General features: G+C 43.7%; 2 protein-coding genes across 3 annotated transcripts; one reads left to right on the top strand and one right to left on the bottom strand.

Moving 5' to 3' along the window:
* The first annotated feature begins 968 nt into the window (after positions 1-968).
* Positions 969-70,789, top strand: SLC37A2 (solute carrier family 37 member 2). 2 transcript variants are annotated; one of them, XM_040326168.1, is made up of 19 exons: positions 969-1,203; positions 25,259-25,340; positions 31,478-31,568; positions 35,475-35,553; positions 38,252-38,387; positions 43,663-43,739; positions 46,420-46,586; positions 48,078-48,118; positions 48,967-49,131; positions 50,097-50,187; positions 51,158-51,220; positions 53,882-53,967; positions 55,385-55,433; positions 57,917-57,990; positions 60,096-60,174; positions 62,827-62,924; positions 65,185-65,249; positions 68,443-68,501; positions 70,378-70,789. In XM_040326168.1, exons 1-18 carry the CDS (start codon positions 1,145-1,147, stop codon positions 68,486-68,488), a joined length of 1,548 nt encoding a protein of 515 aa, XP_040182102.1. In that variant the 5' UTR covers positions 969-1,144; the 3' UTR covers positions 68,489-68,501; positions 70,378-70,789. The 2 variants fall into 2 exon arrangements, with proteins under 2 accessions (XP_040182102.1, XP_040182103.1); XM_040326169.1 differs by lacking the exon at positions 68,443-68,501 and having other exon boundaries at positions 970-1,203.
* Positions 70,790-72,119: 1,330 nt separating this feature from the next.
* Positions 72,120-91,429, bottom strand: LOC120915569. Its single transcript, XM_040326170.1, has 6 exons — positions 91,345-91,429; positions 82,098-82,235; positions 81,797-81,934; positions 81,607-81,723; positions 74,142-74,264; positions 72,120-72,309 (listed from the first exon to the last, which is right to left on the bottom strand). The coding sequence occupies exons 1-6, from the start codon at positions 91,384-91,386 to the stop codon at positions 72,217-72,219; spliced, it is 651 nt and encodes a 216-aa protein (XP_040182104.1). The 5' UTR covers positions 91,387-91,429; the 3' UTR covers positions 72,120-72,216.
* Between the last annotated feature and the right edge of the window lie 52,750 nt (positions 91,430-144,179).

The following is a 144,179-nucleotide window of genomic DNA, read 5'->3' on the forward strand; positions in this document are numbered from 1 at the left end:
AACAGAAGCGCACCGCCCCAGTATGAACACATTCATTGATTTTAAAGGGAAGCATTTTTCTTGAGCTTTTGAGGTGCTTTTTTAAATGCAAAGGTGCTTGAAAAGCTCCTCAGTGTGAAAGCAGCCTTAGCCCAGGTTCACACTGGGCTGCGGGATTGAAGCCGTGCAAGTTCAGCTGAACTCGCACGGCTTCACTACTGCTTGTCAGTCCTGATTTTGGCTGCGATTACAGAGACATCTGTGCAGGTTTCTGCAGATGCGGCGTCGCACCGATTAGGATGGGGCCATTGCCGGCACATGCCGACGATTTGACATGTCAAATCGCACCAGTGTGATCCAGGGCTTAGCCCAGGTTCGCACTGACAGCTGGATTGAACGCGCATGATTTCATTACCGCATGTCAGTCCCGACCTGGGGGGGCGATTTCAGAGGCATTTCTGCACAGATGTCTTTACAATTTGCACCCTGAAGTCGCCAAAAGTCGTACAGAAACTATTTTTGGGAATCGGTGCCTCACTGCAAAGTCACACCGACCCCAGCGATGCCATTGCCGGCAATAGCCGCCGATTTGGCATGCGATTTACCTTATCAAATCGCATGCAATGTGAACCTAGGCTTGGGGTCATAGAGATTTATTGTGGGGATGTGCCGGCGCATGCAGAGACTACATACAATTAAATCATGTTGACTCAGTATATAATTTCTATTGTTTTTGATTGCAATGTAAATAAAACATCTTAAAATAAAAACAAAAGAAATAATCTGCGCACATGGCCAGCAGGCACCCATGTTGTATATACCACTTGCAATCTGTTGACATAACACAAGCTTGTGCTGCACACTCATCACTTAGTGACTGAGCAATACCCTCCCCAAACTTTGCTCAGCACCCAGCCAGATGTTGCAAGGGTTAATGTGGGCGGTCCTTTTTTTTGTCCTGCCCATGGTGATCACATGTCCCCTGTGGTCACATGGTGTTTCTTTATTCTCATTCATTGCCTGTATAGCTGTTTGGTGCTGTACTGGGAGGGTGTGATGGCACAGTATATAATGCAGAACCCCTGCAGAGCCATGTGATCCTGCAACCAAGAGCCCCAGCACAGCAACCACCCCACCAGGACCTGCTCCATCCCAAATCCTCACCATGAAATCCTCCCTGGCTCCAGCCATCAGGCTGTTCCATGCTGTGTCCAGAGACAGCTGGTAAGAGGGGCAGCGGGGGAAGGGAGAGGGGGGATACAATCAGATAGGAACAATGCATTTACATACAGTATTTCTGTAGAGAATTCTTTAATATCTCATGTACCAGTTGTAGAAAACTGCAACAATCGCTGCTGAATTGCCAATTTCCTTTGTATTTATTCCATTATATTGGAGAAGTAACTATGCCCAAATTTGTAACGGACGCAGCCTGTGTAGCAGCCTTCCCTTGTTAGATTTTCACTATTTAGTGTAATTTAAATCTATTGTTCTCATTTATCAGCGCAGTGCAAAGTTCAGGGTCTGCAGTAATCATCCCGAGCAACCAGCATTCAGCCCTGTCCTGATGAAATACAATAAATAAAATCCGCTATTTTGGATGGCGACGCTTTGATCTGCTTTATGAAATAAAAGCATAAAGTGATAGCGAGCTGCATTAGTGCATTTGTAGTGATATTTATTTTGAAAATGTAATCTGTTGCTGCTTACCAATTCTTAGATGTGATGGCTGCATTTGTTTTTTTGGGCTTTTTTCCTTTTTATTTTCACCTAGTCATGAAGCCAGTAACACACTTCTTGTCTTAGACTCGGTTCACACTAGTGCGACTTAAATGCACTCAAGTTGCATCAAAGTAGTGCAGGAACATTTTTAAAGACGCTCTGACTTTAGGGGCATATATTGAAATGGGTGCCATTGAAATAAATGGGTTTTGACTTGTCATGTGACTTTTTGTGTCGTAAGTGTGATCCGAGCCTTAAGCTTGCCACACAGTAGTAAGACGTTCATATGAAATTTTTTAGGTCATTCAAGGACTTGATGAATGTCATTCCATAGTACATTTAATTGTAATTTGCTTGTAACTATTACATTTGGGATGAATATAATGTCCTCAATGAAAACCACATCAATTGAGAAAACTTCATCCTGCTCCTTAGTTTTCAAATGTAGTGATGAGAAAATACAAACGTAGATTTGACCCCACTAATGATTAGAACATGGAACAAATGTTTTTAAAAATAAAATATTGCAGACAAATTTTATATTGGTAAACAGCCAGCTTTAGGCTGCATTCACACCTGAACGCGGCGTATTGTACCGCGATTTGCCATGACAAATTGCAGCGTTTTGTCCCGCGATTTGCCGCGACAAAACGCGGCGTTTTTTAAGCCTAACATACGCCGGAGGGGTGATAACCATTGCCGGCTATGCCGAAAGCCGCCTGAAAAAAAGGGTCCGGGACTTGTTTTGAGCTTCAGGCGTACGGCGTGAAGATGTGAACCATCTCCATAGCCGACAATGTTAAATCATCCCTCCAGCGTATTGCAGGCTGCAATAGCGTCGGGCTTCAGGCGTTAAAACGCCTAGGTGTGAATGGAGCCTTAGGGTGTCTCAGCTCTCAGTCCTGGACGGAGGAACAACGGAGACACCTTTGGACAGCAGCTTTTTTAAGCAGTTTCAATAGTAGTTTTTCCACTTTTGGGACAAAGGTTCTACATAAAAGAATTTTAGCCGACCATTCTAAGCATCCCTGTCAGTATTAAATGATTTATCTCCACCCTATAACTGCCAGTTTTGCTGATACTGTCAGGATCATGGGGGGGAAAAAAAATAACAAAAAGAAAACAAACGCAGCCATCATGTCTAAGAATTGGTGAGATGCAATATATAAGATTTTTCTTTATATTTATCACTAGTAGAACTACATAGGAGCATTCCTACGAAAATTTCTATCAGAACATTCTTGGGCGGACTGACAACTAATGGGGCTCCCGGGCAATAGAAGATTATGGGGCCCCTGGGCTTACAGATGGCCACCACGCCAGGAGGCAGTGCAGAGGCGGGCAGCTAAAATCTCAGGATTTTCACATCAAAAGCATGTCGGTTTCAGACATATCAGGGACAGATCTAAAAAAACATAGATTTTTACATGCTGTCCTGATTTTACTGAGCCTGGCAACCCTGATGGGGCCCTCGGGCAGTGCCCGAGTGACTCAATGGTCAGTCCGCCCCTGTTGTTACCCAAAGTCCATTAGATTGAATGATGTCCCAGACATATTAAAATGGTTTTATTGCCATATTCCACGATTTTTCCCTGACCAAAAACATTCAGCCTAGGTTCACATTGGAGCGATTTGACATGTCAAATTGCATGCCATATAGGCAGTAATTGCCGGCAATGGCACCATCTGAATCTGTGCCGCATCGATTTCCAAAAGTAGTTTCTGTACTACTTTTGGCGACTTCGGGGTGCGATTTCCATTGACATCTGTACAGAAACGCGCACAGATGTCTCTCAGATCACCTTCAAAGTCGGGACTGACATTCGGGAATGAAATGGTGCGAGTTCACCTTTATAACTGCTGTAAACCTGGGCTCACAGTTAGAATTTTTCTATCCTGCTCCTTCAAATTTTCTTGTCACTATGGTCAAAGACGAATGTCGATTTGACTCCACTAACCATTAATAAACTGACTGAGCGTTTCTAAAACAAAGAATTTTGTTCAAACTTGCAGATGGCAAACCTATGCCTAGTCCCACATTTTTTAACCCCAAGGGAACCCTAGGGGAAAATGTTCAAGTCTCAGGGAACCCCTGCAACATCTTATGGTACATTAGCATGATCCATAGTAAACTTGCAATTTGTTTCGTTCTAAATTCGTCTTTTAATGAATTTTGCTTAATTCGGAAACATCTGAATTAGCGAAAACCCAGTTTAACATTTTTTTTTTCCGAATATTCAGAAATTCCAATATCTGAAATCGCCAACTATTAAATTATAGGCATTGGAATTTCCTTTCAAATTTGGCTGTTGGTGAAAGTAACGAATACGAATTTATCAGAAATTACGAATTATCTGAAATAATGAATGGCACATCTAAACAAATAGAACATAACAAATTAATAATAATAAAAACGATTTATTATTAAATCGATCCGTTCCATTTGTTTAGATGCAGCATTTGTTATTTCCGTAACTTCGTTATTCGTTATTTGTAACTTTGGATAAATTTGTATTAGTTACGTTTACTAATATCCAAACTTGAATGGAAATTCCAATGCCTATAATTTGATAGTTAATATTAGTTATTATTTAGAATTTTTGGATTTTTTCGAATTGCGATCTATTACGAATGACCCAAAAAAAAAAAACAAAAAAAAAAATGAATGAAATGAAAATGAACACTTTTTTTCGACAGTGCACATGTGTAAACAATAGGTTGTAGTAAGGTTATATAAAAGAATAAATAATGTGGTGCACCTTCTGCAGTTGACAGCCGGAACTGGTGGTTAGTGAAATCTTGCCCCCATGTATTGATGATTCCCCCTACATCAGGGGTGCCCAACCAGTGGCCCGGGGGCCACATGTGGCCCGCGGAGCCCTCCAGTGTGGCCCACGACCTCCTGCTCTGGGATGGAATAAAATAGAATACGGTTATTAAAGGTAAGTTTGTTACTAAAATTACAGGGCCAGATTCAGAAAGAGATACGACGGCGTATCTCCTGATACGCTGTCGTATCTCTGAGTTCCGTATCTCTATGCGCCTGATTCATAGAATCAGGTTACGCATAGATATCCCTAAGATCTGACAGGTGTAAGTGTCTTACACCGTCGCATCTTAGGCTGCAATTCCAGGCCGGCCGCTAGGTGGCGCTTCCGTATTATTACGCGAGGAATATGCAAATGAGGAGTTACGCCGATTCAGAAACGAACGACCGCCCGGCGTTTTTTTTTACGTCGTTTGCGTTCGGCTTTTTGCGGCGTATAGTTACCCCTGGGTCTATGAGGCGCAGCCAATGTTAAGTATGGCCGTCGTTCCCGCGACTAAATTTGAATTTTTAACGTCGTTTGCGTAAGTCGTTCGCGAATACGGCTGGATGTGATTTACGTTCACGACGAAAGCATGACTAGTTGCCGACGTCATTTGGAGCATGCGCACTGGGATTCAGTCGCGGCCGGGGCATGCGCAGTTCGTTCGGCGCGGGGACGCGCATCATTTAAATGATACACGCCCCCTACCCGCCGAATTTGAATTCCGCCGGGTAATTTACGCTACGCCGCCGCAACTTTACAGGCAAGTGCTTTGTGAATACAGCACTTGCCTGAAAAACTTGCGGCGGCGTAACGTAAATGAGCTACGCAACGCCAGCAGAAAGATCCGCTGATCTTTCTGAATCTGGCCCACAGTGTGTATATATGGGTATATGTGTTCTGCAGTGGTTACTGGGCTGCATTCAAACTGATCCACAGGTGCAGAGAAGTGCACCCGTGGGTTACCTGCACTGAGCCATAGACTTCTATTACCTGCGAGTAATAGAGCTATAGAGCCGAGTGGGCTGCCATCAACCCGCTCTGCTCATTGTGGCCCGCAACCGGTTACCAAGTCTCTTAAGTGGCCCTTGCTCTTCAAAAGGTTGGGCACCCCTGCCCTACATGGATCAATCTGTTCAGTGTTCCAGGAGCCCTGGTTGAGAAAGGATAGTCCTGCACCAGTAGATTGCAAACAAATGTTCGTAGAAGTATTTGTATGAAAATTCTCGATGATTTGATAAATATCATTCAAAAAGTACCTAAGCATTTTGTTTGCTTCTAACATGTTTTCACTGCACATTCTATGCTGGGCTGTACATTTTCAAGGCGTTGTTGGAATTGTATTTGCTTGTTTAGCAGCAGTAGAGACGGATTCTTGTCCCACGTGAGGAATGCAAAATCATGCTTTCTGGGGAAAAAATATTTAAACAAGACTCTGAGCTCCAAACATGGAGGATGATAATAAGTGAACCTGATTCACACATTAAAGTGGTAGTAAAGTCCACATTTTAATTCTAACATATAGTTGAGCGTATAATAAAGCTATTTGTTTTTTTAAATGCAGCACAGAAATGTGCAACCCCCCCAAAACAATTGTTGGCACCATCAAACTGAATGAAACAATGCAATTAATTTATTATGAATGACAGACAAAGAGCATCCCACCAATGAAAGGCACAGTATAGTAAACAAAAACGCCCCACGATCCGCCGCCGCAAGTTTGGAGGTAAGTGTGTTGTGAATTACCCACTTGCCTCTCAAACTTGCGGCAGCGGATCTTAAATCACATAGATCACGCTGATCTATGTGAATCTAGCCCCATGTGTGTACATCATGATGACTAAAGCACATCCAAGGTATATGTAAATAAGACGCAAAAGAACAAAATGTTAGACCCAAAAACCTACTAATGATAAAAATGAAAGACCTGTGGGTATAGGATGGGTAGTACTGGATCGGTCCATAGTAACAAGAGGTGAAGTCAGAAACTGGTACCCAAGCAGTCCCCACATATTGTGGCATAAACCACTTCGTCAGGGCAGCTACCGTGTTTCCCCCGAAAATAAGCCCGGGTTTTAAATAATTTAATTTTCTTCAACAAAAGACCCAGTAGGGCTTATTTTTGGGGTAGGGCTTGCCATGTGCTTTCTTCTCTCTCCATTTCCCTCCCTCCCTGCCAGAAATCCCCAGTGGGCAGTGGAACAGAGTTAAAAGTGCCTGTAAAATCATAAAATGCACTGCATTACAGCCCTATACAATGTAAAGTGTGCACCATACCTTCCTCTGCGCTTCCGTGACCCGCGTGATCGGTCTTCCCGATCCGAGCACTGCAGAAGGGGGGGGGGGGCCGAGATCCACCGCTGACAGCTGGCATAAGAGGAGGAGCGCAGGGGGGCGATCAGCTGAGCAGTGCCGCAACAATGGTATTCACCACAGAAACATACGGTCTAGACCACACACCACAATCCTTCCAAACTAGGGCTTATTTTTCAGGTAGGGCTTATATTGCAGCCCTCCCCTAAAATCACAGTAGGGCTTATTTTCGGGGAAACACGGTATTAAAAATTTAGATTGCAATTTTCTAGTCACACCTCTTCTATCTTTTAAGGCCTGGTTCACACCTAATATGTGTGTGTGTGTGTGTGTGTGTATATGTATATATATATGTATGTATGTATGTATGTATGTATGTATGTATGTATGTGTGTGTGTGTGTGTGTGTGTGTGTATATATATATATATATATATATATATATATATATATATATATATATATATATATTATTTTATATATTATTATTTTATATTTTTTTTTGTGCATTTTCAGTTTTGCAGAAATAGTTTCCTATGGGTCACGTTCACATCTACGCATTTTATGGAAATGGCCAGGGACGTTTTTCTGTTTTTTGGTTTCATAGACTTTAATGGATTATAAATATGTATTGAAAACACGCAAAATGCACCTGGAATGTGCAAACTGCATAGGTGTGAACCAGGCCTTATGCCACATGGACATTTATCAGTTTAGAAGTCTTCCAGCATAAAATCTCTTGCTTTTCCATACCCGGGGAGCCGCATGTGCTGCATACAACAGCCAATAGGAGGGAATGTCTGCTCTCGGCTGTACTCCTAAATGCTGACTGCTTCCGCATCAGCGTTTACCTGCACGTGCACATATGGCATATTCCCCAAACACAATAGTGATACAGAAGCATTTGGTATCATCAGAGTATGGCTGTGTGCCGCTAATCATTTGTATTGGTGGCTGTAAGGGGCACGTGGGGCTCCATGGACACCAGAAAGTCTCAGGGATTTTACACTTGAGAACTTGTAAGTCGATGACCGTCCGTGTGCATGATGCCTTAAAAAACATTCCTTGAAATGTTTACAGAGGATTCAATGACAGGAACATTAGAAGACCAAAAGGATATCCCTAGCCATTCTTTCCTGTATCTTGTGTGAATCAATGGGGAAGAGTAAGGAATGTTACCACCTCCAGCTTATCTTCGGGGGAGGGAGAGTAATGGTCAGCTGAAAATCATTCAAAATGGCCAGTTGACTTTATCTAAAGATCAGAGGGCAGGAGGCATGTCCATAGACATATTATAATACCCTAAATCAACGGTGACGTCTCCTTTTATCTTAAATGCCCCTGCAGGCATCTACAACTTGGATCTGTTAGCATGTGTTGTGGTGCAAATATCTTCTGTGAACCTAGCCTAAAGCCTCGTACACATGGTCGGATTTTCTATAGGAATTGTGTGATGACAGCCTGTTGGCGGAAAATCCGACCATTTGTGCGCTCCATCGGACAATTGTTGTTGGATTTTTCGTGGACAAATGTTGGATTGCAGGCTTTAAAAATTTCCGTGGACAACGGTCTGTTGTCGGATTTTCACTAGTCCGTCAGACAAAAGTGAAAAGTACAAACATGCATGCGCGGAAACAATGCTCACCAAACACAACATTAGCAAAAGGTGCCCAAAGGGTGGCGCTAAAGACCTGAAAAAACACGTAGTACGTCACTACGTTCATGTTTATTGGCCGACAATTGTGTGCCGATTGTGTGCAAGACAAGTTCCTGGCCAATGCCCTTCGGACAAGTCCGACGCTTTGTCTGCGGAAAATCCGATCGTGTGTACGAGGCTTTAGGGCATGGGTGCTCAACCTGTGGCTCTCCAGTTGTTGCGGAACTACAATTCCCATGAGGCATTGCAAGCCGCTGACAGGTACAAGCATGTCTCCCAAAGGCTGAGGCATTATGGGAATTGTAGTTTTGCAACAGCTGGAGAGCCACAGGTTGAGCACCCATGCTTTAGGCCAACCATACATGATTCGAATCTTGGCCGCTTGAGCAGGACCATTAATGAGCATGCTGAATGTACCCAGTTGATCGCTCAATTGGGTACAACCAGACAGTCGGATTCACTTCCGATTATGGCAAGCAGCTGCTTTAGCTGCTAGCGATAATCACTGTGTTCTTTGGCAGGGGAATCCTTCGGCTGGGAGAAGACTGTGATTATCTCTAGCGGTGCGATAATTGGAAGTGATTCAGGCAGGCTGGTTGTACCCAAGTTGATTGATCAATAAACTGGATACATTCAGCCTGCCCATTAATAGTTTGAATCTCAGCCGGCAGGAGGGATTCCCCTGTTGGTGCTGTTTGTGATGATGAGGGAATTGCAAATCTCTTTTCTGCAACCCCTGGCTGTGGGGGGGGGGAGGGGGGAGCCGTACTAGAAGATCCAATTTTTATCCATATTCAGCCAGACCAATCGGCTTCTGTACAACCACCCTATCTGGTTTTCTCCACTCGATTGGCTCCACAGGCTACAGTCGACAGTGCTTATCGGTGTACTCTGTCTGCAGGGAAGTCTGTTGCACCCCTGCAAAGAGATCCAGATGATCGTGGAGGGGGGGGGGAGAATCTGTTGAATCCTTGCTAAGAGATCCAGTTGTTCAGTAAGGCTTCTGATAGTCCGGCTCATACATATGTGGCCATGTACAGCCCTTCATGGGGCTTTCAGGTTAGGTTGAGGTGTGCGTGTGTTTTGTATAGCGACTCAAGCCAGGCCATTTAGGCTTTTTTTTTTTTTTTGCCAGCAGCCTGAGCATGCCCTGAGCTCTGAGAAGAAGGCAGCTGACTGCTCTGTAACATTTCACATGCCTTTTACAAGTTGGGCTGATAAGTGAACACAGTGTCCAATCTGATTTTATGCAGGAGAGATTTTTTCATTGTGTTATCCTCAGGAAGGAACCTATCCCTTTAAACTCTCCATCATATCACTGTTACAACATCTAGAAACTGCAAGATGCAAACATGTATTCCTTTTCCAAACTTCTATTTCTCCTTTTTCAAACAATCCACCGCTTAGGTCAGCAATGTGTGTTTGTTTGTTTTTTTTGGTGATGACGAGATTAATTTTTAACCAAATAAGCACAAACCTTTGGATTGTTAATATACATTGCCTGCTCCAATATTGCCTGCAGGTCTTTTTAGAGCCGGTTCACACTACGGCGGCACGACTTCGGAGGCGACTCTGCGAGTTGTCCTGAAGACGACTTCAGAGGCGATTAGCAAAATGACTTCTGTATAGAAGTCAATGCAAATCGCCCCGAGCCGCCCCTGAAGTCGTACAAGAACCTTTTTCTAAGTCGGAGCGACTTGCGTCGCTCCTATTAGAACGGTTCTATTGCATAGAATGGGACGCGACTCGTCGGGCACCTGACGAGTCGCCCCAGTGTGAACCGGCTCTTAAAGTAGATGTATACCCTAAGGCCGCATTCACACCTGAGCGTACCGTTTTCGGTCGTTTTTTCCTGCGTTTTGTCACGCATATTAACACATATTGGCGCGTTTGCATACAGCGTTGTCTGACGTTTTTGAACTTCAACGTTTTTTTATTTTAGCCAATAGAAAAAATGCTCATCTTATTCATCATTTGTTGCTATGTTTGTAGATTTTTTTTTTTTTTTTTTTTTATTTTTTTATCTTCATCCTGGGTGAATATTCTATTTCCCAGAACAGATTAAAGCGACAAAACGCCCGTAGAAACGCTTGTTGTCGCGCTAGGTGCTTGAATCGAGCGCTTCCATGGGAATACAAACGTTAAAAAATGCCCAAATCGGCCCGATTTGCGCGACAAAAAAGGGTCCAGAACTTGTTTGAGCTTCAGGCATTTTGGATTGGAGATGTGAACCATCTCCATTGAGATTCAGGCTTCAGGCTACAAAACGCTCAGGTGTGAATGCAGCCTAAGGCAGTGATGGCGAACCTTGGCACCCCAGATGTTTTGGAACTAGATTTCCCAGGATGCTCATGCACTTTGCCGTGTAGTGGAGCATCATGGGAAATGTAGTTCCAAAACATCTGGGGGTGTCAAGGTTCACCATCACTGCCCTAAGGTATTATTCATATGGGCACTGAGGCCCGTAGACCATAAATGGACCATGCAGCTTGAGCCACGAGGTGCTGTGTTCAGGCAGCCCATGTAAGTATAAGGGGATACATCGACTACACAAACTGTTGTCCTAATTTGTCACGTGTGCGGGTAAGCGGCCTCAGCACCTGTGTGAATAAGGCTTAACTAAACACGATTTAGCTTGCTCGGTGTATCATAAATAGTTTGTAATGTCATGCTTTGTAAATAAAAAGGGGGGGAACCTTTTCACCCCCCTTTTTTGTTATGGCTCAGTGCTGCTGATCTGACGGGGCTTTTTTTGCAGTCGCTTCCTGTTTAGATGCACTCAAATGATGGCTAAATGGCATTTTTTACGGCGGGTTTTCCAATGGTGAGAACAGTGGGAAATGCCTGTATAATGTGTCGGCCACTTATAGCCTACATCAGGGGGACAGGTTGACAATTGGCTGAAAAAATAGGATTGTCGCAGGAAGTGCCTGAATGAGGCCCCACATCTGACAGTAGAGCCCAATGCACAGCACACCGCAGTGCAACACAATGCTTTCATCTATGGGTTTTTTTTTCATCGGTTGTGTTGGCAGACCACAAATACTGGACGGACCCTCTGCACACTGATACACCCTTCCCAGCAAACTATGCAATGAAAAACCGGGATATTTAGGTCACATATATTGCAATACATGTTTAAACTGACCAACTCCGTCAAAGTAATCCCTCTTCTGGCCAGTCCTACACTGCCTTGCCACTGCAAATGCTATGATGAACACCATGCCAACCATACATGTACAAGCTATTGGGATTTGAGCACAGGTATGTTTTCTCTGTGTTGGCAGACCATTCACAATGTAACACACATTTTAATATACATTAAAGTGGAACTTCACTCTATCATAATTGACTATTTTTAATCCTTATGCTGCTAGCATTAGTAAATAGATAGGCGAGTATATCATATTTACTTGTGTTAAGATTAGGTGACCCGTCAGAATGTCTAACGGAAGTGATGTTCCGTCACCGCCATCTTGCTACACCCTGCACCCATCCACAGTAAGGATACACTGAGAAGGGGGCAAGCGGACATCTTGTTACACCCACCAGAGATTTGCATTCTACATGTATTTCTAACAGTAAAGTGAGTTTATATAGTGAAATACAGTACTTAGAGATCCGCCTGAATGTTTGCATGTTGAATTTTAAAAGCAGCCAACTTTATCAGATTAGCAAACCTGTGAGATGACCGGGCTCACCGCTGCTATTAAAATTCAACATCCAAACAGTCGGAGTTCTAAGTACAGTATATCACTATATAAGCTCAGTTTACTATTATAAATAAGTGTAAAATGCAAAACTCCGGTGGGTGTAACAAGATGTCCGCTTGCCCCCTTCTCACTGTATACTTACTGTGGATGGGTGCGGGGTGTAGCAAGATGGAAGCGTCGGAACGTCACTTCCGTTTATTGTATCTGACGGAACACCTGCATGCCCAAACTAAGGGCAGATGGATTCCAAGAAGTAAATGCTATACGAATCATCTGCTCTTACTCAAGATGGCCATGGCCAGAGAGGTGTTTTTGAAAGTCATTTCTCAGCAAAATAAACTGCATGGAAACATGAATGGATGGGGAGTTTTCTTTGAATATTAAAATACATTTTAAATAGTGTTTTTAGTTTGTGGTGTTCAGGCACAGTGTACTTCCGCTTTACCATCTGTAAATTAGTGCACCACAATGCAACACTTAAAGTGGAACCAAAGTGGTTCATACTTGCCTTTTCCAATGGTCCCACGCCGGAATCATCTCCTATGTGCTGGTCTTTGGCTGTCTTCATTGGCCGGCGCAGAATTAGGCTGTCATTCTGGCACACGGAGACTGGCCTGTTGCTGTAAGCTGAGCCAGAGCAGGAGAAACTAGCGGATGTCACATTAGGTGAGCAGTGTGGGAGCAATATAGCGGGAGATGAGGGGTCCAAAGAGAGAAGAGGTATAGCAAACCAGAGGATCAGCAGAGCTGGGGGTACTACTGAGTGGGGCGTTGGCAGAGCTGGGGGTACTACTGAGTGGGGCGTTGGCAGAGCTGGGGGTACTACTGAGTGGGGCGTTGGCAGAGCTGGGGGTACTACTGAGTGGGACGTTGGCAGAGCTGGGGGTACTACTGAGATAAGGGTTTTGCTAAACGAGGGTACTGGTGAACCAGGGTTCTACTGACCCCCTTTAACCACTTGACCGCCACGCACACATATATGTTAGCAGAATGGCACAGGCAGGCAATTGGGCGTACGTATTTTGTAGACACTATAACTTTTGCGCAGAGCAATCAATATACGCTTATTGCGATATTCTTTTTTGTGGGGGGGAAATGTAGTACAATTCATATCGGCCTAAATTGGAAGAAATTTTTTTTTTCATATTTTTTTGGGGGGGATATTTATTATGGTAAATATTGCTTTTTTTTTTTTTTTTTTTTTTTTTTTTCAAAATTGTCACTTTTTTATTTATAGCACACAAAATATAACACACAGAGATAGTCAAATAGCTCCCAAAAAAAGCTCTATTTGTGGGGGGGGGGAGGACGTAAATTTTGTTAAGGTACGTCACGCGCAATTGTCAGCTAAAGCGATGCAGTACCGTATCGCAAGAAATGCTCTGGTCAGGAAGGGGGTAAATTCTTCCGGGGCTTAAGGGGGTTAAAACAAATAGAAAATCAACACTTGCAGGACATTTGCCAGGCTTCATTAAAGCTTCAAAAAATCATCACCGAAGCATCAAAAACACATAAAAAAGCATGTTGAAGCGGTAGGTGCTTTAATGTGTGGTAAAGTCAAAGCATATGTAAATGAGCCCCAAGTGTGAATGGACCCTAAAGTGTTCAGCTGGGATACAAGTTTCCACTGACGCACAATAATGAAGTGTCAATTTTTTGACAACAGAATACAGTGATATTGAATTTCATTCTCAAGGCGAATGAAAAGGCTTTGTAATTACACGTTGCTGTTTTATCCTAATTCCTGGCAAAGAAATACTATCGCTAGACAATGGTGACATTTTTATTCATTATAATCAAGTTATGATCTGTAATGAATATTTCACCAGCTTCTGGAAATTGAAAAGATCACTTTAATTAACATTTCCTCTCCATAATATGGTTAAAGGTTAACCAATGAGAAAAGTGTTACCTAATTTCCTCTTAGCACCCCTCCAATCCTGGCCATTCAGCTTTGGTCACAAAGTCTTTTTTAAAGGATTTCCAAGCAGCAGTGCTGTCTGGCCATTTCTATAAGGAGAATCCATTTAAAGGCTACGTTATGTCAATATTTAGGGATAGTTAATGAGAAACCACACTTAAGTTCATGGAGTTTATCAGGAAATATTTTCTTCAGAGGTCCAATTTAGCCAGTTTCATCTTAGTAAATTCCCATTTGTAAACATTGGCTTAACATATGTGCAAAGGTCATCCTGCATAGGTACCATGGATGTAATAGAATGCATGACATTTAGTGTTGGCTTAGGGGGATGATTGCAAGCTGCCCCCAACTGGGCTCGTCCGAGTAAAAATCGACTGGCCAGATTTAATTTAATTGGCTAATTCCTATTGGTAGTTAGGGCATCAAGGACCGCCTTCTTTCCACAAATGTGGAGAAGGCCTTCAGTAGAGTTGTCTGGGGATTTTTATTTGTTATGTTTGATAAAAAAAAATTACTTTCTTCCTCGCATGACTATTTGGATTGCCAGCTTGTACTCGAACCCAAGTACTAAGCTCAAAATCAATGGCCTTCAGTCCTAACCCCTGCTTATTAGTAATGAGACACAACTGGGGTGTCCGCGTCCCTTGTTGTCAATCACGCTCTTTATCAGAGAAATTCATTCTTTGCCATGCTTTTCAGGTGTCGGAGCGGGTATAAAAGAACATTGTGGTTTCAGCATTTGTTGATGGTCTTCTAAATACCATTTCCCAACCACAGTCTACAGTTTAACAACTTCTCAAAGCTTGTTTGAACCCTTTAAAACGAATTGCATGCAAATTGCAAGACATCACTGTAAAAAGGAGAACCAGTAGAGGGAGAAGACATCACCCGAGATTATGTACCCCATACTCATTCACATAGGGTGGGGAACCCCTTGTTAAAGCGGGGGTTCACCCTTAGAGGGCACTTTTTCCCCTTAGATTCCTGCTCGTTTTCTCTAGGGGAATCGGCTATTTGTTTTAAAATATGTGCAGTACTTACCCGTTTACGAGATGCATCCTCTCCGTCGCTTCCGGGTATGGGCTTCGGGAATGGGCGTTCCTTCTTGATTGACAGGCTTCCGAGAGGCTTCCGACGGTCGCATCCATCGCGTCACGATTTTCCGAAAGAAGCCGAACGTCGGTGCGCAGGCGCAGTATAGAGCCGCACCGACGTTCGGCTTCTTTCGGCTACGAGTGACGCGATGGATGCGACCGTCGGAAGCCTCTCGGAAGACTGTCAATCAAGAAGGAACGCGTGTTTTGTATGTTTGTTTTTTGTTTGTACAGCGCAGCATACTACCGTATATACTATGCCGACCCGAATATAAGCTGAGGCATCTAATTTTACAATAGAAAACTGGGAAAACGTATTGGCTCGAGTATAAGCCTAGGACAGGGATATGCAATTAGCGGACCTCCAGCTGTTTCAAAACTACAAGTCCCATCATGCCTCTACCTCTGGATGTCATGCTTGTGGCTGTCAGAGTCTTGCTATGCCTCATGGGAATTGTAGTTCTGCAACAGCTGGAGGTCCGCTAATTGCATATCCCTGGCCTAGGGTGTCCATCTGCATGCCTCACTGTGTCCATGACTAGACTTACGTTTAACATGGGATATATATATTAGGGGTGCCCGGCTTTGGAAAATCGGTGCTCCCAGGTCCCCCAGACAGCAAACTTTGTAGAGGAGAACTGGGGCTACATGTGTGCCAAGTTCCGGGTCCAGGGGACCTACGACCGGCCGGTACCGGGTCCCCAAAGTCACCAGAGAAATTACCGTTTAACATGGGAGTCTATGGAAGGGGTGCCCGGTTTGAAAAATCTGTGCTCCCCGGGCCATAGGTCCCCCTGGACAACAAACTTTGCACACTTGTAGAGGAAGAGTGTGCCAAGTTTGAGGTCCAGGGGACCTACAGCCGGCCGATACCGGGTCCCCAAATCTGGGAGATCAGGCGCAAAAAGGTGACTCGAGTATAAGCCATGGGGGGCATTTTCAGCACATAAAAAAATGTGCTGAAAAACTCGGCTTGTACTCGAGTATATACGATACTTTGAATTATGATTATACTGAGCACAAACTTATGGGAGTGTAATTGGTGCCAGCAGCTGAAATTTCTGCAGTTATGCAAGGCCCCTTTAATTTAAATGGGTTGCGTTTGGTGGTGGTACCAATTGTCAAACGTGACAGGGGGCATTATTTTTGCCATGATGTGTACAATCCCATGCTACCCCTCTATTTTTTTTCCAACCGACCCTCCCCAACTGCAAGAGTAAACAAGCCCTTACCGTGTTGGCTATAGATTTTCATTTTTTTTCTTAATATTAGACGTTGAATTTATAATAATTTTTTATTATTATATATCGGTCATTGCGCTCTATCTATACACCCCATTACACAAGACCCAGAGAGCAGTGTGATGTGCAGAGACGACTTCACTATTCTTGTGGTCTGGACAGATTTGCTGCATCTGGTGCAGAGATTGAGTCACCCTGTCATGTGACTGGCCGGGAGTGACTTTTCGGAAACATTGTCTGACATTTGGAAAAATGTGGTTCTTTGTCACTCGCAGCCTCACTGACCCACTCATTCCATAGTGCTGTGCAAAGATGATCGTAATGCAACCCATAGAAACGACTTTCACATTTCCAGAGACCAAGAGAGCGTACAATGTAGTTGAGATGGATGGATTGAAGAGGCAAAGGAGATTTTTGCAGCAGAACTAGCACTGGCAGACAATTCACTTGTATGTATACCCCAACAATGACGTTTTTATTTGCTCCCTCCTGATAGTTTAAACCATCTTGTTTTATCTGCTCAAAGTGTGAAAAAACAGTTGATCCTGCCTGAAATCTTGTGAGCTGATAACTTCCTGTGCTCTCTGCCTGCGCTGGCTGTTATTGGTTCCATTATTCTCAGTTCTCTCTGTGGGTTACAGAATCCCTCCTCCTAAGTTATGCTGCTTCACCATAGATGCAGTGCAGTGAGTATTGTCATCCTTGGACAGGATGTGTGTTTTTTAGCAGGACCAGCAGGCACAATAAAGCAGAAAGAAAGGAAAGTTAACACAACCACCACATCTAAGAATTGGTAAGGTGCAATAATTACATTTTTGGCTTTAGACATATTTCATTAAAGTTTTCAGAGTTTTCATTTCAAAAATGTCTGTAAGGATTGTTAAATGGAGAGCACTAGGAATTTCTCCACCCCAAACTCACTCATCCAGGTCTTTTTATGGACCTTGCTTTGTGCACTGGTCCCAATCATTTGGTAAGGGGTTATGGTGTGGGGTTGTTTTTCAGGGGTTGTGCTTGGCCAGTGAAGGGAACTCTTAAGGCATCGGCATACCAAGACATTTTCGACAATTTTATGCCCCCATCTTTATGGGAACAGTCTTTGGGAATGGCCAGTGGCAGCTGCTCCATTAGGGGCGCAGGGGTCCCCCCCAATTTATGCACCCGACCCCTAATCTACATGTAAGGTGCCAGACCCATTACTTTCAATGGGGTTGTTTGTGTTTTTTATTTTTTTTATTTTTTTTGAAGCACGTGATTAGAGCCTAAGGCTCTGATTGGCTTAAAGGGTGGTTTTGTGGCACAGAGCACTGCGCCCTGAGCCCACCCAGTTGTGGGACAATAGCAAATTTAATATCCGCTATTGTCTTCCTGCTTCTTCTCCTGGCCAATCAGGAAGTGGGTCTTAAGACCTGATTGGCCGAGAGGAGTAGTGGCCATATTGGCCGCTGAGAAGACGCAGGGTGAAGCCGCTGAGGAGGAGATGCAGGAAGGAGCCAAAGCTGCTCGCGACCTAGACAGTGTCACGTGATGGGGCCACCCATGACCCCGCCCCCTCTGACGCAAGGGAGAGCCCAGGCTTTCCCAGTGACAGGTGCGTCAGAGGGGGACAGGGTCATGTGACGGGTGGCCCCCGCCCTCACCTACATAAGAGCTGTCACTGGCTGAAGCTGCGTCATTCACCCGGGCTGTCCCCTTAGTTAAAGGGGTCTTCCAGATTCCGATAAGCCCCCCGCCCGCAGACCCGCACAACCACCGGGCAAGGGTAGTGGGGATGAGGCCCTTGTCCCCATCAACATGGGGACATGGTGCTTTGAGGGGTCACAGACCCCCAAAGCATCCTTTCAATGTTGAGGGCATGTGGCCTGGTAAGGTTCAAGAGGGGGGGGAGCTCTCTCGTCCCCCCCTCTCTTTTCCTGCGGCCTGCCAGGTTGCATGCTCGGATAAGGGGTCTGGTGTGGATTTTTGGGGGGGAACTCCATGCCATTTTTTTTGGGGGGGTGGAGTTCCCCTTCAAATCCACACCAGACCTGAAGGGTCTGGAATGGATATTTGGGGGGAACCCCGCTTTTTTTTTTTTTTGCCGCGGGGTTCCCCTTAATATCCATACCAGACCTGAAGGGCCTGGTAATTGAATTTGGGGGGACCCCCACGCTTTTTTTTATAAATTACTTTTCTCCGAATGGCCGGGAGCCGACAATTCATTATAGCCGCGAGTGATTTTAAATTACACTTTTCTTTTTTTCCCTTCAGACACTTTGTGCAGGGACAGTTCTAAGCACGGGAAACAAGCGCTACCTCACAGGCATACTATACACCCCCCTAGGTACGAAATTTAAAGGAATATTTCACTTTTATTGTTTCACTTTAAGCATTATTAAAATCACTGCTCCCGAAAAAACTGCAGTTTTTTTAAAACTTTTTTCTTTGCATTGATACATGTCCCCTGGGGCAGGACCCGGGTCCCCAAACACTTTTTAGGACAATAACGTGCATATTGACCTTTAAAATTAGCACTTTAGATTTCAAACGTTCAAGTCCCGTAGACTTTAACAGGGTTGTAAAGTTCACACAAACTCTTGGTCGGTTCGCACCAGAACCTGCGAATAGAACGGGGGGGGGGGGTGTTCGGCTCATCCCTACAAATAAACTTTAAAAACATTTTATACATTTTTCTAGCGTGTCATTAAAGTGGTTGTAAACCTGCAAGACAAAGACCTTAGATCGACGCTGTTGCAGCGGTCCCCGCACACCGATATGACTGGCGACATGTCTCCCAGATTTATTTCCGGGTTCACGGGCTGTGGCGCTGAGATAACGTCACTCCCACACCTGCACGCGGGAGCCGCCAGTCAAAGCACAGGCCCTAAAGAAACGGCATGAGCGGGTCGTTTCTTCAGGGCACATGCACCAATTTAAGTTGGCAAGCGTACACAGTGAATTTCTCCTAGACCTAAACGGTGCCTTATTTTAGGCTTACCTGTAGGTAAAAGTGGTGTAACTAGGTTTACAACCACTTTAAGGATAATACCATTTCAATTTGCATGACATTTCCTATCTATAGATAAATGTCTCCTGTGATATCAAACAATAATTTTACAAAGGTCACTTCCTTCGGTACCTGTGTTAATTTATCCAGAACGCAACATCCGTACACCTGCGTCAACCGTGTATACAAATAATGAATAATCCACAATGGTAAATCCATGTTATCTTAAACAGATGATGCATGACTGTATTTTACTATTTAATCCCATTTAGAAAAACAATGATCCCATGGAGCTGCCAATATATTCACTTTGTATATAGACATGTGGTTTCTTCAATTTACATTGGCAGCTCTATGGGCTAATATTGCTTAGTTATGTGGGATTAAATGGTGAGATACAACCATGCATCATCTGCTGAGGATACAGATAGGATATTTTGTGCTCACTGTAAAATCCCTTTCTTGGAATATATAAAATGTAACTAACGGCACAACTTTTCCTTCTCCATTTATCCTGTTTATCATTATGAGTAAAAATTCACATTTTGGGTTATCCCCAGCAAAGTAATAGAGGATAAATCTTCCAATGGGGACATTACTTCTGGTGACCTGGGGGTCCCCAAGGAATTCCTTTTAATTTGCAGGGATTTCCTCTCCCTTCCTGTTTGACTATGGGACAGGAAGTCAGGGGAGATCTCTGTAAAGGGACCCAGATGGCGAACCCCCCTTCCTTCCTGTAATCTATCCAAAATAGGGGGGGGGGTGTTTTGCCTATAGTTATGCTTTAAGCACTGTAAAGTTATACTGGCAGCTACAGAAGAAATGGGCACTAGGCACATAAAAACTGACGCCCCCTAAGACATACTGCTCTAGTAGATGGAGGTTTAACACGAAAAGGTGGTAATTCATCACACAGCCGATGAGCCTGCAAAACATGTTGATTCTATTTAGAAATGGTGAAGCTGGAGAACCTTTTTGAAGACCTTCTAGAATAGCAAACAAGGCCTTCCATGTAGGATAATAAATCCTGCAGGAAGTAGACTTATGAGCTTCAAACTTGGTCGGGATAACAGAAGCACTGGGACACAAGAGTCAGATTCATACAATCCTAGTGATCAAGTTGCCAGGGAGACCAGTGTGCCAGTGAGACAGTACTGGCCATCTAGTGACCAGCCGTGCTGGTTGGCTTATGCAGAGACTTGGGAATGGCATTAAAGAAGTATTAAAGCCAAAAACAAAAATGTTATACATTGCATTTTACCTATTCTTTGTTTTTCTTTTTTAGAATTTTTGTTTCCTTTTTTTTCATGTGATGATACAGCCAGATAGTCTGTTATTTTTCAACTTCCTTTAACAGTCTAAAAGTGTCAGAGTGTTGAGACAAACCATTTACCACTGACGGGGGTGCTTAAAACGATCAGCTTTTATTTCTACGCCCCCCTGAAGACGCAATCTCACGAAACGTACGTCGGCGGCGTAGCCTGGTCACGCTGTTGTATGCCCAACCATCCGGTTCCCTGGAGAGAACAAGCGGCTGACGGTTGGACGCACGCGATCACGCCGACACGGAGGTGTGGGAATCCGTGCTTGACTGACAGGCCTGCAGTCCCAGTGCCGGGATGGGCACTTTTTAATAAGTGGCCATATTTGGCCCATGTTTTTTTTATTCCTATTTTTATTAAAAACCGGTTGCACTATGGAAGTTTTTTTTCTGTTCCATCTTATTTTTGAAAACTGGAGGACAAGGTGTGTATCTATCTATCTGTGACGTATGCTATGCATGCAGGCATTATCCTGCATAAGTGATTTCGACCATCTTTTTCATTAAAGAGGTCCAAAGGTTCTGGTAAGTGCATTACCACTATCTGAGCACTTTTGGGTGTCGATCGTTTACTATGGTGAAGGAGCACTTAAAGGCACTAATTGAATAAGATAATTTTTATCAATTAGCTCAGTGACTTTTATTCATTCATTTGATTTTGGTTCACTACTGGCAAGGAATCTACCATTTAATTTGGACTTTCCTTTTTTTAAGTTCTTTTATGTTTTGCTTAGTGTTTGGTCACTTGTGATATGTGCAACCCTCAATTGTGCCGACTATTTGGCACTCACTACAGAGTACAATAATATATTTTGGTTATTTACTCTTTTTTTTTCACTGCCAGCAAGTAATCTACCATCTATTTGGAGTACACGCCTGGGATCAATCAAGTTTATTTTACACCCAACACCTGTATTAGCCACCACTTTTCAAACAGCGCCCCCTACCACCCCAACATTCACTAAATAGGAGGTAATAGGTATACACTCCATTTCACAGGGGAGCAGCTCAGAATTAAATACACTATTTTTTGTATTTATTTATTACGTGTTTTTCACAACACGTAATTTAATTGTTGGCGCGAAAATTATACTTATATCTTTATTTCTAGAATACCCTTATCCCAAAAGAAGAAGAAAAAAGTTTGCTATACCGTATTTATCGGCGTATAACACGCACCCTAAATTTAAGAGGGAAGTTTCAGGAAAACTTTCCACAGCCCCCTGCGTATAACACGCAGGCACAGTTTACCCTCCTATTTTCAGGGTAAAAAGTGAGTGTTATACACAAATAAATACAGTAATTGCTTAAAGGGTTACTATAGGAAATAATTTTTTTTAAATAACAAACATGTCATACTTGCCTCCACTGTGCAGTTTGTTTTGCACAGAGTGGTCCCGATCCTCGTCTTCTGGGGTCCCTCGGCGACTCTCTGGTCCTTCCCGCAATTACTGACCAGAGTCATGCAAGAGAGCTTGCATGGTGATGAGTCCTTGCGGGCACGCTCCCCTGATACAGTGAGCGGCTATGGCCACTCGCTGTATCACTCGGCCCCGCCCCTCGGCGCGCCACGTCACTGGATGTGATTGACAGCAGCACCAGCCAATGGCTGCGCTGCTCTCAATCCATCCGCTCTAGCCAATCAGCGGCCAGGCTGAGCGGCGAAGAGGATCTCGGGACCGAGCGCGGCATCATCAGCAGTTTTTTCACCTTAATGCATAGATTGCATTAAGGTGAAAAACTTTTTTCTTTACAACTCCTTTAAAAAGTGTTAGCTGGAGTTCAGCTGTCATTTGTAAGGCAGTCCATAAAATCATGAGTGCTCAGCCTGCGGTCTTCTAGCTGTTGCGGAGCTACAAGTCTCATCATGCCTCTGCCTTTGGGAGTTCTGCTTGTAACTGTCAGCGGCTTACAGTGCTTTATGGAACTTGTAGGTCCGCAACGGCTGGAGGGCCACAGGTTGAGCACCCATGCCATAGATTATTCATTTTTCACTCAGTAGGTTGAATAAAAAAAAAACAATTCTATTCCCCCAGCCACACATTTGTTGTGGATGGGGGAATCCTCCTGCAGTGCCTTTGTATTCTGACCGTGGGGAGACTCCCCCACCATCAGAACACATTAATCAGCAATGCTGGCTATAGTTGGGGAGGGGGGGGGGTGCATACTGAGCGGCAAAATCCAACACCTTGCCCATACATGGATCAACGTTAAGATGCAATATATTATGTTTAAAAAATAAAATAAAGATTTTAGAGTTTAGATATGCTTTTAAAGATGAACTAAACTATCCTATCCCTTACAGCCAAGGAAACTATTTCATTTTTTGTTTGCGGGTTTAATACCGCTTTAAGCCTTCACGGGCAGACTATCTGATAGGCTCTGACAAGGCACATTGGGGGATATTTACCAAAGGCAAATCCACTTTGCACTACAAATGCACTTGCATGTAGATCTGAGGGTGACATGCAAGGAAAATTAAAAAAACAGCATTTTAGCTTGCACATGATTGGATAATAAAATCAGCAGAGCTTCCCCCTCGTTTCAGATCTTCCCCCTCAGATCTACAGTGACTTTGTTTCCAAGTGCACTTGTAGTGCAAATTGGATTTGCTTTTCATATAAAACAGATCTCCCTGTCTGTCATAGGCTGCCATTCTTCTAAGACATGTGTAATGTCCATTCTGAATTGTATCAAAATATATGTTACTGTTCAGCCAGACCGGCTCTACTGGGAGTGGAGATATTTCATATTCCATCAGTGGCGGTCCGTCCATAGAGGGCGTAGGCAGGGGCGGACTGACCATTGAGTCACTCGGGCACTGCCCGAGGGCCCCATGCCACTAGGGGGCCCCATCAGGGATGCCAGGCTCAGTAAAACCAGGGACAGTATGTAAAATTCTATGTTTTTTTTTTACATCTGTCACTGATATGTCCGAAACATGCTTTTGATGTGAAAATCCCGCGATTTTAGCTGCCCCGCCTCTGCAGTGCGTGGTGGCCATCTGTAAGCCCAGGGGCCCCATAATCTTCTATTGCCCGGGGGCCCCATGAGTTGTCAGTCCGCCCCTGGGCGTAAGAGCGCCGCCCCCTCTGGCTCCGCACCGCCACTGAAAATAACATGCATTCATGCAATGCATGAATGTATGTTATTGTTGCCGGCCGCTACAGCTGGTCTATTCAGGTGGCCAGACATTGAGCGCCGACCACCTGAATAACGGTAGGTGGTTGGCTGTACGGAAGTGCCTATCTGGTTATCGGTAACCTGATTGGCTGAAGCGTCACCAAGGTGGGAGAAGACATCGAGGCCGGCCGTGAAAGGATTAAGGTAAGTGCATTTTACAGGGCACATCGGCGACACTGGGCACAGTGGCATCACGGGCACAGTGGTGACAATGGGCACAGTGGCAACAATTAAAGGGCACAGTGACATGCACAGTGGCAACAATGGGCACAGTGGCGACAGTTAAATGACACAGTGGTGACAATTGGCACAGTGGCTGCATTTGATGGCATGGCACAGTGGTGACAATTGATGGCACAGTGGCTGCGTCTGATGGCATGGCACAGTGGCTGCGTCTGATGGCATGGCACAGTGGCTGCGTCTGATGGCATGGCACAGTGGCTGCGTCTGATGGCATGGCACAGTGGCTGCGTCTGATGGCATGGCACAGTGGCTGCGTCTGATGGCATGGCGCATTGGCTGCGTCTGATGGCATGGCACAGTGACGGCTTCTGATGGCATGGCACAGTGGTGATAATTGATGCCACAGTGGCTGCATTTGATGGGCACAGTGAGGCTGCAATTTTTATTTATTTTCGTTTGCGCCCCCCCCAAAAAATTTGGAGCACCAGCCGCCACTGTATTCCATATAACCAATTGTTTACTCTGCTCAATGTTTTCCTTAAGGGAAAATGGAAGGACATAAGGCTGGGTTTGGCATTTGCACAGTTCTGCGGCTCTTAATGGCAGCCCATGACTTATAATTGCATAGAGTTCAGTGTGTAATTAAACACACATTGGCAGGTTTGGGAAAATAAATTTATATTCAAATATCTAATCTTCTGTTTCTCTCAGCCTCCTCCAAATCGCAGAAGTTCCCCCTGGTTTTTTTTTTTTTTTTTCTTCGTCCCCCAGCATCCCCCTAGATTTGGGCCTTCTTTTAATTCTTATGCTGCTAGCATTAGTAAATAGATAGGAACGCATATTGTATTAACCTTTTTACATTTCTTCAGTTTCTTCCTGGTTTTTGCCCTAGGCCACAATGATGTCATACATTCCAGGAGTGTTTCATCTGGAGGAGGGGCTTTCCCAGCTAAGCGCACCCTCCTGCATGCAGGCCTGGGCTAAGGGCAGATGGATTCTAGGAAGTAAATGCCACACAAATCATCTGCCCTTACTCAAGATGTCTGCGTCTAGAAATGCTAAAAATAAACATCAAAAAATGTGATCGTCACAATTTGAAGGGGAGCTCTGAATGTTTTTATCTCTTCTTTCCTGTAGGTATCGGGGGTACATTATCGTTTTGACTTTTGTGTTTTACACCAGCTATCACTTGTCAAGGAAGCCCCTCAGTGTGGTAAAGGTGAGTAGTGATTTTCTATGTAGCATGTATTTGAAGAGTACCTGTATGTTAAATCTGACCTCCAACCTTCCCTTTAGCCTCGCACAGTTATACCGGCTCCTCTCCTGTACTGAAATGACTTACTCTGATTTCACTGCACACTGTGAGCTTCTCATAATGTGCATTGGAAGCTGCAGGAAGTCAGATGGAGCCTTCCTCATTTCCTGGCTGAAGGACGTCCAGCATCTTCTAGTGCGGGGATATGCAATTAGCGGACCTCCAGCTGTTGCAGAACTACAAGTCCCATGAGGCATAGCAAGACTCTGACAGCCACAAGAATGACACCCAAAGGCAGAGGCATGATGGGAGTTGTAGTTTTGCAACAGCTGGAGGTCCGCTAATTGCATATCCCTGTTCTAGTGCTTTCCTCCCCAGCCTGAGTATCCATGGCCCGCCCCTTTAAATCATTGGCTTTTTAGTTTGTGAATGGTCAACATCACATGTGGGCGTTGCCTAGGAGGTCTGCATGCAAATGAAGCTTGGCTAGAAAAACCCAATCCCCCAGACTAATATGAACACTATGGGCCAGATTCGCAAAGGACTTACGACGGCGTATCTCCATGTATGCCGTTGTGCGAAAGTGCGCCGTCGTATCTATGCGACTGATTCATTACGCTTGAATTCGGCCAAGATAAGACTGACGTAAGTCTCCTACGCTGTCGTATCTTGGGTGCATATTTCCGCTGGCCGCTAGGGGCGCTTCCGTATATTTCCGCGTTGAATATGCAAATGAGCTCGATACGCCGATTCACGAACGTATTAATATACGCTGTTTAAGTAAGGCGTACGACCGGCGTAACTTTACCCCTCATAAAGCAGGGGTAAGTCATGTTAAGGTATGGACGTCGGAACAGCGTCGTATTTTACGTCATTTGCGTAAGTCGTACGTGAATGGGGATGGGCGTAGGTTACGTTCACGTCGACGAAGTATTGAGCCGGCGTAATTTACGGAGAAAATTCGACGTGATACTGAGCATGCATGCGCCGTTCGTTAGGCGCGTCATTTACGTGGAGTCACGATTCATTTCCATACAACACACCCCCTACCAGCCTACTTTGAATTACGCGGGCTTACGCCTGCCCATTTACGCTACGCCGCCGCAACTTACGGAGCAAGTGCTTTGTGAATAATGCACTTGCCTGTCTAAGTTGCGGCGGCGTAGCGTAAATAGGATACGCTACGCCCAACTAAAGATACGCCATTGTATCTGTATCTGAATCTGGCCCATTATGCCCATGAAGGCATTTTGATATTTGCATAACTCCTTTCAATTACTGGCCCACTGTTTGCTTCGGACTGAAAGCTCTTGCAAGAAGTTCTGAGGCCGGGGGATGTGATGTTTTTAGGAATCCATGTATTGTATAGCATCCTGCTGGCCCCTCCCACCAGCCATGATCTGCCTACATTGCATTGAGAAGCAGAGGCCAAGAGATGACATTTCTGGGTCTAAAATAAGTAATGTAATGCAATCTGGTTTTATTTAAAAAAAAAAATTAGGGAAGGCAAAATATAAGCAGATTGAACATTTTAAATAGTTGTCTAAATGTATCATCTGTTTTTAACTATAGGTTCTGATGGGTGGTCTTAACTATAGGTTCTGATGGGTGGTCTTAACTATAGGTTCTGATGGGTGGTCTTAACTATAGGTTCTGATGGGTGGGCTTAACTATAGGTTCTGATGGGTGGGCTTAACTATAGGTTCTGATGGGTGGGCTTAAAGGGATAGTCCGCCTTTTCACCAGGGATGCAACAACTATTTCTCATTTATTAGAAGATTCCTGACCTGTCTGCTATTATACAAGCGGGGTTTAATGTAAAGCCAAGTTTTCTGATCTCCTGATCTTTCGCTGCTTCTCTCCTGAAGTTGCTGCAAGCTGCATTCCTCTAAAGCAATTCCAACATCGATTTTTGTTTCCTACTTTTTGTGTAATGGCTGACAAACTGGCTGTTCCACATTCTGATTTCAAATACAGATTGTAAATGTTTCCTCTATTTGTAGTTTCCGCTAAATATTCACGGAATGTGGTTAGCATCCCTGCTTAATGACTGGTGAGATATATTTATTTAGTCTTCTAGAGAGGAAACTGTTTTCCAGCTGGCCACACACCATACAATCCGATTGTACATTTAAAGTGGGATTTCAGGTTACATTTAACAAATCTTATAAATGCCCCCAACCCCCCCCCCCCCCCCCCCCCCGTGCAAAACGAACTGCACAGTGGAGGCAAGTATAATAATTTTCAGGCAAGCCCAGTCACATGACCCTGTTTCAGCTAGTGCCAGGAGAGAGTGCTATAAAACGATTGGCACTGCCTAGGCATGGTAATGTCACTCATAGGCTTCCTATGGCCCATCAGTTGTTGACATTTCCTCCTTTCCCCTGAAGCTGACACAGAGGAGCTAGATCATGTAATTGGGCTGAAAATAGGTAAACATACAAATCTTTGTTACCCAGGTTAGTCGGCATTAGTTGGGACTATCCCAGAATTCTACTTTAAAGTGGTTGTAAACCACAGACATGAAATGTGAAAAAAGTGTATTGCGTGTCACTTCTGTCTGCTGCTGCTATCGGCATTGGTTACTTCTGACAAGTTTTCCTGACAGCAAGGGAGCTCCAGCGGAGTGTAATTTCAGCTCTCCAGTCCCCCCCCCCCCCTTTTTTTTTTTTTTTAACGGCTCACAGACAAGCTTTATAAATTCTAAACTTTGAACGGCTTTAGAGAAGAGAAGGCTGCAGATAAACAGGAATAACTTGCTGTAAGTGGGAGGATTTGTTTTATTTCATCTGTGTATCACCTGAGGCCAGTCACTTTACTGGGTGTATGTAAGGGTTTACAACCACTTTTATCTTTTCAATGCTTCTTACAAAATTTAAGCCAAAACAAAATATTTTATGATCATATTCATTTATTACCAAGATCCTAACGACACTATATTGTCAAAAGTATTGGGACGCCTGCCTTTATACACACATAAGCTTAATTGACATCCCAGTCTTAGTCCATAGGGTTCAATATTGAGTTGGCCCACCCTTTGCAGCTATAACAGCTTCAAATCTTCTGGGAAGGCTGTCCACAAGACTTAGGAGTGTCTATAGGAATGTTTGACCATTCTTCCAGAAGTGCATTTGTGAGGTCCTGTTCCTACAAAGTTTGGAGCATGAAAATGTCTTGGTATGCTGACGCCTTAAGAGTGCCCTTCACTGGAACTAAGAGGCCAAGTCCATCCCCTGAAAAACAACCCCACACCATAATCCCCCCCGCCGTTTAAAAAAAATGTAATTTTAAATGATCGTGTGTGGGCTTCACATCATTTTTCAGGTTCTGAAAAACGAAATTTTTCGTGTTGTAAAAAATTATCGTGTGTGGGCTAAAACGACGTGAAAAACCTGCGCATGCTCAGAAGCAAGTTATGAGACGGGAGCGCTTGTTCTGGTAAAACTAGCGTTCGTAATGGAGTAAGCACATTCGTCACGCTATAACAGACAGAAAAACGTGAATCGTCTTTTACTAACACGGAATCAGCTAAAGCAGCCCAAAGGCGAATGGAACTTCCCCTTCAGAGTGCCGTCGTACGTGTTGTACGTCACAGCACTTTGCTAGAGCATTTTTTTAAAACGATGGTGTGTAGGCAACGTTGTTTTAATGATGAAGTTGGGAAAACTTTTTTTTTTTTTCATGCTGAAATATATAATACAATTTTTACAAAAATGTGAGGGGGTGTACTCGCATATATACATACTGTGTATGTCGTCTGTCTGTCTGTCTGTCTATCTATATCTATCTATCTATCTATCCTATCTATCTATCTATCTATCTATCTATCTATCTATCATCTCTTAAAAACTAGACGGGGGGAGTTTTCCCCTTATGAGTTCAGAGCATTCCCTTTTTATACTAAGCTCCTTTCATTGAAACCATCATCCATATCATATGTTTGTCAGCTGCTCCCTCGGGGGTTGCCTGTAACAATGGTGAGAATAGTATTACAGAGGAGCCATCTACACCCACCCACATACCTTCAGCCAATATACTGGACTTTTCATCAGAGCTGCCAAGTGACATTGTTTCAAAAAGTCATTTTCAATATTCTTAAAGTGGATGTAAACCCGAATATTTTTTATTTATTTTTTTGATGTCGCAATGTACCGTATAAGATTTCCTATCATCTGTGCCCAGTGTTGCCACACGGAGTTAATCCAGCTCTGAGCAATCCTCTTTTATTGTTCGGTGAAATAAAAGGGACTTGCAGAGAAAAACCTTAGTCCGTTCCTCCCCCTTGCTGTGAATGACAGGTTATTTACATATTTCATGCACTAGCCTGGAGACAGGCATTATTTTTTACATTCCCACCCCCACTCCTTTTTTTAAGTCATGTGGTTACTTTTCTGGATTTTTACTGGATGTTAGTGATTATAGCAGAATTTAGTGTATGGAATAAACAGGAGAAAATGCATGTTGACAAGGGGAGTGTCTACTGACATTACGACTCCACCCACCAAGCTCCAGACACCAGATCCATCCACAGAATCTGCAGTTTTTCAGTTCTTATAACAGACAGAGGGGAGACATTTGACAGGCAAGGATACATGCAGGAGGCGTCTATATCCTTATAGATCAGCACTATGGCAGTAGTTTTGAAAGGATGAGAGTGGGTTTACATCCACTTTAAAGCGGATCTAAGCCCTGGTTCGCACTGTTGCGTTTTGACATGTCAAATCGGTGGCATTTGCCGACAATGGCACCGTCCCAATCGGTGCGACAGTGGCACATCTGCGGGGCTGCAACGATTTTAAAAAGTCGTTTCTGTACTACTTTTTGTGATTTCGGGGCTGCGATTTACTGTACATTGATATCTGTGCAGAAACTCAACCTGGCTGCTGTTAGCTGAGCAGCTCATGCACAGCTTAGTTTACAGTCTGGGGATTGCTGTAAGCAGACAGGAAGGTGTATTACACCTGCAATGCCTCTTCTGCAATGAAATGCTTGTCTGATCAGTTTTATCACAGTGGAACTTTAGTTCCACTTTAAATCTACAACCTTCATTAAAGTAGCCCCTGGTGATCCTGCCATACAGGTCCTTGTTCAGGCACTACCTGTTATGGGGTGACAGCACTCTGTCCTTGTGTTCCTCCGGTGTGTAAAATGTCTGATCCTCCGCTGTGCCCTATGCAGAGAGGAGTACTAATGCAGGGTGCTGAGAACATTTTCATCACTTGTGTATCTGTAGTGAGAAAATTACACTGGCGACAAGTTGCATATAGTATGTAAGCACAAGTGATATGCACTAACCCCAGTAGTGTATTTAGGTTTTGTGCTGCCCTAGGCCTGACTAAACTTGTGCACCCCTTACTTTAAAATATGACCCACCCCTTCCTGTCAAGGCCACACCCCTTGCTGTTTAAGATTCGCCCTGAAATGTGGACACTACTTCTGAGGGCTTGGGAGGGGCAGCAATGGATTCCCTTAATTTGCATAGATTTCCTCTCACTTCCTGTTTGGCTATGGGGCAGGAAGTGAAGGGAAATCTCTGCAATGGGACAGGGATGGTAAAAAATAAACTGACAGGTGCTCTAACCCTCCCTTACTCTATCCAAAATGGGAAAAAAAGTGTTGCCTATAGTTCTACTTTTTTTAAGCACACATTTCTGATAATTTTATGGAGAGGACTAAGAATATATAATCATCCCAATGGTGCAGCAGAAAACATATAGCACAGTGAGGAAGGTTTGTGGTCCAGGATGATAGGACAGTCAAAATTAGAAGCGGCGCCCCCCACCACCCAAACAGTTGCAGAATGCCGACCGCCCGAATACCGGAAGCAGTGCTGCCGCTTTACGGGGGCGCCAGACTTATTTGCCTCTCAGCCCAGTCCACCCCAAAAGACAGTCCACCCAATAAAGTGCTGCCTTAGGCCTGGGCCGTGTTGGCCTAGGCTAGGATACAGCGTTGCCTAACCCACATGAACCAATACAGTTCTTTGTAACTGGCTCAGTTAAGAAATACAAACTTCGAATTGTTGCCTATAGGTCGGTCATTATCCTGGCTCTTTACATGGCTGTTGTACATTAATAACACGTCTTGTTTTGTGATTACAGGGTCAGCTGCATCGAAATTGCTCGGAATTTCCCAACCCTCCAGCTAACCTTTCCGAAAATGACACCACATGGTGTAACTGGGCCCCGTTCGGTAAGTGGGAATAGACCAACTTCATACTGATGACATCGGTGCTAATAAAACTTTTCTAGCTTCTTAAAGTGACAGTAGTAAGAAGTACCTGAATGTGTCACCTGTGCCAATAATGTTACCTAAACTCGCAACAATGGCTTTACCTGAATTGGGCACATGGTAGTTTTTAAACTAAACTAAAACTAGAAAAGTGCTGTTGAGGCTTTACTGAATTCCCCTGAATATGTGTTGTTGGAGCTCTTGACCCAAGGGTAGGTGGATAACAAAATGGGGAGGCCTAACTTTTAGAGGCAGATATGTTTCCCAAAGGGTCCCTATGGAGCTCCGATGTGCACTAATCCCTATGCAAATCCCTACGCAAATCCCTATTCGCGAACGACTTGCGCAAGCGACGTAAAAAAATTCTAGTTATAGTAGCTTTAACTATACGCCGGAAAAAGCCGAACGCAAACGACGTAAAAAAATGCGCCAGCCGGACGTACGTTCGTGGATCGCCGTAACTAGCTAATTTGCATACTCGACGCGGAATTCGACGGAAATGCCACCTAGCGGCCTCCGAAAAATTGCATCTAAGATCCGACGGCGTACTAAGACGTACGCCTGTCGGATCGATCAGAGATGCCGTCGTATCTTGTTTTGTAGATACAAAACAAAGATACGATGCGCAAAATTTGAAATTACGCGGCGTATCAAGAGATACGCCGGCTTAATTCTTTTGTGGATCTGCCCCACTATCTTTTACTTTTTGCTATAGTAAATATCTCAATTTAAAAAACAAAAAAAAAAATTTTTTCCTCAGTTTAGACCGATATGTGTTCTACATATTTTTGGTAAAAATCGCAATAAGCATATATTTATTGGTTTGCGCAAAAGTTATAGCGTCTACAAACTATGGGAAAGATTTATGGCTTTTTTTTTTTTTTTTACTAGACTAACTAGGAGAGATGACAGATCGCTGTTTCTACTTTTACGATCTGTCGTCCCTCCTCTGACAGCACAGGGATTTGTGTGTTTACACACACACACACAAACGCCCATGCTGCCGCTCGTGCAGGTGATCGCGCCTGCTGGCAATGCACATTGGGTCCCCTGCTGTATAGTGGGCACACGTACTACCTCCGGCGGTGCTCGTGCGCCCTCTGGTGGCTCTCCTGGGCAAAGCCGTATATATACGGGATTTCACCCAGGAGAGCCATCCTGCTGCGTGAGTCGGTCGAGAACCAGTTAAGAAATATTTAATACATTCGGCCTTTTTATCCCGTAGATTTTTTATTATTTTACTTGTTTACCAAGAGAAAAAAGTTAAAAGCAAATTGGGAACAGTGTGTGTGTTTTTCACATTGGCTGAATAATCTGTTGGCAGAGCAGCAATCTAAACCGATATTTTTCTTTACCAATGCCAACAAACATGGATGGGAGGAAAATGAGAACAATGGTCATTTCCAAGAAAGGCTGGCTATTATTCTATGTATGTGTTGGTGAGCAATGCTCATGTAGACCCCGCAGAGTGTATAGTTAAATCCGTATGAAAGAGAGATGGCGGACACTAGACATCTTTTGCCCTCCGGCTTCCATATTAAAGTGAAGGATAGGATTATAATGCCGTAAATGTATTTACCTGCTGGCACAAATGGGACATTAGTGACCATTCATCATCCTTTGTGTTGCTCATTTATTGGCCCTAGTCATTGAAACCCAACACTGAATCATTTAATTTACACACAATTAGCAGATAAGGGGCTTGTGTAAAGGTTGTAAACTGCATTAATCACTTTTTTAAGTGGCTTCCCATTGCCGTGGTCACATAATGCTTGCGTGATCACAGAGGAGTTTAGTCACCCCCTACGTGACTGGCACATACCCCCTAGGCCAGGGGTAGACAACCCTGGCCCTCCAGCTGTGGTGAAACTACAAGTCCCATGAGACATTGCAAGACTCTGACAATCACAGGCATGACTCCTAGAGGTAGAGGCATGATGAGATTTGTAGTTTCACCACAGCTGGAGTGCAGAAAATGCTTTTAGCATTTGACTTTGGTACTTATAGACTTTACTGAAGGAAAGCCACATACACTATTAGGGCTCTTTCACACGGGCGGACCGTATGTTCACTTTTTCATCCATCCGTGTACGGATGAAAAAGGGACATACATTGGTCCCTATGAGATTGCGGGTGTCAGCGGACGAACATGGGGGAGAGCGGAGAAAAGACAGGGCAGTCTCTGCACAATGTGCGGGGACCGCCCTGTCATCCGACGGCTCAGCGGGGATCAGCGGAGCAATCCCCACTGAGCAAGTGGAGGTTCACGGGGCGGATCATCACTGATCTGTCCCGTATGAATGAGGCCTTAGAAATTTGTACATTCAAGAAAAAATTTACAACCAGCTACTTCAAACTTTCTTTCAGCCTAGGTTCACACTGCTGCGAATTCAAAATCGCGGTAAAATGCACGATTTCGAGGTTGCGATTTTGCCGCGATTTCGGCCGCAATTTAATGTAAATCGCGGCCCGAAATCGCAAAAAGTAGTACAGGAACTACTTTTTGAAATCGCAGATGCGGCGTCGCACTGATTAGGACAGTGCCATTGCCGCCGATTTGAGATGCGATTTGACATGTCAAATGGCATCTCAAATCGTTCCAAATCGTACCCAGTGTGAACCAGGGCTTAATTGTGGTTGAAAAATGTTGATTTGACCCCACTAATATTAAAAAAAAAAATTGAACAAATGTTCTTAAAGCAGAACATTTTAAACACAATTTGACTAGTGTGTTGTCACAGATGTTACATGTCAGTTAGACCAGACCTGTTATATCATTCATTTGAAACTGTAGATTCAGGTTCAAGCTTTTAATATATGGGATTTTAGTGATTTAGGTTTACAACAACTGTAATGCCGCGTACACACGCTCTGAATTTCCGACAACAAATGTTCGATGGGAGCTTGTCGGAAATTCCGACTGTGTAGGTTCCGTCGGACATTTGCTGTCGGAATTTCCGACAACAAAAATTTGAGAGCAGGTTCTAAAACTTGTTGTTGGAAATTCCGACCGTGTGTACAGAATTCCATGCATGCTCTGAATCAAGCAGAAGAGCCGCACTGGCTATTGAACTTCATTTTTCTCAGCTCGTCGTACGTCACCGCGTTCTTGAAGTTTTCAATTTCCAACAACATTTGTGTGACCGTGTGTATGCAAGACAAGTTTGAGCCAACATCAGTCTGAAAAAAAAAATCCACAGTTTTGTTGTCGGAATGTCCGTTCGTCTGTACGCGGCATTAGTGTTGGTGTGAAGGGCAACATTTAATCCCTTTTGGAATAAATCTGTAGTTAATAATTGGTCTTTTTACATATCCTAAGATCAGCGCAGTAACTATTTCCTCTGTGTGCTATTTTAATCGATGAGTAATAATGGGGTTATTTTTAATGTCAGTCACTTCTCCTTGAGTTCTCTTTTGTTTGGAAAATCTTAACACTAGACCCATAGCTGACATGTGACTGAATGTTTGTGGCAAATCATTTTTCTGTGAAGTCACACATGTTGGATGCTTTCAAAATATTTTCCAACAAAGAAAATGTTCAATTTCTGGTTCATATATGGTACATTCTAAATAAATATATGTGAAATATAGTGCTACCTTTTACCTTCAGGTGAATATATATGTGAATATATATATATATATATATATATATATATATATATATATATATATATATATTAATGATTTATTATTTTTGGAACATTTAATTGTTTTTCCAAAGCCATACAGAAAGAAAAACACATAAAACAATTGGACAACCAGGCGACACATTTTACATAAAATGAGCAACATTATAGCTTAATTTGGCTGCTGCTATAGAAATACAGTATGTAAAGAAAATACATTTTTTTTTTTTTTTCATTCTAGATGGTCCCAATTATAAAGAACTTCTGGGGTCTCTGGACACAGCATTTCTAGTATCGTATGCCATTGGCATGTTCCTGAGGTCAGTATATGAAGATATCACTGATGAGATTTTGACAAATAGTTACTACTACTACTAAATTGGGAAAAAATACTATACTATTATGTGGAGCCCAGCAGGGCTGAAGGCCAGGCACAAGTTAAAGAATGTGACCCAAAAGAGCAAGTGACCATAATGGCATGGCAGTCATCAGATCTTGCTTGGTTTTTACTGCCAATTCTTGCCTACCAGTATATATGGGGAACTGTTTGGACAGGTTTTTAGAACCTCATCTTAATATTCTGCCCCATTATAAGAGTTATGTGTTAGTGGAGAGCTGGATCCATAGTGGATAGTAACCAGGAGTCAAAATCTAACTTTTAAAGGCGGCTCTCTCTGTCATCTGGGGTATTTATAGACCATGGGTTTTAGTCTTTTACCTTCGGGTGATTGGACATGTGAGTGAATAATTTGTATAGCGCTACAAATGCGAACTGAATCGCCTCAAGGCGCTTGGTATGCATTTTCTTTCCTTAGCCTTCAGAAGAGGTGGGTCTTGAGTTTTTTTTCTGAAGGCCCGATGATTTTCTTCCATTCGAATGTTAGTTGGTAACGCGTTCCACAGTCGAGGTCCTTGGACTGCGAATCTTCGTTCTCCTTTAGACTTGTAGTGGGACTTGGGGATCTGAAGTAGATTTTGGTTGGTTGATTGAAGAACACGATTGGGGTTGTGGTATTTTTTTTTCTCACATAAATATTGGGGGGGCGATTCCTTGTATACATTTGTGAGTGAGGGCCTTGAATGTGACCTTTACGGCCAGCCAATGAAAGTTACATGTTCTCAGAACAGAAACTAAAGACACATTGAAAAGAGGCTGGGACTAGCAATACAGAGCAACTCCGAGCTACAGAGTGAGGAAGGGAAAAAAATATTTGAAGGCAAACATTAATGTGTAACATGATGATCTCAATGAGGAAAGTGAAAATTAAAGGCCCTTTTTTTTTTTTTTTTTTTTTTTTTTTTTTAAATGAAGCAGTGGTGTTTTAATGGCTCCTTAGTGTTAGTGGAGCACCTTTCACCTATCCTGAACCTATCCTCATGCCCAAAACTGACCTCTTATTAGTCTCATAGGGCCAGAACCTCAAAAGGGATACGCCGGCGTATCTACTGATACGCCGTCGTATCCCTGTTTCTATCTTTGGAACTGATCCACAGAATCAGTTTCCAATAGATAGGCAGAAGATCCGACATGTGTAAGGGACTTACACTGCCGGATCTTAGGATGCAGTACCGCATCCGCCGCTGGGGGCATTTCGAGTCGAAATGTCGCGTCGGGTATGCAAATTAGCATGGATTTATTGCTTTTCAGCTTCGTTTTTTCTCCGTAAGTATTAGTTTGCAAACGCAAAATTAGGGCTGCTTTTACAAAGTGTAAAGTTAGTACACCTTGTAAAAGTAGTCCCTTCTATCCCGCGACGCTGTTATTTTTTTTTTTTTTGTATTTTTTTTTTTCCGCCGTATCTTTTTTTTTTTTTCCTAACGCAACTTTTTTTACCCGGCGCGATTCACAAAACTCGGCGTAACGTAAAACCGCGCAATGCACGTCGGGAAAATTACGCCATGAGCATGCACAGTACAGCCGGCGCGGGAGCGCGCCGAATTTAAATGGGACTCGCCCCATTTGAATAGGAACGCCTTGCGCCGGCCGGATTTGAGTTACACAGCTGAAAATTTCTAGGTAAGTGCTTTGTGGATCGGGCACTTAGGCCCCTTTCACATTGAGGAGTTTTTCAGGCGGTACAGCGCTAAAAATAGCGCTGCTATCGCGCCTGAAAAACTCCTTCACTGCACACTCAATGTGAAAGCCCGAGGGCTTTCACACTGAGGCGATGCGCTGGCGGGAGACAAAAAAATCTCCTGTCAGCAGCATCTTTGGAGCGGTGAGAGGAGCAGCGTGTATACCGCTCCTTCACCGCTCCTTCCCATTGAAAACAATGGGAAACCGCGGCAATACCGCCTGCAATGCGCCTCTATAGAGGCGCATTGCGGGCGGTATTAACTCTTTATCGGCCGCTAGCGGGGGTTAATACCGCACCGCTAGCGGCTGATACCCGCGGCAATTCCGGCGGTATAGCGCCGCTATTTTTAGCGGCGTTATACCGCCACCGCAGCTCCTGCCCCAGTCTGAAAGGGGCCTTAGGTATAAATTTTCCGGCCGTGTAACTTAAATGGCAATATTTAAGTTACGGCGGCTGGCTGTGGATCTGGCCCATAGTTTTTACATATTTTATTTTTTCAGAGAAAAGAAATGGTAAAATAAAGTACGCTAAAAAAAAGTGACAAATTCACAAAATTAAGAAGACCCAAAATGAATACTACTCCTTCCCCTTTTTCTGAAAAAATAAAAAAATTTGCAGAAGCAAAACAGTTTCTGCTTCAGCGATATTTTATCAATGGTGAGCTTTGACAAATACACTTTAATTACCCCTAATATGAACTGCACACTTTAGACAAGCTGTGTTCAAACCATTCATTCAATCCCTCAAATTGAGGCTTTAAAACCATCAGTTGCTTCACAGAGCAGCCAAAATGGATTTATTGTTGGTAAGTGAGAGATCATAATGAAGTTAATAAGCTGTTCCTACTGTTTAGCAGCTTTCTAAAATTGGAATACCATAGAGAACGTAAAATAAAATGATCTTTAATTACTTGTTATTTATTGCTTTTATTTTCTTGCAGCGGTATCTTTGGGGAACGTCTTCCGTTGCGATATTATTTGTCCGGTGGTATGGTCCTCTGTGGTTTGTTTACTTCTTTCCTGGGGCTGGGCTTTTACTGGAAAATTCACGCCCTCTGGTACTATATCCTCTTCCAGGTGAGATCATTATATCAAAGAGCAATACCAGTATGTAAAATAACCACAAAATGGAACACCAATATAACATTATGCTAGGTTTTAGCGTGAAGAACAGTAGTGTTTTTTTCAGTACTAAAATCAGAAATGGTTCTCCACATGCCCTGACCCTTAACATTAGTTTAACCCTTTAGGTGACTGTATAATCTTTTAGATCAGCTATGTAGTAAAAGGGCTTGCCTGATTTGTTACAAATTTTATGGATTACTTGGGTGTGTCCTCCCATTTCATATTTTTGGTAAATGTAAGTAAGATTGTATAGTACAGGCGGTCCCCTTCTTACAAACATCTGACTTACAAACCACTCCTACTTACAAGTGGAGGGAGACAACAGGAAGTGAGAGCAAACCTACCCCTGGGAAGGGAAATTCCCTACTGTAAGAGTTAATATGGGGAAAAAGGTGTCTCCACTGATGGCTTATCACCAATCCTTGTTTCCCCAAAATGTTCAAAATCCAATTATCATTGGCACAGAAAGTGAGATGAAATCTTCTGAACAGAAGGAGCTCGGGTCGGCTCGGCTCGGCTCTATTCGGCGCCGGTGTGCAGGCGCCGAATAGAGCCGAGCCGACCCGAGCTTCCTTCGGGAAGTCGTGACACGCTGTGTGCGCCGTCGTTTAGCATGCCAATTGATTGGCATGTCAATAGGAACGCCCACTCCCGCGGGATTCCCTACCCGGAAGCCGCGGTGAATTCCACGGCTAAACGATATCTACGGGAAAAATAAATAAAGGTCAGTGACATTTTATATGCAGCACGGTGCTGGATGTAGTGTTAGAAATGTTTTATAGGGTGAACCTCCACTTTAAGAACAAACCTACAGTCCCTGTCTTGTTTGTCACCAGGGGACCACCTGTATTTGGCCAGCTTTCGGTTGATTCTATCAGTTAAAACTCAGTTAAAGTCAGTTTCAGCCAGATAGACTCTGTACTAAGGCCAGGTTCATGCCTGGGGTCCGGTACGTGTCTGTTCACCGGTTTAAGTGCGATTCAGGTTCAAAGTTTTGCCTGAATTCGCACCTAAACTGGACCCAAACACGCATCGAACCCTTTTTTAATGCCAAGGCATGGTCGCCGTGGACATGTGTGAACCGGCTCCAGCACTGGAGTGGGAGGGCAGGAAGTGGAATTTCACTACAAAAAGAGGGTATTTTTTTATTTTACAATTTAAAAAATATAAATACAAATTTGGACGTGCAGGGGAAAAAAAATTACAGTGCATCTAAGCTCAAAGAGTAAAAATGTAAATGTTTTCAAGCCCCAAAACAAAAATGTAATAAATTACAGCTTACCAGACCTCAGATTTTTTTTTTTTTTATTTCTCAGTCTGCTAATTAAGGAGAGTGGTTATTTGTTCACAGGTGTATATAAGTTTCTGTGCAGCTCACCTCTGCGCTGGCTCACTGCTGATGCTGGCTTGCATGTGGAATTTGTGAACAAAAGTGGAGAGTTGTCTAGCCAGGAGTTGACTTGTCTAGCCAGGAGTTGACTTGTCTAGCCAGGAGTTGACTTGTCTAGCCAGGAGTTGACTTGTCTAGCCAGGAGTTGACTTGTCTAGCCAGGAGTTGACTTGTCTAGCCAGGAGTTGACTTGTCTAGCCAGGAGTTGACTTGTCTAGCCAGGAGTTGACTTGTCTAGCCAGGAGTTGACTTGTCTAGCCAGGAGTTGACTTGTCTAGCCAGGAGTTGACTTGTCTAGCCAGGAGTTGACTTGTCTAGCCAGGAGTTGACTTGTCTAGCCAGGAGTTGACTTGTCTAGCCAGGAGTTGACTAGCCAGGAGTTGACTAGCCAGGAGTTGACTAGCCAGGAGTTGACTAGCCAGGAGTTGACTAGCCAGGAGTTGACTAGCCAGGAGTTGACTAGCCAGGAGTTGACTAGCCAGGAGTTGACTAGCCAGGAGTTGACTAGCCAGGAGTTGACTAGCCAGGAGTTGACTAGCCAGGAGTTGACTGGTAGCTGAGGCTTTCAATCAACTGGAGATCCCTCCTCTGCACCTGGCCAGAATCGGCCCTGCCGCTACAGCTCAAAGTGGCCCCAGGGCAGGCGGCCTACTGGGAAATTTCCCTGTATCCCGGTGGACCAGTCCTGCCGGCCTTTTGTAACCAGTCCGCGGGCGGTGCTTTTAAGACCCCTGGTCTACAAGTTTGGGAAAAAATCAGTTTGTACATGAATAGAAAACCGGCTAAAAGACAGAATTCAGAGAGTAGTGGTTAGAGATTCATACTACAAATGGTCTAAGGTTATTCAAGGTGTACCCCAAGGTTCAGTGTTGGGACCATTACTTTTTAATATATTTAGAAATGATATACGGTCTGGGATTAAAAGTACCACTTCAGTGTTTGCAGATGACACCAAGCTATGCAGTGGCATAACGTCTTTACAAGATGTCTCCAATTTATAAGCCAACCTCAATGCTCTGTTTAATTGGGCAAATATGTGTCAAAATAGGTTTATTGTAAATAAATGTAAAGTTATGCACTTGGGGGCTAAGAATATGATGCATCATACATACTAGCGGGAGTACACCTGAGGGAGTCAATGGTGGAGAAGGATCTGGGTGTTCTGGTAGATAATAAGCTTAATAATAACATGCAATGCCAAGCTGCGATTTTTCCAAAGCAAGCAATGTCCTTTGAGAGAGAGAGAGAGATATAATTTTGCCCCATTTAGTAAGACCTCATCTGGAATATGCAGTTCAGTTTTGGGCACCAGTTCTCAAAAAGGATATTGGGGAACTGGAAAAAGTGCAGAGAAGGGCAACAAAACTGATAGTCATAAAGCTGCTTGGCTATGAGGATAGATTAGCTGAACTGAATTTATTCTCTTGAGAAGAGGAGATTTAGGGGGATGATAATAACATGTATAAATACATAAGTGGTCCATATGGTGAACTTGGTGTTGAGTTAATCACTTTAGGGTCATCAGACTGGACAAGGGGGCACTTATTACATCTAGAGATTTCATCTCCAAATACGGAAAGGTTTCTTCACAGTAAGAGCTGTGAGAATAGATTCCCTCAAGAGCTGGTTCTGGCCAGCTCAGTAGATTGTTTTAAGAATGGACTGTATTCTTTCCTAAATGTACATAATATAACTGGATACTAATAATTATAGATGAAGTTGATACAAGGAATATACTATTGCCTCTAGGGGGATCAGGAAGGATTTTTGTTTTCCCTTGCTGGAGAAAATTGGATCAAGCTGGATTTATTTTTTATTTTTTATGCCTTTCTCTGGGTTGTCACCCAGGACACTGCATTTCTGGCAGGGTCCACAGGTGTTTTCTGTACTTGATAAAAATGTTCCTAGTCTGAAAAAAACTAATGTAGCCACCACAGAATAAAAACAAAGTACATATATGGTAGAGGTTTCGAAACTCTCTTCCAGATTTCTGGATTTTTTATGTGAGATGTCAATTGTAGTAGAAAGGTAGGCACACCAAACACAAAGGTTTACAAATTTTATTAAAAGTTTAATATAAGAAAAGCTCATAAAAACATGTATTACATGAATCAGACCACAATAGTTACAAAAAGCGAAAGTAGAGTATAATATGCAGAATGCCGACTAGTTTCGCACTTTCGTGCTTCGTCAGGGCCTTGCAATTTAGTCTTTTTGGGTTTAGTGGTCTGTGTGTGACATAAGAATATGCTGTTAGTACACAAATAATTATACATTATAATACATCATACACTTTAATATCAAGAGGGGAAACATGGTATCTGTGTGCTCACCAATTCTGTCAAACGACTGTACCAAAAAATGTCAGAACGCAGTCCAAAGGATAATGTAGCCACCATATCCTAAGGACTAGTAACCTGCAATATATTATATTAAAGTGTTTGTAAACCCTTACATATACTCAGTGACTGGCCTCAGGTGATACACAGAGATTAAACAAAATCTTCTGCATAATTTGCCCCGTCTATCTGCAGCCCTTTCTTCTCTACATAAATCCAAAGTGCTGAATCCTAAACTTGTCTGAGAGTTCAGAAGAAAAGAGGCGGAGAACTGAAATTACACTCTGCAGATCTTCAGTGAGGAGAGCTCTGAGAGCTGATTGGAGGGAAGACACACAGCACACAGGAAATAAGTTGAGGCTGTCAATCAGCTTGAGATACTCCTGTCACCTTTTTTCTCTTGGTGTCAGGAAAACATGTCAGAAGTGATTCATGCTGATGGCAGAGGAACAAAGCAGAAGCCAAAAGTGACACTTTGTGCTTTTAGTACACACTATATAGGGATTCGCTTTGTTCATTTTTAATGTCTGATGTTTACAACAACTTTGACTTTTAAAGCGGGATTTCACCCATTTGTAAAAAAAAAAAAATTTCTCCCCTTAGCTTCCTGCTCGTTCGGTCTAGGGGAATCGGCTATTTGTATTAAAATATGAGCAGTACTTACCCGTTTTCGAGCTGCATCTTCTTCCGTCGCTTCCGGGTATGGGTCTTCGGGAGCGGGCGTTCCTTCTTGATTGACAGGCTTCCGAGAGGCTTCCGACGGTCGCATCCATCGCGTCACTCGTAGCCGAAAGAAGCCGAACGTCGGTGCGGCTCTATACTGCGCCTGCGCACCGACGTTCGGCTTCTTTCGGAAAATCGTGACGCGATGGATGCGACCGTCGGAAGCCTCTCGGAAGCCTGTCAATCAAGAAGGAACGCCCATTCCCGAAGCCCATACCCGGAAGCGACGGAGAGGATGCATCTCGTAAACGGGTAAGTACTGCACATATTTTAAAATAAATAGCCGATTCCCCTAGAGAAAACGAGCATGAAGCTAAGGGGAGAATTTTTTTTTTTTTTTACAAATGGGTGAACTCCCGCTTTAAAAGTCAAAGTTGTTGTAAACATCAGACATTAAAAATGAACAAAGCGAATCCCTATATAGTGTGTACTAAAAGCACGAGCAGCAATCTAAGGGGGAAAAGTGCCCTCTAAGGGTGAACCCCCGCTTTAACTTGAATCAGAAAAAACGTAAAGCTCATTCCTTAAAGTCATAACTTTAACCTAAACCCCTAAAATACTGGACTTTCCTTATTGGTGCCAATAGTATCTACTATAAATCCTTACAATCCAGTAACGGCATTAAACTCATTTTAACTTTGTCCTTTTGGTGTTCGGAAATCTACAGGAAAAATAATTTAACATGTTGGCTAAACCTTCTCTTATTTAATTCTGTCTATTTGTGATGCTTCCTTATGGTGGGTCAGTTCACTAATCATGCTTTTTGTTTTTGTAGATATTAAATGGTGTGGTTCAGACTACAGGATGGCCGTCTGTGGTAGCCTGCATGGGGAATTGGTTTGGTAAAGGAAAGTAAGTTCTTAATACAGCTGTCCCCATTTCCTGGGTGTATCTTCAGAAGTTCTCGTACAATATAAAGGAACCAGCATTGTGTGCCATTAGTCTGTGTTACTGTATGTGTCAGTATTAGACATGTGCAATTCGTTTTAGTTTTTCTAATTAGTTTTCTTTTTTTTTTTTTATTTCAATTCTAATTCGTTTTCTAACGGAAATTCGTTAATTCGGAATTTTCGTATTAACACATTTTTTATTTCCGAATTTTCGGACTTTCGAAGATTTCGTATTTCCGAATTTTTCAATTTCTGAATTTTCGGACTTTTATTTTTTTTCGATTTTTCGATTTTTTTCATTTTTGAATATTCAAATTTTAATTTTCGAATTTTTCATTTTCGGATCCGATTTTTCGAATTTATGAATTTTTCATTTTTAAATTTTCGAAATTTAGAATTAGAAAAATTCGAAAATGGAAAAATTCAAAATTTTAGACTTTTTTTTTTTTACTTTTTTTCAATTTTCTAATTTTTTAATTGTGGAATTTTCTTTTTTTTTTTTTTTTTTTTTTTTTTAGAAATTCCGAATTTTCAAATTAAACAAACATTTTTCGTATTTCCAATTTTTTTTTTTTTTTTCATTTCCGAAATATTGGAAATTTGGATTTCGAAATTCGGAACTTTTGAATTTTCAGAATTCCGAATTTTCGAATAAAAAGATTTAAGAAATTCGAAAATGGGAAATTTCCGAAAATGTTTTTTTTTTCGTTTCATTTTTATCATTTTTTTTTTTTATTCGTTTTTTGTTTTTTTCAGAAATTCGGAATTCCGAACTTCCGAATTTTTGAATTTCCCGAATTTACGAAAAAAGCAAAAAAACGAATAAAACAGAAAAAAATTATTTCGAATGAAACTATTTTTTTTTTTGAATTCCGAAAAAAATAAAAACAAAATAACAAACAAAAACGTTTTTTTTTGGCAGTGCACATGTCTAGTCAGTATGCCACTGGGACCTGTGAGTGTCTGTGTTTCATTGGGACTTTTTTGAGTTTTGTGTGTCATTGAGACTCCCCAAATAATGAGTGTGATTGTGCCATTGAACCTTTGAGTGTCCGTGCCATTGGGACTTCTCAGTGTCAATGTGTCCTTGTTTTGAAACCTGAGTGTTGCCGTGTCAATAAAACTTCTGAGTCTTGGTGTATCATTGGGAACTTTGAACCTGGGTTCACACTTGCACGATCTCAGAGATCGCATGTGATTCGCACCCGGACCGTAGGTGCTGATCACATGCGATCTCTGAGCAATGCGAGTTCTGCTTTACAGTTGTATGGTGGAAATCTCATTGGATTCGTACAGAACATAGTGCAGGGACTTGTTTTTTTCCCTGCACTAGAATCAGATCGCATGGTTGTTCTCATCTATGTGATCCGATTCCTGTGCGAGTTCACAGTTCGCACTGCGATCTTTAAACTAGGGGTGGCATTAACTTTGACAATGACACCTGCAGCGGTTCGCACAAGGCAGTGTGAATGCGCTGGTTCCCGCATCGTACTAGTTTGAACACAGGGTGAGGGTTGGCATGGTATTGACACCCCTCAAATGTGAGTGTGTCATTGGGCTCAAAATTTCAAGTCCTGAATTAATAGCCAGGCCTTAAGAGTTACCGTACTCCACACCAGTTGCCCCACCCAACCCCTACCCTGCCTCTAATTCCTCATCTAAACATGACCTTGTAAATTATCTCGCTGTTAAATGTTTTATGCAGAATTAAGTTGCAAAAATAAATATTAACAACTTTAACAATATTAACATAAAGCATATTCCATTGATCTGACTGTGATAAAAAAATGATACCATACAATTGGCTACTATGGGCACTGTACACATCATTACTGCCTTGTTGAGTAAATATTTTAATGCTATATTAAATATAGTATTAATAAAATTAAAACCAATGAATGACACTTTCACTGATTTAGGATGCAGAGAGACTTGCAGCGGAGCACAGCACTGGACAGGGGAGTGGGAGCTGCCAAAGTTAACTTTTCTTATTAACAAGCTGGTGATTGGTTGCTAGGCGGTAATAGAAAAGGTAAACTTTGGCAGCTAACACCCAATACCCAATACCCCTCTTCGCCCCGCCCCCACCTGATCTATTTTTTTTCACCACATGCCAGAGAGAATGATGGGGCAGAGGCAGGAAGGAGAATCGGCTCCCATTTAACCCCGCCTCCTAGGTGCGCCCTCCACTCCTCTGAGGCAGCTCCACGCTCGCCCTCAGCTTGTTTTTACTCGCCTAATGCGAGCAGGCGAGTGGAAATTTTAAGGGCTTATAGAATCTTATGTGTCATTAGGACCCCTGAGTATCTGTGTTTTTGGGATCCCCAGATGTGTATATGTCATTGGGGCCCCAGAGTGTCGGTGTGTTTTTGGGACCCCTATATGTCAGTGTGTATTATAATAGTCTGGGACACACCCCCTCTGTGTGTCAGCGAGCCATCGTTTTGAGAACATAAAAATCCGAGGATGCCTTAAATCTACATCAAATCCATGTTTTCCCACTCCATATGTGATTTATCCATGCTATAATTAAAGTTACTTCGTTGTTTCTCCATTTATCGATGTCGGAAGGATAGCAAAACATTGTAAACTTCTCTCTAGATAAAATCTTATTGACATATTTTACTTTGTTCCGCTCACAGGCGAGGGTTCATCATGGGGATCTGGAACTCTCACACAGCTGTCGGCAACATATTGGGCTCTCTAATCGCTGGGGTTTTTGTCTCCTCTGCCTGGGGCTTGTCCTTCATCGTACCTGGAATTATAATCGGTGCCATGGGAATCATATGCTTCTTCTTCCTCGTTGAGTGTAAGTTCCTGGTGTATTTATTCTGGCATGATTTGTGCCAGTGGCGTAACTAGAACCTTCAGGTCCCAAGGACAAGAAACTATAAAGGGCCCCCCTGACCCCCAACTTGGGGCACTTTTCTCTGAGGCTAGTGGCAGAACATCAGGGCCTAGTCACAAGTGTGACAATTGTCAGTATTTTTTATTTTTATATTTTTTGTAATTTTATTTTTTCTTCTATTTCTTTCTTCCTTCTTTTTTTTTTATTTTTTTTTTTAGGAGCTCTGTTGGGTGGCACATCCCTCAAACTCATTCTTTGCAGCCTTAGCTGCTGAATAAATGGATAGGAATAACTCTGTACAGAGTATCCCATTCATTCACAAACTAAAGCATAGTAAACAAAGTTTACTATGTTTCTGTTATGAATGGGCATCTGACTGGTGATCAGTAGGAATTACTGACTCTCCATTCAGAAAAGTAAGGGTCTGGTAAATGTGACCCTTCCCTGCTCTCTATCCTGACAGATTCTCTGCAGGAGAGGTAAGGGGAAACCCGACAGAACTGTGGGAACTGGGGGGGGCCGAGGAGAGAGCACTGGGGGCTGGGAAAGAGCACAGGGGACCTGGAAAGCACAAGGGAGCAGAAAAAATAAGCTAGATAGGAGGAGCATCTGGGGCCCATGCATATAGAAGAACCAATCTGTTTTCCTCCTGCAGCTGCTAAATGGCCGCCTTCTACTCCTGCAGGAGGAAAATGGAGGGATCGGTTCCTCCTATATGCAGCCACCCCCACCGCTTTTCCTATCCAGGTGTACAGGGGGGCTGCATGGGGGCCGGGGTCACAGATGCGACCCCTGCTTTTGTGTTGGTGAAACAGTGTACTGTGTAATTACAGTTGTTTTTTAGGTGGATTATAGCTTTTTGGATGTTGAACTGCAGCAATTTGGTAATTTGTAGGTTACAGCATTTTATCCTAGAGTGCAGACCATAAAGTATTTCTTGACCGAAGGCATCTACAGAAGTGTAGCCTTTACCAGCTGAGGAATTATTCAATTTATCATTTAACAATCATAATAACACTTTTCTCCCCTGGGGACTCAAAGCGATGTTGGAATCTTTGAAGAAAAGTGTTTGTCAGGGGTTGCTATAATGGGCGACCAGACGTTCTGTCATATAGGGGGAGGCATGTTATTCAGTTTTATAAATGTGTAGGCTGATTTTTGAAGGCTATCCTCCATAAAATAGGAACCCAGTGTAAGGAGCCTAGAATTGGGGTGATGTAGTAGTGACGGAGTTGGTGGGTGAACACATTAATGCTGCATTTTGTTAGTATATCCTCTGCTAGAATGCTTGTTGTAATCTTCTAAGGGAGAGTTCTCCATCCAAAACACCCAAGAGTCCCAAAGGAGGAATGAGAGGGCCAAACAAAAATCCATCCTGATAAGTTATGGCAGGTCGAGACTGTGTCTTGAATTTATCTCATCCAAATGGTCTTCTTTATGCTTTCTCTGCAGATCCTGAAGATGTAGGCTGTACCCCTCCGGATCAGAACAATGTGAGTCATTTTATTATCCTAAAACCTTTCTGATGCCGCGTACACATGATCATTTTTCAGCATGAATTTTTTTTTTTTTTCGGCATTTGTAGAAAAAACAAAGTTTTTCCAACTTCATCATTAAAACGACGTTGCCCACACACTATCATTTAAAAAAATGCTCTAGCAAAGCGCGGTGACGTACGACGGCACTATAAAGGGGAAGTTCCATGCGGATGACGCCACCCTTGGGGCTGCTTTAGGATGATTCCTTGTTAGTAAAAGACGATTTGCGCTTTTCTGTCTGTTACAGCGTGATGAATGTGCTTACTCCATTATGAACGGTAGTTTTACCAGAACGAGCGCTCCCGTCTCATAACTAGCTTCTGAGCACGCGTGGGTTTTTAATGTCGTTTTAGCCCACACACGATCATTTTTTACAACCCGAAAAACGACATTGTTTAAAACATCGTTAAAAAATGCAGCATGTTCGAATTTTATTTTATTTTTTTGTCGTTTTTCAGAACCCAAAAAATGTGAAGCCCACACACCATCAATTTAAATGACATTTTTTAAAAACAAAGTTTTTTTCATGCCGAAAAATGATCGTGTGTACGCGGCATTAGAATCTTTGTACAGAAGCTGCCCTAGATAGGTATTTAGGACAATGCAAAAACTTGTAAACTATATTTATGGCAGGATCTGTCTTTTTTTTTTTTTTTTTTTCCTGGACTTGCTAAAAATGTTCTTATCCTAAAAATAAAAAAACATGTTTTAGTTATTCTTTTAATATCGAGACATTATAAATTACCAATCAGTATTTGTTTTAGAGAAAACTGACTCTATACCATTATGTATTATAATTTCAGGAAGAAGTGGTGAAAGATGAGTTGGAGAACGTTCAGGCCATGAACGGCAGCACAGAGAACATATTTAAGAGACAGTCCGGAGCCGATCTCGAGGAGTCTGTGAATCCTCAAGAGCCTGTTGAACACCCACAGGCCATTAGCTTTTTGGGGGCACTTAAGATTCCGGTAAGCGGGTATTTCCAAAAAATTAGTATGGAATGATTTTTTTTCTTTTGTATTCTTTTGTCGAGATTCTGGGCTCTGGCTCTGGGGTTCTCCGATGAATGATAATGTGACTTTGTGAGTATCCTCTGCTTTTCACTTCGCCAAATGCTGGTTCCTCACGATGAAAACTTTTGTTAGTATGCATTGAAGAGTGCCTCAAGTGAAGAGTCATGCACACCAAAAACTTTGGTTCCAGACTTTTTTTGATGGTTTATAGGAGGGATAAAGCTGACCTACAGTATTTCTCCTAGGTCTTAAAGCGGAGGTTCACCCTAAAACATTTTTCTAACATTACATTGTGCTCACTTTGACACATTGACAGTATGCGTTTTTTTTTTTTGCTGTACATACCGTCGTATAGCTATTTCCCTCCCCCCGGCTTCCGGGTAGTGGCTCCCGCGGGACTGGGCGTTCCTATGCAGCAGGTAAGTGATTGACGTGATGACAAAAACTACCCCCCGTCGCATAAGGAGCGTCACGAGTTGCCGAAAGAAGCCGAACTGTGAGTCCGCTCTATACGGCGCCTGCGCACCGAAGTTCGGCTTCTTTCGGCAACTCGTGACGCTCCGTATGCGACGGGGGGTAGTTTTTGTCATCACGTCAATCACTTACCTGCTGCATAGGAACGCCCGGTCCCACGGGAGCCACTACCCGGAAGCCGGGTAATTTTATAAATGTGTACATATTTTACTTATTCTGCACACCCCCCCCCCCTCCTGCCCCCCATGCTTAAAAGTAGAAATACTGAGCGAAGGGTCTATCGCACCAGTCGCATAACTAAAGAACCATGCTAAAATGTTAACATTTTCATACTAATACTTTGATGGCATCAAACAACAAGGGGAGTTTGTGTGTGGATGGGCCTCCAAATCATCTACTCTACATTGTTTGTCTGACTCTGATCAGAGGCAACTTTTTCTTTTCAGGGCGTGATGGAATTCTCGCTATGTCTGCTGTTCGCAAAGCTTGTCAGTTACACCTTTCTCTACTGGCTCCCACTCTATATATCGAATGTCGGTAAGATCCCATGCAGTGTAATTAAAGGGCCTGGGCCATTTAGGGATGCAGAGGGGTTATAAATAACAAATGGAATCTTTTTCCTCCCTGAGACTTTTAATAAGACTCCTTCACTTCTTTAGGATTAATGCATTTAATCACCCAGCAGAAGCAGTTATAGTGGGTGCCAAGTAAACAATGAATATGCTACTTATTTTACTGTCTTGCCGATATCTTGGCTTCAGTGCTTTGGAAACCGTAGACCCAAAACAAGTATTAGAGATGAGGAATTCAGACACTTTCCTGACTCCTATTTAAAGCATGCTTGTTTTAAGTCTGTGATTCAAAGTACTAAAGTCAGACGCAAGCCAGGAAACTAGCATTTTTTTTTAAAGGTTGCCAGGAGTGTCGGCCCCAATGCTTTTCTCATGACAGTCGCTGAGTTTCTACAGGTCTCCAATGGTTAGGACTTTCCCAGTAGTTTGTGTCTCTGCCCTTCCTACAAGACATAGCGGAAGTGTCAGATTCTCGCAGCTGGATTCCCTAGTTATTTATAGATTTCAAATAATTCATCAATACAGGGAGACGCCAATATCTGAGTCGGGTTTAAGAGTTTCCATCGTCTTGTGGTGTTCTCAATTGAGTCGTCTTTCCATCCATAGGTAGCCTTATACTACGTATTGCTTCTGACCTTTTTAGCTCTCACTTTGTGCCATAAATAATAAAAATCTACAAACTGTAAAAATCCCAGTAGATGGTTTAGAAATAATTATGCAATGTCTTGGTGATTTGTCTTGGAACGGCTTTTGTCCTCCTCATCCAGCAAGGATGCTGAATGCATTTTCTGGTGTACAAACAGCCACTAGAGGGAGAGCACACAAATCTGTATATAATTAGAATAGAGTATGACACAGTGTGCACATAAATGTCGGAGTCACTAAAATAAAAAACGTTTATATATTTTAACATTTTTGTTTCCTTTACATTCTAGCTCACTTTGATCCCAAAAAAGCTGGAGACATGTCCACTCTGTTTGATGCTGGCGGAATTATAGGTAAGGTCTTTGATACTTTTTTTCAGTAAAAAAAAAAAAAAAGAAATCCCAAATGGCTACTCCTACCCTTAAATCATTAACGCACATCTAAAACCTGCTACAAAACATGTAATATTGCAGATTGCCAGTTCTTAGATGAGGTTGCTGCATTCGTTTTTTTTTTCTTTCAGGCACTTTTCCTCCTTTTTTTTTTTTTTTATACCATAAAGGGGATGGGGTTCTGTAGTCCTTTAGCAATAGCATAGAACAGGGATATGCAATTAGCAGACCTCCAGCTGTTGCAAAACTACAAGTACCATCATGCCTCTGCCTCTGGGTGTCATGCTTGTAGCTGTCAAAGTCTTGCTATGCCTCATGGGACTTGAAGTTTTGCAACAGCTGGAGGTCCGCTAATTGCATATCCCTGGCATAGAATATAAGAGATAGGAGTGCACCACAAGCGGAGAACACATGAAGTTAACCGTTCGATTTCTGCCAGTATCAACAGGTAATTTTTTAGAATTTAACAAAAAAAATTCAATGATATACGTTAAAGCGTGGGTTCACCCGAAAAACATTTTTTAACATTAGATTGAGGCTAATTGTGGGAAGCACAATCGGGTGTTTTTTTTTTTTAAATCAATGCAGTACTTACCGTTTTAGAGATAGATGTTCTCCGCGGCTTCCGGGTATGGTCTGCAGGACTGGGCGTTCCTATTTGACAGCCTTCCGACCGTCGCCTACAGCGCGTCACGAGTTGCCGAAAGTAGCCGAACGTCGATGCGGCTCTATACGGCGCCTGCGCACCGACGTTCGGCTACTTTCGGCAACTCGTGACGCGCTGTATGCGACGGTCGGAAGGCTGTCAATCAAATAGGAATGCCCAGTCCCGCAGATCATACCCCGAACATCTATCTCTAAAACAGTATGTACTGCATTGATTTAAAAAAAAAAAACACGCGATTGTGCTTCCCACAATTGGCCTCAATCTAATGTTAAAAATTAGTTTTTCGGGTGAACCCCCGCTTTAAAAAAAAAACAAAGGCAAGAGCAAATAAGAAAACTTTTTATTTTTTTCTTTAATGCATTTTACTGCATAAAGATAAGCGAAACATGATGTATTCAATGCATAGCAAAAACATTCATACAGTGGTATAACATTGACTGAAATATAAAGACCCCTCAAAAATATATTGAAATATGGAGTATGAGGCCAACTCTATGGGTTTTTTATCTCAAAACCTCAATTAAGCCTATGGATTGTTCTTCAGAAAAGGGAAGAGAAAAATGATTGTAAGTAAAATAAATCGGAGAAGTTAATAGTTAGGCCCTGCCTGTTGTGCTAACGGGCAACCTTATGTGTGACAAAGTAGCGCATGGAGAATTTTGCCGTGTTCCAATTTTTTTTCTTTTTTCTGCATGACAAAACATGCATTTCCTAGCCGCTTTTGGGGTGCCGTTATCAATTTATGGCACCACAAGCATGAAGCGTGCTTTTTGCGTGTTGTGGGAACGTGAGTAGAAACAAGAGTTTTTATGTGCATTCCCAGAACGGGCAGATATGAATGGAGCCTTGAGGTTTTTATCAGAAGGTGTTATCGTTATAAACACAGAATATCAGATACATGGCATTGTACAATAAAGAAGCAGACACTTGGTATATACACTGTAACCTGTATATCTATATAGAAGGAACAGTATTCTAGCGATTTTATAGAAGCATCTGAAACGAAATGAGTGGGTGACGTATGAAGGTCGGGTAGGTGTTTACACAACTGATGTGATTGCATACTGATCGAGCAGTTAGGGATCAGGTGGGTACCTAGTTGTTCAGACCATATTCTATCTAGCGAATTATGGGGGTGCCTGCATGGTCTTACTTTGGTAGACTATCTGAGCCAGTTGGGGAAGGAGCCCTGCACCAGGGAACCCCTCTTGGCCAGAACAGGAAGATTCCTAGAAGAAGGCGGGAGATGAAGAAAAGAGGGGGACAATAGGGAGGATAGAGGGGGGGGGGGGGCGATGGGGTAGGAAAGGTTTTTTTGGGGGAATGGAGATCTGGACCAACACAGGCACCACCAGAACTACACTGGATCTGAGCACCACAAATCAAAAATACAGTTTAATTTTAAATATTCAAAGCAAACTCGCCCACCTATCCATGCCTCCATGCTTTATTTTGAGAAATCGCTTTGATAACCACCCCGTAGCATTTCTGTCATTGGCCATCATAAGTAAGTGCAGATGATTCATGTAGTATTTACTTCCTGGAATATATCTGCCCTTGGCTTAGGCATGCAAGCAGGAAGGTGTGCATAGCTGAGAAATGTATCCCTAGGCATGTAAACCAGGAAGTAACTAAAAATGTAAAAAGAAAAGTTTAAAACAAGTAAATATGATATACTTTCCTGTTGCTAGCAGCATTAGGATTACAATGTTGACCGAGAGAGTGAAGTTCCACTTTAAGTACTGCATCCCCGTATCTGGATGGGTATTAGATGATCCATATAGAAAGTAATGCAATATCCATGGAGTCCAAACCATTTTGAAGTTGTTGAAGATCGACTGACAATTTTTTATTGATCAGATCTCATGTCAGTTTTGTTGCATTTGCTTGACTGTTGAAATACCAGACCACCAGATTAAAGTCATGTTTTAATCAATGTATGAATTGTGTTCTAGGTGGGATTGTTGCAGGAGCGATATCCGATTACACTGGGGGACGAGCCATCACCTGCGCTGTCATGCTGATATTAACCGCCCCAATGGTAAGTGCTGTGGCTTAACGATGATCACAGTAATTTGTGGGGCTTGCTCACTCCTCCACATCCTCCTTTATCTATATAATTCTTATCTATATAATTTCTTTTTGTTTTTCTGTCTCTATTGAATTTGGATTGTGGTACAGTGTTTAATTTGTTCAATCATAACAGGAAAATAAGACTCTTTTTCTGTGAAATTTTTGTGTTCACACTGGAAATGTTTTTTTTTTTGTTTTAAATTACTAAAAAAAAAATGGGTTTTTATTACAGGACATATTTTAGGCCCCTTTCACACTGGGGCGGGATGTGCTGTGGCGGTATAGGGCTATTTGCCGCAGAATTGTGGCAGTATTCGGCCGTAACCCCCGCTAACGGCCGAAAAAGGGTTAATAACGCTGGTAATTGGCCTCTGCAGAGGCGCATTGCCAGCGGTATTACTGCAGTTCCCATTGCTTTCAATGGGAAGGAGAGGTTAACACAACGCTCCAAAGATGCTGCTGGCAGGACTTTTGGAGCGGTCCCGCCAGTGCATTGCCTCAGGGAAGGAGTTTTTCAGGCAGTATTTAGGTGCTATTTTTAGCGCTAAACCGGCTGAAAAACTCCTCGGTGTGAAAGGGGCCTTAGACCCAGTGCTATCATTGTTGGGGCTCTAGGATTTTCCATGCAATTCAGGCAGATCCCAGTTGGTGGATGAAGCTGTATGTAGTAATGCCCACATGTGATGCAGAGCCTCTATGATTTAAAATAACTAGAGCTGGATGATATTGGACTTCCTCTAGCCAGAAAATGAGGTGGGTTTTATCTTGCGTGCTACAATTTCTAATGCACAGTGTGAGAAGCTCGTGTCCAGGGAAAGTAATTTCAGTACAGGAAAGGGGCCTATACAACTACAATACTAAAGGCAGGCTGGAGTTCAAAATCAAATCAAATTATCTGTTCCTAAACTCAAAAAGTAAAATAGATTTTCATGCATTCTCTCCTCATTTCCATAGCATGGGTAGAGGTGTTCTGTAGTACTCAGAGATGGCGGGGAAAATTTACGGTAACTGGAGTGCATCACAGTTAGTACAGGAAATTATCGACCCCTCGATTTCTGGCTGGATCCGGTTATTTTTATTTTTGGATTTTGCACTCATTGAACATGTATAATAAAACACTTTTAATTGTATATTTAACATACCAAAGGTGATTGTACAGTCAGATTGTAAAAACAATGCACATTAAAGTCTGATGGTACAATCTCTCCTTTAGATCCACCAGTGCAAAGGCCTGAAATTCAGAACCAGTAATCTAAAGTGATTTGTGTATCAAAATAACCAATTCCTTCAGTTTACAAAGATATTTGAGTTTTAAATAAATCTTGGATTTAGGATGTTCAGCATACTGTCTGTTAATCCCTCTCTCTCCTCTTCTGCTCTTCCAGCTGTTCATTTATAACCAGTTTGGCCAGACGGACATTTCCACAACTATTGGTGAGTCACCATCTGCTTTGTGTTGGTCCTACAATGTCCTCTTCTCTGCTCCTTGTTACATTGTATCATTGGTCATATCTCCTCTCTGTTCCTTGTTACAATGTATCATTGGCCATATCTCCTCTTTTATTCCTTGTTACATTGTATCATTGGTCATATCTCCTCTCTGTTCCTTGTTACATTGTATCATTGGTCATATCTCCTCTCTGTTACTTGTTACATTGTATCGTTGGTCATATCTCCTCTTTTGTTCCTTGTTACCAGGACCAGCACCAGCATAAAACCTCTTTGGCAGCCACCATAGGGTGCCAAGATAAGAGGGGGTGGTAACAATTGTAACATCTTCCCGCTGATTACACATGGGTGGGTCTTTATCCGTGAGGCCACATATATGTGTACATGTGTTTTATCCTGGGAGCGTGTTGCACAGTGCGTGCCCAACATGAAGACCGGGCTCTCATCGACGGTTCTGGGTCTCGTACTAACAATTGGGAACTGGGACTCCTGGTTCCCGGTTACCTGATCGCTGTCATAGCCATTTAAAAGTTATCACAGTGATTAGTCAGTGCAGCCTGCCCGTGTTCTATCTCTCTTCCCTGAATTGAGAGAGATACATTGTTTTTTCTCTCCTTGCAGGGGAGAAAAATGTCAACAGTAAGAAGTATGTAGTAAAAGAAGAAAAATGGTATTAATAGTATTATTATTAACATTTAAAAAAAGAAAAACGGTATGGAGTGCCAGGGGAATCTTCTACCTGTCCCACGTCACCAGGAGCGGAAAACTGAAACCCTTTACTACGCTACAATCTGAGTATGATCTGCCAGACCATATGTTCCTCCGCTATGCCCAGCTACGACACGCCTTTCGGGCACAATTCCCCCAGGATGATTTGGCCCTTGCTGACAACCCCCTCATGGCAGCAGTCAGGTACCCAGACCCCAAAAAACTGATCACCCAGTTCCACACCATGATCACGCTTCCGGGGGCAACAGTGTCAGCTTATGCCCTGAAGTCCAGGTGGGAGGGGGAAGTGGGCCCGTTAGAGGATGATGAGTGGAGTGACGCCCTAGATGCATGTAAACTGGTATCCCCAAAACTGTCAGATCGCCTCACGCAAACCTTCATCATAAACAGGGCTTACCTCACACCTCTTAGAATTTCCAAGTACAGAAGGGACTCCTCCGCTATGTGCCCAATGTGCAATCGCGAAACGGGCACTTTTTTTCATTTACTATGGCAGTGTGCTAAGATCCAGACCTTCTGGGAGCAGGTGGTAAAATTCCTTCACGACAAAATGGGATCCCCCATTACTCTACAGCCCAAGCTGTGCCTCTTAGGCATTCTACCTGACACTGAAATCAGTAAATTCCTTAAAGTATTCCTCCATGAGACACTTTTCATAGCTCGCAAAGTTATAGCGCGGGTCTGGATGCGTCCAGAACCCCCAGAGCTGTCCCACTGGCTGGCAGAGGTCAACGGTGTTCTACCTTACAAAAAATTAGTATACTCACATAGGGGCTGTGCGGCCAAATACGACAAAATCTGGGGAAAATGGCTAAATTCGTCTGCAACCTGCTCCCGGGAGGGATAGAGGTGCCCAAAGTGTCACTGAGCCCACGAAGGGGCATGGGGGGGCGGGAGGGCCGTGGGTGGCTGGACAACTGACCCTACTGCACTTTGTACACACTACGAGATGAATAGATATGGATGTTTTTGTACCCTTTGTCGCATATTGTTCTGATATATATGCCTACACTCTGTTAATGATCACCCGCTGTGTATTATAAACGTGCGCGATGTGAGCCCCCTGTACGTTATTATTTTGCTCAATAAAAGCTTTTTGATTAAAAAAAAAAAAAAAAAAACAATTGCTAGATCAGTGCCACAGTTAGTGTTGGGGTCAGGGTCAGTATATTTTGGGTAGGATCTAAAAACAAAACATTTTTTAAATTGGTATCGGTGCCAGTTAATGTCAGTATCGGTGTGTTTTAGGTAGGATAAAAACAAAAGCAAAAAGCGCACTATCGTGTTTGGGCTCTACTATGGGTACAAATAACGTACACGTATGTGGTATCTCTGCAATCGTCAGCAAAATGCACCTTCACCTTTGTAGATAAAATCCCTGCACCAGCCTTGTTTGTTACATTGTATCATTGGTATACTGTACCTCCTCTCTGTTCTTTGTTACATAGTTTCTCTGATTTGTATCCCTTCTCTGTTGTATCATTGGTCATATCTCCTCTGTTCCTTGTTGCATTGTATCATTGGTCTTGTCTGTTCTCTCTTCCTTTTTTACTTGATATGCTGGGTCATAACGCCTCTCTGTTCCTTGTTACATTCATGTATCATTGGTTATATCTCTCTTCTGTTCTTTGTTGCGTTTTTTGTTTCACTGGTTTTATGTCTTCTCTGTTCTGTCATTGGTCATATCTCCTATATTTTCCTTGTTACATTGTATCATTGGTTGTATCTTCTCTCTGCAGCCATGTTAATTATCTGTGGGATGTTGGTAAACGGGCCATATTCTCTCATCACAACCGCCGTATCCGCTGATCTGGTAAGACGTCCCACTAACCAGTTGTGTAAAGAAGGCTTATAATGGGGACATTTGTAGAGTTGTCCCCAGTCTTTTGAGTTTGTGTTTTATGAATAACAGAATAGTGACAATGCCAAGGTTATCCACCCTTCTAACAGAAACTCCTTCTATTGGCCCTGGTGTTGAATGTGTCTGCAGGAAGCACAGTATTTTGTATTTTTTTTTTTATTATTATTCCTAGTGCTCATTGCAGAAAAAGTGGAGGGAAATTGCCGCAAAAATATTTATCTGGAGCAATATTTTGCTAGATGTCAATAGGGACCTGATTTAAAGCTCAACTTCAGCTAGAAGCCGAAAGACACAGCCCCGACTCTTATCTGCTCTATGGATTGCTGGTGAATGTCCCACACCAATAGCGGCCCACAGGATCCCCCTTTATTTGGCCTTTTTTGGCCCTCATTGGCACTTCCACACATCAATTTACTGAGAAGCCTCACCCACAAGCCTAATTCAATTTTTCATCTGGTATGTGAAATTAAGAAAAGATGCGACTATACCAGTTAATCCAATATATTTTTCAGAGCCTTTGGATGAATAACAAAACTGTGTTTTTATATATCATGTATATCAGCAAGCTCAAAAAATGTCAGGAAGAGGATGAAGGCCTAAGAGCCAAGTAGAGAGCAGGGGTTGAGGGCAGGGCGAGGAGGGGAAAAGGGCAATATCAAATCGAGGTCGGGTGAGCATAAAAGGCCCCAGGAGGCCTAAATGCAACAGCGCTTCCATCTGGGGTGTGATGTCCCTGCAAACAGAATATGGTAAGGGTACGTTTATAAATAGGAAAACGCTAGACACAAAAATTCAATAAAAAAAATACGTAACATAAAACCCCCAGGACAGTATCAAACAGAACAGATGTCTGGCTGCTGGAGCCATCTATCCCATATTTTATTACGGTATATTTCAAGGGGCAACCTCTATGAAGACAAAGCATGTTTTTGTGTGTAGCTTTGACCTCTGTCAACCAGGCTTGAAAAGTAGTGGGGAGCTGCCTGCATCTAATGACATGTTACAAGCTTCCAGGCATTGAAACAAGTAGGAAAACATTAAAGAACTTGTCTGCATCCGGTACTGGAAGAAGGCCAAGTAAACATGGTTTAGGGTCTAATTGAAGTGGAGACCCCCTTCTGGTCATGCAGAAACGTAATGATTTGCGCCAAATAGGCCTGTATTGCTGGGCTGGTCCACAGCAGGTGGAAAAGGGTGCCTGTAGCATTGGGGGGACATAAAGGGCTATGGTCTGGCAACATCTAGAGTGTAGTAAGGTACACTCTATCAGATATGCTGGGTGAAACTAGTTTGGTGCCTTCTAATACCACATCCAGAGTCCCAACATCTGGCTCCCACTAAGATTTGGCTCTATTGGCTATGTGGGTAGCTGTGGTGGTGCACAAAGCATTATATATACTGTAGTGGAAAGCAACTTGGTGGGTTTCATACCTGTGACAATATCTATCAAAGGTAGGGACTGGAGGTTGGGAACTGTGTCCGGGAACTGGGCCTACAGAGCACGGTGAAGCTGTAGATATCTGAATGTGGTTTAAATGCCACTGTCACTTCATCCTTATTGTCACATGTTTTCTACTTTTTTATGTAAACCTTTGTAATGGAAATACTGCGTCATGTTTTAGAGAAGAATTTCTGAAATGCAATGCGAAGTATAGCAATAAATGTGGAGCAGTTTTGCGTGTTCATAATATGAGTAAAGCAGAACTGCAGGTGTTAAAGTCGTAATTTTCTTCAGTCCCCTCCCCCTTCTCCTAGATCATATACACTCGTTCACTTAAATTTCTAGCAAAATACATTTTTTATAGGAATGTAATATAATGGTCATGGGACCACTGTAGTCCTGAGAACTGCAGAAGGTCTTGAAAGGACTGCTTGCCTCAACATATCATGCAGCCAGAAGATCCCACAAAACTATTGACTGAGGAAAGTTCTGCAAAGATGCTGAACATGGAGCTGAAATGCACAGAAAGAGAGGCCAGATTCCATCTGCAGCAAAAAGGAGTTAAACTCAAAAATGAAATTCTGCTTTAAAGGCTTTATTCACTTTTTTTTTGCAGGGAACACACGAGTCTCTACACGGGAATTCGAAGGCCCTATCCACGGTCACCGCTATCATTGACGGTTCTGGATCTATAGGTTAGTGGGATGGTCACATTCATCTTTGATAGGAAGACTAAAACTTATTTTGCAACATGTACAGGATTAACAGAAATGTAAAAGGGAGATTTGTACAATGCTAGACTATTTACATACATCTGGGCAGTTAGGAAAGAAGGTAGTGGAAGTTGTGGCTGCCACATAGGTGTGCGCCAGATGTGCCTGGGCACACCCTTATCACTGCGGGTAGTGCCGCTTCCCCCTATTGCCTGGGCAAACTCCCCTGCAGTGCTGCTGGCTTCCCTCCTCTGACTGCTGCGGGGGGATGTTTTAGAATGGAGAGTTGGGGAAAGGGGCTAGTAAATATGTCATTTACTGACCCCCTTCCTTTTCTAAATGAACACTGTGAACACACTCACTCACTTTGTTCATTCATAGTTAAAGCATAGTAAACTATAAAACAAGAAGGAGAAAGAGCTAACAAGCCTCAGGACTTTAAAGGTCTCAAATCAAAAATAGTACATTACAATTCGATACAATTTTATTACAAAATTAAAAAAATTATACTTTTCATCCTTATCAAAATCGTTTGTTCTATTTAAAGCATATACACACACTACCACTCAACATGTTTATACAGCTTCTTCAGGAGATTCAGGTGTGTTGTGTTTTGAATGCGATGGATAAGACCAGAATGAATTTCATGTTTTTAACAGAATCAAATACCGTATTTATCGGGGTATTGCGCGCTCCGGCGTATAGCGCGCACCCCTAAAGTGGACCCGCATTACTGTGAAAAAAAGATTTTAGTACTTACAGTTTTGGTGTCTTGCGCGGCGTCCATCGGCGGCCTCGTCGGGTTTCCGTCGTCCGTCTGCGGCTTCGGTGGTGTCCTCGTCGGGTCCGGCGTCCTTCTACGGTGTCCTCCCCGCTCGATCTCCGCTTCCGGCTCTGAGTTTGAACTACTGCGCCGGCATATACCGAGCGCAGTACACGTACTGTACGTCCAGGACGTGACTGCGAGAAGAGCCGAGCCTGCCCGACTATACACGAGTGTACTGCGCTCGGTATTTGCCGGCGCAGTAGTTCAAACTCGGCGCAGGAAGTGGGTATCGGCGTATATCGCGCACCCACGATTTTGCCCTGAATTTCAGGGCAAAAAAGTGCGCGGTATACGCCGATAAATATGGTATCCATCATATTGTTGGCATACAATCAATATGCATATTTTTACAAATAAATCAGAAAACTCACCGTACATTTATAATAATTAAATATAAGTGTATGGGATGAAGATGAACCTACCCAAACCAATTTAGACACGGACTTAGATAGAAATTAGATAAAGTTATATCCTGAATTTTCAAGAGACGCCTTGTTTCTGTATATGTTTTGAATAGAACAAACGATTTTTGAGGATGAAAAAAACTCATGAAAACATGTTTTTGTAATAAAATATTAAATTGTATCTAATTGTAATGTAGTATTTTTGATTTGACACATTTTAAAGTCCCGAGGCTTGTTACCTGTTTCTCCTTGTTTTATTACTATATTGGGATGTGGTTCCTCGTCTGATCTCTCTTCCCCATTCTCTATAAACTGCCATAGTAAACTGTGTTTACTATGCTTCGGTTTGTGAATGAACAGGAAGCCACTTGGCACAGAGCACTATCCCATTCATTCACTGTCTTGTATAGCTGAGGCTACAGAGATAGGTATGTGTTATCTTGAACTTTGGGGTGCACACACTAATGTAATAGGCTGCGCACAATTTCTTTTTTTCTTCATCTGACCTGTCCCTCCCCATCACCTTGAGCAAATGTGCAGCTAAATAACTTCCCTTGGAGAAGAAAAAACATTCTATGAAAGGTAGGATGAAGTAAGAGTTGTGGAGGTTAAAGAGTTTGTGTTGTGGTTGCATAGAACAGGAGGGTTCTACGGGATTTGGGTACAGGGGGTAATGCAGAGGACATGTTATTTGTAAGGTTAGTATTGGGGCTGGGGAAATGGAGTTTATGACTGAACATTTAAGATCTAGTGTAGATCTCATACATTGGGACTCAGGTGTGCCCTCCCTCCTTTGCATTTAGGGGTATTTTGAGACTCTATACAGAAGAAGTTGGAATTTTCTTTAGGCTGGGTTCACACTAGTCTGGGTGCGAATTCCAGTTTCTCTGCGAAGAGAAAAAGCCTCTGTTCAGCGGTTCCTCTCCATTGTAGCTGCAGATCAGCTGACCTGGGAGAGGGGGAGGTTTAGTGAGGAGGGGGAGAGAATTTGTGTTTAGAACGGACGCATCTGCGAATCAGATGCGTTCATGTGCCTGCAATTTGCACCGCAAATGCCTAGAAAAAGCACATGTTTTTTGGACAATGTGGAGTGCGAATGCATCACACATATGTGAACCAGATTCATTCAAACTTTAAAATATTCTGCAAATTGGATGCGGTGTCAGGCCGCATCCAATTTGCATTGGTGTGAACCCAGCCTTGGACCACTTTCTGTAGACCTGAAGTGGCCAGGAGTAGTTATGGAGCTGCAAGTCTTCAATGTAGCTAGAGGATTATGGGTTATACAGCCACCATTCTGACACTGTGGATGGGATCCTCCTCTATTTTTAAGTATTTTTTAAGACCTTAATTGTTTCTCTGTTCAGTATATGGGTTTGATCATTTTAATTGTTTGTCACTCAGGTGCTTTTGTGGGACCCCTGTTGGCCTCTGTCCTATCTTCCAAAGGCTGGAACTATGTCTTCTACATGCTGATTGCTGCCGATCTACTGGCTTGTTTGGTGAGATTTGTTGCTTTCTTTGGGTATAGCTGTCAATGTAGGTGGGATCAGCAGTTCACTATACAGTATGTTGTTCCCAAAATTCTACCCCCTGTCTTATATTCAACAAATTAGGTCCTACCCAATATATATACACCACAAAAAAAATAATCTCCCACTTAACATATCTTATTTGGTGTAGAAAAACCATATAACTATGGCAAAATGTAAATGTTGTATTGTTTGTATACAATAAAAAAGATATGTTAAGTGGGAGATGGCATCTATATGGTGCATATTTGTGTAAATTAGAAGGAAGAAGGAGCACCTACTCCTAATCACTTAAAAAAAAAAAAAAAAAAAAACTGTGTGGCTACCCCATAACACTTGAAAATGTGCAATAATTGTGAAAAGTAAGGTGCTACACCTTACAAAAGGCAAGTGTATATGGTAAACATCCACAATAAGCATAAATTACCAAAAATGTATAATGTAAATCAATCAAATGATCAAAATTAAAGTCCATATAGCGTCCATAAATGAAAAAAAAAAAAAGGTAACATCCCAACACTGTGCTAAAAAGTGGTGAATCTTCTATTCCAATACTTGCACAACCACATGGGGTAAAAATGCAAACTCGCCACACCTAAATGGCCAGTAATGGCCTAGCAAGCATATATGTGAATCCACCAGGGCAGGGAAAAAATTCAACGACTTCCAATGACACTTAGACCTCAACTATGCTTCTCCTTCATGCACTATGAGACCCTTTCTTCTAGTCCATGAAGGTTATTCAACATCACATATATTACATTTAAATTGATGCACTGCCGTTCCTAGCCATGGAGCCGGCATGCGTCCCACGGACCAGAAATCTCCCACCGGAAGATATGTCACTAGAACCGGCAGTGGTCTCCCCTCCAACTTGTTTGACAATCCAGCGTCCTCGGGAAGCTCCTGAGCTTCTTGAGGATGCTGGATTGCGAAATGTGTTGAGGGAAACCCATCGAGAGAGAAGCATAGCTGAGGTCTTGGTGTCTTTGGAAGTCACTGATCTTTTCCATTCCTTGGTGGATTCACATATATGCATGCTAGGCCATTTCTGGTCATTTTCGGTTTGGTGCGTTTTTACCCCACGTGGTGGTGCATGCATTGGAATTGGAGAAGATACACTTTTTAGCACATATTTTGGCAAGATCTGGTTTGTTGAGTCTATAAAAATGAGGGAGGTAGGATTTTAAAAATATTATCTCATATGGTACTGGCAATTCCAAACCAGCTCCAGAAACTGTTGTAATGATTGATTGTCTCTAGGGGAACATAAGGGGTGTGCCCAGGCACGCCCTAATCGCCCCATGCCCATTAGTATTATCGCTCTGTGTAGCAGCAGGAACATGGGGAAAGAGCTCCCTTTTACCGTCTCTGCCATAAGAGAAGTATTTATACTCCTTCTCTTTCACTGTATTGGCATTGAAATCAATGTGCTGGGGTCATATATATGTAGATACATACACATGCATGTGTGTTTGAGCTTTAGCGTGCACACCCTAATGCAATAGGCTGCGCACACCTATGTTTGGGATCTAGAGTACCGTATATTATTATATCTACCAATTCATTATATGTACATTCCCTACCCACAGTAAAGAAGGTCTAATGTAAACAGACTGCATAATTTGTATTTGAAGCATATGTCTGGGCAAAAGAAAAAAACGACAATACTTCTCTGTAAGGTCCCTTACACACCAGCGGACTGTATGTCCTTATTTCATTCATCCGTTTTCGGATGAAATACGGACATACATGTATCCCTTTGGAATAGTGGGTGTCAGCGGATTGACATCCGCTGACACCCGATCTCCTTGGTGTCCGCTATGCTCCGATTCTGCAGAAGGAGGAAAATCCTATTTTTTTCATCGTCTGCAGATCAGATGAACAGACGGTCCGTGTTCATCCGATCCCCCCCATAGGGGAGAGCGGAGATCTGACAGGGCGGGATCTGTCATCTGCCAGCTCAGCAGGGATCAACTGCGCTGAGCTAGCGGATGAGACATACGGATCCTCATGGGATCCGTACATGTGAAAGGGGCCGAATTGGATGCATATTTTCCCATGGATTGTTACATTACAAATGATGCAAGTAAAGAAGATTACCTGTAAATCTGCCACAAATCCAGTCAGCTCCTAACCTCCTGTGCTGCCCTGAAATGTCAATCAGTTTTGTCATTATTACTTGGTAGCGAATAATGTTAATAAATACCAACTTCTTGTATCCCTCAAGTTTCTGGTCCGTCTGGTGTACAAAGAGATTAAACAGCTCTGCCCATGTTTCAACAAAGCCAGGGGGTAAGACGACATGTTTTATTTATTTTTTTGCATTTTGTGCTTTCCAGTCATGTCTTTCTAACTTCCAGTAGAAATGTTTATATCCTTCAACTTCGGATTTTAACAAAAAGCTGCTGTTTATGGAGCACAGAACAAGTCCATCCCAGGATAATGGAAAGAGAAGTAATTAGTCTAGAAAAACTGTTTGTGAAGTCAGTTTAAAATGTATACAAAGCTATAAACCTAGTAAAGGCCTAAAGGTTCGCTTTCCTAGATGTTAGTCCAATCATAGGTTTGGTGGGATCAGCTGATATCCAATGTCTCCAGTAGTGCTAACTCTCATCTGGCTCCATTCCCATTTACTTTGGTGTTTTTACTCTGTTTTTGTAGCTTTATCCATAGTATACAAGCAATTTAATATCCAGCAGGAAAAGCAAGTGCCCCTTCTAATGTCTGCAGCTGGTGTGCAGACCCCAGAGCTATATCATCTCATGACAAGCGTCCCCTGAGAGATGCACAAAAGTATGTGACCCCCTCTCAACCCTAGCCTCTCCAAATGATGGAGTTCAGATGTTTTCAGTGAAGGACATTAATAATACTACAGCATACGAGGACTTTCTTTATTATTCTGCTCTTCTAACCTCATGGGAACAGTTTGGTGAAGGGGTTTCACTGTTCCTCTGTGTACAAAACCAGCTCCATAAAGACATGGTTTGATGTGGAGGAACTCCGTGAAACCGCACAGAGCCCTGACCTCAACCTTACTGGATGCCTTTGGGATACATTGGAAGGTCTTCCTCATCAACATCAGTACCTGACCTCATAAATGGGCACAAATTCTCAGACATACTGCAAAGTCTTGTGAAAAGCCTTCTTAGAAAAGGAGGCGGTTATAGCCACAGAGGGTGGGGGACTCCAAATATAATACCCGTAGTTCTGAAATAGTTTGTCCCAACAAGCTCATGTAGGTGTGACGGTAAGGTGTCAACTTTTAGCCATATGCTATTTAAAGTGGAGCTCCACCCAAAAGAGGAAGCTCCGCTTATCTGCCTCCCCTCCGGTGCCGCATTTGGCATCTTTCGGGGAGGTATCTGATTTTGAAAGGTATCCACTCCCACTTCTGGGTGATCTCGCCGCAGCGAGACCACCTAGAAGTTCGGCTGTCCTCTTCCTTGCCCAGCCGCGGGGACATTCACAAAGTGCAGCCTGATTCGCACATGCTCAGTAGGGAACTGGCTGTAAAGCCTCAAGGCTTCACTGTCGGTTTCCTTCAAAGGCAATGGTGGCGGCGGCAGCACCCAAGAACTGATGAAAAAATCATCTGGGGTGCCAACATCCCTGGATTCCAGGACAGGTAAGTGTCCTAATTTTAAGTCAGCAGCTACAATATTGGTAGCTGCTGACTTAAAATTATGACACTTACCTGTCTAAGGAAGCCCGGACCTCCTCTTTAATAAATTGATAGCTGGTTTAACGCTCCAACATCAACCAGACCCTGGGGGTTATTCATGAAAGGCAAATCCACTTTGCACTGCAAGTGCACTTGGAAGTGCAATCGCTGCAGATCTGAAAGGGGACATGCAAGGAAAAAAAAGCATTTCTGCTTGCACACGATTGGATGATAAAATCATCAGCAGTGCAAAGTGGATTTGCCTTTAGTAAATAACCGCACTGACTGACTTCTCGGAAGGGTGACCCTTTTAATTATTTTTTACAGTAGTGTTTGTAAAAAATAAGGAAAAGCTTATATATATATATATATATATATATATATATATATATATATATATATATATATATATATATATATATATATATATATATATATATATATATATATATATATATATATATATATATATATATATATATATATATATATGACATGTGTGTGTATAATACCTTTTGCTAATAGTTTTTTTTGTTATCGATGTTCGACTGGTCATAAGTCCTATTAATTTTAAAAACATTTTGTGTTCTGGAAGCTGAACCTCAGGCAGACAAATGTAGTGAGGTACTCCAATTTGAATTGCCGGCCTCTTGCATCTCCTGTACAATGGAACTCGGAGAGGGGCAAGGAGAAGCAGCACAAGGAGCTAATCAGGTGTACTGCTGATAAGAGTGAGCAGAATGACAGAATGTCCAATAACACAGGCTGGGGAGGAACAAGACTGTAAGTGATCAGGAGTCCACTAGATGGATAGGAATACAAATAATTTGGGGAAACGGTCTATAAATGTACATATGTGAAGCCGTGTACACATGATCGGGTTGTCCGATGAAAACAGACTGATGGACTGTTTTCATCTGACAAACTGATTGTGTGGGGATCCCATCTGTCTTTTTTTCCATCGGTGAAAAAAAATAGAACATGTTTTAAATTTTTCCTATGGATAAAAAAAAAACCGACCAGAAAAATCCAATCGTCTGTGTGGAACTCCATCGGAGAAAAAATCCACACATGCTCAGTATCAAGTCGACGCATGCTCGGAAGCATTGAACTTCACTTTTCTCAGCACGTCGTAGTGTTTTACGTCGCCACGTTTTGTCACGGTCAGATTTTTGACTGATGGTGTGTAGACAAGACTGATGAAAGTCAGCTTCATCGGATACCTGAGGAAAAAATGCATCGGATTAGATTCCCTCAGATATCCGATCGTGTGTACAAGGCTTTAGGGTTGCGCCGATACTAGGCATTTGCACAAGTACTCATCCTCGTGCAAATGCTACGTTACCTGAAACCAATACATATGCAGTGTTTTGAGCTCATACAAAATGAATGGGCTGAAACTGCACTGGAAAGAATTGCATGTAATTTTGAACAGGAACGCACTGCTCCTGTGTGAACCCGGGCTTGTCATAGTCTTCAGCCTGGATTCACACGAGCGGTGCGAGAAAGGCATGCGATTCGGGCAGGAATCGCACCGCATTCTTGTTCAAATCACATGCTATTCTTTGCAGTGCGAGTTGAGCCCATTCATTTTGTTTGGGCTCAAATCGCATTGTAAAAGTATCTGTACTCGGTATCGGCGAGTACTTGACCGAAAGTATTGGTACTCCGTGTTCGCCGGTAAAAAACTGCTATGGGTGTATATACACCCAATCAGTGTGTTTAGCCGTTTGCCTGGAGTTCAGCTTTGAATCTGAATTAGCCATTTATTGGTCATAATCCTAAAATATTATCAAACAACAAGTTGTTACTGTGTTTTTATAGTGATAGTCTGACATTAAAGAACAATATTCCTGGATCATATGAGTAGTTAAATGTACATCGTAAGTATGAGCCGTGTCCGGGGCCCTTTGTGCTGCAATCCGCAATGTTGCTGCAATTTCCTGCCGAGTCTCAACTCAGATGCAAAACTTTCTCCCCTCCACATGGAGGTCCCATCGTTACACCATACTGCAGTTCTAAAGTTTAAAATGCAAAGCTAAAAAAATGTGTTCAAAGTAATAATGGCCATTCTTTTGTGAAAAAACACAGTTTTTTAACTCTTTAACAACCTTACACATGTAACAAAACTATCTGACTAACCACCCTGGGAAAACAAACAAATGATGCCCCTATTGTAGCCGTGTTCTGTGTACTATTCCCTCCTGTATGCTGTAGATCGCATCAGAGAATGTACCTCTCTGTGTTCTTTTATTCTACCAGGAGGGGGCAGCAGAGTTGCGCTAAAGAAGCTGAATACATGCCGTTTCTGCAGTAATAAACTTTTAATCAGGTGACTCTGAGGTTCCCTGGAAGTGTCTGCCAATCTCAGTCACCAAATATATAAATTGCTGTACACCTTCCTAGGACAGCTAAAACCAAATAACCTGCTTTCTGTACATATTTCCTCCGGTGCTTACTTTCCTTTATATTATAAGTAAACCTCATTGTCTTGGACATGGTTACAATAGGGGCACAAATATATATTTTTACTCATATACTTCAGTTTAACAACTAACCAATTTAACAAAACATAACAAGTATTGCATCTGTTAAGACTCCTCTCGCCTATGATAATCTTTGAATGTCGCTCTTAATTAGTTACTAATGATTTTGAGGCCATCAAGGGGGGGAATTTTTCAGATTTGGGTTTTTGATTTTGATTATTAGGTTGCATAATCATGTAAAGACGACCACATACAGCTGGCTGCACAATATAAAAAATCGGAAACATTTCATGCATTTAGGCAGGATACCGTCCTACTTTTTGTTTAACAAAATTAGTATATATTTTTTATTTATTTTTTTGTTTGTTGTTTTTTGCATTTTTTGCATTTTTTTTTTTTTTAGACCGACATGCAAGCCATGCTTTTACTTGTGTTAGTGAACACACCCTTTCATGCTGACTGTTTTGGTGCAGGAAAAGGGGTTCAATTGGGGGGCGGCGGGTCTATGTTGGTACTTATAGTTGTAGTCCTCAGTGGGTCAAGTCAGGTGACCATGAAGACAGTGTTGTCATTCTACCACCAGAAGTGCCTGGGGTCAATGCTGGCTAAAAAAAAAAAAATACAGGCACTCCAATACTAGTATAATATATAATATACATTTTTTTTTTTTTTAGAAAGCAGCCACAGTTTTGAGTAGAAAAGCGTGTCCCCTGCCAACATGCTGCCGAGAATAACTCTTGCTCCCTGGTTAGAAGCAGTTCTCCAATCATCAAAGCTTATCCTCCCTACTGACTGGATTCATCAAGGGTGTGTGGAGGCCACTGCTTCCACCCAAAGAGCAAGGCTTTCTTTACAGCATGCTGGCAGGAGATAGGCTTTTCTACTCAGATTGGGACTGCCTTCTAAAGAAAACCAACTGTAAGACTTTTTGCACCTTTTTGTTTTCATTCAAATTTAATGCATTTAGCTAATTTAAATGACAATTTTAAATTTTGGCTTTAAACACCGTTTATTCCCAGTTTTGAATCAGTTCCTTAATGCATGCAAAAAACACGTCACACATTTTTCCAATCAATGAACACTGATAAAGATTCTGTGCTTAAAACTTGGTGATGGGTATTCATTAATTTTAATGCAGTGATTTTTTTGATTTTTTTTTTTTTTACATTTCTGAATCAATGTAAAGCTTTGCATGAAATCGTAAAAAAATAAATCAAAATTAATTTTGAAGTTTAAATTTTTTGCTTTTATTAAAAATCTTATCTGTTTCTAGGTATCAAGATATGTGACGAATCCTCTGCGGCTGTTTTGGTCAATGTTTTCATTCATTTTATGGCTGGCCGGTCCAGCTAGTTGCTGCTATTAAATATTATTAAATGTGGGACGTTTTTAATTGATTTTCTTTAAAGGATTTTGACTTGTCGCTACTAAAGATCAGAAGAGGAGAAAGGGTTAAACAATCCAAAGACCTGTCATATCATTCCTATCTCTGTGTAAAATAGGATTTTGTTTCTATTTTGCTGCATTTGTTCCTGTTAAAATCCCAAACTTTTTATGTTGTCTGTTTATAGGGACTTGTTCAGAGCTTGTATATAGACCTAGGATTATTTGCAGCTAATCAACAATCGACCGTATAATTGTCAAGGTAGTGATATTTAATGGTATGTACATAAAAATTATAATAAAAAAATATCCATATTTTCTGTGTGCAAACTGTTACTGTCTGACAACGCAGAAGAGGATACTCAGGCTGGTACAATATCTGTGTTGGACTAAATCAGGGCATACATGTACAGGTTTTTTTTTTCTCTGTTCAACCAGCATGTTGAATGAAAAAAATCAACTGACAGATACCCGCATCAACACGATGTTGATGCAGAGATCTCTCCTCCTGTACAATTATATTCTGACAGAGGGGACCCCCCCCCCCCGCCAGAATACACAGATCTGCGCTTGCAGCCATTGGCTGCAAGAGCTGATAAAATACTGTTTTTCCAGCAGGACTGTTAGAACGGCTTCTGTTCACACAGAAATTTGTTCTGGTTCCTGTTAAACCAGCTGAAATTTGGTTTGTGTGTATCGGGCATAGAAAACCAATCAGCTTCCGGGTTTTATTGCCAAAGCTTAATTGAACAAGCTGAGGTTAGAAGCTGATTGGTTTCTATGCAGAAATGTGACTAATGTCCCCTTTTCTAGCTTTAGTAAATAAACTCCTATGTGTCTAAGAGTTAGGAGCTTCAGTAATGGGACTCCTTCCTCCCATCATTTATCTAGATGTAAAAGGAAAATACAGAGTTTAGATGAAAATGTTTTACTAAGTGAATGATTTTTATGATATAGAAAAGAAGATGTTGCTAAGGCAGGGGTTGCCCAGTAGCCACATATGGCCCGCGGAGCCCTCTGATGTGGCCCACGACCTCCTGCTCTGGGATGGAATAAAATATGGTTATTAAAGGTCAGTTTATTACTAAAATCACAGTGTATTTATGGGCATATCTGTTCTGCAGTGGTTACTGGGCTGCTTTCAAACTGACCCACAGATGCAGAGCAATGCACCTGTGGGTTACCTGCATTGAGCCATAGACGTCTGTTAATACCTGCGAGTTTGGTAAGCTTTCTGAAAATGCACCAAACCTACAGAATATAAAACAAGTCTATTGTAAAGTGCAGGAAAGCCAAAGGTACACTGTGTTGCACCCGCGGCGTGGGTAAACCGCAGCGCATCAGTGTGAAAGCAGCCTCGGGCCCCTTTTACATGGTCAGTTCGACCAATCGGACCCTCCATTCACCTCTGAGTGGCAGATGTAAACCAAATTGTGTCCTACCTCCAATCCGATCCGCTAAAAAAAAAAAAAGTATAGTGGGTTGTGTCCGTATCCAATCTGCATATGCAGAGTGGACACAGACCTGCTCCGCTCATTGTGGCCCGCGACCGGTTACCAAGTCGCTTAAGTGGCCCTCGTGCTTCAAAAGGTTGGGCACCACTGGTGTAAGGGATAACACAATTAGACATACATTTTGTGCCTGTATCTACATCTTTATTTTACAAATATTCATAGGATACAGGTAACCAATGTTATGTATAGATTGACAGCAATCCTTTTCCTAAAGCCTAGAACCAAATTATAGTGCATTTAATGTGAATACATCCAACTTGAATATCAACTGTAACATTGCCATGAATTTTCCGTTCCTGAAGATCCACCTAGAAGAAGAAAATACTATTTATTATTGTCATCATTCCCTCTTTCTGTATTTTACTTGTACTTGTACCTCACGAGCTAAAATGTGAACTAAACACTAAAGTAGAAAAAAAAAGAAATGTGGAAATGATGTGATACAGATCCTGTGCTGAAAGATACTTCTGTCTACTAGCAAGTCACTCTTGTTTTTAGTAAGCCACTTAAATACCGAGTTGGCACATGACCTAGCACTTGAGTGTTCAGATGGGGATACACAAGGTTTTGTCAGTGACAATTGAACACTCCTCATCTTAGCAAGCATCTTCAAGCTTAGTAAATCATGCCTAATTACCTATACAACTTTAACTAGCTTTATCCCTCACTCCTCTGACAGACACTCTTCTGATCCCTCTGGGCTCCGCATCCTCACAATGCAGAACTGCTGGTCCTATATTAGAAAAGAGGATGTCGGTGTGACCGACATATTGGCATGCCAAAGAGAAGCAGAGGGGACTGAAGAGGGGACTAGTCGCATGGAAAAGAGCAAAGGGAAAAGGAAGCTCAAGGTTTTAATATCCTTTTTTTTGCTATTCATCACTGCACTACTTTAACTGGCAATTGTGCGGTCATTTAGGGTTGTGCGCAAATTAATGTTTTTTTACATTTTTTTAACATAAATAGAGCTTTCTTTTGGTGGTATTTGATCACCACTGGGTTTTTATTGTTTGCAATATAAATGAAAAATAACAGAATATTTTTTTTTTTTTTTTTTTTTATAATTTAGATTTATTTTTATATATACTTTTTATAAAAAAAAAAGTTAGAATTTTTATTAAGGGGTCCCCAGGGCCCTGGATGGCAACCCCCCTCCCCTTTTTTTTTTTTAATTATTTTTTTATATATTTTTGTTAATATTATTAAAGGGCCCTTTTTTCTTTTTTTTTTTCTATATCTTTTTTTTTTTTTTGTAAGGGCCCAGAGGTCCACAGGGCAACCCCCTCCCTTTTTTTTGTTCGTCTGCACCCAAACCCCCCCGACCTCAATTCGCGGTGGCAGAACCCCCCCTGCATCTTAATTCAGGCCCCCCCCGCTTCTCAATGCGCCCCCGCTCAGTCACGCTGTAAGTTGCTGATCATTACCAGCAGGGCCTGCCATCAGGAATTATGATGCCCCTTACACAACTTCAGTTTGAGCCGCCCCCCCCCCCCCCCCCCCGGTTCTCTGCTCCAGGGGGCCCATGCCTGAAGCTGTGTAAGGGGCCCCATAATTCCTGATGGTGGCCGTGCTGGTAATGATCAGCGTGACTGTGATAGCGCCAGATTGCTCGTCAGTCCCCACCCTAACAGACACTATCTGGAAGGGCCACTAACTGACACTAATGTCGCTTGTGACACGAATAGGGTCCGCTCTCGGCAGATGTAAATACTGCTGTTTTTTTAACAGGAAAGGCTAAGATTGCTTTTTTTTTTTTTTTTTTATCTAAGTCTTTCCAGGCTAGAGGAGAGATGTGGGCTCTCAGCCTTACTTAAAAAAAAAATGGCCTTTTTTTATTTTTATCACTTTTATTCCTATTACAAGGAATGTAAACATCCCTTGTAATAGAAATAAAAGTGATCAAACATTTTTTTTTTTAAGGGAAAGTGTAAAAATAAGAAATAAAATAAACAATTTAAGAAAAAAAAAAGTTAAGTGCCCCGTCCCTGCGTACTCGCATGCAGAAGCGCCCACATATGTAAATTTGTATCTTTTCTCTAATTTCTGCTTGCTGTTGTCGGTTATTATGTAGATGTCTGCATGTTGTCCTATGGTTACTATGCCCTGACCCATATAGTGAAATAAATAAAAAGTGCGTTACCATTTTTGACCAGTAGATGGGTACATCAGAGCAGAGAATGTTTAAATTCATTCCCAAATTGACCCGATTTGCTTCTTTGACTGGTATAATATTATAGCTTATTTTTTCGCTTGGTTGAGTGTTCTGTAGAAGTAAAGAATTTCAGTACTGTTAACATTTCATCCATTATCCTGTGCTATATAAAAAAAATTCAAAAGAAAAAAAATGTGTGGGATGCTGGAACACTTTGTCTGTGTAGGTATCCAAGGTATATATTCAATCTGTTGCAAGGAAGCTTCATCTTGGACTGGCTCATATCTCAGATTAAAGCGGAGGTTAACCCTAATAACATTTCTATCAGACCAACTTCCTTATACTTTTAACAAGCACAGTCCGCAATTTTATAATTTATTTTTTAGGCTGTACGTACCTTGTAATCTCTTATCAATCAGGCTTCCGGGACTTTTCCCCGCGGGAGTAGGCGTTTCTCTGCGCAGGCGGCTTGTCATCTGGGAGGTCGCCCCGATGAGTGACGTCAGTTCCCCCCGGCGGATAAGGCCCCGCACCCCGTATTGCTCAGGCACGCACGAGTCACAGCGTTTCCAAAAAAGCCGATCATGCAGAGCTGCGAGTCGGCTCTATACGGCACAGGTGCTGTATAGAGCCGGGGGCGGGGCCTTATCCGCCGGGGGGAACGGACGTCAATCATCGGGGCGACCTCCCAGATGACAATCCTCCTCGGCAGAGAAACGCCTACTCCTGCGGGAGAAGTCCCAGAAGCCCGATTGATAAGAGAGATTACAAGGTACGTAGCTTAAAAAAAAAAAATACATTGCGGACTGTATCCAAGTATAAGGAAGTTGGTCTGATAGAAATGTTATTAGGGTGAACCTCCGCTTTAACTATTGTTACATTGCGAAAAGTGACAAACCGGTTATGTAAAATCTGTAATTGATTTTTATTAAACGTTGCATTCATGAAACAACCAAACCATTCAAGGGATTCAGGTGTCCCTTTGTTAGGGTTTAGAACAGGGGTGCCCAACCAGTGGCCCACGAAGCCTTCTGATGTGGCCCGTGACCTCCTGCTCTGGCATGGCGGGTTGGCAAGCCTAGATTACAGGTTGCCGACCCACCATGCAGGAGGATCAGTGGTGTGAATGAAGCCAGCAGTAGAGGAAGCAAGCAGCTGCGGCGCAGAGCCACATAAGCCAATGGCTCCTGTATAGAATGGGCTCCTGTCATAGGCAGAGTGATACCAAACAAGAGGAAGATTCTAGGAATGATAGAGAAAAAAAGGAGAGACGAGGATAAAGAGGTCTCGGGGAACTTTGGGTTAATGTCCTCTGAATGACATAAGAAGGTTATCAAAGCGTGATGGCTGAACAAGGGATATCCAAGGCTGCCAAACTCTGAGGAATTTTTCATGGGTGCCAAGTAAAATGGGCGTCAACTTTTCATTGACCATACGTTTGGGTTTTCCAGGCTCTCGCGCTATGGTGAGTTTGGCTGCTGCAAAAAAATGCGCAAACTAATTGTCGTTCGGGCCGTAGTAATTCCTCAATTGGCTTATAAAGGAGAGCTTCATACAGATTTCTTTTGATGCCTGAATGGAAGAGTGTACGCAGGAGCACATAAACCCGGAGTTGAAGTGTAGCATTACCCCTGTAGGAGCTTCTGGTTTAGATTTGGGCCTGCTGTTACCTTACTGTTCACCATGCTTGTCCTGGGGGTCCTTCTTGAAGAGTTACAAATGTCCACACCAACACTTTGTTTCTTTTTCTTCAAGGGTTTTATTAAACAAGTTCCGTCAGAGGGGTAGGGAAGATTCAGGTACCTTGCTTTGCGGATTGCGGGTATGATCTTGGATCCAGAGGACAAATCGTTTCCACACTGGATTCAGCAACCACCGGATAGGCCCCTTTCACTGACCTAGCAGCCGGTGCGAAGTTCATTCAAAAGACTATGCCACAGACTCGATGAGTGCTGTAGAGTCGTTACACGGTCCTCTGCCACAGGACCATGTAACCACACACACACTTTGCAAAGTTCCAAAGAAATTACACAGCTCACGGTGACAGGATCTTTCAGCCAAGCCGGCCGCACAGTGAGGTAAATTGGCCAGGATGCATCCTCCAATTGAATCTCCAATAGTTCGGCTTCTTCCCGCAGGCAAGACAGCACAGGACCACCCCTGGACCAGTAGGCCCCAGAAACTCCTGGGCCTACTCTCAGTAGCGGAGCCTCGGGCCAGCAGGCCCCGAGACGAAAAGGCTGCTAACACATTGAGGCCAGGAGGGCCATCAGGTCAGGATCGGAAGACCCCACCAGAACGGTGTCTGTCCCTTAAGTACCCCTCCCCAGAATGCACAGTGGCAGGGACCACGCTTCTGGGCAAGAGGCACCCAATACACCCAGCCCATTGCATTTCCAACCTTGACTCCTGGTGACAGCGACACCCACAGTCAGGTGGAAGATGTGCAACGCAGCTGAACTGAAACAGAAACCCATAAAATTCTGAGCTAAACTACAGCTCAGATAACTAAATTTAGAAATAGAGCCTACTTAACAGGAGCAGGGCGCTACAGAAGGAATTCTATTATGAACCAACAGAGCAGGAACTATCGCGAGAGGAAAGCTGGGTATAATTTAGGAGAAAAGTATTCCCTAGTCACTGCAATGGTCATCCTATTGGTAAAGAATACATTCCCTTAATCACCTTCCAACCCCCCAAAACATGTTCAGTTTCTATTGATTATAACTTTATTATGAATGGATGATATTGGTTTTGCACACCATTCTAAAAAAACTGTTACCCGTTGTCTGTGAAAATCAGCTCAGCTCTTAAATACTCAAATCAGCCTGTCTGGCACCAACAATTTTTCCCCATTCTGGTGTTTGAGGTGAACATTAACCGAAGCTCTTTACCTGTATTTGCATGATGCCATCCACTGTGCTGCCATTGGATTAGATAACTGCATAAATACTGTATGTAGGTGTAGCGCCACCCCTGAATATATTTTGTTCTGTACTCTGCCTCTCAACCCCAAGCACTGTCCCAGCCCCTCTGGCACACCTAGCAAACAGTGTAAGTGCAGGCACAGTAATAACAGACACAACTTTAGTGAACCAGGAAGTTTGTTTACTGGGAGACTTTCCACAATTGAACAAACAATAATTGGAGTCCTTAGAAGTCAAGAATGACAAAAACTCTGATCTATAACTGTATAAATCAAGACCACATGAACACTTTAAAATATTACAGTTAAAGAACTTAAAGCGGAGCTCCACCCTAAATTGGAATTTCCGCTTATCGGAACCCTCTCCCCCTCCGGTGTCACATTTGTCACCTTTCAGGGGTCTAAAGACAGGTATTTGCACCCACTTCCAGCCACACAGTCTGCGGGTAGACTGAGGGCAGAACGTCAGATCCCGTCCCCCCTGTTGTTTTCTGGGAAACACACGGCTCCCAGAACACAGTGGGGACCAGTGAGCACGGCGCACACGACTAGTGCATGCGCCGTAGGGAACCGGGCAGTGAAGCCGCAATGCTTCACTTCCTGGTTCCCTCACCAAGGATGGAGGTGGGAGCAGCAGAGTGACGAGCGATTGCTCGTCTTCTGCTGCTGACGTCACTGGACTCCAGGACAGTTAATCGTCCATATATTAAAAGTCAGCAGCTGCAGTATTGGTTAAGTCATACTCTTTATTAATTTTCTTCATTATTACAAAAAGAACAGATTACATCCAGCTTAATCCATATACCGTATTTATTTTGGGTGCGCGGTATACGCCGATACCCGCTTTCCCGCGCCGAGTTTTGAATACTGCGCCGACATATACCGAGCGCAGTACACTCGGCTATAGTCGGGCAGTCTCGGCTCCTTCCGCACTCACGTCCTGGACGTACAGGACGTCAGCGCGGGTAGCCGAGCATTGCCGACAATACACGAGTGTACTGCGCTCTGTATATGTCGGCGCAGTATTCAAACTCGGCGCGGGAAACGAGCGGGGAGGACGCAAGGACGCCGGACCCGCCGAAGAGGACACCCGAGCCGCCGAAGAGGACACCCGAGCCGCCGAAGAGGACCCCCGACCTGCCGAAGAGGACCCCCGACCTGCCGAAGAGGACACTCGACCGGCCGAAGAGGACACCAGACCCGCCGAAGACGGACGCCGGACCCGCCGAAGAGGACACCCGAAGCCGCAGAAGGACGCGGGACCCGACGAGGCCTCCGATGGATGCCGCGCAAGACACCAAAACTGTAAGTACAAAAAAAAAAAAAAAACTTTTTTCCACAGGATTGGGGGCCACTTTAGGGGTGCGCGGTATACGCGGGAGCGCGTTATACCGCGATAAATACGGTAATTAAAATTTCTTATCTCACATATATAATAACCTTTTCATTTTCCCCTGTTAATTCAATTTTCTTACCGCCCACCTCCCTCCTCCCTCCCTTCCCTTCACCTTCCGGATTGATGGATTTACATTTCACATATGATATCCCATTTTTCCCAACCAGGGATTCCATATTTTATCGAATTCCCTGTTGTTATTCCTTCTCTTAGTGTATACTACTTTCTCCTTCCAGATTGTTTCTGTGACTGCATTGACCCATTCTCTTACTGAGGGGGGGGATTCTCTGCCTGCCATCTTTGAGCAATTCATTTTCTTGCCTGAAAGAGGCACCTTAATATTGCTTTTATTGTACTGGCTGCTCTATTTCTTTCTTCCCATAGACCCAGTATGCATGTTCTGGGGTCCATCTCCAACTTTGTTTTATATGTCGTGTTTATGACATTAAGGATCCCTTGCCAATACCTAAACAATTTCGGGCACCTCCATAGCATGTGTATCAGATCCGCCGTATCCTGACACCTAGGGCATCTCGCATCTACTCTCCACCCAAAATGGAATAGTCTTTTTGGAGTATAATACGTCCTGTGTATCATCTTCAAAAATGAAAACTTTTGTGCGGGCGAGACTGTCACTAAATGTCCTCTCTCCAATATCTTCCTCCATTGCCCATCTGTTATAGTCCCCAGATCTTCCTCCCATTTCTCTCTGCTTTTAAGCTGTTCTGGACCACCTATACTCCCCTCGCACATATATGAATACATTTCAGAGATAAAACCCCTCTTCTCCCTCCCACCGCCCACTTCTTGGGAGATAGGAGTTCTATCCCATGATGGTCCCTCCCCCTCAAACTGAGCATTTAGAGCATGTCTAATTTGGAGATATCTATAAAACGTGTGATTGAGCACATCATATTCCTCTCTTTGAGCAGCAAATGTTTTTAGGGTCCTTCCTTCGTATAGGTGAGCCAATCTAACTATCCCTTCTACTGTCCATTCCTTAATTTCCCCAACTGTCCCCAACTCCAGGAGGTTCTTGCAGTATTTATAGCTGCTGGCTTTTAATATTTTTTGTACGGCGGAGCTCTGCTTTAAATGGCTCTAAAGTGGCCTATGCCCTCAGACATGAAGGAGAACAGATCTGGCTTGATAACGGTCAGTCTGTTTCCCTTAAATGCTGAAATCACAGACCCAGGCAATACAACTGTGCTGAAATAGGCAACAATGTAAATTATCAACTTGAGGATTTACATTAGAGTTCCTCTTTAGTGAAAATTACTAGGACAACCAAATCACTGCTACTGAAGGAAAAACAGGAAGGTTCTAACAATGGAGATATGCGGCATCTTCAGCTAGCCTGGCATTGGTGCACTTGGTGTCCTGTTAGGCAGGATGAGCAAAGTGTATTTGGAAGTATCTTGGCAAGGGAAAAGTGATGTGCAGAATGCTGGCAGTATTCTTGTAAGCAAGGGAGATACAATGACTGCTCAGCCAGGTGTTATTGTTTCTACAGGTGTAGGTACCGTTAAGTTGTCTGCCTGCAGCGTCTTTAAAGTTGGCAAATGCATTTTTAAGGTGGGCAAGTGCCCGCTCACCAGTCCTGTGACCAAGGTCCAAAGGAAGATGCCCTGGCAAGATGATTCTTCGGCTGGCCCCGCCTAACCACCTTGCAACGGAACATCTCATGTCCTCGGGAACGCCTGAAGATGCACCCGGGTCCCTGTCTGGTGGGATGTCCATCACCATCTGACTCCTGGAGCTGTGGCAGGATCAGCACACCCGACTTATGGATCTGTGGCGAACAAGTCACCCCCCGATGGAGAACAGCAGCCCTTCCTGTCCCATCTGTCTTCCCTTGTCTCTCTCGTGGTGAGATTCTACCTGCTCCCAGGTAGCCTCCTTGTCTCCCCACCCCTGTCTGTCCCAGAGCATGCTGGGGTGTGTAGTTCTTGCCCCAGGGATCACAGTGGAGCTGCCTGATCTGGGGATCACATGTCCTGAGATTCATTGCTGCAGTCATACTGAGATTTCATTATTTCCCTCCCCCTGCCAATAGGGAAGCACGGGAGAGAACAGAATGGGTGGCTGTGGCTCCCCAAGGGCTGCTCAGTGTGCTTTACTGTGAAGAGGAGGAGGGAATGCCCCCACAGGAGCTGACAGGCTCTGTGTCCCTCAGAGCCTTCCAGTATACATTCCGGCAATGGTTGGTGGGAGGTGCGGGGCAGGGGATGGCAGGGCGGCACCCGCTACACAGGTATACTGGTGTTCCTAATAAAATTCTAAGTGTGTGTAAATATATTATCTATGAACTTAAATAAAAAAGAAGGCTCATTAAGATGTGTATAGAAAAGGTGTAATTGCTTAAATACACTTTAGGGGAAATGGAGTGGCACAAGCATAATGCCTAAGCCATTATTCTGAATGTAGGAAACAAAGCAGATACTGCTCCTGATTAAGAAAAAGGGGCACAAACCCATTCCCTAATAAGTTGCAATCTGTTCTATGCTGTGTCTGACAGACAGGGCACATAAAGCAGTTAAAGTGATTGTAAATGACCACCTTGTAAAACAACCCATTCAGTTTAAAGTAGAAATGAAAGTAAAAATATCTGTGTATGGATTTTGAAAATATTTTTTTACAAAAACCTTTTTCTTTCTTTCTTTCTTTCTTTCTTTCTTTCTTTCTTTCTTTCTTTCTAATAGGTAATCACATTACCTCTGTTCTCAGCTGCATAAGAACTGGGAGGGAGGAAAAACAGCAGCACACTAAGCTATCCAGTGAAAGGCTGTGTAGGTGGGGCATGTCCGAACAAGTTTGATAATTTGAGTAGAGAAGGCTGAGTTCCCAGCAAAGCTAGAGAACTGACCACGGTGTGCTCTCTGGGTTAGTGTGGTCAGTTTATAATAAGAAAGCAGAGAGACTGGCAGGAACACCAGGGATTTCACACAAAGGAAGCAATACAAAGAAAAAAGGAGACTTTTTCATACAAGTACATGGTACAGCAGGCACATATCAGGAAAATTAAGTGTTGGGTAACAAAAGCTTTATGTTGGAGATCCACCTGCCCTCCCCCTGCCCAAGATAGTTTTGTTAATTTCCCTGTTTTTTATAAATATTCCCATTAGACTTACATTATTCTGGAAAATTCTTATCATCTTCAGTATTTCAGGTATAGATGGAGTTTGAACATCATCCATCCTCAGTAACTGACATATGGTGCTGTTGGAAGTCCGCAAACCAAGGATTCTCTGTGAGAAAATATTAGTTCTGATTATCACATGATGTGACTATTGGCAACAGAACTCACAATTTACCACTTACACGCTTATAATCAAACAGAATGGTGGAGGAACAATTTTTCTTGAGGACAAAGAAGACCGCCACATCTTCCTCTTCATTCACCAAGATTGTCTGCTGGAAATTGTGTCCATCCTGAGAGTTGAGCTTCATCATCACCATCTATAGTATAACAACATGGCCAGTGTTATCAGGAGGGAACTAAAATAGCATACAGTGTGCAATTTCGGAACTTGTTTCCGGTTCCACAGAAGCAAACTGAAACAGTTACTAATATTGTATGTTTCAATTGTGTGTAGAAAAAAAAAGTTGAGATGTTTCTTACCGTTTCTGTGTGTTTCTGAGTCATGTAGACTCCAATTAAAATTGACACAACAGTGATGAGGACAAGAACAAGTGCCACAGAAACTCCCACAATCCACTTCTTCTTGGGCTGCTTCGTCCTGGGGAAGAGGCTGTATGGCTGATGGATAGAGAATAATAGAAAATAGGAAACATATGTAGCAGTACCCCTGCAGGGGTTGCAGATGTCTGGTTGGTTCATCCACAGTAAACAGTCTTTGAGCTTTGTTTTGTGTTTTTATTAGGGGGTAATACCTTGGATGTGGATAGGAATTATGTGATGGCCACTTGACAGTAACAAATCCAGGGACAACTTCCTCCCTATTTACAGCTATGATTGATTGTTCTACTTTATCCTGTACAACTCCAACCTATTCCTTCTCTTTGGTCTGTACAGCTCTGATGTATCCCTCTTTAGTAGCCAACAGTCTCAGACAGACCATACCCTCCTGACACCCCAGCCCTCCTGATCCCCCCCAATACCATACTCTCCTGACACCCCAGCCCTGCTGATCCCCCTCAACCTCATACCCTCCTGACACCCCAGCCCTCCTCACCCCCCCCCCCCCAATACCATACCCTCCTGTACGCCCAGTGCCATGCCGTCTTGAGACCCCAGCCCTCCTGATCCCCCAAAACCATATCCTCCTGACACCCCAGCCCTCCTGATCCCCCCCAATACCATACCCTTCTGTCCGCCCAGTGCCTTGCTCTCTTGAGACCCCAGCCCTCCTGATCCTCCTGTACTGTGCCCTCCATATTCCCCAGTACCAAACTCTCCTGGCCCCCAGTACCGTGCTCTCATGACCCTCCTGCACTGCGCCCTCCTGACCCCTCCAGTACCCCCCGACCCCCTATACCTTGCCCTTCTGACCTCTATAGATCCAGAGCATTGTGCACAGCTGCTTTCATTTTAATTAGTAAGGATTAACTTATGTGTATGTCATCACATTACCCTGGCATTTAGCAAAAAAAGTGTGCTGCATGTCAAGTAAAGTCAATTCTTAAATTAGGTTTTTAAATGTCATTACTTCCATCACAAGTCTATGGGAGTTTTTTTCCTCCATTAAGGATAGTGGATTGGGTCCTACAAATCATCAAGCCTTCATAGCTAATAGTTGAGTTCAGGTGTTTGCAGTGAAGGGCCCTGTTAATGCTACAACATACAAAGACACTTAGACCAGGGCTCAAAATTTCAAGTCCTGAGCTACGAGCCAGGCCTTAAGAGTTCCTCACCACCAGTTGCCCCACCCAACCCCTACCTTGCCCTGCCCCTAATTCCGCCCCTAAACACACCCTTGTAAAGAATCCTATGAAATTACACTGTTAAGTGTTTTTTGCAGAATTAAGTTACAAAAATAAATATTAACAACAAAAACTTTAACAATATTAACATAAGTATAGTGTCAGGTTTGGCTAGTATAGGGCAGTATATGTTAGATATTAGTTTCATAGTAGAAATTTAAAGTGGATGTAAACCCTCCATACACCCAGTGAAGTGAACAGCCTCAGATGATGCACAGAGATTAACCAAATCTCCCTACATAGGTTGTATATGTATATCTGTTGTCTTCACATTTATATATGGTTTAGAAAGTTCAGATCATGTTAGGAGATTTTCTCTTCCTGGTTAACACAGAGTGTGATGTCTGGGCATACAGCCAAGATAGCTAACATTGCTGATTGAAGGAAAGGCACACACCCCCTCTTATCATAGGCAGACACACTCAGAGCTGTTTTGTAATAGGAGCTGCTCTCTGCCACTCTATTTTAGCAACCTCCTGTGACAAAAGATTTAGGCTGCTTTTGTCTAAAAAGTCAAAAAATGTGTCAGGAGTTCTCAGGCTGATAACAGAGGAACCGTTCAGAAGAGAGCTATAAGACTTAGCTCATTGAAAAGAGATAACAAAATACTGCAGATATATGTGCCCAGCTCAAATTTCATGAATCGGGTTTACATCCACTTTAAGAATCCTTAGCTCATAGGATACTAAAGTAAAAGTGTTTATTCTTCATAAAGATAAGTAAGACAAGACTTACATTGTGACATTAGGTAACATATGGTATGGCTTCAGACATCAAAAGGAGAAAGAGGTATACTGTATATATAAGATGTTACATTCTTCAGAGTGTAGGTTCCTTTCTTCCTTATCTCTTTCTAACTATCCCTCTAAGCCTTGTATTCTTATACTGTTTTGTAAAGTTATGTCAACACTTCACGAGAGTAACACCCATTCTGCATATATGGTTTTAGGGCCAGATTCACGTAGAGCGGCGCATATTTAGACCGGCGTATCGCATCTCTGTTACGTTACGCCGGCTCAATTTCGAGACGCAAGTACCGTATCCACAGAGTATTTGCGCCCAAATTTGCACCAGCGTAACGTAAATTCCGAGGCAGAAGGCGGGGTAATTGAAAGTGGGAAGGAAGTGGGTGTGCTCCATTGAAATGAGCCGTGACCCCATGCAAATGAAGGGCCGGCCGGACTGCGCATGCGCGCATGATTGTGCACCTCACTGCGCATGCTCAGAACTCGGCCCGGCGCAATCAGTGAGATAGGAACTAGGCCCGGTGTACTTAGTGAGATACGCCCTGTGCATAAATAGGCCCAGACATACGCCCTTTCATTGCAAAAGTACATCCATGTGTTTCCCTTCCTGAAGCAAGGTGCTTTTGCTCTGTTGTCTGTTGGTGTTTGTTGGTTTGTGTAGGAGTGTTAGAGGAAAGTTTTATAGGAGATTGTATTTGCTGTCTGTTTTTTCTGTGTGTTTTTTGGTGTCTGTATTAGCTGTCTGTTTGTGCTGTCTGATTTTGGTGTCTGGTTTTTGCTGTCTGTTTTTGGTGTCTGGTTTGTTCTGTCCGACTTTTGTGTCTGTTTGGTGCTGAGTGTTTGGTGGTGATATGGCACCAAGGAAGAGGAAGCTAAACTTCTCTGTCCATGAGAAGGAGATCCTTGCCAGAGCCATCACCCTACATGGGCGGTATCTGCATGGCCCTGAGAGCCGGGACACCACCCCGGCCAGGAAGAGGCAGATCCTTCAGGACATAGTTGATGACATCAATGTGTTGGGGGGGGGGGAGAGGAGGACCGTCAGTGGGATCTCCAAAAAGATTAATGATCTGAGGAGCGTGGTCCGTAAGAAGCTGGCAAAGCTAACAGCACATTCCATGGGCACTGGAGGGGGGCCACCATGCACCATAAGGCTGACTGATGAGGAGCGTGCGGTGGCCCAGTGCTTCAACAGGCAGCAAGTGGTGGGCCTGCCTGGCTTTGACTCCGAGGAGGCCGTGAGGACAGGTAAGTTTTTTTTGGGGGGGGGAGGGAATATGTGACAAGTGTGTGGATCCTCCAACCTGTGTATGTTTTGTGTCATCCACAGATGGCCAGGAGGGTGCGGGGCCATCTGGCCAGTCTGCACCATCCCCCGCACATCAGGCTGCTGAAGACCCCCAGGAAAGCCAGGAGTCCTCAGGGGAGGGGAGTGGCCACAACTCACCTCATGAGGAGGAGGAGGTTGAGGAGGAGGAGGTCACCTCTGGGAATGAGGTACTACTCCATTTGGAGGACTTTCCCCCTGTGGCTGGCAACAGTCAGGCCTCCATCAGGGGTAGCCATGGGGCCCCCAACAGGGCTCCCCCCCCAGGGGGCTCCCCTTCTCCCATGCCACACGCCTCATCTGGAGGCAGGAATGCCACCCGGAAGACCAGGGGGGTGTCAGACTTTCTGCCGGCCAATCTTAGGAGGGACCAGGCCCGTCAGACCCACCATCTGGGTCAGGTCACCCAGACTTGGCCCAGATGGAGGACAGCCTGGCCTCCATAAAAGACTCAGTGAATGACGTGAGCACAAACTCCTTGGCATTCATTAACTGTTTTAATGAAATGCAGACTGCCACAGCAAGCGTGGGTCAGGAGGTGCATTCCCTGACCCAGGCTGTCCAGGCCAATACGGCAGCCCTGAATGTGGGCCTCAACAGGATAGCCGTGGCCTTGCAGGGCAGGCCGGCAGGTGGGCAGAGACCAGGGGAGGCTCCTGATTCCCTCCCCATGAGTCTTCCCTGAGGGGCCGGGGGCGTGGGTCACGCTGACGTTAATTTTTTGTGTATTTTTGTATTCAGTGCTTTTTTTTGTTTTTACTGTGTTTATGATTTGTTTTATGTTTGTGAATGATGTATGAATGTGGGGGTGAAATTCCTGCCGGAAAAGGGGTGTCACCCTCATTTGTGGTGGAGAAGGGTTCCCCAGGACCAGGGAGAAGTGATCCCCAGTTCCATGTGAATGGTGTATGAATGTACAGTGACATAATTGGAGCCTTGGCGGGGCGTTGCTGCTCCCTAGTACCGTGCGGTGTGCTTTGGTCTAATCCAATTCGATGAGGATGTGGTGTGTGTGCTAGGGACCACAGTGGTGTGCATGCATGCATTCTACTTGTGCCATGATTAATGTGTGGGTTTAACGTGCAAAGATGCCTTCTGCAAGGCGTCTCCTGACTGTTGCTCCCTCAGAAGACGGGGGACCCTCGTGCAGGGGGGGATTGTCTGGTTCGGGGGTCAGGTCATCACGTAGGTCAATCTCCAGGCCCCTTCTCACAGCAAAGTTGTGCAGCATGCAACATGCACCGATGATCTGGCACACGAAGTTTGGGGAATACAACAGGGTACCCCCAGACGTATCCAGGCATCGGAAACGAGACTTCAGGAGGCCAAAGGTGCGTTCCACCACGGCACGGGTACGTATGTGTGCTTCATTGTATCTTTCCTCTCCTGGGGTTTGGGGGTTCCGGAATGGAGTCATGAGATGGGGTCCAAGTGCATATGCCGAGTCACCTGGAAGGGAAAATACAGGAGGATGTTACTCGTGCATGTGCCCCTTGTGATGTCTGCACCATGGGGGAGACAGACATGCCTGACACCCATGTCACTCACCAACCAGCTAGCTGTCCCCATACACGTTCTGTTCAAATTCTGTTGGGATTTGGCTCTGACAGTATATGTAGCTGTCATGGCTGGACCCTGGGTGTTTGGCACGGACGTGCCATATGAGGTATTGGGCATTGACTATCACCTGTACGTTGATAGAATGCCAATGCTTCCGATTGCGGTATATGTGCTCTGTCTCACGGGGGGCTGTAGTGCCACATGTGTGCAATCAATGGCCCCCACGGTGCCTGGGAATTGTGCAATTCTGTAGAATTCACGCATTGTCTTCATTCGCAGGTCCTCCTGGGTGGGTTTGATGATTTGGTTGGCCATGCGTCTGAGGATTGCGGGGACAACCTGGTGCACACATCTGCTAATGGAGAATTGTGACATCCCAGCCACCACTCCACTTGTACGCTGAAAAGAGCCAGTGGCAAGGAAATGGAGTGTTGCCATTACCTTGACCAGTGGCTCCACTGCATGTGAGTGTTGTGTTGGGCTGGTGATGTCATCTTTCAGGGTTGTGGTTAATTCCACGATGGCTTCAGGGCTGAATCTGAAGATACGAAACACCTCAGAAGCAGGCATGCCAAAGACGTCTATGTGTGTGCGGAATATCCTCTCCTGTGCCCTCCTTCTCCTCCTCCGTTCCCACCTCCTTCTGCGCGCCTCTGAAGTCACTAGTATAGCTATGACCATGGATGCCCCTGGCATGTTGGCATACAGATTGTTGTCCTGCAAGTGTGTGTGCTCAGCTCGTCCCTAACGGTGTTGCTTTAGCTGACCTGCACATGTCTGGTGCAAAGTTAAGGCTGCTTTTATAAGGGGTAACTTTACGCCGGACAAACAGCTGATGCGCACAGGGCGTAGCCTGCGCTGCACAAACGTACTTTTGTGGATCGCCGTATTTCCCTCATTTGCATATTTGACTAGCAAAACAATGGTGTGTCTAGCGTATTTTTACGCACCACGATGCGCCGGTGTAATCTTTTTACGTCGGTCGGAAAAAGCTGGTTTTCAGGCGTATCTCGTTTTGGGGATACGGCGCATAGATACGCAAGGCGCATATTTACAATTACGCCGCGCATCTCTAGATACGCCGGCGTAAGTGCTTTGTGAATCTGGCCCTTAGTCTATAGTAAGTAATATAACTTCTCCTAACATACTAACATAGAAACTCAGAATAGAAAAACATACACAGAAACATTTATTTTCTCTATGTCAAAACATATTGAAGTAACCTTCCAAACTGACATCATTACATTATAACATTTATATGTTTCAGAAACTTTTATCACTTAAAATAATATTAAAGTCTAAATCTCTAACAGTATAGTGGCAGGTTTGGATAGTATAGGGTGAAATAGTGGCAGGTTAGGGCTGTATGCCGACAATGTGCTCAGTCACTTACAGCATTGCTGAATATGAACATTACCGGGGCTGCTGTGGTCTCTCCTCAGCTTGAGTGAACGAGTCTTTGGGAGGAGTGGAGGAGGCAGCCACACCCCTGGCTCTGCCCACCAACCCCAGCTGACTCGGGAGATACTGAAGATCCCAGAGGGACAGCCTAACTTGATTGGATGACAGGGGAGTGTTACAGGCAGCTTTCCCCGGACCACTGAGCCCCCTGCTGATCCAATCGACTAGGCCAAGAAGCAGAAGCAAGGAAAGTGCAGAGGCCCCCAATGCAGCTGGGGCCCCTGAGCAGTGCCCAGGTGTGCCTGCTCATTAAGATGGCCCTGGGCAGCGCCCCCCTTCAACACGTCTCCACACTCGCCCTCAGCTTATTTATATTTCCCAAATGTGAGCAGGCTAGTGGAAATTTTGAGGGCTGCAGTATGTGGACAGTTGTTCAATTCCAAGATTAAACAAAGCAGAAGGCACCAGGGCCGTCTTAATAGCATCATGGGCCCCTGGGCAAGGTAATGCTCTGGGGCCCCGCCCCCTACAATGATGACAGTGCAGGTAAACAGACATCAAGTAGGTAGGAGGCAGACTGCCTACCCTGTGTATTTATCACTCTCAGAGCCATCATGGGGCCCCCAATTTTGGGGCAGTGTGGGCTCAAGGACCAGCTGCTTTGGGGAAAGTGTAGGGGCCCCCCATGCAGCTGTGGCCCCTGGGCAGTGCCCAGGGGTGCCCTCTCATTAAGACAGCCCTGGAAGGCACAATCTAAGTGCAGAGAAAAATACTATAATGAACATAAAAGACAATTGACAACTCAGAAACAAATGAGAAAACAAATGCATATGTATGTCATCACTGGATAAGCACTGTAAGGTTGGAAATAAATACTGCGCAGGTCTATAAATTCGTGAACAGTGAATCACAGCGAGAAAAATGAATAAATAAAAATGCTGCTGCAGCTAATATGTCAGATAGAAACATAAAATAGCAAATATAAAAGAGAAAGCTGCGCTGCAAAAAAAATAAATGATATATATAAAAATATATAAAAAAATGTGACTTTAAGCAACATAGACTGAACAATATGCTGTAAATATTGCACAAAACACACCAGTGCAATAAAAATGTCTGGTACACAAGTGAAATAAAATAAAGTCCATATGGATAAATGTATCCCAAAAGTTCCAACAAAGGGGAGATAAGACAGAGATGACAGAGAGTTCTCCGAATGGGTGATAAGAAGTCCAGACACAATCCTGTGAATCAGTATTACTGATGAGAGTAGCCTCCACCACTTATGTCCTAACTGCTTACCAAAACGATAAATCAACAGCGCATGTTAATCAAACAAGCCAAGCCAAAGGGTCCAGGAATGCTGTCAGTCAGTCTATATCTCCATGCTCTTATTCGTCAGACTATCTCTCCAGAATGAAATGCCGCCATCTTATTAAAGGCTTTTCTTATGGTCCATGTATGCAAGGTATTAATGATGCAGAGATGTCGGAGGGTTCCCTTAATAGAGACTTTACTCAATGCATACTGTTTTCCAAGACCTGCGGTGAGCCTTTGTCTGACTGGTTGGTATACCTGCTAACCTGGCCCACTCCTGGCCTCAACAGGGTTCTCCAGCCTACTGTCTACCAGACTTCAGGACTTCCTTCAGCCCCCCTTTGGACTCGCTAGCCACCTCAGGTCTACCAGCCTCCCAGTCCGTCAGGAAGGTGGAGTGTGTGGAGCTGTCTGCTGGTTCAAGACACTGTGTGTGGAAAGCTGTCTGTCTGTGGAAGACTACATCCCTGGTGTGAGGGGACTTCGTGCCTGACGGACTGGGAGGCTGGTAGACCTGAGGTGGCTAGCGAGTCCAAAGGGGGGCTGAAGGAAGTCCTGAAGTCTGGGAGACAGTAGGCTGAAGAACCCTGTTTTTATTGCACTGGTGTGTTTTGTGCAATATTTACAGCATATTGTTCAGTCTATGTTGCTTAAAGTCACATTTTTTTATATATTTTTATATATATAATTTTTTTTTTTGCAGCGCAGCTTTCTATTTTATACTGGATAAGCACTGCCTAGTCCAGCATGGGAAGCCTCAGAAGGCAGCGCTGTCTGCTGATACAGGGCACTGCTACTGCGGGAGAGCACTCCTGGTATACGGGGAAGAAGATGACAGCATGGGAACTCTAGGAACCCTGGAAATTAAGTCACACGCTTTTGGAGAACTGGTGGGTGTGGCAACAAGAATCAACAAGAATCAATTCCACCTATCTTTATTCAGAAGACAGTGCTGCTTTTTGAGGCTCCCCTAGCTGGACTAGGTGGTAGTTATTCAGTAATGGCATTAAATATGCATTTGTTTCTTCATTCATGTAAGTGGCTAATTGTCTTTTATTCTCATTATTAAAGGCTCTTATACTACACTTATGCTGGCTATACATGGATCAAAATTCAAAATTCAGCCAGTTCAGCAGGGACCGGCCTAGATTCCATCCATGTATGGGCAGGCTGATTGTACCCAAGTTGATCCATCTATTTACTTGGGTAGAACCTGTAGAATTTTTTTTTACATTCGATTCCTGCCAGCACCTATAGCCCCCTAGCAGTGATCTTTGTGTTCTGCCAGCCAGGAAAGCTACCCATACCACCCGCCCACAATAGCCCTATTTGTGTTGATCAAAGGCTGATCAAAAAATGAATCCATCTATGGCCAGCATAAGAGAAAGGGATGTAAGGAGAAATAATGTGCTAATATGTACAGAATGTAATCAGAGCTAAAAGCTTGGAAATAGAAAGCAAAGGACAGTTATATGACCCCTCTAATCTTACAGACAGTAATTACCCAATACACCTTCTATATTCATTGTATATAAGAGAAGAAAAGTAACATAGAAGGCAGAAGAGGAACTTACAGGAAGGTCCCCATCACTGTTCTTGGTGTCTTTTTCATCCATGTTCCTATGAAAGAAACTGCTACTGATGTCTTCTCACAAATTAAGTATTTGGGTATTTATAGACAAAGCTGTGTGTGCCAATAGCTTTAATAGACTTTAAACAAACATTGGCAGAAGGATTGTAAAGACAAGAGATGTTGCAATAGAAAATTCGGTACAAAGAAGATGTTCAATAAACATCAACATTGTATACTTTCAGATTGCATAGTAAAGATATGTATTCTTTCCCAATCCTCCAGGGGTCTTCAAACTACGGCCCTCCAGTTGTTCAGGAACTACAATTCCCATCATGCCTAGTCATGTCTATGAATGTCAGAGTTTTTCAATGCCTCATGGGATATGTAGTTCCGCAAAACAGCTGGAGTGCCGTAGTTTGAGGATCCTTGCTCTATACTTCTGAAGTGTGTTTGGTGTCATGGGGTGAACAGAGGGTCACTGTAACTCTCGGTATAAGGTATGAACATGTATAAAAGCATTCAACTTCCATTTCCTGTGACCAATGAGATCAGATGCACTTGACAAAAGCTCCAACTCATAAACCTATCCCTCTCTCCAGCACTCATTACTATACTCCCTTATGCTGGGAAGAGCCTTTGACTCTGCAATGAAGAAATTTATTTGAAAAACTCCTCTGTTTAAATGCTTACAAATGCAGTCAGGAGCCAGCTATCGTTGCCTGCAATTCAAAGGACAACGTGCAGTGCTTTTGTTGAGGTGTTGTTTCCCCCTACTGTTGGCCTGGACTCCATATTGTCATTTCCCAAAGGTAGTGCACCTAGCAGAGCAAAGCATACAGAGAATTGTAGTCTCAGGACTCAAATTTCACATTCATATTGAACTGTTTAGGACTACAATTACCAGACAGCTGAGAGGGAAGAGCAGACTGCTGGGAGTGCTAATAAAAAGGCTGATTTAGGCCTAGATCGCTTTCTTGGGCCCCCCGCGGGATCTGCAAGTAGGGACTCTGTGACTGGTTGTGCTGCGGCCAAGTTGTGGCCTGTGCAAGAAGAGTCACCACACGTGTATCCTAGGGGCATCTGTGGACATCATCGCTTCACTGTTCAGTGGCAGCCTGGAGGCCGCTTCTGCTCTATCTACACCATGTTTTACAGCTGATCCAGGTGAGTGAGTGAATAACTTGTATAGCGCTGCAAATGTAAACTTAATCGTCTCAAGGCGCTTATTCCCACCCAGTGTCATCCTGATCCTTCAGAAGAGGTGGGTCTTAAGTTTTTTTCCTAAAGGCCCAATTGTTTTCTTCCATGCGGATGTTTATGGGTAGAGCGTTTTATAGCCATGGTCCTTGGACTGCAAATTTTCCTTCTCCCTTTGATTTGTAGCGGGACTTGGGGATGTGCAGGAGGTTTTGGTTGGTGAACGCGATTGGGGGTGTAGTGTTTTATTTTCTCGCACAAGTATTGAGGAGCGTTTCCTTGTGTGCACTTGTGGGTGAGACAGAGGGTCTTGAATGTGACCCGATCCTTTACGGTTAGCCAATGAAGGGTCCTCAGGGAAGGTGTGATGGATTCCCAGGGTTTTTTCCCCGTTACCAGTCTGGCTGCCGTGTTCTGGACAACTTGTAGGCGCGAAATCTGGTATTTGGGTAGTCCTATGTAGAGGGAGTTTGTGTAGTTGAGTCAGGAATTAATGATTGTTACAACTACTACTGCTATGTCCTCTTCTGGGATGAAGGGGATGAGTCTATGCAGCAGGCGGAGGAGATGGTGAGATCCGCTGACTACTGATCCTATTTGTGCATCCATCGACATCTCAGAGTCAAAGATGACTCAGAGACTTTTGACTTTGGTGCTCGGGTAATGGTCTTTCCAAGGATGGTGGGTGGTGTCCATGAAGTCTTAGCTTTTGTCTTTCGGTTTGCGTGGAGGAGAAGAAGTTCAGTTTTGGATCTATTGAGTTTGAGAGAGCTCTCCAATCATCGATCAATCTGAATCATTTTTCTAGTCCGAGAAATTGGTCTTTTTTTCCGGTGATGCAAAAGTAGAGTTGAGTGTCGTCCGCGTATGAGTGGTAGCACAGGTCCTGTTTGCTGATAATTTTGAGGAGTGGGCAGAGGTAGATGTTGAAGAGCACGGATGACAGGGGTGATCCTTGAGGGACTCTGCAAGAAATTGTGCAAGTTTCGGAGGTGAAGGCTCCTAGTTTCACTGTCTGGGAACGATTTTCTAGGAAGGATGCGAACCAGGGTAGATCTGAGTCTGTGACTTCTGCTACTTCTTTATGGCGAATGAGTAGAGTTTTGTGGTCTACAGTGTCGAACGCTGCATTGAGACCATCTGCTGCTTCAAGGGCGTCATCCCATATTTTGAGAAGTGCTGTTTCTGTGCCATGGCCTGGGCGGAAGTCTGATTGTAGTGGGTCCAAGAGTTTGTGGTTGTCCAAATGGAGTTGTAGCTGTTCTATTGCTTTCTCCATGATCTTGGAGAAGGTGTTAAAGCGGGAGTTCACCCATTTAAAAAAAAAAAAAAAATCTCCCCTTAGCTTCCTGCTCGTTCGGTCTAGGGGAATCGGCTATTTTATATTAAAATAGGTGCAGTACTTACCCGTTTTCGAGCTGTATCTTCTTCCGTCGCTTCCGGGTATGGGTCTTCGGGAGCGGGCGTTCCTTCTTGATTGACATTCTTCCGAGAGGCTTCCGACGGTCGCATCCATCGCGTCACTCGTAGCCGAAAGAAGCCGAACGTCGGTGCGGCTCTATACTGCGCCTGCGCACCGACGTTCGGATTCTTTCGGAAAATCGTGACGCGATGAATGCGACCGTCGGAAGCCTCTCGGAAACCTGTCAATCAAGAAGGAACGCCCATTCCCGAAGCCCATACCCGGAAGCGACGGAGAGGATGCGTCTCGTAAACGGGTAAGTACTGCACATATTTTAAAATAAATTGCCGATTCCCCTAGTAATAACGAGCAGGAAGCGAAGGGGGAAAAGTGCCCTCTAAGGGTGAACCCCCGCTTTAAGACTTGTTACCGGTCTGCAGTAGTTTGGGTCCTTGGGGTCGAGGTGGGCCACGGGGCAGTGCAACGGAAGTTGGGCGACATCCCCTGAGCCACTATCATCATCATCAGCAACATCAATTACAGTATTGGTGCACGGGCACTTGCCCATCCAGCTACATAGACACTGTACACAGATACCATTGTCTTTATTTCCCTTGCTGATACATGTAGTACCACAGGATACAATACCTTTAGGCAAACAGTCACAAACACAGGAAGATTCTGCATTCTTTGCTTGCTAAACCATACCAGCTGAATTGCTGTGCTCTACCATTCAGGATTGCTTCATACACAATTCATTAACCACACAATGGCTCTCCTGCACAAATCGCCGTAGGTGTACAGTGGCTCACACAGGCTCAGTTGGGGGCAGGCATGCGCCCGCTCCCGCTGCACGCCGCAAGGTTTGGGAGGACTTGATGTCCTCCGGCGGCCTGCGATTGCCTTGTACACAGGCAGAACGAGTAAACAAGGCATTTCCTTGTTCTGACCGGTGACATGACAGGGATCCATTGCTCCCTGTGATCAGGAGCAGTGATCTCTGTCATTTGCTAGGTAGCCCATCCTCCCTACAGTTAGAACACAGTGAGGTAACACAGTTAACCCCCTTGATTGCCCCCTAGTGTTAAACCCCTTCCCTGCCATGTGTCATTTATACAGTAATCAGTGGCTGTTTATAGTTCTGATCGCTGTATAAATATCAATGGTCCCAAAAAAGTGTCAAAAGTGTCCGCTGCAATGTCGCAGTCATGAAAGAATCGCAGATCACCTCCATTACTAGTAAAAAACAAATAATAATAAAAATGCCATATAAATGCCATAAAACTGTTCCCTATTTTGTAGATGTTATAATTTATCCAAACCAATCAATATACGCTTATTGCGATTTATTTTTACCAAAAATATGTAGAAGAATACATATCGGCCTAAACTGATGAAGAAATTTGTTTTAAAAAAAAAAAAATGTGGGATATTTATTATAGCAAAAAGTAAAAAATATTGTTTTTTTTCAAAATTGTCACTCTATTTTTGTTTATAGCGCAAAAAAATAAAAACCGCAGAGGTGATCAAATACCACCAAAAGAAAGCTCTGTTATTGAGAAAAAAATTGTTTGGGTACAACGTCACATGACCGCGCAATTGTTAGTTAAAGCGACGCAATGCCGTATCGCAAAAAATGCTTTGGTCATTAAGGGGGTAAAACCTTCCTGTGGCTGAAGTGGTTAAGTGCTAGCTTAAGACCTAATCTTTTTTTTTTTTTACAGTAAAGTAAAGACGTAATCTTTAATACAGAGCTTATAAAAACAAATGTGTTGTGCTTAAATATAGAACTAAATGAATAAGAAAACAAATCAGTCCATGTGTCTTCAAAACGGCACCAATGAAATGCCTTCACAATATGAATATGCAAAAGTCCTTATTCACTCAGCTCCTCCACCATGTGAATAAACCACCACCATAGGTTTTGATGTACTCTTACCAGAGAGTGGTCAAAAGGTCAAAAGGGGCTCATAAATCTCATATGCTCCATTCACGGTTGTTTCTCAGAATACAAAGAGCAGGAGGGATCATTCAACTGTCACATGGAAAACGATAAACTGTCTTAGATCGTGATATCCAGTGGAATGTATCAGCAAAGAAATAAATACCACATAGCGTAAATCCTTAAAAATAGGTTTTATTCAAGTAATGCACTGACATGCCAACACATAAGAAGTACATGGAATAAGTCCTATTGTGCCGAAACTGGCATTGTTTACTGTTATTATTTTTGGATCAAGCCCATTGTTTTGGCTGATGAAGATTTTACTTCTTATATAATGGCATGTCAGTGCATTACTTGAATAAAACATCTTTTTTTTGTACATCTTTTTTATTTCTATTACTTGAATAAAACCTAATTTTAAGGATTTACACTGTGGCTTTTTTATCGTTTTGCTGATACATTCCACTGGATATCACGATCTAAGACCAGAGGAGAAAAATAACTAAATACCACAAGAGACAGAAGGAATGGTGATAGTAAAGCCTTTATAAAATCGCCAGAGAAAAAAGGAGCAAATGGAACACTGTTACCGGCCCAATGGACAGATATAACAAACATGACAGATATAATGGACACAACAGATCTATTAGATCTAGTAGAAACAATGGACTCAGTTATAGCACACCCGGGACCAGAAGCAGAGCATACATCAAAGGCCCAAATCGCATTAAAGAGCCCACCCATGCCCCTAACTGAGGGGGAACAAGCAGGACTAGAGGGAAGAAAAATTCACTGTATTGATAAGACAGAGACAGAGCCTGTAACAATCGGAGATATCAAGGATATCCTAGAACTTATAAGAGCCTTACCAATCAGACATACAACAATTAATCGCTACAGTTGAACGATCGTGCAACGCAGCAATAGAAAACCTCAAGGAAGAGGTAGAGGAAGTGGGAAATCGAGTGGAAGCATTGGAAAACAGTCAGGAAGAAATAATACAAGCTGTTGGAGAGGCCCAAGAAATTATCAAACATCAAGAAGAGCAGATAAATACATATAGGGACTTATTAGATGACCTGGAAAACAGGGATCGACGTCAAAACATACGAATAAGGGAACTACCTGAGAAGTATAAGGATAAGGACTTGGTAGAAACGGTACAAAAACTATTTGTGCAAATTATAGGCTCAACCTTGGCTATCTGTGAAATTGTATATCTTCCTTCTTGGGAAAGAATGGGGAAAGACCAAGAGATGTAATATGTAAAATCCATACAAGGAAACTATAATGCGGGCTGCAAGGGATACACCAATAATTGATTTTGAAGGGTCCCAGATTTTGTTGTATCCAGATATATCTTGCACTTTGATGCAGTGTAGGATGGTGCGCCCCCTTCTGGAAGCAATGCGACAGGAGGATGTGAGATATAGATGGGGGTTTCCCTTCAAATTCCTAGCTTCACAAGACGGGAAATCAGCAGTTCTCAGAACTAAAGATGATCTGAAAAAGTTTCTAGAGATACTTGACTTACCGGCAACAAACTTTCCAGACTGGAGACTAACAAGTGAAGATTTAAGAAAACAGCAACGTGAATCTTGGTCCCAAGTATCAAGAAAGAGATAGATGGGAGATGTTGGGGAAGCGGAAGCTGAATTTTGATGAGATGGGGAAAGGGATAATAATCTTTTTCTTTTTTTTTTCTCTCCTTTTTGTCTCTTCTCGCTCTGGCTATGCCGGCCCTGCGCACCTTAACCATTTAAGGACCGCCTCCTGTACATATACGTCGGCAGAATGGCACGGCTGGGCACAAGCACGTACAGGTACGTCCACTTTAAGTGCCCAGCCGTGGGTCGCGGGCGCGCGCCCGCGGCCCAGTCCGAAGCTCCGTGACCATGACCGTGGGACCCGCGGACCCGATCGCCGCTGGAGTCCCGCGATTGGTCCCCAGAGCTGAAGAACGGGGAGAGCTGTGTGTAAACACAAAGTGTAATTTCTGAAGGATAAAAAGTCATTTAAAATCACTGCTCCCGAAAAAACTGCCCTTTTTTTTGCATTGATACATGTCCCCAGGAGCAGGACCCCAAACACTTTTAGGACAATAACTTGCATATTAGCCTTTAAAATTAGCACTTTAGATTTCAAACGTTCGAGTCCCATAGACTTTAATGGGGTTCTAAAGTTCACACAAACTTTTGGTCTGTTCGCAGGTTCTGGTGCGAACTGAACGGGGGGTTTTCGGCTCATCCCTAACAGCTGGCAGTGGATCCAGGCAGTTAATAAGATTCTTATAAGGGAAAAGAATACATACTCCCATAGAAAATCACCACAAAAGTTTGATCAAATCTGGCAGTGCTGGTTGGGTTCCCCGGAAGTAGCTCCTCCACAACTAGTCCTGAACAGGCTATTACAGTGCTGATGACTTGGATGGGTGGACCATTAGGATCTGACCAGTTCTTAAGGTTACAGGACAGGGGGGTAACGGGTCAGGTGGCTTGAGAAATGATCTGCTGGTATCGTCAGGTTGAGTTGGTTTATGTTTTGTTTTTCCTTTTTCACACTTTTGTTTTATTGTTTTATATCTCTGTTTCTCCTTTTGGAAGATATGGCGAGGGGCAAGATGGAAGTTGTACATTATTTCAGTAATGATATTGAGATTGTATAATGCTCCTTGTATTTGTACAACTGTCAATGTACCCTATATAGCCTTTTTTTTTCTTGGCTACTAACTTGTTTGTGCCCTTTTGCTTCTTTATAATAAACACCTTTTTGATTTAAAAAAAAAAAAGTACTCCATTTGAAATGTGGCATGAATCAAAGCCTAGCATAGAGCACATTAGAGTGTTTGAATGTAAAGCAAATGCCTATATTCCAAGTGAAAAGTGATCCAAGCTATAGAACAGAACCATAGAGGGCATTCTAGTAGGCTATGGTGAGAAAACTAAGGGTTATAGATTCCTACACCCAAAGACTGACAAAGTGACAATAAGTCATATAGGTAGATTCACAAAGAGTTAGGCCGGCTTATCAGTAGATAAGCCGAACTAACTCTGAATCTACGCCGGCGTTTGTTTAAGTGTATTCTCTAACAGAGATACACTTAAACAAAGCTAAGATAGGCCGTCTTGCGCCATTCTATCTTAGCTTGCAATGTTTCTGTTGGCCGCTAGATGGCGCTTCCATTGCGGCCAGCGTAGATTTTGTAAATGAGGGAATACGCCGATTCACAAACGTACGCCAGGCCTACGCCGTCGATTAACGTTGTTTCCGTAAGGCCTTAGGCGGCCTAAAGTTATTCCACCTATGAGGTGGAATAACAATGTTAAAGGATGGCCGCCGTTCCCGCCGCGTGGTTCGAATTTTTTACATCGTTTGCGTAAGTCGTCCGCAAATCGGGAGTTACGTCGTTTACGTCCGCGTCGAAATCAATAGGCCCGTACGGCCTACTTAGCCGCAATGCGCACTGGGAAATGTAGTCGCCCGGCGCATGCGCAGTGTCAAAAAACGTCAAAAAGCGTGAGGTCAAGCCTCATTTCCATACAACACGCCCCCTCCAAGTCATTTGAATTAGGCGCCCTTACGCCCGCTCGTTTTAGGCTACACCGCCGTAGATTAGCAGGTAAGTAGTTTGTGAATCACTACTAGCCTAACTAATTTACGCCGGTGTAGCCTAAAAAAGCTAGGCAAGGCCGCCCTAAAGTTAGGCCAATCTACGTGAATCTACCTAATAGTGTTTATTTTGATGAGAGCCCATCATCAGAAACACTGATCCCTGAAAATTGTGAAGTGAATATGCAAAGCAAACCAGAAGAAAAGGTCAACCAAACCGAACCTCTGCAGGAATCAGAACAAGAGGTGGAACTCACATTGCTTAAATCAAGTTCCCCACCAGATCCAGCTGAACTGCCTGAAGCCAGAAGATCCACTCAGACTACAAAGGGGATACCACCCCGAAAGCTGTCATACACTGTCAAACACACAGCATACTTGAACCAACATCCTTGGAAGACCTAGAAAAACTGCCAAAATGTGAAGCCAATAAATGGAGAAAGGCAGCAGAAAAAGAATTAGTCACTTCAAGAAAATAAAACCTGGATACTCACAGAGCTCTCTCCTAACCGCAGAACCATAGGAAGTAAGTGAACTTTCAAAGTAAAGTCAACGCAGAAGGGAATATCCACAAATACAAAGCCAGACTTGTTGCCAAGGGTTACTCTCAGAAATTTGGTAAAGATTACGATGAAACGCTTGCTTAAAAACACTCCACCATTAGAGCGCTTCTTAGCATTGCTGCCGGGAAAGGTTTGCAAGTCAAACACCTAGACGGTAAAACTGCTTTCCTATATGGAGACATTAAAGGGGTTGTAAAGGTTTGTTTTTTATTTTCTATATAGGTTAAGCTAGTGCATTGTTGGTTCACTTACCTTTTCCTTCGATTTCCCTTCTAATTTTTTTTTTCTTTGTCTGAATTTCTCACTTCCTGTTCTTCCTCAGTAAGCTGTTCTGGCTGACTAAACACGGCTCGGATGATGGTGTGAAGTTTACTGAGGAGAAACAGGAAGTGAAAAATTCAGACAAAGAAAAAAAACATTTAGAAGGGAAATGGAAGGAAAAGGTTAGTGAACCAACAATGCACTAGCTTAAAGGAACCTATTTAGAAAATTAAAAAAAACCTTTACAACCCCTTTAATGAAGATCTCTACATAGAGCAACCACCAGGGTTTGAGCAAGGAGACAACCTTGTGTGTGAACTTCAGAAGAGCATCTACGATCTTAAACAATCTGTAAGGATGTGGAAAGACAAAGTAAATGAAGTACTTACTAAAGAGCTATTCTCAAGAAATAAACAGACCCCTGTCTCTATCAGGGAGACAGATGTAGATGACATTATAACCTGTTTTGAACAAGAAGGGGATTATAATCAGATAGTTCACAAGCTGAAAGAAAACTTTGAAATCAAAGAGCTAGGGAACATTAGCTACTATCTGGGAATCCAAATAGAGAGAGAAGGAGATGGAAGTTATCTTCTCAACCAATCTCAGAAAATCTCAGAAATCTTGGAACAATTCCATAAGCAAGATGCAAGGAAGCACCCAACAATGACATGTATCGCAGAGCAATCAGTAACCTGCTATATGTTGCCGCTGTGACAAGACCAGACATAGCCGCAGCAGTGGGTATACTATACAGTAAAGTCTCAGCTCCCTGTCAGCATGACTGGAACACAGTAAAAATTGTGATGCAGTACGTCAAAGCAACAATTCAGATGAATTTATGGTTACCAGAAACATCACATCCAAAACTGGTCGGATATGTGGACGCTGATTGGGCCGCAGACTGCACAGACCGCAAATCCACAAGTGAATTTATCTTCCAGTATGGGGAAGGAACCATATGTTGGTCTAGTTCAAAGCAAGCAACCGCCGCTCTTTCTTCAACTAAAGCAGAGTACATTGCAGCAGCACACGCATGTTCAGAAGCAATATGGATTTTTTGTGGACATTGGGATAGACATGTCAAACCCAATTCCCATTTTTTGAAGACATCTAGGGATGTATAAAGCTTCTACAATTATAAAGGGTGAATCCTAAGACCAAACACATCGGTCCTTGGTACTTGTATCACTTACTGTGGGACAATCAAGAGCAAGGTGTTATTGATATTCAATATTGCCCGTTAGAGGAGATGACTGCCGATGCACTCACCAAGTCCTTGTTGAAGGAACGTCATAGTTATTTCCAGAAGAAGTTGAATATAATTTGACAAAGCACATGCTGTTCAGAAATGGTGTTGAAAGAACAACAGCATGGTTAATAAACTGGACTATATATATATATGCATTATACTTGTCTATACCAGCAGGTGGCACTGCAGGATGATAGTGTGTATTCTATGGTACAAAGTAATAACAGGATGTACCGTCTTTATCTCAGTACATGTACTTGTATCCTCCTTGTTCCTGTGTCATGTTTTCTAATGCTGTATGACATGCATTGCTAATCCTCCATGAAAGTATTCTCTGCATTCAAGAAGCTTCTGCAATACTCTGCACAATAAAAGCAGGCGGAAGAATAATTATTGATGAGGACAACAAAGACGGCCACATCTTTCTATTCATTCACCAAGACTGACTTCTGGAAGTGCCCTCCCTGAGAGCCGAGCATCATCACCAAAAAAAATAAACACTTGGACAGTGTTATCATGGGGAATTAAAAGAGCTTGCAGTATGCGATTGCAGAACACCGTTCCATGCAAGTAAATTGAAACCTTTTTAAAAGGTATCTGTGGGGTGTAGAAAATTTGAAATGTTTCTTGCCACTTTGGTGTGTTTCAGAGTCATGTAGACTCTGGTTAAAGTTGACACATGGGGCCAGATCCTAAGTGCCCGATCCACAAAGCACTTACCTAGAAATTTTCGGCTGTGTAACTTAAATCCGGCCGGTGTAAGGCGTTCCCAATTCAAATGGGGCGAGTCCCATTTAAATTAGGCGCGCTCCCGCGTCGGACGTACTGCGCATGCTCGTGACGTCATTTTCCTGACGTGCATAGCGCGAAATTACGTTACGCCGAGCTTCGTGAATCGCGCCGGGTCAAAAAAGTTGCGTCAAGAAAAAAAACGAGTTGCGGCGAAAAAAAAAAAAAAAAAAGACAGCGTCGCTGGAAAGAAGGGTCTGCTTTTACAAGGTGTACTAACTTTACACTTTGTAAAAGCAGCCCTAATTTTACGATTGCAAACTAATACTTACAGAGAAAAAACAAAGCTGAAAAGCTTCGCGGATCTCCGTAAGTGATAATTTGTATACCCGAGGCGGCATTTCGACTCGAAATGCCCCCAGCGGCGGATGCGGTACTGCATCCTAAGATCCGACAGTGTAAGTCCCTTACACATGTCGGATCTTCTGTCTATCTCTTGGAAACTGATTCTGTGGATCAGTTCCAAAGATAGAAACAGGGATACGCAGGCGGAACAGCAGATCCACCTGCGTATCTCTTTTGAGGATCTGGCCCTGCCTCTGCCTCTCTAAATTTAGTCTGAATGGCTTGCAGTCAGCCAATACCATTAAGGCTCTATTCACACTTGTACGAACTACTTTGGGGTGCAACTTTGACGCAACTTTGGATGGGTATGACTTGAATGCGACTTTGGCTTTGACCACTGATAATAGACATCTGTTGCATATATAAAATTCAGATGCAACGTTCATATGACTTTTGAGGGTTAACATTGAAGTCTATGGCCTTTAAGTCCCATTAAAGTCGGACCAAAGTTGTGCATGAACTTTAGGTTGCATAGATATGAAAGGTACTCATTGGAAAACACGGGGTGCGACATGTCATGTGACTTTGATGTTTAACTGGCTAACGCCCGCCGCATGTACATGTACGTCCACAGAATGGCACGTACAGGCATATGGGCGTACATGTACGTCCCGGCCTTTCCGTGGGTTGGGGGGGTCCAATCGGGACCCCCCCCCCCCGGTACATGCGGCGGTCGGTAATCCGCGGGGAGCGATCCAGGACGACTGCGCAGCTATTCGTTTATAGCCGCCCCGCCGCGATCGCTCCCTGGAGCTGAAGAACAGGGAGAGCCGTATGTAAACGCGGCTTCCCCGTGCTTCACTGTGGCGGCGGCATTGATCAAGTGATCCCTTTTATAGGGAGACTCGATCGATGACATCAGTCCTACAGCCACACCCCCCTACAGTTGTAAACACACACTAGGTGAACCCTAACTCCTACAGCGCCCCCTGTGGTTAACTCCCAAACTGCAACTGTCATTTTCACAATAAACAATGCAATTTAAATGCATTTTTTGCTGTGAAAATGACAATGGTCCCAAAAATGTGTCAAAATTGTCCGAAGTGTCCGCCATAATGTCGCAGTCATGAAAAAAATCGCTGATCGCCGCCATTAGTAGTAAAAAAAATTTTTTTTATAAAAATGCAATAAAACTATCCCCTATTTTGTAAACGCTATAAATTTTGCGCAAACCAATCAATAAACGCTTATTGCGATTTTTTTTACCAAAAATAGGTAGAAGAATACGTATCGGCCTAAACTGAGGAAAAAAATGTTTTATATATGTTTTTGGGGGATATTTATTATAGCAAAAAGTAAAAAAATATTGCATTTTTTTCAAAATTGTCGCTCTATTTTTGTTTATAGCGCAAAAAATAAAAACCGCAGAGGTGATCAAATACCACCAAAAGAAAGCTCTATTTGTGGGGAAAAAAAGGACGCCAATTTTGTTTGGGAGCCACGTCGCACGCCCGCTATTGTCTGTTAAAGCGACGCAGTGCCGAATCGCAAAACCTGGCCTGGGCATTTAGCAATAAAATGGTCCGGGGCTTAAGTGGTTAAAGTCGCATGACAAGTTGCACAAGTGTAAATGGGGCCTTATAGTCTGTGTCTTATTCAGCTTTCCCTAAGCTCAGCCTGGCTATCAGTTATCTCTTCATTAGGTAGGTGGCAATGTCACCTCTGGCATTAGTGTGAGATCTCAGAGTGGTTTTGAGTTATGGATATTGATATTCTTTTCCAGCCAACTACTTTGTTTATTTTCCAGTGGTGCATCCCGGGAAATGGTAATAATGATTGGGGTGGGCTAATGTTGGTCTACGGAGGATGCAGGTATGAAGTTGATTCTTTTAGGCCTACCTGTCTGCCTGAAGACTAGTAGGACATAAAAATGGTCATTCTCCTTCTCTTTTCTGACCTTCAGCCATAGGCCCTGACCAGGTTACTCTTGCTGCTCTTTATTCTACTAAAGACTATATCCATAATTTTCGTATTCATTTTTGTCAAGAGTTTAAAAATAGCCTCATATTTGCTTAAACCACTTTCAGTTGATACTGTTAATTATCAAACCTTAACCACTTCCATACTGGGCACTTAAACACCCTCCTGACCAGACCAATTTTCAGCTTTCGGTGCTCTTACACTTTGAATGACAATTACTCAGTCATGCAACACTGTACCCAAATGATTTTTTTGTCCTTTTTTTCCCACAAATAGAGCTTTCTTTTGGTGGTATTTGATCACCTCTGCGGTTTTTATTTTTTGCGCTGTTAATTAATTTTTCTTCATAAATTTTGGCCACAATTTATACTGCTGCATGTCTTTGATAAAAATAACCCAAAGTTTTTGGAAATTATTTGGTCTGTGTGAAAGTTTTAGAGTCTACAAGCTATAGTGCAAATCATAAAAAATTATCACATCTGATCACACCTGATGTACTGAAGGCCTATCTCATTTCTTGAGACCCTAACAAGCCGGGAAAGTACAAATGCCCACAGATGGCACTGATGAGGTGGCACAGATGGCACTGAGGCGGCACAGATGGCACTGAGGCAGCACAGATAGCACTGAGGCGGCACAGATGGCACTGAGATGGGTACTGATGAGATGGGTACTGATGTGCACCGATGAGGCCTGTGTACTGGTGGACACAGGTGGGCACTGATGAGGCGGCACAGATGGCACCAATGAGGCGGCACAGATGGCACTAATGAGGCGTCACAGATGGCACTAATGAGGCGGCACAGATGGCACTGAGATGGGTACTGATGTGCACTGATTGACTGTGGCACAGGTGGGCACTGATGAGGTGGCACAGGTGGGCACTGATTGCAGATGTGCACTGAGGTGGCAGATGGGCACAGGTGGCACAGGTGGGCACGGTGGTACTGGTGGGCACAGGTGGTACTGGTTGGCACAGGTGGTACTGGTAGGCACAGGTGGGCACGGTGGTACTGGTGGGCACACAGTGGTAATGGTGGGCACACGGTGGTACTGGGGGGCACACAGTGGTACTGGGGGGCACTGTGGTACTGTGGTGGGCACTGTGGTACTGTAGTGGGCACTGTGGGGGCACTGTGGTACTGTGGGGGGCACTGTGTTGGGTACTGTGGGGGGCACTGTAGTACTGGGGGGCACTGTGGTACTGTGGGGGGTACTGTGGGGGCACTGTAGTACTGGGGGGCACTGTGGTACTGGGGGCACTGGTTAGTCCCTTTTTTTTATTTATTTTTATTTGCGCTGGTTACTCACAGATTTCTCTCCCTCCTCACACGCGGTGTCTGTGTGAGGAGGGGAGATCCGGCAATGAGAGATGATCTCATATGTTTACATATGAGATCATCTCTCATTGGCCCCACAGATCTGTAGAGCTGTAAATAGCCGCTGTGATTGGCTATTTACCGCGATCTGTGTTTGGCTGTGTCCAAGGGACACGGCCAGCACAGCAGTTCCCCGCTGCGCGTTCGGGAGCGTGCGCGGGGAACGAGCAAAGGGGCGGCCGTAAAAAGACGGCCTGTTAGAGATTTAGAGCCGCGCTGCGGCCGTACAAAGTCGTACGCCCGTCAGCTAGTGGTTAAGTAAAAACTCATTTGTTTTACTACTGTGTCCTAGTTTTGGTGTCTGTGCACTATATATACTATTGATGAAATGTCTGAACCCAGGGTGTCAGAGGTGTTTGGAGACTTGCAAGGTCAGGGCAACCATTGAGGTAAAGTATTTTTAACCACATTTCACCCGTGCTATAGCCGAAAGACAGCTACAGCGCGGGCCTAAATTGCTGGGAGGAAGTCCATGGACATCCTCCCATTCTCACGCTTCCCACATGCCCCAGGAGAAAAACGCTCTGTGATAACAGAATCTGTGAGACTCGGATAATCATAGATCAGGTAAAGGGCCAATCACAGCAGGCCCTTTACCACGTGATCAGCTGTCAGCCAATGACGGAAATAAACAGATGCCAGTTACCTTTTTTCTTCTTCTTCACGCTGTCAGCGTGAAGGGAAAAAAATGCAGCGGCTTCTGTTAGAGGGTTTAGAGCAGGGATCCTCAAACTACGGCCCTCCAGCTGTTGCAGAACTACACATCTCATGAGGCATTGTGAAACTCTGACATTTACAGACATGACTAGGCATGATGGGAATTGTAGTTCCTGAACAACTGGAGGGCCATAGTTTGAAGACCCCTGGATTAGAGGCACATCGGTCCCCTTAGCACCCGCATGTGCTGTTAATCAGTGCCATCTATCAGTGCCCACCAGAGCCACTATCAGTGCCTCATCGTCAGTGTTGTCTATCAGTGCCGCTACCAGTGCCGCCTAATAGTGCCCATCAGTGTCACCTATTAGTGCATATCAGTGCTGCTTAATAGTGCCCATCAGTGCCACCTATCAGTGCCCACCAGTTCCACATATCAGTGCCTCTTCATCAGTGCTCCCTATCAGTACTGCTATCAGTGCCCACTATTCGTGCCCATCAGTGCCACCTATTCATGCCCATCAGTGCAACCTATCGGTGCCCATCAGTACAGCCTCAGCAGTGCCAATTAGTGCAGGCTATCAGTGCTCATCAGTGCAGACTCATCAGCACACATCAGTGAAGTAGAAAAATGACCTGTTTGCAAAATGTTTTAACAAAATATGAAAAACTTTGTTAGTTTTTTCCAAAATTTTGTTTTTTTGTTTGTTTAGCAAAAAATAAAAAACCCAGTGGTGATTTAATACTACCACCTGTTGCATGACCAAGCAATTGTCATTCAAAGTGTGAGAGCGCTGAGAATTGACCTGAGAAGGAAAGGGGGTATACAGTGCCTTGAAATTTTCCACTTTTTTAGTCTGTGAACAGCAAATTTTAAGTCTTGCCACAGATTCTCAATTGGATTTAGGTCTGGACTTTGACTGGGCCATTGTAACACATGAATATGCTTTGATCTAAACCCTTTCGCTTGTAGCTCTGGCTGTATGTTTAAGGTCGTTGCTGGAAGGTAAACCTCTGCCCCAGTCTCATGTCTTTTGCAGACTCTAAGGCCCCGTACACACGAGGGGATCTCCGCTGGAAACGGTCCGCTGGACCGTTTCCAGCGGAGATTCCTCCTCCGGATTTGGATCCGATGGCTTGTACTCACCATCGGATCAAAATTCGCGTGGAATTCATCCGCGGTGACGTGTTGCGCCGTCACCGCGATGATGACGCGGCGACGTGCGCGACGCTGGAAGGTAAGTACTTCCACGCATGCGTCGAATCATTACGACGCATGCGAGGGAGCGGACGGATTGATCCGGTGAGTCTGTACAGACCACCGGATCAATCCGCTGGACCCGATTCAAGCGGATAGATTTCTTAGCATGCTTAGAAATTTATATCCGCTTGAAATCGATCCGGCCGAGAAATCTCCGCGGATAAATATCCGGTAGGCCGTACAGACGACCGGATTTGTCCGCTGGAACTGATCCGCGGATCAATTCCAGCGGATAGATCCGGTGGTGTGTACGAGGCCTTATGCTGCCTACACACGATAGGTTAGTCTGATGAAAATGGTCTGATGGACCGTTTTCATCAGACCAAACCGATCGTGTGTGGGCCCCATAGGTTATTTATCCATAGGTTAAAAAAAATGGAACTTGTTTTAAAATTATCTGATGGATAAAAAACGATCGTCTGTAGGCACGTCCATCGGTTACAAATCCACGCATGCTCAGAATCAAGTCGACACATGCTTGGAAGCATTGAACTTCATTTTTTTCAGCACGTCGTTGTGTTTTACGTCACCGCATTCTGACACGATCATTTTTTAACTGATGGTGTGTAGGCACGACTGATCATCAGTCAGCTTCATCGGATAACTGATGGAAAAATCCATCAGACCGTTTTCATCAGACTAACCTATCGTGTGTACAGGGCATTACAGGTTTTCTTAAAAAATTGCCCTGTATTTAGCTCCATCCATCTTCCCATCAAGTCTGACCAGCTTCCCTGTCCCTCCTAAAGAAAAGCATCCCCACAACATGATGCTGCCACCACCATGTTTTACGGTGGGGATGGTGTGTTCAGGGTGATGTGCAGTGTTAGTTTTCCACTACATATAGCGTTTTGCTTTTAGGCCAAAAAGTAACATTTTGACCAGAGCACTTTTTTCCACACGTTTGCTGTGTCCTCCACATGGCTTCTCGCAAACTGCAAACTAAACTTCTTATGGATTTCTTTCAACAATGGTTTTCTTCTTGCCACTCTTCCATAAAGGCCAGATTTGTGAAGTGCATGACTAATAGTTGTCCTGTGGACAGATTCTCCCACCTGAGCTGTGGATCTCTGCAGCTCCTCCAGAGTTACCATGGGCCTCTTGGCTGCTTCTCTGATTATTGGTCTCCTTGCCCGCCTGTCAGTTTAAGTGGACGGCCATGTCTTGGTAGATTTGCAGTTGTGCCATACTCTTTCCATTTTCAGATGATGGATTGAACAGAGCTCTGTGAGATGTTCAAAGCTTGGGATATTTTTTCATAACCTAACCCTACTTTAAACTTCTCCACAACCTGTCTGGTGTGTTCCTTGGCCTTCATGTTGCCATTTGTTCACAAAGGTTCTCTAACAAACCTCTGAGGGCTTCACAGAACAGCTTTACATATACTGAAATTAAATTACACATAGGTGGACTCTTTTTAATAATTAGGAGACTTCTGAAGGCAATTGGTTCCACTAGATGTTAGTTAGGGTTATCACAGTAAAGGGGGCTGAATACAAATGCACGCCACACATTTATCATTTTTCTTCCATTTCACAATTATGTGCCACTTTGTGTTGGTCTATCACAGTGGTCTCCAAACTGGCCCGGGCCCAGATGTGGCCCGTTGGTTGCTGTTATCTGGCCTTTGGGGCATATTCCTCCCAATGAAGTATGAAACGCTGTTCTGCCAACCTGACACCAAAAATGGGGCACCATTTCTCCTACTGACACCAACAACGAGGCACTATTCTTTCCAATGATACTAACAATGGGGAAATATTTCTCCTACCAATGCCAAAGATGGCTATATATACTCCCATTGAAGCCAGGAAAATGTCTCCACTTCCGGTGGTCACAGTTCGGCTCCCCCTAAAATCTTAAGGACAGTAAACTGACCCTTTGTTTAGAAGGTTTGGAGATCCCTGGTCTATCACATAAAATCACACTAAAATACATTTATGTTTTTGGTTGTAACATGACAAAATTTGGAAAATTTCAAGGGTTATGAATACTTTTTCAAGGCACTGTAAGTGCCCAGTAAGCAAGTGGTTAAGCATCCTACCAATATCTAAATTTGTACAAGTATAATATTTGCAGTAGTATTGCAAAAATAAATTCCCAAAGATCTAGCAAAGCAAAGAGAACATTCTATGCAAACAAGGAAGCTGTGATGGAAAAATAAACATCTACCGGTATATTTCCAGATTACACAATAAATAACTGTACTAAATGCAACATTTTTCTTTAGATTTTTTTAATGGGATCTTTATTTTAAAGGGGTTGTAAAGACAAAAATATTTTCCTCTTAAATTAAAGTCTGACAGTAGCTGATAAAGTAAAAAGTAATGTTTTGCATTATAACTAGTTTGATACCTGTTGAAATCGAGACGTTTTATTCACCTCCGTCACTCCTGAATCGTTATTCTCACTGACTTCCTGGTTTGCGGTGCGCATTCATTCTTGCTACATCACGGCCTAATGGGAACTACAGTTCCCATTAGGCTTAGCCTCCATGCCTGTGAGGGATAAGAGAGCAGACGCAGGGCTGTATTCATAGGGAGGGGTGAGCACATTCTGCTTTCCACCATGCAAAACGGCTCAGATGCTGGTGGAAAGCAAGAAGAGGAGAGACAGGAAATGGCATTTTCAAACCTGGATTACTGTATTTTGGAGGTCAAAAGGAAAAACGAGGTAAGTGATATTTAAATGCTCTAGCTTACAGCAATCAATTGATCTAATAAAAAAACAAACCTTTAGTGTTCCTTTAAGTTTAAACAGTACAAAGAATAAAGTAAAGAAAATTAGTCAGCATCCATAAGCACACATCTCATAAAATGTTTACAGTGGAAAACATTATTATCACAGCGCAAAGTCAGATAGAATGGCTCACCCTAGTGAAGGGGAATCATCTGGAGGACTTGTGTTGCATCTGTCATTCCACAGAGCCATGTGTGGATCAACATACCAGGAAGACAATATCGCAAAAATCGGGCAGATGCCCAGCAGTTGGTATAAAGTGATCCCAGACAGTATGCTATCAAAAATGAGTATAATTTATTGGACATAAGATTGTTGAAAATAGAGGACAACAAATGTCAATTGAAAACCTCCACCACACACCACACATAACAACGTTGTTATAATGAATTAAAAATGTAACACATATAGAGCCCAAGAAGCACAGAATTATAGGGATGGATGAATGTGTCCTCTGTTCACTTTGTGCGTATAGAGGATGATCGAGCAAGCAGCTCATTACTGCTATAAGTCCATCAAGGGGGGTGGATCAGATAGTAACACACAGTGACAGGGAATCACCCGTTCGGAGGAGTATCAATGAGAGGGTAATTCGGTATCTAAACATTGATAATGAATAACAATATGTGTAAGATAAAATTCACTTCATGCAGATGTAGGTATGGGTTAACCACTTGAGATCCGCGCTATAGACGAAATACGTCCGCAGCGCGGCTCTCAAGTGCCAAGTGGCCGTTTAAAAACGGCCTTTATGTGCATTACCCGCGCGCGCCACTGGGTGGCGCGCGGCGGGTAAAAACTGTCCCGACGCATCGCCGAAGACCCGATGCGTGTACCTGGCGGCCGCGATGTCCGCCGGGTACACGCGATCGTCGGTGACACGGTAGGTGACAGCAGGAACGTGGAGCTCTGTGTGTAAACACAGAGCTCCACGTGCTGTGAGAGGAGAGGAGACCGATCTGTGTCTCTTGTACATAGGGACACAGCATCGGTCACCTCCCCCAGTCACCCCCCTCCCCCCACACAGTTATAACACACCCAGGCTACACAGTTAACCCCTTCCTCACCCCCTAGTGTTAACCCCTTCACTGCCAGTCACATTTATACAGTAATTAGTGCATTTTTATATCACTGATCGCCGTATAAATGTGAATGGCGCCAAATTTGTGTCAAAAGTGTCCGATACGTCCGCCGCAATATCCCAGTCCCAATAAAAATCGCAGATCGCCGCCATTACTAGTAAAAAAAAAAATAATAAAAAAAATCATAATTCTGTTCCCCATTTTGTAGGCGCTATAACTTTTGCGCAAACCAGTCGCTTATTGTGATTTTTTTTTTTTTTTTACAAAAATACGTCGAAAAATACGTATCGGCCTTAACTGAGAAAAAAAATAGTTTTTTAAAAAAAAATTGGGATATTTATTATAGCAACAAGTAAAAAAAATATATATTTTTTTTAAATTGTTGCTCTTTTTTTGTTTATAGCGCAAACAATAAAAACCGCAGAGGTGATCAAATACCACCAAAAGAAAGCTCTATTTGTGGGGAAAAAAGGACGCCAATTTTGTTTGGGAGCCACGTCGCACGACCGCGCAATTGTCAGTTAAAGCGACGCAGTGCCGGACGCTGAGATTTCGCCTGGGAACGAAGGGGGTTTATGTGCCCAGTAAGCAAGTGGTTAAAGGCAATAAAGGAACATAAACAATAATGTGTATCTCTCTTTCTTCCTTTTATCTCCTCAACTGATATAGATATGATTGATGCATGTAGTAGCAATCCACAGCGATGAATGTGACAAAGATGTAGAGCAAAAATCTTCAAGTGTGGTTAGCATTGGAGATACTGTAGCAGTTTATAAGATACTTAAAGTGTTTGTAAAGGAATTTTTTTTTTGTTATCTTAATAGCTTCCTTTACCTTAATGCAGTGCTGTTTTCATGTCCTCATTGTTCGTTTTTGCTCTCAAGTTGCTGTAATTCTTCTCTGATCTACACACTTCCTGGTTGTCTGTTTCCTGATGACCACAGTACTGGGATCTTTCTCTCTGTGGTCACTAACTTCAAGGAGGTGTGAGTACTGCGTGTCTAGTTTCTAGTTTCGTTTTCCAAACCATCACTGCTCTATGGCTCTGTATGCTCTGTAAGGCAGAGAGGCAGGAAACAGCATGCAAAAACGGAACTAGAAACTACAGGTACATTATATGATTGATTTTTATCTATTTTTAATAATTTTTAAAAGGAATCAGTTAACTATTATGTCTCTGTACCCTGTAAACAGTCATTTCAGCAAAAAAAAATTGTTTTATTTACAACCCCTTTAAGCAGGAGTATAACTCCGATCCTTACAGCCAATGACAGAGTGCACTGGGGATATGCAGCGGAAACCCTTAAGAAATTTGGTCTCACAGGATTTATTTTTGAAGCCATAATGTCTCTCTATACTACACCATCTGCTAGGGTATTTACATCGGTAAGTATATCTAAACCAGTGGCGGCCCGTCCATAGGGGCGCCCGGGCGCCGCCCCCCATCACACAGTCAGTAAAAAAAAAAAAAAAAAAAAAAAAAATTTTTTAAATCTGTCCCTTTAAGAATTTTTTTTTCCCAAAAAAGGGCCTTATGTCCGCGCGCCGGACGCCGGGAACAGTCCTTTAGGAGTAGCGCCACGTCTGTGCAATCACGGGATTGCAGACGCGGCGCTACATTGGCACAAAAAATATGCCATTGTGGCGCTCTCCATCTCGCCACTTGCTTCTGGCGCGATGGAGTGTATTGTTATGGCCGGGCGGGTGCATACACTGTCTGTGTGCACCCGCCCGTCTCTGTGCTCGTTCCGACGTCACTGGAAAAACCGGAAGTGACGTCGTGTCAGCTCGAGCTCACTGCGCCCGACCGAGGAACAGGTAAGTCTGCCTGTCTCTACATCAGCGGCTGCTTCACAGCAGCATCCAACCCCTCCCGCGATTGCCACTATCTTATTTCCACAATCGTATGCGGCGGCCGCCGGCCCCCCCCCATTACTCAAAGTTTTTTTTTCAATTGATTATTCTTCGGCGGCCCCCCCCCCCCCCCGCTTATTCCCCCGCATTATTCTTCGGCGGCCATCCAGCCCCCCCCTCCCCCGCTTATTCAAAGTTTTTTTTCTATTGATTATTCTTCGGTGGAACCCCCCCCCCACCGCCTTTTCTAAGTTTTTTTTTTGCATTTAATATTCGTCGGACCGAAACCCCCCCCCCCCCCCCCGCTTATTCAAACTCTTTTTTTTTTTTAATATTCGGCGCCCCCCCCCCACCCCCCGCTTATTCAAACTCTTTTTTTTTATCTAATATTCGGCGGCTGGCATCCACCCTCAACCCCCCCTGCTTAATCCAATTTCTTTTTTATATATTTTTTAATATTTTTTTAAAATATTTTTTAATATTTAATATTCAGCGAAAATAATGCCAGGCAACAACCCCCCCCCCCCAATCAATGTTTTTTTTTATTTAATATTAGTTAAATATATTAAGATTATTAACAGTTTATTTTTTATATTTGATTCAATTTAGCATTAAGTATAAAAAAAGTTTTTTTTTTAATAACTGGGGGGGGGGGGGTGGTCTGGTGGGGTAGTGTTACCGCCCGCTGTAGTGTTACTTGTGCTGTAATGAATTTTTACATAGAAAATAAATGTTGTTAATAAATGGGTAAATGAATTATAAAAAAAAGATTTTTCCAATAACGGTTATTAAAAAAATCTTTTTTTTATAATTCATTTACCCATTTATTAACAACATTTCTTTTCTATGTAAAAATTCATTACAGCACAAATAGCGGGCGGTAACACTACCCCACCAGACCACCCCACCCCCCCCCCCTAGTTATTAAAAAAAAAACTTTTTTTATACTTAATGTGCAGGGAAAATATCGGCCGTCAACACCACCCCACCCCCCGCTTGCAAATTGTCCTGCGACTTGGGACTGGAAAGTTGCAGGATAAGTTGGACCCGATGATTTCCAATGAGAACTGTTCATATCTGTGCAACTTTGAAGTAGTCCCTGCATTACTTTTGTCCCACCTTGATGTGACTTGAGGTCCATAGACCTCCAGAATACATAGGCATTGCTTCAAGTCGCTGCAAAATCGCACCAAAAAATTGTGGCAGAATCTTGCGACTTTCAGGCTAATGCAGTCTGAAAGTTGCACAATTCTACTGCAATTCTGATGTGACTTAAAGCAATGCCTGTGTATTCTCGAGGTCTATGGACCTCAAGTTGCATCAAAGTGGGACCAAAGTAATGCACAGACTACTTTGAAGTCGCACAGATATGAACGGTTCTCATTGGAAATCATGGGGTACGACTTGTCATGCAACATTTAAGTCCCAAGTCGCAGGACAAGTAATTCCTGCAGTCTCTGGTAATCTTGTGCAGTATGTCCGCAGTCTCTGGTAATCTTGTGTAGTATGTCCGCAGTCTCTGGTAATCTCCTGCAGTATGTCCGCAGTCTCTGGTAATCTTGTGCAGTATGTCCGCAGTCTCTGGTAATCTTGTGCAGTATGTCCGCAGTCTCTGGTAATTTTGTGCAGTATGTCCGCAGTCTCTGGTAATCTCCTGCAGTATGTCCGCAGTCTCTGGTAATCTCCTGCTGTATGTCCGCAGTCTCTGGTAATCTTTTGCAGTATGTCCGCAGTCTCTGGTAATCTCCTGCAGTATGTCCGCAGTCTCTGGTAATCTCCTGCAGTATGTCCGCAGTCTCTGGTAATCTTCTGCAGTATGTCCGCAGTCTCTGGTACTCTTGTGCAGTATGTCCGCAGTCTCTGGTAATCTTGTGCAGTATGTCCGCAGTCTCTGGTAATCCTGTGCAGTATGTCCGCAGTCGCTGGTAATCCTGTGCAGTATGTCCGCAGTCTCTGGTAATCTTGTGCAGTATGTCCGCAGTCTCTGGTAACCCTGTGCAGTATGTCCGCAGTCTCTGGTAATCCTGTGCAGTATGTCCGCAGTCTCTGGTAATCCTGTGCAGTATGTCCGCAGTCTCTGGTAATCCTGTGCAGTATGTCCGCAGTCTCTGGTAATCTTGTGCAGTATGTCCGCAGTCTCTGGTAGGGTTGTCCAGATACTGATATCGGTATCGGGACCGATACCGAGTATTTGCGTGAGTACTCGTACTCGCGCAAATACCCCCGATACCTAAATAGAATACTTTCCCCCCCGCCGCATCGCGCCGCCGCATCGAAAGCCGCCGCATCGCACCACCGCATCGAAAGCCGCCGCATTGGTTAAACGGCGTGCGGGAACATCACAACTTTCATTTGAATAGCTGTAGTGTTCCCGCGCGTATAGACACTCCCCCTTGCTCGGGATTGGATGGGTGATCGTGATCTGTCCAATGCCGAGCAAGGGGGAGTGTCTATACGCGCGGGCAAAACAGCTATTCAAATGAATGCTGTGATTTTCTCCATGCGGCGGCTTTCGGCGGCAAAGGTATGGGGGAAATGGCTGGAGGGACATGGCTGCATATGTGAGGGACATGGCTAGAGGGACATGGCTGCATATGTGAGGGACATGGCTAGAGGGACATGGCTGCATATGTGAGGGACATGGCTAGAGTGACATGGCTGCATATGTGAGGGACATGGCTAGAGGGACATGGCTGCATATGTGAGGGACATGGCTGCATATGTGAGGGACATGGCTAGAGGGACATGGCTGCATATGTGAGGGACATGGCTAGAGGGACATGGCTGCATATGTGAGGGACATGGCTAGAGGGACATGGCTGCATATGTGAGGGACATGGCTAGAGGGACATGGCTGCATATGTGAGGGACATGGCTGCATATGTGGGGGACATGGCTGGGGGGACATGGCTGCATATGTGGGGGACATGGCTGCATTTGGGGACACATTTAAAAAAAGTATCGGTATTCGGTATCGGCGACTACTTGAAAAAAAGTATCGGTACTTGTACTCGGTCCTAAAAAAGTGGTATCGGGACAACCCTAGTCTCTGGTAATCTCCTGCCCATTTCGAGTCCTTCATTACTAACAGTGTCATATTTTAGTTTGTTTGCACCGATCTGTAAGGCTGCGCTATATACCATGATTTGTGATGCTGGGGCTATATACTCTGTGCTGTGACGCTGAGCTGTATACTCCTGACATTGAGTGGAAGCAAGTGGAATACAGGGGACGGAGTGGTGGATTCTATAAGGGGTGTGGCTTATGAGAAGTGGGAGGGACCAAATGTGGAAGGGCGGGGTATTGCGCCCCCCCATCATAAAACTTCACCAGCCGCCACTGGTGGGGGGGGCCGCCGAATATTAAAAAAAAAAAAGAGTTTGAATAAGCGGGGGGGGGGGGGGTTTCGGTCCGACGAATATTAAATGCAAAAAAAAAACTTAGAAAAGGCGGGGGGGGGGGGGGTTCCACCGAAGAATAATCAATAGAAAAAAAACTTTGAATAAGCGGGGGGGGGGGGATGGCCGCCGAAGAATAATCAATAGAAAAAAAAACTTTGAATAAGCGGGGGGGGGGCCGCCGAAGAATAATCAATTGAAAAAAAATATTTGAGTAATGGGGGGGGGCCGGCGGCCGCCGCATACGATTGTGGAAATAAGATAGTGGCAATCGCGGGAGGGGTTGGATGCTGCTGTGAAGCAGCCGCCGATGTAGAGACAGGCAGACTTACCTGTTCCTCGGTCGGGCGCAGTGAGCTCGAGCTGACCCGACGTCACTTCCGGTTTTTCCAGTGACGTCGGAACGAGCACAGAGACGGGCGGGTGCACACAGACAGTGTATGCACCCGCCCGGCCATAACAATACACTCCATCGCGCCAGAAGCAAGTGGCGCGATGGAGAGCGCCACAATGGCATATTTTTTGTGCCAATGTAGCGCCGCGTCTGCAATCCCGTGATTGCACAGACGTGGCGCTACTCCTAAAGGACTGTTCCCGGCGTCCGGCGCGCGGACATAAGGCCCTTTTTTGGGAAAAAAAAAAATCTTAAAGGGACAGATTTAAAAAAATTTTTTTTTTTTTTTTTTTTTTTTTTTACTGACTGTGTGATGGGGGGCGGCGCCCGGGCGCCCCTATGGACGGGCCGCCACTGCCCCCCACCCCCCGCTTATTCAAACTCTTTTTTTTTATCTAATATTCGGCGGCTGGCATCCACCCTCAACCCCCCCTGCTTAATCCAATTTCTTTTTTATATATTTTTTAATATTTTTTTAAAATATTTTTTAATATTTAATATTCAGCGAAAATAATGCCAGGCAACAACCCCCCCCCCCAATCAATGTTTTTTTTTATTTAATATTAGTTAAATATATTAAGATTATTAACAGTTTATTTTTTATATTTGATTCAATTTAGCATTAAGTATAAAAAAAGTTTTTTTTTTAATAACTGGGGGGGGGGGGGGTGGTCTGGTGGGGTAGTGTTACCGCCCGCTGTAGTGTTACTTGTGCTGTAATGAATTTTTACATAGAAAATAAATGTTGTTAATAAATGGGTAAATGAATTATAAAAAAAAGATTTTTCCAATAACGGTTATTAAAAAAATCTTTTTTTTATAATTCATTTACCCATTTATTAACAACATTTCTTTTCTATGTAAAAATTCATTACAGCACAAATAGCGGGCGGTAACACTACCCCACCAGACCACCCCACCCCCCCCCCCCTAGTTATTAAAAAAAAAACTTTTTTTATACTTAATGTGCAGGGAAAATATCGGCCGTCAACACCACCCCACCCCCCGCTTGCAAATTGTCCTGCGACTTGGGACTGGAAAGTTGCAGGATAAGTTGGACCCGATGATTTCCAATGAGAACTGTTCATATCTGTGCAACTTTGAAGTAGTCCCTGCATTACTTTTGTCCCACCTTGATGTGACTTGAGGTCCATAGACCTCCAGAATACATAGGCATTGCTTCAAGTCGCTGCAAAATCGCACCAAAAAATTGTGGCAGAATCTTGCGACTTTCAGGCTAATGCAGTCTGAAAGTTGCACAATTCTACTGCAATTCTGATGTGACTTAAAGCAATGCCTGTGTATTCTCGAGGTCTATGGACCTCAAGTTGCATCAAAGTGGGACCAAAGTAATGCACAGACTACTTTGAAGTCGCACAGATATGAACGGTTCTCATTGGAAATCATGGGGTACGACTTGTCATGCAACATTTAAGTCCCAAGTCGCAGGACAAGTAATTCCTGCAGTCTCTGGTAATCTTGTGCAGTATGTCCGCAGTCTCTGGTAATCTTGTGTAGTATGTCCGCAGTCTCTGGTAATCTCCTGCAGTATGTCCGCAGTCTCTGGTAATCTTGTGCAGTATGTCCGCAGTCTCTGGTAATCTTGTGCAGTATGTCCGCAGTCTCTGGTAATTTTGTGCAGTATGTCCGCAGTCTCTGGTAATCTCCTGCAGTATGTCCGCAGTCTCTGGTAATCTCCTGCTGTATGTCCGCAGTCTCTGGTAATCTTTTGCAGTATGTCCGCAGTCTCTGGTAATCTCCTGCAGTATGTCCGCAGTCTCTGGTAATCTCCTGCAGTATGTCCGCAGTCTCTGGTAATCTTCTGCAGTATGTCCGCAGTCTCTGGTACTCTTGTGCAGTATGTCCGCAGTCTCTGGTAATCTTGTGCAGTATGTCCGCAGTCTCTGGTAATCCTGTGCAGTATGTCCGCAGTCGCTGGTAATCCTGTGCAGTATGTCCGCAGTCTCTGGTAATCTTGTGCAGTATGTCCGCAGTCTCTGGTAACCCTGTGCAGTATGTCCGCAGTCTCTGGTAATCCTGTGCAGTATGTCCGCAGTCTCTGGTAATCCTGTGCAGTATGTCCGCAGTCTCTGGTAATCCTGTGCAGTATGTCCGCAGTCTCTGGTAATCTTGTGCAGTATGTCCGCAGTCTCTGGTAGGGTTGTCCAGATACTGATATCGGTATCGGGACCGATACCGAGTATTTGCGTGAGTACTCGTACTCGCGCAAATACCCCCGATACCTAAATAGAATACTTTCCCCCCCGCCGCATCGCGCCGCCGCATCGAAAGCCGCCGCATCGCACCACCGCATCGAAAGCCGCCGCATTGGTTAAACGGCGTGCGGGAACATCACAACTTTCATTTGAATAGCTGTAGTGTTCCCGCGCGTATAGACACTCCCCCTTGCTCGGGATTGGATGGGTGATCGTGATCTGTCCAATGCCGAGCAAGGGGGAGTGTCTATACGCGCGGGCAAAACAGCTATTCAAATGAATGCTGTGATTTTCTCCATGCGGCGGCTTTCGGCGGCAAAGGTATGGGGGAAATGGCTGGAGGGACATGGCTGCATATGTGAGGGACATGGCTAGAGGGACATGGCTGCATATGTGAGGGACATGGCTAGAGGGACATGGCTGCATATGTGAGGGACATGGCTAGAGGGACATGGCTGCATATGTGAGGGACATGGCTAGAGGGACATGGCTGCATATGTGAGGGACATGGCTGCATATGTGAGGGACATGGCTAGAGGGACATGGCTGCATATGTGAGGGACATGGCTAGAGGGACATGGCTGCATATGTGAGGGACATGGCTAGAGGGACATGGCTGCATATGTGAGGGACATGGCTAGAGGGACATGGCTGCATATGTGAGGGACATGGCTAGAGGGACATGGCTGCATATGTGGGGGACATGGCTGGGGGGACATGGCTGCATATGTGGGGGACATGGCTGCATTTGGGGACACATTTAAAAAAAGTATCGGTATTCGGTATCGGCGACTACTTGAAAAAAAGTATCGGTACTTGTACTCGGTCCTAAAAAAGTGGTATCGGGACAACCCTAGTCTCTGGTAATCTCCTGCCCATTTCGAGTCCTTCATTACTAACAGTGTCATATTTTAGTTTGTTTGCACCGATCTGTAAGGCTGCGCTATATACCATGATTTGTGATGCTGGGGCTATATACTCTGTGCTGTGACGCTGAGCTGTATACTCCTGACATTGAGTGGAAGCAAGTGGAATACAGGGGACGGAGTGGTGGATTCTATAAGGGGTGTGGCTTATGAGAAGTGGGAGGGACCAAATGTGGAAGGGCGGGGTATTGCGCCCCCCCATCATAAAACTTCACCAGCCGCCACTGATCTAAACAGTTTAGTCTCTCAAACGGTACTAGACAGGGATGCCCCTTATCACCCATTATATTCTCATTAGCAATTGAACCACTGACGATATCTCTAAGATCTAACCCCAATATCGTAGGAATCGAGGTCGGTCAAATAGAACATAAATTGGGATTATTCGTGGACGACGTTCTTTTAACTTTATCCGCTACCGACACACTACTAGAAGATGTAACCGCTATCCTAGATAAATTTGGATCAGTCTCTTATTATAAGATTAATCATAGTAAATGTTTTGTACTACCTATGAACATCCCGCCAGACCTAGTTGTTAAACTAAAACAACAATCTAGCTACAATTGGGACAACCCCTCCATTACCTATCTTGGGATTCAACTTACTTACCCACCTAATAAACTGTATGAAGCAAATTATCCCTCCTTATTAACTCAAATTACTCAAGATACACAGTCTATTAAAAAGACACAACTATCTTGGATTGGAAGAATAGCAGCCTTTAAAATGAAGACGTTACCAAAAATTCTATATTACTTCCGCTCCCTCCCCATCCCATTACCGACTAAATTTTTCACACAAATTAACTCGAAATTTAGCAACTTGGTCTGGTTGGGAAAGAAACCTAGAATTGCTTTATCTACTATGTCATTGGTTAAAGCTAAAGGAGGCCTAAACCTCCCAGATTTACGCCTATATTACTTCGCCTCACTCCTTGATCAAATGAGATACTGGTTCAGATATTCAAATGATAAATTATGGTTGAACATTGAACGAGAAGTGTCTAAAGGGAAGGATCTATTTTCCCTTTCCATGGCCTGCTATGCTATACCAAAACTTCCTAACAATTAGAGCTACTCTGGCAGCCTGGAAGTTTGCTCTAACAAAATTACAGCCGACATGTAACCCAGTCCTAATGCCAATACCACTAGGAGTAATCGATTACTAAGAATTACTACCACACCCTGGTCCAAACAGGGAATCAATTTTTTTGATCAGCTATCACCCGATGACATACATAAAATAACGAATAAACTCATAGCCAAACCGTTCAATAAAAACTTTGACCCAAAGAAAAGTGTGGAACTCCCTAGGGCGCTGTGGGAATTCTTCACTTCCTATAAAATAAGTGGGAAGAGAGGCATATCCCATATATATAAACTACTTTCATCTTTTCCAATTCAAACCAAAACTTTAAATATGATTAAATGGGAGAAGGATCTATCACAAACTTTTACGTGGGAAGAATGGCAAAAAGCCATCCATATTAACAGTTCTTCTTCTGCATGTGTAGAACATTGGGAGAACGCCCAGAAAATACTAAACCGCTGGTATTTGACCCCTTACAGACTATCCAAAATATTCCTTAGCTCCTCCCCCATATGCTGGAGATGTGAATCCCACACTGGCAATTTGTTACATACCCTCTGGGATTGTAAAACCTTATCTAGCTTCTGGAATAATGTATCCTCCTTTATCGCATCCTTCACTGGTAATCTAAAAATACTCACACCTGAATTAGCCCTACTAGGTTTAAATCTAGATGTCTATCCTCCTCAATTTAGAACTATAGTTGCCAACTTCCTTACAGCAGCGAGACTCACCATAACAAAACTATGGAAATCTACCTTAGCACCTAACTTATCTGATGTTGTCCAGAGACTCAATACTCAGGCTCACTATGAGCTAATGTTAGCACATAGGAAAGGAACCATAAGTAAATTCATAAAAAATTGGAATGAATGGATTACTCATCCTAGGGCCTCAAATTTTCTGAAGAATTTTAATAATTATTAAGTGTGTTCCTGAACGACTACACTCCTAAACTAGACCGGATGTAAAAGATAACTTCCTACTCACCTTCCCCTCCCCTCCTTCCCCTCCCCTCCTTCCCTTGATACCCCTTTATGTTAATTTTGATTTTATAATATAATATAAGATAATGAGCCATAATCCCTTGTTTACAGCATGATCCCGTTGGGGTAAACATGGATTGCTAGTTACTTGTTTAAGCATCTGACCACTATCCAACTGGACTAAGGCCCTATATGGTTACTGTTTAGTAAAATGATAATTTGAAGCCTACCCAGGCACACTGTTGAACACAAAGTATGACTAAGAAACTGTTGTATTGTTATGACTCTTATTTGTGCTTTATTGTGTATCTTTGAAAAATACAATAAAAAACATTTGAAAAAAAAAAATGCTCTAGCAAACGCGGTGACGTACAACACGTACAACGGCACTATAAAAGGGGAAGTTCCTTTCGGATGACGCCACCCTTGGGGCTGCTTTAGCTGATTTCCTGTTGGTAAAAGACGATTCGCGCTTTTCTGTCTGTTACAGCAGGATGAATGTGCTTACTCCATTATGAACGGTAGTTTTACCAGAACGAGTGCTCCCGTCTCATAACTTGCTTCTGAGCATGCGCAGGTTTTTAACGTCATTTTAGCCCACACACGATCATTTTTTACAACCCAAAAAACGACATCGTTTAAAACGTCTTTAAAAAATGCAGTATGGCTAAGTTGCTATATTTAAATGTACACGGGCTTAACTCCAATAGGAAATGTCATCTAGCACTTAGGGAATTCAGGCAATCAGGAGCGGAGATCATAATGGTACAGGAGTCGCACTTCTCCAAGGGCGATTCTTTCACGTTCGCGTCCAGGTACTTTCCCTTAATATACCAGGCCTTTAGTTCGCGTAAACGGGCGGGGGTCGCAATCCTGGTTAAACGGGGCACCCCCTTCACCTGCACAGACTCCTACCTTGACCCCCTGGGCCACTTTATCATCCTGAGGGGAACATGGCACTCACGAGATGTTACCCTATGTACCCTGTATGCTCCCAATGCACGTCAGCACAGATTTCTGAGCCGGGTTCTTGCCCGCCTGGCCAGATCCCCCCACGACCTACTGGTGGTGGGGGGGGACTTTAACCTACCTCACTCGGTGACCTGGGATCGCTTGATAGTGAATCCCCGAGCCTCTCAGACGAGGGCCCTGCGGGATTCTAAGCTCTTCCGTCAGCTGACAAGGAAGCACGCTCTATTCGACGCATGGAGGGCGCTTCACCCAGGGGATCGCCAGTTCACCTTTTATTCATCCCCCCACCACACGCACTCACGCATAGATTACTTTCTAGTCAATAATACTACGTTACGCGTTACTGACTCCGCACATATTCTGCCCATCTCCTGGTCCGACCACGCCCCCAGCCTACCCAGGCACACTGTTGAACACAAAGTATGACTAAGAAACTGTTGTATTGTTATGACTCTTATTTGTGCTTTATTGTGTATCTTTGAAAAATACAATAAAAAACATTTGAAAAAAAAAATGCTCTAGCAAACGCGGTGACGTACAACACGTACAACGGCACTATAAAAGGGGAAGTTCCTTTCGGATGACGCCACCCTTGGGGCTGCTTTAGCTGATTTCCTGTTGGTAAAAGACGATTCGCGCTTTTCTGTCTGTTACAGCAGGATGAATGTGCTTACTCCATTATGAACGGTAGTTTTACCAGAACGAGTGCTCCCGTCTCATAACTTGCTTCTGAGCATGCGCAGGTTTTTAACGTCATTTTAGCCCACACACGATCATTTTTTACAACCCAAAAAACGACATCGTTTAAAACGTCTTTAAAAAATGCAGCATGTTCGGAAAAAAAATGTGCGGTTTTTCAGAACCCGAAAAATTATGTGAAGCCCACACACGCGGCATAAGACTTTAAAGTCAGTGTTATGAGATATGATAAAATATATATCTCCCTTGTTTTAGAAGTGAAACCTATTCATACTGCAGTTAGAATTCACCTCACTCCAAAACTGATCTAACAATAGATTGGATTAGTCAAGCATATGTTCAACCACACTTCAATTACCTAAAAAGGTATACATTAAAATATTTATACCCCCCCCCCCCATGGCTGATAGCCTGAGAGTTCCTTCTCCCCTAACCCCCACAGTGGAGTTTCTCCACACCACTCCCTTGCCCCCCCGACCCCTGTTTTTGGACTTTCTGGTCGGGAGGTCTTTAGGGAACTGTTGGGACCTGAGGGCCACTTGGGCCCCCATTGTTGATGTGTTCTCCTTATTTTTTTTTTCTGCTCTCACCTTTCTTTCTTTCCAGATATCTCTCTCTCCTCTCCCGTGCAGGCAGGACCCGACAGCACGCCCTGGTGGCTGTCGGCTCGGCGGTCCATCCACTCACCCTCCCAGAACTAGATGCAGCGCGCCTGACTCCAGCTAAGTATAACCCACGATCTCTCCACCCACAGTATGGCTAAGTTGCTATATTTAAATGTACACGGGCTTAACTCCAATAGGAAATGTCATCTAGCACTTAGGGAATTCAGGCAATCAGGAGCGGAGATCATAATGGTACAGGAGTCGCACTTCTCCAAGGGCGATTCTTTCACGTTCGCGTCCAGGTACTTTCCCTTAATATACCAGGCCTTTAGTTCGCGTAAACGGGCGGGGGTCGCAATCCTGGTTAAACGGGGCACCCCCTTCACCTGCACAGACTCCTACCTTGACCCCCTGGGCCACTTTATCATCCTGAGGGGAACATGGCACTCACGAGATGTTACCCTATGTACCCTGTATGCTCCCAATGCACGTCAGCACAGATTTCTGAGCCGGGTTCTTGCCCGCCTGGCCAGATCCCCCCACGACCTACTGGTGGTGGGGGGGGACTTTAACCTACCTCACTCGGTGACCTGGGATCGCTTGATAGTGAATCCCCGAGCCTCTCAGACGAGGGCCCTGCGGGATTCTAAGCTCTTCCGTCAGCTGACAAGGAAGCACGCTCTATTCGACGCATGGAGGGCGCTTCACCCAGGGGATCGCCAGTTCACCTTTTATTCATCCCCCCACCACACGCACTCACGCATAGATTACTTTCTAGTCAATAATACTACGTTACGCGTTACTGACTCCGCACATATTCTGCCCATCTCCTGGTCCGACCACGCCCCCATCACCCTGACCCTTGACCTCAACGCTTCCGCCCGCAGGCCCTATAACTGGCGTCTGAATGACTTCCTCCTGAAGCACACCCCCTCCAAAATGGAAATAGACTCCGCCCTGCAGCTCTACTTTAGCGAAAATGACACGCAGGATATCTCCACCACTACACTGTGGGCCGCCCACAAAGCGGTAATTAGGGGACGTTGTATGGCCATCTCCTCGGCCCTTAAGAGGAATGCCGAGTTGGCTAGAAAGCAGGCGGAAGCGCAGCTCCGAGCCCTAGAAATACGCTTACAGGCCTCCCCCTAACTGACACTCCTCAAACGTATTGCCCTAGTATGGTCAACGCTCCGGGACCTCGCACTGGGTCGAGTCGAGAAAGCTCTAGTACGCCTCCGTCAGGTATATTATGACAAGGCACAAGCTCTTTTGGCGAGGAAACTAGCGGACCGCTCGCTCGCGTCCACCCCACACCAGGTACAGGACAGTTCGGGCAATATTCTATCACACCAGGTATTGCGGATGCCTTCGCAGCATTTTACGCTGACTTGTATAACAAGCCGGAAATACCCCATGACCCACCCCCCCCCCGACCTGCTAGAGAGAATGACACAATACCTAACACGGGCGGGCGTCCCCCGGCTACGACCGGATGACTTGGCCTCCCTTAACGTCCCCATTACAGGAGAAGAGCTGACCATGGCCATTAAGTCCCTACCCGCCCATAAATCCCCAGGCCCCGACGGGTTCCCATACGAATATTATAAGACTTTCCTTCCCCTAGCAGCGACGATCCGAGGCAACCCGGACATTCGAGGTATCCCAGTAAGGGGGAGGGAATTTAAGATCTCCCTTTTTGCAGATGACATCATCCTGACATTGACGCGCCCCCGCATCTCCCTGCGCAACATAAACACAGGGAACTGGAACGCTACGGGTCCTCTCGGGATACAAGACTAATACGTCCAAGTCCATGGCCATGCCGATTAACATGCCCGAACCAGAGGCCCTACACTTGCAGTCCGTCTTCTCGTACCACTGGGAACGAACCTTCCTGAAATACCTGGGAGTCCATCTGACCCCGAGCTTTGCATCCCTATACCAGGCCAACTTCCCCCCCTATACAGTTCAATAAGGGCGCTGATCCATAAATGGAAGTCCCATCAGATATCCCTTTTGGGCCGGATAGCGGCCATAAAGATGGTTGTCCTCCCAAAACTGCTATATCTCTTCCAGACCCTCCCTATCCCGGTCCCGTGTGCTCATCTGCGTGCCCTACAAGCCGACCTCCTCCGGTACGTGTGGAATTATAAGCGCCACAGGATCCCACGTTTGGTTATGACGGCGTCACAAACTGAGGGAGGCCTGGCCTTCCCAGACCTGGTCAAATACTACCAGGCCTCACAACTCCGGGCAGTGGCATCATGGTTCCCCCAGAAGTCTTACAATAAATGGACGGAGGTGGAAAAGATCTGGTTGGCTCCAATACACCCCAACAATCTCCTGTGGAACGCGAATGCGGTAGTGGAGCCCGGACGTTTACTGGGCTCCATGCGGCAGCTTCAAAGTACCTGGAGGAGGCTAGCCCAAGACTGTCGACTTAAGTACGATAGCTCCCTGCTGACCTCCTTCCTCTATAACCCTAAAGTACCGACCAGTCTTACCCACCAGATGTCATGGCCCTGGGCCTCGCGAAACCTATTTCACTTTGGTCACTTAGTAGACCCCAGATCCCGCTCCCTACACTCCTTTACTGATCTCCAAGCCAAACATGACATCCCACGACAAGCTTTTTTCAGCTACTTACAGATCAGGCACTATGCCCAAACAATAGCCCCCCGGCTTCTTTTCTCAAAACCAACCCCATTTGAGCGAATCATACTCGAGGGCACAGCCCGAAGGGGCCTCATATCAGATATATACCAAATCCTCAATGAATACCCCTTACAAACCAAAGGTAAACATGCATATATGCTCCGATGGGAGAGGGAGTTGGGGGAGGTGCTCTCGGAGGACGAGTGGAGGGCGGTTTGGAGGCAGGCGGCCAAAAGTTCGATCTGCACCCTTTATAAGGAAAATACGTATAAAGTGCTGTTCTTTTGGTACCTGACCCCGGACGTCCTCCACAAGATTTACCCTTCCACCTCTGACCGATGCTGGCGTTGCAACCAAGCCAAGGGCACATTGTTCCATCTCTAGTGGACATGCCCCCTGATTGTCCCGTTCTGGACTCAAACACAAGAGCTCCTATCTCGCCTCCTGGAGGCGCCCATACCCCTCTCCCCAAAGCTATTTTTGCTGGGCCTATCCCAACCTTGCATAGCTAAACCCTACAAGAAACTGCTGAGACACATAACCACTGCTGCGAGGTGCCTGATAGCGCTTCATTGGAAGAAATCAATCCCCCCATCCCAAGAAGCCCTTTATGCTAGGGTCAAAGATGTAGAGCTTATGGAAAAAATGACGGCTAGGATCCGGGATAGGTTGGAGGACAATGACCTGGTTTGGGAGAGGTGGCATGTGGAGGAGGACCCGCCATGAGTCGACGACAGGCCACCAAGGTACATTACTTCCCCTGACATTCCTGCCTGCCCCCCCCCACTCCTGTCCTCTCCCCTCCTCTCCTTTTTCTTCTCGCCTCCCCTTCCTCCCTGTCTCCCTCCCCCCACCCCATCCCCTCTTTATACCTCCCCTCTTCTTTGATCTCCAGTTGTGTTACATGTTACTGATAGCATAAATATGTACGAAGCCACTGTGTAAGTCCAGTTAGCTGGAATTTTGTACACCCTCTTTTCTTTTTTTTTTTCTTTTTTTTTTTTCCTTTTCTTATTCTTTATTTGTTATTGCAAAAATGCTTTTTTTTTTTTTTTTTTTTGAATATATGTCGATAAATATACAAAAGGAGATAAAGGAAAAAAATTCTTAAGTACGTGAATAGATACATTAGTGTCCCCTAGCCGAACAAACCCTCATCCCACCCTCAAGCCACCCCCAACCCTTGATCCCGCCCTCCCACCCTCCCCTATCTCCGGAATTCTGTCTCCTATTGAATCACTCTTTGCCCGTTGACCTTCCTACACTATATCATCCTATCTATATACCTTGGTGCAAGTTTAAAATTAGCCCAATCCTGCCATTTCCGTTTAAATCCACCTTCTCCTTCCTCTCCCATGTACCTGAGCTGTTCAGCATAATATATATCGTTAATTCTGCAAAACCAGCTCTTTACTGTCGGGCTCATAGGGTTCTTCCATTGTTTGGGGATCAGACTCTTTGCTGCATCTAGTACGTGTGGAAGTAAGGTTCTCATATACTGTTTAGTTGACATTTCTGTCCCATGAAACAAGCAGACCCATGGATCAGGAGGTATTTTAATTCCGGTAATCTCCTCAATTATTAATAGTACATCCTGCCAGTATGTTTTAATTTTTGGGCAGGTCCACCATATATGTGACATAGTGCCCACTTCAAGACAGCCCCTCCAACAGTATTTGGAGGTGTCGTCTTGGTAACGGTGTGCTATGGCCGGGGTTATATACCATCGTGCTAAACATTTAAAGTTCATTTCGATCAATGCACAATTGAATGAAGTTGAATGCGTCTTTTTTAAAATTTTCCTGACCACTGTCTCGGTTTTTCCCGTTCCCAATTCCTCTTCCCATTTATTAATATAAGGAGGGAAACCGGGGTCTTTCAATCCCATTAATATTTTATAAATTGCGGAGATCGCGCCCCTTCCCCTTGGTGCCAAACACATACGCTCCAAAGGGAGCAAGTATCTATCTGACCTCAGGGGGGAGGGGAAGGAATCCACAAAATGCGTCAGCTGAAGGTATCGCCACCTGTTCAACTCAAACAATTCTTTTTTTTTACTTAGTTCCTGATAGGTAAGAATTTTGCCATCTTTTAATATGTCTTTTAATTGAGCATCTGATTTTTTAATCCAGTTACCAAACAGGTCCGTTTTCCCTGGTGCAAAGAAATTTGTGTCAAATAGAGGGATTAATGGGGAGTTATAACCCCATCTATGTTTTTTATGTGCCCTATCCCAAATAGACATGGATGCCAATGTGATTTTGTGCATGTGAGGATTTATTTGTCTAAAATGTGGCGGTATCCAAATTTCTTTTCCTAACCGTGAGTTATTTGAACCGCTTTCTAATCTCACCCATCTTTTCTCTCTTTTATCTCTGACCCAATCAACCACCCGTGCCATGTGAATAGCCATATAATACGTATAAATATCAGGTACCCCCAAACCACCATGTTCCTTATCTCTAATTAACACCTCCATACTAATGCGCATTTTTTTGTTCCGCCATATAAACCTATTTAATAACTGTTTTAGTATTTTGAAGTAAGCACCCGGTAGTGCGATTGGTAACATTTGAATTATATATAATATCTTAGGGAGAGTAAACATCTTAAAACAGTTTATTCTCCCTAGTAGGGATCTTTGTCTCAATGCAATTCTCTTTAAATCTTTTTTAATATCATTTAATAGTGGTATATAATTCTGTAGATAGATTAGGTCAGGGGAAGATGTGATATTAACTCCCAAATATTTTATCTCTGTATCTTTCCAAATAAATGGAAACTCTTGCTTATATCTCCGTACGTCCTGTGCTTTCACATTTATATTGAGGATTTCTGATTTTAGAGGATTGATTTTAAAATTAGATACATCTCCATACAATTTGAGGGTTTTTAATAGATTCGGGAGTGTTATAGTTGGATTCGTTATGAATAATAAAATATCGTCGGCGAACGCTGCGAGTTTATGTTCCCCATCATTTGTTTGAATCCCCCTGATATCGGGGTTATTTCTAATCCCGGCCAGCAATGGTTCCAGGGTTAAAATAAATAAAAGGGGCGACAGGGGGCACCCCTGTCTAGTCCCATTGAACATTTCAAATGTCCCTGACAATGTCCCGTTTACCTTAACTCTTGCCGTTGGGTGTTTATACAAAGCGCTTATCCACCCCATCATTTTTGGACCGATCCCGATAAACTCCAATGTGTTCAATAGAAATCCCCAGTCTACCCTGTCGAAAGCCTTTTCGGCGTCTATCGACAGGAGTAGACCTGGGGATTTACTATCTTTTATTATCTGTGTCAACAGAAGTGTTCTGATGCTATTGTCCCTGCCTTCCCTCCCGGGGACAAAGCCTACTTGGTCAGTATGTACTAAATCTTTCATGATTGTTTTCATTCTCCCTGCTAAGATTTTGGCAAACAGTTTTACATCTGCATTTAAAAGCGAGATGGGTCTAAAACTAGAACATAAGGAGGGATCTTTACCTATCTTAGGGATTACTGTAATTGCAGCCTCTAATGCCTCTTGACGAATATCCCAATTTAAACCAATACCGTTTATATACGAACACATCCTGGGGATCAGAATGTCACTGAACTTTTGGTAATATGCAATTGTTAACCCATCGGGGCCTGGACTTTTCCCCTTTGGTGACTCCTTTAAATTATTGCGAATTTCCAATTCCGTTATAGGTTCTTCTAAAAAACTAATTTTGTCGTCTGATATTTTATTTAGACATGTGTTATTTAAAAAAAAATTTATATTAACGCTTCTCCTTTTGGTTTTTTCGGGGGTGTCCCCTTGCGATATAGAATACAGCTTCCCATAGTATTCTTGAAATACTCTTGCAATTTCTGATGATGTATGTACTTTGCTCCCTTTGCCTGTTTGAATACTTTCTATAAAATTACCCTTAAATTTGTTTTGAAACCCTTTTGCTAGGTATTTACCCGACAAGTCACCCCATTGATAATTCTCTTTCTTACGTCTGTAAGATGCCGCTCTATTTTCATATTCAATAAGATCTCTTAATTCCTCTCTTTTTAAGATAACGGTACGCTCCGCTTCATGCTCTCCTGTTAGTTTATGGGTCTGTTCAAGGTCCAAGATGGTTTTATATAACTCATCATATTTCTTCTTAGTTTCTTTTTTTTTTGCTGATCCTATTGCAATCAGTATGCCCCTGATATAGGCCTTGTGAGCCTCCCAAACTATTGATTCCGACACGTGTTCGGAGCAATTGGTCTTGAAATACCATTCTAATTCCTGTTTTATCCTTTTTACAGCCTCTTCATCCTGTATTAAATCCTCATTAAGTCTCCATTTGGTGTTACTTTTGGGAGCTCCCTCAATTTTTAAATTAATTGAAACTGGCGCATGGTCCGACAGGGTAGTTATCCCAATTCCCGAACTTGTCACTACGTCCAATGAGCTATGATCCACTAAAAAAAAGTCGATCCTAGAGTACGTCCCGTGTACAGCGGAGTAGAATGAGTAATCTCGTATTTTCGGATGCTGTATTCTCCAAACATCTATCAATTGGAGTTGATGTAATTTTTTTTTAAGTAATTTTCTTTGTGCATCTCCAGTCCGCTGTGCACGGGACGTACAATCGAGATCCAGATCCAGACAGAGGTTCATATCACCCGCCACAACTACCCTGCCTGTCCTGAAGTCCATAAACATCTCAATGACCCCCTTAAGAAATCTCATGGAGTTCTTATTTGGACAATAAATATTTGCAATAGAATAATCCACCTCATTTATTTTTCCTCTAAGTAGAAGATACCGCCCCTCGGGATCTGCTTTTCTCTCTACCAGAACAAATCTAACTTCCTTGGCAAACCCTATGGCAACCCCCTTTGCCAATTTAGTCGGTGAGTCTCCGTAGTACCATAATGGGTATTCCGGTGAGCTTATTTTAAGATTTGACTCCTGCGAGATATGTGTCTCTTGTATGAGTACTATATCTGCTTTAAGATGTCTAATTTCTCTTAAAATATTGCCCCTTTTTAGCGGTGAATTTAATCCCCTTACATTGTATGAGAGTATTTTTAAGGTTCCCATAATATCTACCAGATAGTCGCTTGCCCCCCGACCCCTCCCGTTACATTGTTATTATTATATTCGGTCGCGATAAATTGAGTCATAAAACTCGACATCTTGCATAGGCAGAATTTCCAGTATGCATCAAGGCAAAACCACGACAGGCAGCTTATTTCTGAAACTGATAACCGGAGAAACTCCCCCCCAAACCCTCTCCCACACCCCCCCACCTCCCCCCATTTACTCTGTACTATGACCCCTCCCATCGCCCAAACCCTCCCCCCCTCCCTCCCTTCCCCCACCAGTAGGGGCATTACGGCCTTAAATAGGCCCCTGGATCCGTGGCCAACCTACTCCACCCGGCCCACGGTTCTCGCCCCAGAGGTTGAGCTCTGCGAGTGTGACTACGTCCCGAACCGCCACCGCCCTCCCCCCAATCCGAAGGATGGGGGTGGGTGAGTAGCCCCAGGACCCCAGGACTCCCCGGGCTCCCACCAGCCGAGAGATCTCTCCAGATGTCCAGCGAGCGAGATCTTTTCAGAGAGAGAGCTTTTTCACTGCTATATCAGCTGCTACTTTTATCTTCCTCCTAAAAGTGGGTGTGTGTGTCTTTACTACCTGACGACGTCAAATGACAATATGTTTTGGGAGGTTGCCATAGCAACCAAGTATGCGGCCATCTAGAGTAATCTCAATTTTCACCAATAGGGGCAGTATTGTATTAGAAATCATTTCTAACAAGGTGATTGACATGACCTTTGCCCTCGGCCTGGTGAATTACCATTAATTGTTTAATGGTGTCAAATATGTCAACCATCTTCAGATATTCTGGCTCTTGGCTCAGATTTATACCTTGGGAAAGGTTATCCCACATATTGCAAATGGGTAGTTACATCCTCGAGACTAAAGTCATTTGAAATGTAACTCTAAGCAAAACAGTTTCTAATGTCTTTTACATCAACATAGCGCCATGTTTGCAACATTCCAATAATAATCTCTATATATATGCATAAAGGGGTTTATACATATACAGTATCTAACTAGTACATAGCTATACTGTAACCATATTATAAAATAAACATTATTTAAGATATACCTAATACAATAGAACTTAAGCCTTCTTGTTTCTGTAGCTTATTCTGAAATACAATTCTTTTAATGATACACAGATTGTGTTTATGTACATCTGTACCAACCCATCTTATCTTTAAGTGTCAGAGACAGAAGATATATAATCTGGGATACTGGTATATTGTCCTTAGTGTTCAAAAGCTTTGAGTTATAACCTGGGGAGTTTGGTATAACCAGGCTTCTTAGTGAGACAAATAACTCTTGTACAAGGCCTATTCATGGGCTATGAACTTAATTTCAACTTTTAGAGAGAATATTGCTGCCTTTATGTTCATAATATATATGAATAGGAACAATATGAAAAATATATAATATGCGACTTTATATATATTCTTTTAACTCCAAATGTTCTGACACGATGTTCCAGAAGAAGATAACATGACTGTATTTGAATAAATGTAAATTATTGTACAAATCGCAAATAAATAAGACATCCCTAAAAATAATCCCTAGTGTGTTTTTTGTAGCCAAAATTAATATAAGACCTGGTCTTATTTTCAGGGAAACACAGAAGTTAGAGGAAATACACAAAGGGCACCCACACTCAACTAACAAATCACATAACTCTTGCATTTAGGCAATGTTTGTTTTGCCTAGAGTTCACCTTCAAGGGCCAGTTCATGCTAGAACATGGTGCAGCAAAGGTGTGTTCCATGCACATTTCCAATAGTACATGTGAATGCGCTGCCCTTGCAAGACAAGTGTGGGTGCCTTTAATTGTTAATGGCACCCCAAACTCATTAATTGCAGTTTGATGTGGCACAATCTATAAAAGTAATGTTTGCACTACTTTTTCTGTGTTCCGACACATTTGGCAGCCCATTGAAAAGCAGTGACGGCTAGTGTATTTTTTTTTTGAGGGGGGGGGCGCGGCAAACAACCACCCCCTTCCGGTCAGCCAGCGGCACCCCAGCTGTTGGTCGGTCGGTCATCCAGCCCCGCACTTGCTCCATCTAGGTTTCAGGTGGGCAGTACTCCGATGGGCGGGGGCTTTAATCGCATCTCCTCCTCCTCTGCATTATGTCGGCTTCTGCCGTGTGTCTCCTTCCTCCTCCTCCTAGGTGTTCAATAGGATCCCCTGTCCTTTCAGCCAATCGGGGGACAGGTCTCAGAACCCGCTTCCTGATTGGCCAGGAGGAGGATTAGTGTGACAATAGCGAAAAATTCATTCACAACTGGGTGGGCTCAGAGCGCAGTGCTCTGCGTGCCGAGCCCACCCTTTTTTGAAGCCTATTAGCGCCTCTGGCTCTAATCACGTGCTTCAACCCCCCCCCGTGTGCCCCTAATGGATGGACTGAAACTGTTGAAATGTATGGTCTGTCAAATTGTAATGTGCAGGACAGCACAGAAATGCATGCGTTCTACAGTAACACCTCAAACTTGCATGTTGACAGTTTTGCAGTTGTTGAAATAAATGGATTGCACTTGAATTAATTGTAATATAGGAGTTAAAGGAAGAAAAGTAAAATTCATGTTCAGGGCCAGCTTTATAATTCCTAACCACTTTCCTCCTCACTGATTCCAGAGTTTCCTTATTTCATACACTATGTCATTGTCTCCGGTGTTTGGGAACACAGAGCTTAGCAATGAAAAGGTCAAGCACTTGTGTAAACAAGAAATGTGGTATCTGCAGCAGACTCGCCTTAAGTGGTTGTAAAGCCTAAACATTTTTTACCATAATGCAATCTTTGCTGACGAAAGAAGCCGAACATGAAGAAGCTCTATACGGCGCCTGCGCAGTCAGCTCTACACGGCTCCTAGTTGCGCAGGCGCCGTATATGGCATGGTGCTGACCCTTTAAGGAACTCCTTAGCAAACAGTCCTTAGCACAGCAGTATATCTCAATAAGTATCTTGATATCCACAAGGAATATTTAGTAACACAGTTGTAATAGATAGAACACTAGCAGTAGATCTTCTTATAGGACTACAAGTGATAAAATGGCTACTTATCCGTTTGCAGACTTCAGTGCAGGAGATAGGGATCCGTGGTGTAGGGTGTTCAGCAAAGGCCTCAAAGGTTGTTCCCAGCAATTCTGTGTAGTAGTAGGTGCAATAGCACTAAAGAGGTAGTTGTTGCCTGGAGCGGTGTTGCAGCATGGGGAGCGAAGGCCGCCTGGACTCAATAAGGCTCTGATGCTAGCTTGCCATAATGTTGTAGCGTGGCTGGAACGGCTGACAATAATAAAATTAGGTTGTTTAGTAAAATCAATGCCTTTATAGGCAAGGGAGCAGATGCAGTGCATCAGCACTGATTTAAACATGCTGCAGCATTCGGCGCACTTCCGCGTTCCAAGCTGGAACGCAGCACGGCGCCGGGCAATGGCATCATTGCGCGAGTGCGTATGCGTTCCAGCATGGAACGCACTACGGCACCGAAAACGCCAGCCAGTATAGAAAGTAATAGGCGCGCGGAGCACCTGTTACAGGTAGTTCAGTTTATTTAATTTATTATTCTTTGCATTTGTGGGTTTTTGTGTATTTGATCATTACTTTCTAAGAATAACAGTAAAATAAGGAGGCTGATGAGCGTATGTTTGACATAACAACAAGCCCAGGATAGAGAAAACCTCTTCAGTAACTCTAGGGAGTCATTTAAATACCATTACACCTTAAACACCAAAATAATCTTCATTAATCCTTCTTCATTGATTTCACTAGATTTTAACAAAATGCAGAAAGTTTTTCCCATTTTTTGCTGAAATTTCATGAGAATAACTGCTCTCAGTTTTATTAATCTCTACCAGGGCTTTTTTTCAAGGGGGACTTGGTTGAACTCAGTTCCACCACCTCGGGCTCAGACCCTTTGGTGCCTGCTCACCACAATCACTTGTAAACACAGAAGTCCAGTTTCTGTTTTTACAAGTGACAACTCTGCACTCTGTATGTAATGCAATCCTGGTATTTAATGCCCCTTTAAGACCCTCCTATTGTTCGTGAAATTTGACTGACCACACCCACTATTTCATGTGATTTGGAGGGTGTGTGTGGGTGGAGGGGTTTTGGGGGGTTGTGGTTGAGTTCCAGCACCTATTGTTTGAGAAAAAAAGCACTGATCTCTACAGATTTATGTTTGTGGTCACTTGCAAGAAACTGAGCTGTTACTGGTCGTGAGACAACTCAGGAAGTTCAGGTGCAAAGGGAAATACCCTTGCTTAATTCCAGGAAAATTAATTAGTGTGTGTATAGCTGAAGGCACTGAGGTACATTTGTCAACTGTGGATGGAAATCAGACTGCCTGACAGTTAGCAGATCCTATGAGACAGTTTTTATGAATATTTGCAACCCTCACACCTGTATTTCAGGACAGCTACTTAAAATAGATTTGCATAGGTCTGTGACAGATATGCCAGATTTTCCCTCAGATGTACATCTAAGAAGTGGTCAGGGTCAGGTGTTATTCCGTCACACAGTGCTACTTGAGAGCAGCTAAGGAAGACGTTTATAAAGGATTCTGCCCAATTATTTTAATTCTGTGAGACGAATTGTCTCACTGCTCCTGTTTAACATTGGCAGAATTGATAAATGTCATACTATGTGTGTAGCAAGAGGAAATCTTTTTATTTTGTAGGTCTATTTACTCATTTGTTGCATCTCTAAGATGGGAAGTTACGGTAAATTCCCACACAGCACACAGACTACAGAATATAAACTATCAAGGGTTTTATCCCTTCTCTACTCTATTTATACAGTATCTCAGAAAAGTGAGTACGCCCCTCACATTTTTGTAAATATTTTATTATATCGTTTCATTTTTTTTTTTTTTTTTTTTCACCAAATAATTTTGAGTATTTCAACAGTACAGGTTATTCAGGATGAAGTAATACATACGATAATAAGTAATTAACTAGCATAAACAAGTTGTGTAAAATAGGAAATAAGAATATAATCTAGCAGTGAGAGCATTTATACACTTTTCTTAAAAACATAGTGTATAAAGTATTATTCTTGTAAACATCGTTTCAAAACCATAATAACAAGATGTTGCAACTATACTGTGTTAGAGCCTTAGAGAGCGGAAGGAGGTCCCCCCCATCCCACCCACCCCGTAAAGGGAACAATCTGTGGGTGACATAAGGGGGAAGATATGGTAAGTGGAAAGGCAACATAAGCATAACTTCGGGGCAGACTTCACGTACTTAGTGCTTCCCTAGCCCTGTATCATTAATTCCTCTTTAGCCCTAAGAGGACAATATAGGAAAATGGTGGAAGGAAAACAAGGGATAGGTGGGAAAATATGTGGTCAGGTCAGTGTTTCTCAATTCCAGTCCTCAGGCCCCCCCAACAGGTCAGGTTTTCAGGATTTCCATTATTTTGCACAGGTGATTTGATCAGTTTCACTGCCTTAGTAATCACCACAGCCTTTTCATCTGAAGGAAATCCTGAAAACCTGACCTGTTGGGGGGGCCTGAGGACTGGAATTGAGAAACACTGGGTCAGGTCAACAAGTAATCCCTGTCTCTGTTGTCGATAAAGAGTCTATATGATTGGGAACACGTGATTGTGATAGGGAGTCTATATAGTGCAACCAGCTTGCCCAGGTGTGTCTATATTTTTCATGTGAATCTTTAGCTTGGTGGATAAGTCTTTCCATTTCTTCTGTTTTGTTTACCCGTGTGTGCCAGTCTTCAATTGTCGGGGGAGTTCTAGATCTCCAGTACAGAGGGATACATTGTGTGGCTGCGTTCACTAGATGAAGCGCCAGAGAGTGCTGATACTGTTATTTCGCTATGGGAGTGTGGTGTAGTAAAAATTGTGCTGGTGAAAGGGCTATCGGCAGAGTGGTAACTTGGACTATACGTTCATGTACTGTTGTCCAGAATTGGGTCAATGAAGGACAATCCCACCAGATGTGCAAGAGCGAGCCATCCGCTCCGTCACATCTCCAACAGTTTGGGGATACTGTCGGGTAGATTTTATGCAGCTTGTCGGGTGTCCGGTACCATCTAGTGCATATTTTATACCTATTTTCTTGAGCTGTGACGCTGATAGAGTCCTTGTGTGTGTATTCCCAAATGAGTTTCCAATCATCGTCAGATAAAGTCAAGGTAAGGTCGGTGTCCCAGGCAGTTCGGGTATTAGGGTTGAGAATTCCCTCCTGGGATAACAGGGAGTATAGAACAGATATCAGATGGCGCTTTGGCTCCCTGGCTGCACATAGTTGTTCTAGGGGTGTTAGATCTCTACCCCACGTCGATTGCGATTGTGCAGTACTAAAAAAGTGTTTAAATTGAAGATATTTAAAGACTGAAATGGAAATGTGTGGAAGCTTAGTGATCAAATTCGGATAGTCTAGTAAATTGCCATTGTGGAAAAAATGGTGTGCACGGAGTGTCCGAAGAGCCGGATCAGATACTGGGGGCTTATAAGTGATGTCGGGAAGAAAGTCTGGACTATGTAATAGAGGCGTCAGTGGGCCTGGAGAAGGGATCAGTTTAAGGGTTTTACATGCAGCTTTAAAGTTCAGTAATGTAGGGCCAATCAACGGGTGGTCTAAGCAATTTTTGGGTATAGAACGAGAGTCTATCCAGGGCAGATGGGAGATGGGAAATTTGAGGCAAGCATTTTCTATTTCGACCCACTCCTTATTAGACCTATGGAGGTGCCAATCAACGAGTCTCGTGAGAAGGCAAGCTTTGTGATAAATGGATATATCAGGAATGCCCAAACCGCCATTACACTTTGGTTGGATCAATTTGGACCAGCTCAATCTCGGAACTCGGCCTGCCCAAAGAAAAGTCCTACAATGTCTTTTAAATGTGTTAAAAAAGGTCTGTAGTTGCCTAATTGGGACTGCTTGAAGGAGATAAAGAATCCGTGGGAGAACGTTCATTTTGAGGACTGCTGCCCTGCCAAACCACGATATTCTACCCTTATTCCAATCCGACATGTCTGTCTTTATGGACATCAGGGCAGGTAAAAAATTAAATTCGTATAGTTTCTTTAGGTTTTTCGGGATTTTAATACCTAAGTATGTGATGTGTTCTGTCTCCCATTTAAAGGGAAAGTTTTTTTTACAAAGATCTACTACTGGGGCCGGCAAGGTGACGTTTAGTGCTATTGATTTATCAAAGTTGATTTGGAGATTAGACAGTGAGTTAAATAATTTGAAGTCCAATAGGAGGTTGGGGATCGAGGTAATCAGATCCGAGAGGAACATCAACACATCATCCGCATATGCGGCGATTTTGTACTGCTTCTCCCGGATTTCGACCCCCCTGATGGCAGCGTTTGCGCGTAATCTTCTGAGAAGAGGTTCCATTAAGAGGATAAAAATGAGGGGGGAAAGAGGACAACCCTGGCGAGTTCCATTAGCTATGGAAAAGGCATTCGATAGGTGGCCATTGACCCTGATCCGGGCCGAAGGGCTAGAATATAGCGTCAGGATCATTTGGACAAGACGGACTGGTAGACCTACCCTATACAGTACCGCTGACATGTAATCCCAGGCCACTCTATCGAATGCCTTCTCAGCATCTAGGGACAGTAAAAATCCCGCTTTTTTAGAGGATGTTAGCCAATGGTGCACATTGAGAGCTTTGGTGGTATTGTCCCTGGCTTCTCTACCAGGGACAAACCCCACTTGGTCGGTCGAAATTAGTTTGGGGATCAATGGAAGTAGACGGTTAGTTATTATTTTGGCGTAGAGTTTAATATCCACATTCAATAGTGAAATTGGGCGGTAGTTGGAAACACGAGTAACGTCTTTACCTGGTTTGGGGATAAGAGAAATGTGTGCCTCCAGAAGGTCTTTGTTATAGGAAGGAGAGTCAGCGATGGCATTAAAAGTTGTCAGGAAGTTTGGTAACAATAGGTCGGTAAAAGCTTTGTAATAGCTCACCGGCAGGCCATCCGGACCTGGGCTTTTTCCAGGTTTGAGTTGCCTCAGAGCTTGGGTGGCTTCTTCCAGAGTGATTGGAGAACCCAAATCTGAAATGTCTCCGGGTGAGGAATAAGAGGGGCAATAATCAGTTAGAAATTCTTCAATCATGGTCTTTCTATTAGGAGTTGTATGTATAGGCGTTGGTGATTGTAAGTTGTATAGGCCAGATAGATATTGTAAGAACTGTTCCGCAATTCCATTATTGGTAACAATGGAATTACCGGAAGATGATGTAATCGCATTAATGGTATAAGAGGCTTTTTTCTTTTGTAAAGCGGCCGCCAGAAGTTTACCCGACTTATTACCATGTTCGTAGAAAAGTTTATTGGTGAGGGTATATTTACGCGTAAGCCTTTTCCTAATTTCCCCAAGGAGATCCTCCCTTGCTTTCAGTAAGTCATCATGTACCTGATCCGCTAGCGTGCGTTTGTGTGTATGTTCCAAGGCTTTGATCCTGTCAGACAGCTCCACAATACGCGCTTTCCGTAGTTTGGCCCTTTTGGCCATTAGGGAGATGAACGATCCCCTAACTACACATTTGTGCGCAGCCCACACCAGTGGTGAGGGGGTGTCCTCCCTTGTGTTTTCTCTAAAATAATCAGATAGGACCTTTGAAATATTCGTGGTGTTGGTTTTGTCTAATAGGATGGAGTCGTCCAATCTCCAAATGGGTGATCTAGACAGGTGAGAAGGGATTAAGAGTGTTATCGTTATCGGATGATGATCGGACATTAGCATGGGGTCGATGGTAGCCTCAACCAATGCGGTAAGGTCAGCTTGTGAAAGGAAGAAATGGTCGATCCGTGAGTACTTTTTATGTAAGGGCGAGAAGTAGGTGAAGTCTTTTACATTGGGGTGTAAAGTGCGCCAGGCATCGTGAAGGGTCAATGTGGCTAGGCTGGACTTGATTGCCCTTAGAGCATTAAATTTTATACAAGAGGATCCATTGGATGTATCTAGGGCCGGCTGTAGTGGGACATTAAAGTCCCCACCCAGGATAAGAGTGCCTCTTTGGAAGGCCGTTAATTGGTATGATACAGAGCGAAAAAAGGACACTTGTTTTGTGTTTGGGGCGTATATGTTGGCAATTGTGTAAGTCAAGTTGTGTAGAGAGCCACGGAGAAAAATGAACCTGCCGTGAGGGTCTCTTTGGATTTCTGTGACCTGAAAGGGACAACGCCGGGAGATTAGGACCGATACTCCTTTTGATTTCGCTGTGTTGTTAGGGGCGTGGTAGACCACAGGGAAGTTTCTGTCGGTGAGCTTGGGAATTCTGTCAGAACGTAAATGAGTTTCTTGAAGAAGTGCTATATGTATTTTTTCTTTCCATAATGTGTATAGCAAACGTGAACGCTTTTCAGGGGTATTCAAACCGCGGGTATTTAAGGAGTACAATTTGACCCGATCTAAAGTTCCTCCTGTCACATCCGTAGATGAGGGGTACGAAGCGGGATTCATTCTTGTGGTATAGGAGAATTTTTTTGGGAGGGGGGGGAGAATAGGTAGGAAGGGTCTGGGTGGGATAGGGATTTAAGAGGTATCAGAGGGAGCCAAAGTTTTATAAAGAGGGCTAATAGTGGGGGTCTAAAACCCTACACTTATAATAACCGATTAAGTGGTGGAATACACTTCACCCACTTCCTATATACAAGGAGTAATCGGAGTAGTACAGTGAGCACCCGGCCTCCACTCTCCCCAGGGAGCCTAGAAGCACCGGTGCACCACTGTTGTGGGGTTAACCAGAACCAAGACAACGAAATGGAACGACACCAGGATACTTAATGATACGCTTTCAAAAATGAAATGTGACTGGAGGTAACAAAGGATAGAATATTTCCATGCCACCTCAGAGCAGAATCAGGCCGAGAGAAGGCAGATATTGAGATTGAAAATTAAAATAATTTTGAGTGCAAATTTACTAAAGAGTACAGTGCACAAAGTACCAGTAATCAGAGTACCTGTTTAGGGATCTCTCAGAGTGAGTCTGTCGGGGGGCGACTATAGTGGGCAATCTTTACCAACTCCTAAATAGGTGTGGATGCACCATCTCTGAATATTTTACACAGAATGACAATACGCCCCCCTCCCCGTCTGGGCATCAACCCGGGGTTCCTAATCATCCCCCTATTGGGGAACACAGTGGCGATCAAAGTGAATGTTGAACATGTCTAATAAGTACCCCTTACCTATAACACAAACCGTGTTTAATCGCATAAGTAATTATCTGTGGGAAGTGTCTGTTCCCTGAAACCGTCTTTATGGCGTAGCCACTCCAGTGGGTATTTGTTTTCCTCGTGCCGAGTTCCTGTGTACCTGATGGGAGTGGGAACTGATGTGTGTCGTGTTGATCTCCCCTGACTATTCCCATCAGTTGACGGAGGTAAAAGAAACGGGTAAGATGACTTCAAAAGATGTTGAGAGAAAATTTTGCTTTACTCATCTGTCCAGGAATAACATTACTGTTGGCATGTTGTACCATTTTTTCTGGAGCTCTGCCTTGTGACCATAGAGGATTAAAGTCGCAAGGTAACTGGCATGCGTTAAACTTGTGCAGCAATGTGGTAACTGGTAGTATAGGCCAATTAATGTGACTGTTCCAGTAAGGTATAAACTCTATTTAAACCGATCAAACATGACCATAATACAGTCTATAGTAGAAGGAACAGGGTCGGGCAGTTCTCTTAACGTTTTGTGGCCAAAAAAACAAACGGTAATCATTAAACAGGCCAAATGGGTTATGCTGTAGACACTAGAACTCTTGTTGGTAAGAAATAGGCACTTACTCTCAGTTATCTATTCTGGCCCTTCGGGCATCCGGAGGGGTCAACTGGTCTTGGTCCCTTCTTGTTCCACGTAAACCTTGGGGATGCCTTGAGGTAGAGGGGGATCTCCTCCTACGGAAACTTGTCGTTTGGGTTTCCATGGGTGTCTCGGGCGGTTTGCCCCATCTACCTACCGAGCGACGGTAAGGTGCATACCAATCTGGTACTGAAATTGGCGGTAGGCCGAGCGTCTCGCAAAATTTGGGCAGGTCTTCCGGCACTCTCAGTGAGGCGTTGCGGCCTTGGTGGGATGCTGCCAAGCAAAAAGGAAATTTCCATTTGTACCTGATTCCTCTCGATATTAGGGCTTCCAAAAGTGGTTTGAGGTCACGCCTGTGTTGGAGAGTGATCCCTGAGAGATCTTGGTACAACTGAACTGGAGTATCTCCGCAGCAAAGCCTTTGACCCCTTGCTCGGCGCAGTATCTCCTCTTTTAGCTTAAAGTCAATTAAGCAGCAGATTATGTCCCTAGGGGGATCTGTGTCTTTTCCCCGGGGACGAAGAGCTCGGTGGATCCTCTCAAAGTTAATAGCAGATTGACGGGGCTTCTCAAGTATAGAATTGAACAGGGCAGTAATTTCACTTTGGACTTGCTCTCCTTCAACTGTTTCAGGTAACCCCCTCACACGCAGGTTTCGGCGGCGGCCTCTATTGTCCAGGTCTTCTAAATGATGGTTCACTTCCCTCAGCTGGAGGGTATGGTCGTCAATTTTCCTTGTTGATTTCTGGAGAACCGTGTCATGTTCATCCATTGTCTGT

This window comes from Rana temporaria, chromosome 10 (assembly GCF_905171775.1).
Source record: "Rana temporaria chromosome 10, aRanTem1.1, whole genome shotgun sequence".
NCBI lineage: Eukaryota > Metazoa > Chordata > Amphibia > Anura > Ranidae > Rana > Rana temporaria.

Bases quoted from the DNA above. Each gene is read 5' to 3' on its own strand.
- SLC37A2 (XM_040326168.1), top strand. From the start codon at position 1,145: ATGAAATCCTCCCTGGCTCCAGCCATCAGGCTGTTCCATGCTGTGTCC. The intron at 25,341-31,477 runs GTGAGTAGTGAT...TTGTGATTACAG, and splicing joins AGCCCCTCAGTGTGGTAAAG to GGTCAGCTGCATCGAAATTG. The intron at 53,968-55,384 runs GTAAGTGCTGTG...CTGCTCTTCCAG, and splicing joins TGATATTAACCGCCCCAATG to CTGTTCATTTATAACCAGTT.
- LOC120915569 (XM_040326170.1), bottom strand. From the start codon at position 91,386: ATGGATGAAAAAGACACCAAGAACAGTGATGGGGACCTTCCT. The intron at 74,265-81,606 runs GTAAGTCTAATG...TTACTTCTACAG, and splicing joins TAAGAATTTTCCAGAATAAT to AACACTCAACCAAGCGAAAA. The intron at 72,310-74,141 runs GTAACGCACTTT...TTCTTCTTCTAG, and splicing joins CCATCTACTGGTCAAAAATG to GTGGATCTTCAGGAACGGAA.